Source organism: Sinohyriopsis cumingii, chromosome 14, assembly GCF_028554795.1.
Source record: "Sinohyriopsis cumingii isolate HCF-2022 chromosome 14, ASM2855479v2, whole genome shotgun sequence".
NCBI lineage: Eukaryota > Metazoa > Mollusca > Bivalvia > Unionida > Unionidae > Sinohyriopsis > Sinohyriopsis cumingii.
The window spans coordinates 9,927,488-10,071,666 of record NC_142974.1 but is presented as its reverse complement, the minus strand read 5'-3'; the positions used below and the strand labels follow the sequence as shown (position 1 = coordinate 10,071,666).

Genomic DNA, 144,179 nt, shown 5'->3' with positions numbered 1-144,179 from the left:
CAGAGGTATCTGTTAGTGTTGACACCTTCCTGGCCTGGCACCGCACACACATCTCCTACTCCAGTCTCTTTGCCAATTTACAGTTGTGGCTGGGAGCGCAGAGGGAGGATGATTTGCTTCAGCACCCCAATCCTCTGTCTCTGGAATATTGTTGATCCTTCTCTCTTCTTCTGTTTTGCACTCTTGGATGCTGAATTTGCGGTTCCACTATTGGTTGTAGCATCCTTACTGGTATTGGTTGTGATGCTGGTTGAGGCTGCGTTGCTGGTAGTGGCTGTGGTGCAGCTAATGGTTGCGGAGGTGCCCTCACCATGGGTTTCATCTCACTTTTTTGCCTCATTATTACGTGAGGCAAGATCCCTTTCTTCTTTTTCTCCTTTTCCTTCTGTCTTCTCTCCTCCTCCTCCTTCTTTATCCTTCCCTCTTCCACAATAGCCTCTGCGGCCAGCTCATTCAGTATGCGCCTAGCGTATTCCAGGTGCACCTGGAGTTCAAGAAGTTTTGCAATTCTTGTGTTCATTGTCTTGCTGTTAACAGGTCAACAATGGGTAGCCAGACTCATCATCATCAGCTAGAATTTAAGCGGTGTGCTTCCAACTAGGGACATTTACAACTGGTTAATGCCACCACAGGTGGCTTTTTGATTACTCCTGGGGGGAGGAATGGTACCACATCCCCCAGGCTTTAATGTACTCACCGAGTACTTTTTAATTCTAACCGTTAGGTTGTAGGACTATTTGTCCCTAACAACCTAAATGTAAGGCTTTTACACGAGTGGGAACAGTGAAAGCACGCACTCATGTTAGTCAAGTTGGATTGAACTGCCCCAGGTGTCAACCCTAGCAGTATGTAACGCCCGCTGCGATTGTTCGACAGCGATGACGTCACATTAGGACACCTGGGCTTGTGACAGGTGGAAATCGTTCCACATTCTGCCACGTGTACGATGTCCGAGTGTGGAAAAGGAGGAAGAGGTACTCGGCAAGCCAGCCACGGACGTCGAATACTCCCTGAAACGCTAGCCGTACTTATTTCAAATTAAGTCCAATTATACTAGTGGACATAAAATATACCAATAATGTGTTAGCCACCTGTGCAATTAGTTCAATCTTTCAAGTCTTATAAGTTTCCTAATTCCTAGTGGTCTATCTAATACTAGTACTTAGTGTACATAATTTCTCCCTAATAGCCCTACTTGATTATATGTCTAAGCGACATATAAAAGTTGAGTCACTGTTAGGTCGTAAGTTTGAGATTTTGCGGTGTGCCAATGGATCGAGTTAGTGTGAATAAAGTTTTGTCGTGGAGGGATACCAAGCCAAAATGGTTCCCTATAAATAAGAGGCAATTTTGATGAGCCCTTAGAAGGGCTGTTTATGCTCAGCAGGTTTCTTAAAAGTGTGTCGACTGGATTCCTGCTCACATAATTTCTCAGTCGTCCGGGTTTCCTTATGTTGCCGGGCCTTGGGGGGATGGGGGTGCCTCTAGCCCATGAAATTGTGCCAAGCATTCTGCTGCTTCAATAAGAGTTGACACCGGGTATTGAGTGTAGGCAGTGTTAAAACTACGTTGAAGTACATCCCTGGCATGATACCATTGCTGTGGACAGGGTTTTCTGGTTTTAAGTGACCTCCACGCTACACAATTTACGGCTTGTATAAACTCGTTTGCTATAGTTGGATCCGCGGCAGCGTCGTACAGTTCGAGGGCATTTATTCTCATTATGTCAGGGTCGCTGTCCTCCTCGACTTGGGATGCCTGACTCTTTTTTTGCCTCTTTTTTTTGTTGTTCGTCATGTATCTTTTGTTCTTCTGATATGCGAGCTGATTGTACTCGAGCCGTGTTCAGGAATTCTTGTATATTACTGGTTACTGTATCCTGCTGAGTTTGGGTTGTTGTAGTTGGAGTCGATGTTACTAACTTTATTTTCTTTCTGTTCTTAGGTGGACTGGCTACGACGCTCGCAAATGTTAGTGGTGGTGTAATGTCCAGTTCGAAAACTGGTTCCACTTGGACAGTCGAAAAATGGAGTCCGGCCGTCGTTGTTATTGTTGGTTGCACTTCCTTTGTTTTTTTCTTTGGTTGTGATTCATTTATAACAACTGGTTCCGTCGGCTGCCTTTGATGGTTTGTGTCTTGGTTCGTACTAGATGTCCGGGGCAGCTGTGGTTGCTTTCGTTGCTCCCTTTGTTGCCTCGATTTTACATCACTCCGTTCCTTAAGCCTTTTACTTCTTACTTCCGAGTTGTTTTCCCAAATTAAGAGCAAAGTCGTTCTTGTGGCTTGAGCTCTTAAACTCCACCCTGTTGCTATCTGGAGGCCTAGGCCATTCAGTGCATTCAAGGCTTGTTCAGGAATTAAATCCGTCGCTAGCTCCATTAATTCTATGTCTTGCTTCTTCTCTGTTCGCGGCAGACGTAGCCAGACTTGTTGTTGTTTGCTAGAATTATAGTGGTGTGCGTCCACTAGGGACATTTACCACTGGTTACTGGTGTCACCGACACCTATTTAATTACTCCTGGGGGAAGGAATTAGAGCCACATCCCTCAGGCTTTAATGTACGTACAGAGTACTATTTAATTAAGCTTTCAGGTTGTAGGACTAATTAGTCCCTAACAACCTGACTGAATGGCTGTTACATGAGAGGGAATAGTACCACACAGCTCATGTTACTATAAGAGTTCGTTTGCATTGAATCGCCCCAGGTGTTAACCCAAGCAGTATGTAACGCCCGCTGCGATTGGTCGGCAGCGATGACGTCACATTAGGACACCTGGGCTTGTGGCAGGTGGAAATCGTTCCACATTCTGCCACGAGTACGATGTCCGAGTGTGGAAAAGGAGGAAGAGGCACTCGGCAAGCCAGCCACGGACGTCGAATACTCCCTGAAACGCCAGCCCGTACGTATTTCAAATTAAGTCCAGTTGTACTAATGGACAATGATAATACCAATAATGTGTTAGCCACCTGTGCAATTAGTTCAGTTCATACGAGTCGAATAATTTTCCTACTTTCCTAGTTAATCTATCTAATCTAGTACAGGGTGTACATGAGAAGTCCCTACTTTCCCTATTTAAAGTAATATGTCTAAGCGACATTTAAGAGTTGTGTCACTGTTAGGTTTTTGGTAGTTGTAAATTTTGAGTGGTGGTCCAATGGTTCAAATTTGTAAGTTTTTGGTTAAATCAAGGAGGGAAACCAAGCCAATTTAGGTTTCCGTATTAGATAAGAGGCAATTTTGTAGCCCTTAAAAGGATTGTTTAGGTGGGGCACCTCTGTATGGTACTCCACCCACATTAATAAAGTTTCTTGGTGGTGAGTAGCGTCTCCGGGGGCGGTCTTTTGGTGGGCCTGGTTCAGTTAGATCTTTCAAAAGCCAGTCTTTCATCCGAACCTGGTATGTTGTGTTAGGTGATTCTAATAGCCAGACTGTCGACTAGTTTTATATTTATATGAAAAGCACGGACGTGAAGGAAAACACCCCCTAAGACCCAAAACGTATATTACCTAGATCATGACCCAAAAACGCGCGGACCTAAAGAAACACTCACTCACTTCTTTACTACCCATTACTATTTTAAAATTTTTGACAAACACCTTAAAGAAAATGCTTATACACGAACTTTCTAACCAAGATAAAGAATTCATGTGCTTATAGACTCACTTCTAATTTTTTCTATCTTATCATAGACAATGTAATTTCTTTTCTAGAGGATGGGGTAGCCCTGAAAAGGGCTGGGTTTTTTAGTGTGTGAACTTGAAGCTATGGCAATCTTTTAGGGTCTAAGATTGCGGCCTCCTCTGACGACAGGCTTTCTCACAGGATAAGGTCTGCTTCTTCGGAAAGAGAAGACGAACTCTTTGGTGTCGATACGACAGTCGACAAAGCCTCTGTCAGGTTCAGGATGCTGCTGCTGCTGTTGTTGATGTTGCTGTTCTCTCTGTTCTCTCTGCTGTTTTTGAAGTCTGTACTTCTCTGTCCATTCTTCTTTCTCCCTGTTAATTTCTTCTCTAAAGAGCTCTTCTATCAGGTCTTCAGTGACTTTCAACATTCTAACATTCTCTATCTCTTCAGGCTTCGGTATCAGACTGAGTCTGACCCGATGCAAATTCACGTAGGCTTCGTTCAGCTTAGCTAGTCTTGTGCACATCTTCGTAGGAGGATGAGTCGACAACGGATGGTTAGACTGATTGATTGATTAATTAATTGAATTAAAGTGGTGTGCGCTCGCATTGAGCATGTACCACTGGTTTATGATGCCACATGCACCTTTTTGATTACTTCTGGGGGAAGGAATGGTGCCACTTCCTCCAGGCTTTAATGTGTTCACGGAACACTTATTGATTGGGTCGTCAGATCGATGTACTATTGTGTAGATAGCGATCTGATTGTAAGGCCTAGGGAGAGTGGGATTGGACCCAGCACACACTCCGTTTTCAGTTGCTTTTTGATGCGACTAGTGGGTTTGGACCCGATCTAAGTGCGCTATTACTGCTAATTTATGATGCGTGCACTGGACGTATGAGGTTTGGTGTATGTTCGTGGTAAAGGGTGAAAGTGGTCAGGCTCGGGAGGTGGTTTCCTGCCACAGGTCAGTAGTGCTCATCCAATCCAGGATATTTTGGTTCTAAAGTCCGTCTGTGAAATTGGAATAATAAACTCTGTGCTGTTTTTAGAGAGAGAGCCTATCGAGGTTATGAGGTCAAGGTTAGTTCCTAGGTGACAGCAGTGGTTATTTTAGTTGCCATCTATTGTGGCGGGCGCTAATGGTTGTGGGTTTTTTCGAGACCGCTTGTGTTGGTATGTTTTTTTGGGGGTCATATGGTATATATTTCAGTATTTGTTTTGCAGCCTTGTGCTGCTGGCCCTGGATGGTTTTGGCGTTTGGCCATCTTATTTGTGTTATTTGGGGTCCTATTGTCCTAGGTTTGATTTTTCGTTGCAGCCTTGTGCTGCTGGACCTGATAGTCATTGGGTTTTTGACTACCTTATACATGCAATTTTTAGGATATTACTCTATGTGGTTTTGTTATTTTGCAGGCTTGTGCCGCCGGACCTGACAGCCGTTGGGTTCTTTCGACTACTTTATATGTTCTAATTTGGGGTCCTATTGCGGGTGTCCCTGGTGGTCTTGTCTTGCGACCACCTTATACGTTCTATTTTGGGGTTGTATGGTTAAGTCTAGGGTTGTTGTAGCTGTCACCTAGGTAGAGACGGTATAAGTTTTAGCTGTTAGGGCATGACGTTGTAGAAGAGTGTTATGATAGGAGTAGTAGAGTACAGGTTATTTTTTTTATATGTTATTATATTTTTGTATATAAGTTGTTTAGAATCTATTTAGGTTTATATAGCTAGGTCCTTGTCGATTACTCGGATCTCGTAGAGCTAGAGATGTCAAGGAAACATGATCTGGGTTTTCGCTATTTTGTTATTCTGTTAATTGACCTAAATTTGGTATGTTTTATTGTATAATTATATATGCTATTTATATTTTTGTATATAATCCATTTTTTTAAGGTATATAGCTAGGTCCAGATAGTTGTCCTTGTCGATTACTCGGATCTCGTAGAGCTAGAGATGCAAAGGAAACATGATCTGGGTTTTCGCTATTTTGTTATTCTGTTTAATTGACCTAAATTTGGTATGTTTTTATTGTAAAATTATATATGCTATTTATATTTTTGTATGTAATCCAGTTTTTTAAAGGTATGTTATGATGTTGTTGTAGGTGATGTTTAGATTGGGGTTAGAGTTATTTAGGAATTCTGGGTATGTATTCCGCGATCCTATTTTTTGTTGTTCAGTTTTGAATTGTTCCCTTTCTTTTTTAGTCTATAGCATACACTGAAGATATGGTGCAGATCCTCTGGCACCCGACAGTAGCAGCAATTTAGGTTGTGTCCTATGTGTTTTCCACAGCTGTTGGCCAACTTGGTTTTTCCTGTGTAGATTCTATTTATGACTTTTTGATCTTTTCCTTTAAGTAAGGATGGTTTTCTGCTTCTGTTGATTTCGTTTAGGGTGTTATACAGTTTTCTACTTTGCTTGTTATTGTTCCCGTTTTCCTGCCATTTTTTTGTTAATCATGGCGGTAGTTAGGCTGAATATTTCACTAACACTGTAAACCAGTGATATGTGGTTTGGGTCGCTTAGCTTCTGTTTAGCTAGTGCATCCGCTAGATTGTTTCCTAGTATGTTTATGTGGGATGGTATCCACAGGAATTTTATTTGTTGTTTATTGCTTTTCAGTTTTTTTAAGTATTAGGTTCGTTTGGTTTAGAAAGTTTTCTCTGTATTTGATGTTGTTATTTAGAATGGATGTAAGGACGCTGAGCGAGTAGCTTATTATCAGTGTTTGGGGTGGGTTGTTTTTCTCTACCCATTCAAGTGCTTTTATAATGGACCAGAATTCTGCTGTATATATGGAGCAGTGGTCTGGTAATCGGTGGCCATTTTGTATATTTAGTTTGGGTATTACGTAAGTAGTTAAGTGGGCCACATTAGGGACAATGGGACTTAGCATTAAAAACACCCCTGGGCCACTTTAGGGACAATGGAAATTTAACATGGAGAAAAACGCTGGGCCACTTTAGGGACAATGGGAATTTAACATAGAGTTTGGGTCTGTCTAGGGACAAGGGAAATTAACATGGGAATAGAGTTTGGGTTTGTCTAGGGACAAGGGGAATTGAATATGGGATTTTTTTTATTTTTTTTTTTTTAAAAGTTTTTTTAAATTTAAATTTAAATTTAAATTTAGAAAAGGGGTAGGCAATGGAAAGGCTATCTCTTTTCGAGAAATATGGCTGGCCCTGAAAAGGGCCTTTGGGTTTTTTCTTCTTCTTCTTTTAACTTCTTAACTTTTTCCACCATCCTCTTATTTTGTCCATCATTCCTTTCTTCTTTTTCTTTTCTGTTTCTGGTATCCAGTCCGGGTGACCCATGGCTCGGAACTTGGTCTGTATTTTCATCCAGTTGTTATTCAGTTGGTCGAATTCTAATTTCTTCTTCTTATTCTGTTCTTCCTTTCTTTCTTTAGTCCACCTTTCCTTTATGTTTTCTACTTCTTGGGTCATCACTTGTTTCATTATTTCTTCTCCTTTTTTCAACCTGTTCAGTCCCCTCTTCATATATGACAACTCCGCCCACTACACTATATGTTCTCGGAAGCACCGGACTTGGATGACATAATCCAGTGCTTCCTTCAAACTCCCCACTCTTACATAAGGTGGGTCAATAAATCCTCTTGATTTGTTGACTTCATCTTCTATCATTCCTTCTATTATATGTCTGGCGGCCTTTATACGTTCGACTTGACTGGTTACCAAGTGTTCTTTATCTTCATACTCCCATTCCTTTTGTATCCTTTCTATAGCATATTCTGCATCTATTATCCAGAAATAGATATGCCTCAATTGATTAAAAAATCAGTCACTTGCGTCATCTTGTCTAGATTATTCTTTGTAGAATGGTTTGAACGACGAATACTGTGGGTTCTTATACGAAAAGCGCGGACGTGAAGGAAAAGATCCCCCTACTTTTTCATTTCATATAATAAAACCCAAACTATACTCACCACATACGCTAAGAAACAATAAACAAATCCATAATCTACTATCCACACAATCGTACGTGAGCGGGTACAAACACAAACACACAAACACAAACACACAAACACATACGCTAAGAAACAATAAACAAATCCATAATCTACTATCCACACAATCGTACGTGAGCGGGTACAAACACAAACACACAAACACAAACACACAAACACATACGCTAAGAAACAATAAACAAATCCATAATCTACTATCCACACAATCGTACGTGAGCGGGTACAAACACAAACACACAAACACAAACACACAAACACATACGCTAAGAAACAATAAACAAATCCATAATCTACTATCCACACAATCGTACTGAGCGGGTACAAACACAAACACACAAACACAAACGCACAAACACATACCCTCACACTATCTTAAAAAAGAGTTAGTGTTTATATTCACACTACTCTACCTACACATTGGCAAATTGATGGTTATTTCTTTTCTAGAGTATTGGGTAGCCCTGAAAAGGGCTGTTTCTTTGGAACTTCATGGACACCTGGTTAATGGTGGCACCTTCCAGGCCTGGCGCCACATACACATCTTATCCCCCAGTTACTTTTTACTTTTTGGGGGGAGAGAGCAGAGGCAGGATATGTCGCTTCAGAATCCCAATTTTCGCTCTCTGGGATTCTGAAATTTATTCTTCTTCTCTTCTTTTCCTTCTCCTCCTCCTCTTCTTTGTTTCTTCTCTTCTCCTCTTTGTATCTTCTTTCCTCTTCTTCTTCTTCTTTATATCTTCTCTCCTCCTCTTCTTTTTTTCTTCTTTCCTCCTCCTCTCTTATCCTTCCCTCCTCCACAATGGCTTCCGCGGCCAGTTCATTCAACAGGCGCCTGGCATATTCCAGATGCACATGAAGTTCCAACAGTTTAGACAGTCTCGTGTTCATTTTTGGTGTTGATCAATCAACAAGGGTAGCTAGACTGCCCAGCGAGTTTCAATTTATAGTGAAAGCTCGGACGTGAAGGAAAACATCCCCCTAAAAAAACATAAAATTGATGTTACCTACATCATGACCAAAAACAACAACGCGCGGACCTAAAAGAAACACTCACTCACTTTTTTATGCTACCCATCACTATTTTAAAATTTTTTATAAATCACTTCATTAGACTATCCACATACGCAAATCAATCCAATCTAACTCCAAATATACACCTCAAACACCAAAAAAACATGATTTTAATCTACTATTCATACCAACTTACTTAAGCACTTACTAACACACAAACACATACCCTCACATTTTTTAAAAAAGAGTTAGTTTTTATTTTCACACTACTCTACCTACACACATTGGCAAATCGATCGTTATTTCTTTTCCAGAGTATTGGGGTAGCCCTGAAAAGGGCTGTTTTTTTTGTTTGCTATGGCATTCTTTTTTTAGATTCTAAGAATGCGATGTCCTCTGAGGATAGACTTTCTGGCGATAGGTCTGCTTCTTCGGAAAGAAAAGAAGAACTCTTTGGTGTCGATACGGCAATCGACAAAGCCTCTGTCAGGTTCAGGTTGCTGCTGCTGCTGCTGTTGTTGTTGTTGTTGTTGCTGCTGTTGCTGCTGTCTCTGAAGTCTGTACTTCTCTGTCCATTCTTCTTTCTCCCTGTTCATTTCTTCTCTGAAGAGCTCTTCTATCAGGTCTTCAGTGACTTTTAACATTCTCACATTCTCTATTTCTTCTGGCTTCGGTATCAGACTGTGTCTGACCCTATGCAAATTCACGTAGGCTTCGTTGAGTTTAGCTAGTTTGGAGCACATCTTCTTAGGAGGATGAGTCGACAATGGATGGTTGGACTGGAAACAACCCGGTTCTTAAAGTCAAAGCGCGGACATGAAGGAAAACATCCCCCACACGGTTTTTGAGTCGCAACGTTTAGTGAGTGTCATGAGAGGGATAGTAAGAAATGAAAGAGCATCAATCCAACATTCTTATAGCTAAACAAAAGACAAAGGCATTTTTTTCAAAACACAACATTTTTTATTCAAAAATCACTTAACACTAAACAACAACTCTAACATTTTTAACAATAATCCAACATCATAACATCAAACAATTTTTTTCAAAACACAACATTTTTTTCCACAGTCTCATCACATTCCATCTTTAAAGTTTCTCCACTAGGTAAAGAGGGATAACAGTCTTCCATGGTTTCTAGTAATCTAGGATGACTTCTCTCAAACTGTTGATTTCTATGGTATTATCGAATTCTGCATACAGGATGACGTTCACCGTTTCATCAGGGTCTCGGTCTTTAAACTGAATTTCCACACGAATCTGGCCGGATTTTATAGGGTGGAAATGTCCCTCGTCGCTGCCTTGGTCTGGAGTGAAATCGAAAGCCCACAAAGCGTAGCCTCCTGCATAATCCTCGTACGTAATGCCGTGACTGGTATTGGTTCCTAACTGTCCGGTGGCTTCGTACAGGGACAAGTACGATCTCAAGTAATTCTTCTTGGTAAAGTCAGGTTCGAAAGGTCGGGTACACAAGGTCTTGCCATCGCGACTGACTTCGATTTTGGACACGCCAAAGTGTTGAAAGTAGAAAGGATTTTTTTCGGCAGCTCCGTTGAAGGCTGTATTCTCGACGATACCAACGATCAAACGTTTGGGTAACTGTCCTTGGAACAGATGATCTTCGATCATGGATCGCTGTCCCTTGGGAATGGTGAAGGTTTTCACTTCCACGCGTCGTATGGGATACTTGGCGGTCGTTCTGCTCAACGTCTGACTGATGTCGTTTCCCACTTTAGGTAACACTTCCACACGGCGTACGTAGAGTCTGGCTTCTAGGATTTTGGTTTTGTAACCGTCACTATCAGCCATCAAATGGAAAGCGGCACTGCTACGATTCAGTCTCAGGCGGACATCCACCCCGTTCAGCAAATACTTTTCTTGCAACCACATGTCCAAATGCAAACGATCCATCAGTTCTAAACTTGTGTCGGCTCCCGTGATTCTCTTTCTTCGTTCTAGAAATCCATCATTGTTGTCTTTCTTTTCATCAGTTTCCAATATTTCAAACTTGGTAGGTTCGTCAGCTTCCCATACCACACAGGCACTGAGATGAGTGTTCTTGGCATCTATTCCGTACGTCAAGAAATTTTCCAGGTAGGCACGATAAGGGTAAGTATCCATGCTGCTACTGACCAGTTTGTTATTCAAGTACAAGTCCACTCCACTGAACAAGGAATGCATGAAATTGTTGACGGGAGCTACTGCTTCATCGTCTATAGCACCTCCAGTCTTATCTAGAATTTTGACTTTCAGGTACAAGTAACTGCTATTCAGATCGATGTAATCTTCGGGCTGTCCTTTGATTTCAAACTCGATGGGAGCGGAATCGGTCAGTGAGGAGACGGGGTGAAATTCCACCCACTGGGATTCTTGCATGGTCATCATGGTAGGGGGCATGGCAAACAGATCCAGTTCCGTCTTGGAACAAGCGCAAGATTCTCGGTGCATCATTTTTTTTGTCTCTTTTCTCAATAATCGAAAACGTCTAAGTCTCGAACGGTTCTTCTTTTCTTGGCCTTTCTCGCTTGAAGTCTGGTGAAAGGGTGTTTTCTTCGTCGTCTCTTTCTGCCTTGTCCTTGCTGAATGCCTGACTCGGTAGCGTGCAGGGCATTTATAGGTGTTTCTCGTTGGCCTAAAATGTCTTTGCCCGTTTGCAGCAAGACATTTTTGCCTACCCTCATGAAGGCTTCTTTGAGGTTTTGTTTGTCGATGATGACATTTTGGAGAAATTCTTTGCCTTGCGTCAGTGCCGCCGCATCTTTCAAGGCGTGCAATCCGCGTGTCACCATCGGTTTCAACACCGGGGCCACCGAACGAAAGGCCGATTTTAACATGTCTCCTAAGCCGTGTCCTCGCTGTCGAGCAACCCCTCGGTACACTGGATACATGACTTAAGAGTCGTGAGAGAACCGTTTTCGAAAATGGAGTTTCACCGTGACTTTTCCTTTGGTGAATGGAATATTTTGTCCCAAATCTCCTTTTATAGCAATGTTGACAGTGTCCAAATACGACTTGCTGACCGGGAAATAGTGAGGATGGACAAATTCGCGGTGGACGAGGTAAGTGTTTCCACCTTCCTCGTCAGTGTTCGTGGCAGAATCAACTTTGAAAGGAATGACGCGCAGTAACGGTACGGAGGTGTGTCCCACCACGTTGTACTCCACCACATCGGAATACACTAACATCAAATTCAGTCCTTGGTTCAGTTCTACCGGGGCACGAAATAACTTGCTAAAAGACTCTTTGTCGTAAAAGATGGGTAATTCGTTTTTCTTGATCATGGTCTTTCTCATGTCCATGTCTCCGCCCAACAGGTCATACAATTCAGAACAAAATAAAATGGACAGGATTTTACTCCGTTCAAATTTCATCAAGAAGCGACGAGCTGCTTTGTGGTACTCCATGGTGACATTTTTGTTGACATGTTCCAAAGCTTTCAGAAACACGACATTAAACCTGGAGATTATGGTGCTGACCAAATGTTGACCACTAAAATAATAGCCTGGGGGAATGAACAAGTGATAGGTGGTGTACTTTTGTGTACGGGTTTTCTTGTCATATTTGACATTGCTATCCATCCACTGTTGCATTTGCTCGTCATGAACTTCCACATCAAAAAAATTTTGATTGGGAAGGACATTGAGGACTTGGGTCGGGTGAATCATTTCTACTAAAGCCACTTCCCAATGGGCTTCGTGATCTAACTGGATGGCCTGAGGTAATTTGGCCGTGTAACAGCACAACGTGTTCTTGGGAAACACCTCCATGGAACTGTCACTGGGTAAAGTTAAGTAAAATTGGTTTTGGTGACTCATAATTCCAGAGTTCTGTGGCTGTCCGAGGGGTTACTGGACGTCAGAGGCGTGTCTCCGTCTAAAATGGGGTTCTGGTTGTGATTGAAGTGGTGACTGGCACTGGCACTGGACACAAGGTTCCCGTGGTTCCCGTTCGAGGTGAATTTCAGGGAGGGATTAGGAAGCAGGTAACCGATGCAACTGCTCAATAAAATGGTCCACAATTGTTTGTCTCCTTGTTGCAAACTCAAATTGGCGATGGCTGCCCCGATGACACAATACACCACGAAGATTTGGCAGAAAAAGACGATTTGCGTTTTAGGCACACGTTCTCCACACCACACCCACAAGGGTTGTTTTTGTAAATCTTGCACAGAAGAACTAGGTGAAGGAGGAGTGGTCGACGTAGCTGCGTCTGCTGTGTGAGAGGGCATGATGGTCACTTCTTTTTATAGTCGATGACTTGCGAAGCGTCGATCCAAGAATCGAAACTGGGTGGATATCCTTTCCAACGTACTTTGACTTCTTTGACACGTCGTTTGCCCACTTTACGGGTTCTGCGTTCGAGAATGCTTTCAATGTCGTACACGTCGTCTTCTTTTTTGGTGACACGTTGTAACTCGGGCAAATAAAACGTTCCTTTGAGCACTTCTCCGTTCATGTCTTCCAATTTATAGACGGTAGGATGACGGCCATGCACTCGTCCAGTGACGCGAAACAATTCGGTCGTCCAGTTAGGTAAGTAACCTTTGTCGAAAGTGCGTTTGGTTTTGCCAATGCGCACCCAATCTCCTACGACCAACATTCCACTTTTCTCGGGGACAGCCCTCGTCGGGGACGTACCAAACAGACGCTCAAACACCAACACTTCGTTGTCGAGAGTCACGTCTTGCGGGGCACGTCCGATGTTTCGATGGTAAGATTGGTTGTACGCTTGCACCAGGTGCGGTAAGATGTCGATGTACTTCAGAGTGTGGTGATGCGTAAAATATTTCCACATGCGTTCTTTCAAAGTGCGTTGAAAACGTTCCACGATGCTGGCTTTGGTTTCGGGATTCTCGGTGGTAAAAAAATGAATGTCACGTTTCTTTAATTCTTTTTGGAAAGCTTGGTTCAGAAATTCGGTGCCTTTGTCCGTTTGCCATCGAAGAGGGTGACGACCGCTTTGTTTCAACACCCGTTGCAGGGCTCGCACTAACTCGCTGCTCGATTTGAAAGTCAAGGGCACGACCCAGGCAAATTTGGAAAAGACGTCGATGACACAAAACAAATATTTGTAGCCACGATTGTAGCTGGCCAAATGAGAGACATCGGCTAAATCGGCTTGCCATTGATGATCGATGCCTTCCACTCGGGTGCGACTTCTGGCAAACTTGCGTCGAATGGGTTTGTGTAAAGTGTAGGTAGCTTGTTCTTGTAACCATCGTTGCACTTGAGGTAAACGGAGACTTTTCAGTCGCGTTTTGGCAGCACGATACAATTTTTGAACTCCTGCGTAACCTGCAGGATGGGAGGGATCGTAGTAAATGCTGGCTAAGACTTTTTCCATTTTTTTGTGTTGGTTGGTGTGTTAATAAGACACCCACTCTTGGAGGATGCTACTCTTTTTCTCTTGGGGTATTTTCTTGGATTGCAATGCTTTGCGTGTGCGGCCAGCAATAGGTGTCGAAGAGGAGAAGGATGTCTGAGCGGGGGATATCGGTTCTTGTTTCACTTCTGTCTTCACTTCTGTCTTCACTTTCTTTTTCTCTTGTGATGAAGAAGGGGTGGCCATCATCTTTTTAATCCATCCAATTCTGGAGGTAGGTGGTGTTGTTAACTTGCGTACTTTTTCTGGTGGAGTTTGAAACCCTTCCTTTTCTTCTCCTTTTTCTGTCTTGGTCACGGGTACTGGTGGTACTGGTACTGGTACTGGTACTGGTGATGGTGCTGGACTTTTCATCAAGGTCTTAAAATCTTTCAGAGTGGGTAGAGCTGTTTCGTCTAAAGCTTTCTGGTGAAAGAGTTGCAGTCGTTGCAAGAGTTGACCGTACTTTTGCGATTTTTCTGTTTCGGACAAATCTTGGCGATCCATCAAGGACTGCAATTCGTGCTGTAACTGGGACATCTCGCTCAAATGGGGATTGGGAGGTAAATGCGGGGTGTGTTGTTCTTGCCACCGATGGTATTCCATCCATCGTTTGTAAGGCATTAAAGCTAGTTTTCGTCCTTCCATGGGGTAGTCAGGGGTCGATTCTGAGATCTTGGAACTTCCGAGGCCTTTTTATCTTGCTCCCACCAGTCCTCCCAACATGGTTCCCAAGACTCCTTTCAGTATGGGGCCTAACAAGAGAGGTAAAATACCTCCACGTTGCACTAACATCTTCTTTTTTTGACGAATGGGAATTTTCTTTTGAACCATTTGGCGAAGAACGTGACGATGTTTGCCTAAGCATTGTTTCTGGTGTTTGGACAAAGGGATCGTGCCTTTCAAAACGTTCAAACAACATTCGCACACGGTATCGATGACCTCTTTGGAGGCTGTTTGAATCAGTTTTTTTCGTAGGGGTGGAGAAGCTTTGGACAGGACAGATAACATGTCCCCATGTTTGGCTAAACGTGGTGGCAGTCCTTTCCTTTTCTTTCCTTGGGGTTTTCTGGAGGGTGACATCTTTGAGTCTTCAGGAGCACCAAAAAAACACTGATACCCGACTTGGTCACAGGCCTTTTTTATACTGGAACGCGTCGCCACTGATTGTCTTTACGTCGTATCAGTTTGAGGACAGGCATGACACGTCGTGCAGGGGTACGTAACGGACTAAATCGAGCCAGTTCTTGCTTGGACAAATCCAGTAAACTTTGTAACATGCCCGATCTTTCTTGAACTTTGATTTTGGGAGAAGGTACTTTGTGAGCAGCAGCCACTGCCACTAAATTGGAGGGTCCTGCCACTGGGGAAGTTCTTTTGGGGGTCATCAACGGAGAAGTTCTTGGTGTGATCAACGTCTCCAAGTACTCTTCAGTTCTGGGTGTCATTAACGGAGAAGTGGACAAACGTGAAGCTGCCGGAGACGCAGTCACCGCTGTGGCAGGTCGTGGTTTGCGAGTGTAAGGTTGCGTCCTGGCCGAAGTGCCTCTCTTGCGACTAGTTTTCTGTGGACTTTTCTTTTTCTGGGGGCTTCTTTTCTTTTTCCGGGGTGGTGGTGGTGTCTGGTCAGAGGAGGGTCCTGCCACTGGAGAAGTTCTCCTTGGGGACCTGGTCTTTTTCTTCTTGGGGCTTCGTTGGACTTTTGTCTTGGGGATAACTTTGGGGGCATTAGGATCCCATCTTAAGAGTGAGCGAATGATGACCCCTCCTAGAGTACCGCTCCCTCCAGGTTTCAAAATCATTTGTTTTTTGGTTTGAGTGTCGATGCGGGGATCGGCCAGTTGGACCAAAGCGACTTTGTTTCGATCGAAAAAGCGTTTGGTTTGATGAGGAATCTGAATGATTCCTTGGAGTAATTGACGTGCCGTCACCGTGAACCATCGTAAGACTTCTTTGAGACTAGCTTCTAAGACACGAGCTCGTGTTTGTGGATCTTTTTCTCGACTGATGCCATACAAGGCACGAATCAATTTGACGGGAAGATGCGACTGAAGGGACGTCATGTTCGCACTGAGAGTGAGACAGACGAAAAAGGGTCTGAGGTTTTCATAGATTTTTTTATGTGGAGTGAAATGAAGTGGAGGACGGAGACGTGTACAGGACAGGCCCTCCGTCTTGGCACCAGTGGTGAAACAAGTGGGTACGAAATCGCAAATCCTCAGGAGTCGTATGTTTCAAATCGACGAGTAAATAGGCGTGTGGCGTTTGAGTGGCATCGTCGTACGCCTGAGTCAGCCAAGGCGTTCCTAACTGTTTGGCTAAGACTTGCACTTGCGATTTATCTCGAGGGCTTTTAAACAAGACCACGTAATGCGCATTGAGACTGATGGTGCGATGGGCTTTACTTTGTTGAAACAAATTTTGGGTGATGTAAACGACACTGGCATTACGGTGATGCCCTTTGCGCGTGAACCACAGTTTAATTTCTTCTTCGTCTTCTCCTAACATGTCGTCGAAAATGACCAAATGGGTTAGACGGGAGTCAGAGACGATGCCATCGTCTTCTTTAGGAATGCCTTCCACAAACACGATGGAATCGCCTTGACTTTCTCGCAAGAGGCTGTACGCCGATTGCCACTCTTTGTAACACCACACGATTCGTTGAGGGGGTCGATCGATCAAATGATGTTTATGTTCGATCAAACGTTTGACGAATTCGGTTTTGCCTGAACCGCTAGGTCCAGCAATGAGCATGTTAAAGGGATGGCGAAGATACAAAGCCTCCCAACTGGCACGATCTAAGTGTTCGTCGATGACTTTGACAGTAGAGGAAGAGGGAGCAGAGACAGCAGAGGTAGCCATGGTGTGAGAAATGTCACTTGTGACACGAAAAACAAACAAGACAAGAGTTTATATACTTTTTCAGAACACGTTTATTGAATGTTTCAAACATGAATACGAAAGACAAAAATGCATAAAAGCCAAAGGCTTAAGTACAAGAATAAAAGGCACATGATAACCATGAACGTGGAATAAACACAAGTGTCTGTACAACATGTTTTGGGTAAAGTTCTAACCAGTTCTATAGTAGGGGTAAGGTCACACAAGTGTCCTCCCGAAAGGGTCTTTCAGGCCTGTCCACGACAGTCCTGTCCTGGGTGACGGGTTCTTCTGGCACCGTCACTAACACAGGATGAAAAGTAACTTTTTTCCTTGAATAACTCTCGTGCATACTGGGCCACCTCTTGTGTCCAAGCCTCAAAACCCTGGTCTCGGTGATGTCCAACATTTGACTCCTAACCAATCTGGTTTCTTCTTCGTCAACGACATGGTAAGTTACTTCAATGAACAATGAACTATCGATCTTGCCTAGGGTTCCTTTTCATATACAGACCAATACCAACGTGACCGTACGGTAAGGTGAAGTGATTGGGAAGTCGCACTCGCTTCTGGTATACAATTTGATAGACTTTTTCCAAGGGTCGACTGACGATGTGGTGAGTGGGTAAACGTACAATCTTGTTCGGTTGATAGGTGGTCACTTTAAAGTTTCCATCCTCTCCCGATTGCAAGGCTTCTTTCAATACCCCAAAGTTGACCACTCGACTGGTACGATGATTCAGAGTCAGTCCTTTCACTTTGCACGTCGTGTGCACTTCTCCTTGTTTGTCCCGGTATTCGTAGTCGTAATTTTTGGGACCACCACTGACGAAACTTAGAATCTTGTTGTCGGGATGCTCGTCTGTCCAGGCTCCTAAACGGTCTCCTTCAATGTCAGGGTGCTGTTGAATCGGGTGATGGATGTAAATGCAACTGTCCGTGTCAAAGTACAGGACGCGTTCTTCTAACAGTTCTAAAGCTTCGTACAATTTTAAGCGAGCATGAGCTGTCACGTAAGCCGCAATGATGACCTTTCCAAAAGGGTCGTCTTGTACAAAGTCCAGATCTTCTTCGTAATTGACCAAGATCAAATCCTCTCGAACGACGTCCACGTGTTTCATGTATTTGGTTTTGTCGTGAATCATCTAGAAGTAGCGGGAAGGTTCTGTCAAATATTCCGTCTTGGGTAAACACGGTCGTTGTGCCATTTTACCCCACAAGCATATTTAACATCACTTTGGCAAACGATCGCCTGCCTTCGTTTTTTTCGATGTGGTCTAAAGAGATGCCTTCTTGTGCGTAGTATTTCTCTTTGAATTGTATTTGGTCTTCGGGAGTGTGACACCAGGAAGGATAGCCGCTGGCTTCTTGTTTCAGTTTCAAAAAGGCATCCACGTAGTCGGCGAAAATGCCTTTCTGAGTAGGGTCACCCTTGTGGTACTGTTGTGTCTTGGGAAAGTGGCAAATTTCGTACACTTCTAACAGTTGGTATCCCATGTCCAGAGCTTTGAACAATTCCACGCTGACCCAGGTTCCCGTCAAGGCACGTTCTTCCTGGCTGTGATGGCAAGGTTGGTCCTGGTTGCACGTTTCGGCACAAGTACGGCACAAGGGAAACATCAGTTTGCCTTGACAATGGTGAGGTAAGACGGGATGGTATAGGTTCGTGGGAGGCAAAACTTTACACTTGATCAAGCCTTCGTATTGTCGAATGTTTTTCAGGTCGATGTGTTCCGTGAACAATTGCGGGTGCCCTACAGGAAAGCGACAATATTTGCACACGTAGGGATACAGCGAACACACGTCCAAGTATTTGATTTCTTCTCCTTTCTCTTCGTCGGCTTGGTACAGCAAACAGGTGGCATTGGTCCTTCCTCCGTACAAACTATCCCTCGGGTTCAGCGGGTCCATGAACTGGTAACTTTCCACGAGGCGTTTAAACTCGGGATCGGTTTTCAAACGGTGATCGTACTCGTGTTCCCACATTTCCACCACTTGGTATCCTTGCTGTTCTAACTTTAGGCGTCGCTGACAAGTGTCCTGGTACAAGTCTTCCATGGTTCGTTGCAAAAACTGATTTTTTGTGCCACGGTCAGGGTAACAGATGGGACATCCGTGAAATAAGCAACCGTTAAACTCGTACACGATCTTGGGGTTTTCTAAGTCCCAGCCATCTACCGAATACGTTCCGATGGTCTTTTCGCCTCCTCCGTTGCGGGCATGCTGAATCCATTTGTCTTCCTTGTCGCACAAGTAATGTAACCAACGTAGGGCTTTGACCGAGTATTGACGCTTGACATAGTGGGTCGTTTGAGGACTGATGACAGCCACGGTGTTTTCAGGCATGAAACGTTGGCGATACACTAAGGAACACGCTTTGGCAATGGTGCAAGCTTCTTTCAAAGGATCGACCCCTCCGTGTTCCATGAACAGTTCTCGAAATTTTCCACAGCAACGCCGTAAAATGTCCACGTCGGAACGACAATACTTTAACATTTCTTCCTGAAAGTCGAAAGGGTCCGAGGCGTGAGCTTGGTACCAAGCGCAGAAAGCTACTCGTTGTTCGGTACGCATGTTGTCGGGGTCGTAATAGTGAGCCTCAGGCAAATGGGGTAGAACAGCATGTTGATTGGCTTCCGTATTGAAAAAGTGTGGAAAGTACCCTTTAGCCATTTCTGTCATTCCAAACGTTTTAGGCATTCGGCTCAAAGGCATGGCCAAGTAACTCATCGAATCTTTAAACTGTACTTGTCCCACTTGCATGAAAATGATTTTGGCTCCGTTCAAAATCACTTTAGGACGTTCGGTGCCATGTTCCGTATCGTATCTCAAAAGAAACTGTCCATCGTATCCGGAGAAATTGTGAGCCATCACCGTGGCATGACGATGACAATCTCCGTAACGTTCGATGTCCTCTTGGCTCCACGTCTTGTCGATGGGGTCTAAGACCCATTGGGCAAAATCGGCTAACGTGTTTGGTCCCCGAAAGATTTTTTCACGTCCTCCAGGAATCTTGCTGCAGTGAGGGCAATGACTGAAGATAGGTTCTTGAATGCACTTCTCGCACGCTCGATGAGCCACGCAGAAATTAGGGATGTGAATGCCAGTCTCTTGCATGCATTCGAAATAGAAAAAGATGAAATTGCCTTTCTTCTTGTGACCGTCCTCTTTCTCTGGTGGGGGTTGGTATTTTTGCACGTAACATTCGTGTTCCAAGTCCACGATGTGGTGACAAATGTGACATTTTTTCTTTCCTCGACATACGTGTGCCTTGGCATTGTTGGTACGTATGCTTTGTCTACACGTAGGGCACAATCTCAGGAGTTGACAAGCACATTTCTTCTGTGAACCTTGTGTTTTCAAATGTTGTTGGTAACAGGTAGGGCTGACAAACGTGCGCAGACAAGTCGAACAAGGCACTGGTTCTTCGCTCAGACAGGATGGAGAGGCCAAACATCCTGGGCATTTCCATCCACAATGCTTGTGTTGCTCTCGATTATTATAACCATAGTCCCATTTCTCACAGTAATATCTGTATCCCAGGAATCCGGTGATACTGGTAATGGTATCGAAATGGTCATCGTGATGATAAACATGAATGTATTTTCCGTCCTTAAAGTCTTGGCCTCGAAACAACAGAGACCCGCGCATTTTTTGAGGGTGCACTTTCAAGGTGTAGCGTGGAGCTAGGGCATCTTGCAATTTTTGCATCTCAGGAATGCCACAGGGTGTGTCTTTGGACAGGCCAGCTTGTTGCAACAGGAGTTCTGCTTCGTTTCGTTGTTTGGTTCGGTTCGATTTTCGAATGTTCTCCCAGGTTCTTTTCCATTCTACCGTGTCGTTCTTGTTGGCATAGGTTCGTCCCACCACGATGGCACGGGCTAAGCACATCTGGTCTTGAGGGTTGTTAATTCGGACGAGACTCTTTTTGGTGTTGCGAAGGTCGTCCACCAATAACATCTTTTTGCGTCCTGTCCCTTGAGGAAGAGAGACGTGAGCCATTTTCAGTGTGGCTTTACCATCGGTGATGTCAAACTGGTCATTAGATTGTTGTACGTGTTGAATCTTGTCCATGACTTTGGAAGGGGTTAGTTCTGCGGGTCTGCTAAACTCGATCCAGACAGGGGATTTCAAACCGTCGTGATCTATGGATAGTGTCAAGCGATCGTCTTCTTTGGGTTGACATTGTCGCTTTAGTGAGGTGTGCAAAGAATCCCACATCTCGGTGATAAACCCTTCTGCTTTCTCCAAGGGTACGTCGGCCTTGAAATCTTTAAACTTCACCGTGTAGGTGTAAGCCGTGGTTCTAAATTTTCTAGAGGAGCGCTTTTCCGTCTCTCGAATGGAATAGTACTTTTCAGGGTTGACTAAGGGTGGTGAACTTGGTTTAGAGGGTTCGGATTCTGGTTCACTCATGTCCTCTTCAAAATCACTGGCATGAATTTGTGCCAAGATTTCAGCCCTGGTACGAGGCGATAGATCACGTTTCTGCCTCTTACTTTCTTCTTCTTTCTTCTCGAATGAATGGGATCGTTTCATCTTGAGTGCAAAACGTCAAATGACTCAAGTTTAAACACCACAGACTAATTTATAGTCTTGGCAAACCAGCGTATATAAAAAGGGTGTGTGTCTTGTCCTTTCACTATTCATTTCACTCTCAAGCTGAGCACAACGATGGAAGAGACTACCCAGATGGAACGTTTCGTCAGAGCTTTGCGAGGGGTCATTAGAAAATTCTCTTCAGACCAGCCGACGGACTACTCTCCTTCCTTTCGAGATAAAAGTCAAGATACTTGCTATATCTGTCAGAAGAAAGGGCATTGGTCTTCAGAGTGTCCAGACCGTCAAAAAAGAACAAAAACAGGGACTAAAAGAGACAAAAGTCAAGATACCTGTTATTATTGTAAAGAAAAAGGACATTGGTCTCCAGATTGCCCAGAAAAGAAACAAGAGGAGTCAGAAGAAAAGAAGGATTCTTCAGAAGAAGAGAGGAATTCTTCGGAAGAAGAGAGGGATTCTTCAGAGGAAGAAGAGGAAGAAAGAAGACAATTCTATTTAAAAGAAGCAAAGAAACAGGAGAAGAAAAGAAGAAGGGAAGAAAATGAGGTAAAAACGGTGAAGAAATTCAAAAAACAGAGAGACTAAACAAGGAGAAAGAAGAAGTCAATGAACTTTTAATTAAAGTGTTCTGTGGTGAATTGTGAATTGGATTGTAAAAAAATGGATAAAAGAATACATGAATGATATAAGGTAAGTGTCTTTGAGTTTTGATTTTAAAATAAGAAGCTACACTCACGCACTCATACACAGACACGTACTATAAGGGTAAAATGGGTGGGGTTTATTTTTGAGTTATTGGCAAATTGAAATTGTATTTCTTTTCGAGAAATGTGGGTGGCCCTGAAAAGGGCCTTTTTATTTTGGTGTAGGGGTGAGTTTAACCAATCAACTTTAACTGCCTTAAGCCTTTGCCACGGCCAAGGCCTACTTCTGATGATTGGGTTGAAATCACTAAGGGTGGTACGATAGGCTTAGTCACAGGGTTGGCGTGTTTAGCTCGGGAAGGTCGTATTCTCTTCGGTCGTGATAAAGAAGTCTGATACATTTGTTTCAGACTTCTTAACTCCGCTAAAATGTCCAACAGTACCGTAGCCGTTTGATTTTCACCCTCTTGTTTCTTTGCTGCTACTTCTTCTTGCTGTTGTTGCTGTTGTTTTTTTCTTACCTCTTCTTGTTGCTGTTGCTGTTGCTGTAGGAGAAAAGCTTGTTCCGCTTCCTTTTGTCGTTGCATAAATTTCTCCAATTCTTCTTTCTGTCTCTGTCTAAAATTCTCCACTTGCGGTAATGAAGAAGGTAACGAAGGTTCTGGAACAAATTCTTGCGAGGTAAGAAAATCCACAAAATCCCAGTGTACCTCTTCTGAAAGTAAGTCCGGGTTCCCTTGGGCAGTCTCCCCTGCTGGTGCACCCCAATGGATCGTTTTCTGAGTTTCCGTCATGTTGAATCACTGTCGCATAGACTGACTGCACACAAGCGCTAACGAATCTATATAGACCACGTGACGTCACAGACTGCTCTCTTCGGATTGGATGCGAGCTGACTGAATTTTGTAACGCGTGTTCGGATTGGTGAATGAATTCAATCCGTTTCAATCCTTCCTGTACCTATAAATAAGCGCAGTTCACTGCATTGATTCACCTATTCTCGTCGCTTCAAGATGTGGACCACAGTTGAGTCATCCACCCTTGTGTCTTCCATGATGTTTAGGACGGACATGCTCATGTATGTCAGGTCCAAGTGGACTGTTGTTGATAGGACAGATACTAGTCAATGGATGAGGAGAGTTTACATAGAAAGACAAGGATGTCTCAAGAGGGTACTTGTGTATGGACCGGCAGTTAGAAGGAGTTTAAGAAGAAGAAGAAGAAGATGTGACAGATGCCATCTATGTTAATATTAATATTAACATAAACCTAAAGGCCCTTTTCAGGGCCAGCCATATTTCTCGAAAAGAGATAGCCTTTCCATTGCCTACCCCTTTTCTAAATTTAAATTTAAATTTAAATTTAAAAAAACTTTTAAAAAAAAAATATAAAAAAAATCCCATATTCAATTCCCCTTGTCCCTAGACAAACCCAAACTCTATTCCCATGTTAATTTCCCTTGTCCCTAGACAGACCCAAACTCTATGTTAAATTCCCATTGTCCCTAAAGTGGCCCAGCGTTTTTCTCCATGTTAAATTTCCATTGTCCCTAAAGTGGCCCAGGGGTGTTTTTAATGCTAAGTCCCATTGTCCTTAATGTGGCCCACTTAACTACTTACGTATGCAGCTGTTGTTTTTGCAGGTTCTGTGGTTTTCGATCCATCTGTGAATATTTGTAAGTGGTTTGGGTAATTGGTAGTTATTATTTCTGTGGCTATAGTGCGCAGCTGCAGTTCTTGATTAGTTTTATTGCCATGTTTGGTGATGGTAGTATTGATATTGTGGCCTTCGTTACACCAAGGTTCAGCGTCGAAGGTGTTGATTGTTTCAATTTGTTCTATTTCTATGGGAAGTAGTTTGGCTAGTTCGAGTACTATTTTTCCTGTTGGTATGTGGTGCTTGAGGGTGGTTCTCAATGGTATGTTGCATTTCTCCATCGCTAGTAGTGTGGGGTGGGTACTGGAGTGAGCTTGTAATCTGGCTGCATATCCAGTATTAGTTCATGTCTTCTGAGATAGAGCGGTAGTTCTCCTGTTAGTACCTGGAGCTCGACTAGCGATGTTGATGGTAGTGCACCAGTGATTGTGATTAGGGATTTCCATTGTACTTGACCTAATTTATTTAGATGCTTTATTGGCGCCGAGTTGTATACTTGGCATCCGTAGTCAAGTTTTGATCTGATCAGTGCCCTATATAGTGCTAGCAGAGTTTCTTGGTTGGACCCGCAGTTCGTTCCTTTAAGGCTTTGTATGAGATTAAGGTCCTTATTGCATCTGTTAACTATTTCTTGTATATGATGTCCCCGATTTAGATGTTCGTCGAAATACATACCCAGGAATTTTTCGAATTTAACCACAGGAGTCTGACGTTTTTATCAATAAAGTACGGCGAAATCTCTAACAATACGAAATCCCTTTATCGATAATATAAGTGTTTATTTATATTATCGATAAGGGGATGTTATATTGTTAGAGATTTCGCCGTACTTTATTGATAAAACGGCAGACTCCTGTGATTTAACATACTTTATTTCGTGGTTGTTTAGGGTAAGTGACGGATGTGGTTTGTTGCGTTTTTGTTTGAGTGAGAAAATGATTGCTTCAGTTTTATCCTGTGATAGTTTGAATCCCCGTTTGTCAGCCCATTTTCCTATATTATTGAGATTATCTTGTATGTTTTTGATAGTTTTTTGACTGTTTGGGTTACCAGCTTTCCATATACCGCTGTCATCTGCGAATTGCGAAATTTCAATTTGTGTGGTTGCCAGGTTTTTGTCAAGATCATTGATCATTAGGTTGAACAGAGTGGGACTGCGTACACTGCCTTGTGGAGTTCCGTTTTCTAGGGAGTGTATTTCAGAGTGAGTGTCGCCAACTATGGTTATTATTTTGCGGTCTGTTAAGAAGTTATCGATAAGTTGAACATTCGGCATGTAATGACATAGTGATTTAGTTTGGCTAATAAGCCTTTGGTCCATACGCGGTCGAATGCTTTTTCTAAGTCTATAAATACCTCTATTAGGTTCCTATTTGCTTTCCTATTTGAGTTAAATGCTAGTTTGATGGCAGTTTCTAGTCTTAGGAGTTGATCCGTAGTGGATCTTTTGTTTCTAAATCCGTATTGGTTTTCAGAGATTAATTTGTTTTGCTCTAAGTGGCATTTTAATCGGTTAGTTAATATGGTTTGCATAATTTTGCATATTTTGTTGGTTATTGAGATAGGTCTGTATGAGCTGACGTTGTGGGGGTCCTTATTTGTTTTCAGGATAGGGATAACTATAGCAGTTCTCCATTTATTGGGCAGTTTTCCATATTTTGTTTAGTAATTTTATTATTGTCTGTTTCATGTTGTTTGGTACATTTTTGTACATAATATCGCCTATTTTGTCCTCACCAGGGGAAGTTTCCTTTTTAGTACTTAACGCTTTGTCCCATTCGGCTAATGTAATATCTTTATTTAGGTTTGAATCTTTGGTTCCATTGTCAGTGAAAAGTTTGCTGTGTATGCGCTCTACTTTATTTCTGTGTTGTTGGAATGAGTTTGTGTGGTTTTTGTTACTACTCCTTTCAGCAAAGTGTTTGGCTAGTTTTTCAGCTTTATCTTTGTTGGTGTTAGCTCCCGGGATTTTTGGGGTACTGTTGGTTGTTTTGCCTCTAATTGCCCTGATTTTATCCCAGACCTGCTTAGTGCTGGTTTTGATGTTAATACTTGTGCAGTATTTTTGCCAAGTTGTTTCTTTGGCTTGTTTTATAGTTTTTTTAAGTTCTTGTTCTTTAGTTTTGTAGTTGGTAAAATCCATAGAGTTTCCTGTTCGTCAAAATTTGTTGAGAGCTTTTTTATCTCTATGTGTTTGTTGGCAGAGTTTGTTCCACCACGGGACTGGTTGTTTGTTTGGGTGGCCGCTAGATTTGGGTATGCTGGTTGTTGCAGCTAGGTTGATGGTATTAAATAGATTGTCATAGTATGTGTTCAGATCTTCATTTTCTATGTTCTTGGTTTCGATTGCGCTGAGTAAAGTTTTGTATAGTTCCCAATCGGCGTTTTCGTATTTCCATTTAGGATAGTTGTGGTGTGAGTTGAACTGTGTAGTCATTTGCAGGGTGGTTATCAATGGAAAGTGGTCACTGCCTATCGTATCAGTTTGATCCACTCTCCATTCCGCCACCTGTGCTATTGTCGAAGAGCATATGGTTAGATCGATGGTGGTTATGGTTCCATTTTCAGGACTGAGGCGTGTTCTAGTGCCATTGTTTAGGATAGTCAGGTTGGATTCAGCTGTCCATGCTTCGACAAACCTGCCTCTTTTGTCTGTTCGATCACTACCCCATAGCTCATTATGTGCATTGAAATCGCCGCATATGACTACTCGGTCAACTCGTTTATTGTCATTAATTTGACGATATTTATCTAGGTTCGAGTCCTTGGTACTACCTCCTGGGTCGTATAGGTTAAATATTTGAAATGTTTTCTACTCCTGTGTTTATAATTAAAGATTGTACCTCTACTGACTGATTTGTGCCTACTTTTGGTGGTATGGGTACTGGTGTTACATTTGGGATGTTATTTATGATAAAGGTGGCTAGCCCACCCACCCACTCCTTGTCCTTTAATTCGATTTTGGAAGTACCCTGGGGCGTAACCCTGTATTTTTGGTAGGGCCCTGATCTTATTGGTTATTTTTGTTTCTTGAATGCAGATGATGTCAGGTTTTATAGTTAAATTTTGTAATTTTTGTTTTAATTCATCTATATTACCTGACAGCCCTCTAGCATTCCATTGTCAGATTGATATATTTCTATTGGTTGTACTATTCATGTTTGTGTTGGTCATTTATTGGCTTTTGATCTGTTGGAATGAGTCCTACTTTTTTTAAGATTAATTGTAATATTGTATCCATTTGTTTAATCTTATTCTCCAGTGTGTCTAATTTGTTTTTAAACATAGTTTCTTGTTCTACTATTTGAGAGGTGTTAATGATATTTGACCAATGGGGGGAGGGTGGGGTTTGTGTGTTTTGTCTGATTGGAGTTGTTTGATTATATGGTTTTGGATATGATATTGTAGTGGTGTTTATGCTGTTTAGTTGTTGTGGTTTATTTTTTAGTATTTCCTGTTTGGCTGTTTGGTATCGTAAGTTTTTCAGGTTCACTAGATGGATGATTTGATTTTCCCTGATGGTATATGGGCAGTTGGATGAGTGGGGTAGGTGGTTGCCTTTGCAATTTGTGCATTTTGGAGTTTGTCTTCTACATTGCCCCCTATGGTTCCCCCCCACCACCACCACCACCACACACATTGTTTACAGATAGTTTGGTATTTCCATTTGGAGCCGTAGTGGCCCCAATGTTGACAGTTGCTACATTGCCTAGTTTTGTTTATATATGCTTCCAGTTTGTACCTAATACCTGGGGGGTTTAATTTTATTATTGTTGTGATTGGCAAGTTAGATTCTAGTACTGCTGTGTTGCTTTCGTATCCATGGTGATTTCTTAGTTTGGATGCCCTGTTTATTGGTGTTCCCCCTTCTTTACTTTGTGTGGTTATCTGTTTGTTAAGTTTTTGTAAGTTGCTTGTACTGCTTCGAGTACTGCTTTAAATATGGTATGCTGTGGTTCAGGGTTCATTTGTTTAGGAGTGGTTGCTTCATTTGGGTTTTTTGTGATTGTTTGTTGTTTAACACTTTGATTTTTGAGATTAATTTGGGTGGTTTTGTGGTTCTGTGGTGTTTTTCTACTTTGACAGGTATTGAGTTGATAGTTTCAATTTCCAAATATTTGGCCATTTGTCTTTGAGTGCTGCAGCCTGTTTTTTGCCATACAATTTTGAATTGCCCTGAGTGGTTCCTGTGGAGGGCCCCTACAATGCTGTTTGTTGTCATGTTTAGGAATCTTGGAGTATTGCTTTTAATATATATCGTTAATTCAAGTGGGTGGAAGTCATTTTTTGTTGCCTGTTTTTGTGGTTGAGTTTGTTTTGAGTTGTCAATTGGGGGGTAGGTGGTTGGTTTTTGCTTGTCTAGGTCTTTTGATTGGGGGGTTTTGAGTTGTTAATGATTTGATTGTATTTTGTTTGCTTATCCGGTTGTTGTGGATAGTTTCTGGATTAGATCAAATTTTCTTACTGACTGGTTTTGATTTTTGCTTTAAGGGTCCTTTTCCTTTTCCTGTATATTCCCATTTGATGTTGTTTGCTTTATGATTGGGGGTGGGGTTACTAACTTTTTTGTGGTGTTTTTCTGTAACGGTTTGACTATACAGTAAGTCTTCTTCCGAGAGTGGTTTTGATGGCCCCGGGGTTTGACTGTTGTGATAATTGTGTACACAGCTTGTGGTCTTAGTTGTGGGCTTGTTTGAGATTGTGCCCTTAGGCGTTATAGCCGAGTTGCTTTTGTCTGCCTGCCTGTTATCAAACTGCGTTTTCCCGTTAATGACTTCCGCCCCTGCTGTTTTGGGTTCAATGTGTATGGTAAGTGGTAACTTTCTAGGCGATTGTGCCAGTGTTAGGTAATTGGGGGTTTGTGTTACATGTGTAGTTTCAGTTGGAGATCAGTTGTTATTATCCATTGCTATGGTCATATCTATCATTTCTTCTCCCACTGTTTTATCAAAAAGATTGAACTGAACTGGTGATGTAGGGTCAAGTTTTTAGCTTGTTCACTGTTCCCACAAGGCCAACAGCAACATGGTTATACTGGATTGTGTTGCATCAACAACCACTCTGGTATCATCTGGCTTTACGCAGAGGACATTAGGTTTTCAAACCCTGTTCCTGATCTAGATAAATTACATTGCTGACAAACTACATGTAAATGTCAGCCTCTTTTCTGGTGACTTTGTGGTGTATCAAGAGAGCAAAAACTTGTGATCACTTGATTCTTGACATATTGGTTAAATTGAGTCACTTGTAGGTTTAACATCAAGAAATATGACACCATGCAGGTAAAACGTCCATGCAGCAGTTTACTGATACCATGATGGAAGACCAGGTTTTTGATGTTGTGCAGCACCATTTGTACCTAAGAGTAAGTGACAACCTGAAGTATACCCTACAAAGTAACAAAATCACCAACAAAACTACAAGTGTATTTGGATATCTTATACACAATATTAGGAACTGTTCATCCAAAATGAAACAGGATCTACATTTGTTTAGGAAGACCAAAGTTGGAATATGCATCCAACACCTGGAACTCTAAAACACAAGACCCAAATTATGCAGGTTGAGAAGATGTATAGAAATATAACCCATTTTGTATTAAATACAAATTCCAACCTGTACCATCCTAATATAGTTTCCATCATGTGTAACACGTTTTAATGGCAGTCACTATGCCAATGGTACATCTTCACATACATATTATAGAAATCAAATATGTCATCCAGCACATACCATTTAATAGATGCCATAATGGAATTATTTGTACATAATCTACTTTTCTTCTCCTTAATTAATTGGTTCACCTTGCATGCAGGTGCAATGTTCTTCCTCTGTAGCTGATGTCCAACAAGCATATTTTTTACTGGGTACTGAAAGGACTCTACTCAAAATGCTATGTCAAATTTCTGAGAGAGGCCCCGAGTGGCCGAGTGGTCTAAAGCGCTGTCTGTTACGGATCACTGCCATCTCACCTCTGTCTGCGTGGGTTCGAGTCTAGGATTTGGCCAATGTGGGTATGTGAGAAAGCTTGCCAGTAGCTTCTCGTGGGTCGGTGGTTCTTCCTAGGGTTTAACTGGGTTCTTCCTCCAACATTAATACTGGCCGCCATGTATAGCCTATTGTGTGCTGAAAAATGGCATTAAACCCTATAACAACAACAAATTTCTGAGTCAGACAGGAGCCATAATTGAGTTAAATGTTTGACAAAAGCATGCAAATTTATATTTACAGATATTTTTGATAGATACATTCATACAAAACTTAGTTTAAATCAAAACAGGCATCATTGAAAATCAATGAAAAGGAAACCAAGAGCCTTAGTTGGATCAGATGGAAACTGGTAACAGAATATGCTACCTTGATAAATCTGGTCAGAGCGCAAAGAAAAAGAAAACAAAACACTCAGACACTGAAGTTTTTAAAGAGCAGTATATTTAAATACCTGACATACATGCACAGTGTACATTGGTCCAATTGTGATGAATATGATGTTAAACATGAGTTCCACAATAATCAAAATTTTCTTATTAAGACTGTAACGTAGCCAGAGGACCACCTTTAAAACTACTGGTACCTTGACAATAGCACTTGTATATATTTTAAGCAACAAGCAAGTTGTGTTAACAGATGTATCTCAGAACAGTAAGTAATTAAGGTTATATATACAGTAACTAAATTTCCATACCCATATGCAGAGATTCTGCCAAGATATTATCTAAAGGTGGGAGCTCCCCCATCGTCACAAATATAAAAAGGGGGGGGGGGGTGGTTAGAAAAAAGGAGTTGCTCATGTTTCAGTTAAGTTTCTTGGAATTTCCATCACTAATTTAGTCTACTTGTATATATGTGTGAAGAACTGAAATATGGAAAAAGGGGTTTATTTTGTGAATATACCGCTCCCTCGATAACTCGCACACAACGGGATATACAAACATAGCCCACAATATAAGCGAGGGACCTCCAAAAATCGAAAAAATCCGCTTATACATCCAGAAAACCATTGGGGGGTGGGGTGAGTGTTTAGGGAACTGGGCTGTTTAATGACTGAATCCTCCTTTTACAATCAAATCAATAATAATTGTAAATAACGCACTTTTTGTAATGAAGCTGTTTGTTATTCTGTATAAATAACATTGATTTTCAGAATTTCCAACATGTGAAAGATCGTTCCAACTGGTTTCAACAACCATCACGTGTACGCAAAAACGTGTATTACATCACTGCTTTTTGTTTTGTTTATTAGTCTGGTTCTCGGAGTGGTATTAAATAGTACACTAGCAAGTCGGGAGTCAACGTAGCCGGAAACTAGACTATCTGTTCATATACCACCAAACAAGATTCCTTTCTTTCAAAAACTACTGACATTTATAAGTCGAAACTCAATTTTTGTATTGTTCAGTTAGTACAATATTGATGTCGTGATTTCATTGAAAGTAATAGTGAAACTTCTTATCCATGAGAATATCTCTAAGTGTCAGTTCTGAAAATCACTTGCCCACAATGGTCCGTGTCTGTGAAACCATGCTCTTTATTTTACGAAGTATTCGTTTCGCTTGGTTGCCATGCTATCTTTGATCACAGTTATGAAAAGTCGGTTAATTTAAAGTAGTTTATGTTAAATACACAATAAATTTATAACAGTGTTCAATTGATCAACTTAAGTGAATTCACCTGACATACGACCGAGGCCACTAGATTTTAAGTATGTAGAATTTGCGTGCCTTTTAACTTTTTTATATATTCGACCTCCTTTATTTGATTCAAAAGACATAATTAACATGATAATACAAAGGAGGCCAGCTTATAATTCAGTGCAAAAATACAACAAATACATCCACAAGTTAGTTATCAAAACACAGTTTGCACTTAATTAGGTTCTCAGAGAAATGCTTGCAGACATAGCTGTTATGGTAGATTGACACATTTTACGTTTAAATACACATTGCATTTATGATGATTACGCTTAAGTGAAACTAAAAGATAGAATTAAAACACAAATTTCACTTAATAAAAATTATTTAATTGGCATTTAAATATTAATGTACTGCCTACAATAGGCGTAAATGACATTTTCATTGATCAAAATTTCCTTGAATATCTTTAATTACGGAGTACTAAAAATGTCATTTGGAAAGAAAATGTAACCAATTATATGACTTCTTATTAAAAGTTGATAATTTCAAAATGTTAATTAAAATTTCAAGGTCATATCTACTGTTTTCGACCATAAAACGAGCGATATATCAACGTTTCAGTTATCAATTTTGATCGTGTTTTTTTTCAATTTCAAGAAATAGGGATCAATTTTATTTTGTATTTTCTGGTTTTAAAAAAAATGGGATCCACGCCTAACCCTGCACTATAAGTGGGTTCACAAGTTATCAGGGTGTGAGTTATCAAGGGAGTGGTGTATATCTTTGTACACCTTCCTACATATTTTGTAATGTCAAACTACTTTAAATTCATGTAAATATTTTTGAATATTTTTTTGCTGCATAAGTTTTTCTTTTATTGAATGTACCTTCTGGACAAGGACATATGCAGAAGAGCTACCAGGATGTGCAAATGCACACTTGGAGAGCAGTGATGCATGAGAACTCCTGCAAATTAATTTAAACCCATGCATATAAAAATTTACACTGTGCAGTATTTGATTTTTATTTAACTGTTAACCCTTAAAGTTTTTGCCATGACATAGTCACACTAATGGTAGAGGTATTATAGCACTTGTCATGACATCTACCTGTTTTGTGTAGGCAATTGTTTACACATTTCGATTTTTCTGCTTGACAGGAATGCTTGTTAAACAAAATTTAATTGTCATGTTGGTCCTGGAACAAGCATTTTGTCATAGTTTAACTTTGGATGACCCTGTTCAAAAGTGATCTTCTACAAAAGTGTCATGGCTACAATGAATGATCTGAGCATGGACTTTGATTTTTATGAAGAAAACAATGTCAAGAAACACTAAAATTACATCAGATTTTCACCAGGAAAATTTTGCTTTTAACTGGTTCTATACTAATACGTTATGTCAATATGTGTGATACAAGATGTGGTCTGTTGTCACAGTTGATGAAATGAGAAAATACTTTTGGTACAGTATTTACAGACACCATATTGGAGTAACTTCCTTGTAGTCTCCTTTACTTAAAAATAGAAAAGAAACAATTGGCCAGTTTACCTAAAAACAGAAAACAATCAATTGGTCCATTTCTTAAAACTATTTGGAAAGAGGCCAATTACTAAGCATTTCTGTACATGTACCTGCCAAGTTACTATTTATAAGTCGGATTCAACTGCAAACAACATAGACCAAGACCATCTGTACATAATTCTTCTGGAGATCTGGGACTTTTCAGTTCATTAGGAGTAATCAGTAGGACAGTCAATGCAAACCCTGATCTACTGGCACAGTATACAATGGCAGATCAGGGTCTATATTGGTTCCAGTTGGATTTGAATTCTAAGCGAGTATACATGTTATTTACCTTTTGAGATAATATTAATGCTGGGAAGAACAATAAAATGAAAATTTGAGGTTTATTTCTGGTGACTAAAATATGGTCAGTCAGATGTATTTATGTATGAAGGTCTATGATATTATGGACCAGGTCCTGAATATTGTGTAGGCCTTCAAAAATGACACATGGATAGTCAAATAAACTCATTTTCTACATGAATTTGCAGGCTGTTATAAACAATAAACATTTCAATAATTATCAGTCAGAATATGGTGCCATGTGATTGCCATCAACTGAACTGTCAAGGAAATATTGGAGAAGTTTCTGAACATGATGAAACTAGTGAGTGAATAATAATTTTTCTGGAAGTATTTCACCAAACATCAACTCTCGAAGGTAATGAAAGGTAGAATGGGCAAAATGTTTAGAAGTCCTGATGATATCATGAGCAATAAATGTTCCACATATGTTCTATAAATGTGATAAATGTCCTAAGCGCGATTCAAACTGATGAAAAGTGCATCAGCATTCTTCCAGTATTTGTCTCTTGCTTTCTGAGACAGTTTTCCACTGAAGTGTTTCAATATTTGTTTGTGAAAAAGGAGGAAGCTGATGCGACCATCAAGGACAATGTCAAAGGCTTGATCTTCATGTTCTCTTCATTAACTTTTAACAAATATGTTACACATTAAACATCACAAAGTCTTTGCATAATACATTGGTCAGTGTATGAGTTCCTAAAATGTGCCCTTAACATGCTTTGTTCAGAAGGTGAAAGTTGCTTTACAAGGACTTCCAAACATTTTCAAGTAGTTTTTGTAATGGAATTTGAACTTTCTCCATTGGTTACTTCATCATTTCATATACAGGTAGGTACAAAAGTAAATAAAAACCACAAAACTAATTATCAAGCCATCTCAGCAAAGGGACACTACTCAATCTACAAACAACCCATGTCATGTGTCATTTGATCCATCCAGTTTTATCCTATTTAATGTATTTAACCTATTCATTGTTTCTGTGAAGTACTAGACAACAAATGTAATATTTTGTATTCCCACAGACGAATCCAGGCATTATGGGTAAAATGACAGAAGTTGTTCAAGAAATTCATATCAAGAAGGAGATAACAACATTTTCAAGTTATCCTGGACATCAGATTGGCACCATTTTCACTTATGACCAACTTGACACCAAAAGAAGTCTTCTGGTGAAAGCAGCATGTTAATATCAATTGTCCATAGAAGGAATATCGACAACAAGATATGTCATAAGATGCCTTCTGGCCAATCAGGATGAGTAGAGATAACAAGATTTAAAAACTGTCTGCCATATTGGATACCAAATCTGCACAATTTTCATTTACAACCAGGTTGACAAAAAACAGAAGACTTGTGAAAACCCCATACTAATATGATTTCTCCTTCAGGCAGAGTAGAGAGAAGATTTTGAAGATGGCTTCTGTGGTGGCAATATGGACCTCACATTGGTCCCAACCATTTAGGACCAACAAGACATCATAAAGAGTATTTTATTGGAAAACCCATGTTAATATGACCATCCACTAAGGAAGACTAGCAATAACAAGAATTTCAAGATGACTGATGTGGAAGCAATATTAAACATCAAGTACCATATTAATTCAGGACAAAATAGACATCGTAAGAAGTCTTTTCATAAAAACCCCATGTCAATGATTTTCCTTTCAGGTGTAGCAGTAATGGAATTTTCAAGATAATTGCCATGGTGACCATAATTGATGTCAGATCAGTATCATTTTCATTTAGGACCAACCAGACAAAATAAAGTCTTTTAACGACAACTCCATGCTGATATGACCATTTCCATTAGCACCAAATAGACCATGAAATGAATGTATAAGGTTTCATGGCAATCCTCCAAGTACTGTAGGAAGAGCAGCAATAGAAAACATGCTAATGGGTCAAAGGATGACCGATGACAGATCATCCCATAAGCTCTTGAGGTCTATGGCCAGAAAAGCTAAAAATCCAAAGTATTCCCCATGCCTGTGACATGGGATTTTACCATTGTAGAATCTTCATTAATACAAAAATTGATAGAAGGGCAACTCATCCCCAACCCCTAGACCAACTGATTCATGCTTCTTGCTTGATCTAAAAACCAAGCAACACAAATAGAATAAGGACAGAAAGCAAACTTTTAAGTAAATTATGTTTCTCTGAGAATACTTACCCAATCACATTATGTTAGGAATATTAGCCTCCTACCTCGTGAATCCAGCCCTACAAAAAGATGAAAATTTGTCTTTTCCGGTCTATATCAATAAATGAAGGGCAATAACTCTTGCCCATTACCTCCCCTTGATACCACCAGGCGTCGCCAGTGTTACCTGATTGAGATACTAACAAGGATGCTTTCATGGCAGGTTGGTTGGGATGGATTTTAAGTAATGTGACTGGGTAAGTATTCTCAGAGAAACATAATTTACTTAAAAACTGGCTTTCTCCTTTGAATATGTTGACCAATCATATTACACCTCGGGTATCCTTCTAGGGATGATTGGCTGAGTTCCCCCATGCAAACGATAAAATGTTCTCCTAACTACATAAGCAACACAGCCTGGGGTCACTTGATCTGTGATTCTACCATACAGTTAAGAAGATGACTAATGAAATCTTCTTACCTACAAAATTTCACCGGCAAATCCAGCAAAGCTAACAGGCTGTGTTGATTGATCCAATTGGGGCTGGTGGCCATCTGTGCGGCCACCACTGGACCCACCAGATTCTATATTCCTCTGTGACACCAAATCTCTGGAATGGAGGCTCCAAGGTTGACTCTGCCTGCCAGTCAACAGCTTCTATTATATCTTGGGTTGGAACGTTGCATTCAAACGGGAGGTTCGCAGAAATTACGACTCGGATCTGGTGAGACATCAGAATACACCAAGTGTACGATCCACTTCAACCACTAAGGACTGAAGCATGATATCCTGTGTTCCAGCTAACACTGGAACGAAGAAGCATTTGTGCGTGCCATCACTTGTCACTATGTGCTTCGAGTTGCTTGAGAGCGCAAAAAGGATCTTGCATGGCTGCTGTTCTTGACCTGGCTATGGAAGAGAGTGAGCAAATGACAACTGTTTGATTACTGACAGACGGTAACCTATGTAACCTGATGGTGTCATGAGAACCACCGAACCCTCCACTCTGAACTGAAGAGAATTCAGGTTGACATAAAGGGGCATGCAGCTCTCTTACACTGCATGCTGAAGCTAAAGCTATCAGGAAACATGACCTTAACAAAGTGTAGGCTAGAGGTTCAAATGGATTCAAATCAAGCCATGTTAAAAACCCAGGATTGGTTCCATTTGGAAACAAAATGAGGGATATTGATCAATATTGTCTAAAAAATTTGATAGGCCGCTATCCAACCCAAAAACATATTTGCCATGATGCCAGAATGTGTCCAATATCATGGAGTGATAGCCTTTGGTAGCGATTGGGGCCCAAATGTTTCTCTTCAAAGAGCCAGAGAAAAAGTCGGCCAGTTGAGGGATTGAGGCATACAGAAGGACAATGTTGTTGGTATGGCACAAGTCCCTGAAAACACACGACTTTCCCATATGAACCTTGAGAGTGGAGGGTCTTCATAACCTTGAGATTCTATCCACAATCAAAGGTTTGAATTGTTTGTCTTGCAAGGCTCTCCTGGTAAGAGCTGATCGTGTAATAGAAGAAGATGGTCTGGGCAGGGAAGGACCACCTGTGACAGTGAATGCTGGAGAAGATTCTGGTTGGCCAGAATGTGAAAAAAAAATGTGTTGGTCAGATTGAGACTGACAGCATACTCATCCGCTCGAATGGAGAGGCAGACTGAACTCGCCATCTCCATCCTCATTAGTGTGTCTCAACATGCTGTTTGCTTTCCAAAAAGAAACAGCCGTGAGTAAAACCCTGGGGATTGTAGCCTTTGCACAAGCTCCACCACTCTTTTTCTTGATAAGTGACTATATCTTCTGTTGTAGAAAGGTGTCCTTCTCCCGATCTGACAACGAATTCGTGAAGAGGGGTAAGGGGATTGTTGAAGAACGAAACCTGAAGCCTCTCCGAATGACCTACTATGTCAGTTAACTCACCCCCATTTGCGAGGCAATAGGGGGGTCCAGTGAGCTCAAAATTTGGTTTCTTACTGCCTCTGTATGATTGCATCATAGGTATCGATGTTGGTGCACATGTGACTGAGAAGAAGCCCTGTCCCGAGGCAGTTTAACATTCCTTCACACTGACGAGGACTGAGCTGTTCCAAACAACCCTGTGGGTTGAATGGTGGGGTGGACGGGCAGTTCTGAGCTGCCTGCCTCCGAGCTTCCTCTATCCTTCCTCCAAAGCAACGGTGATCTGAATAGGGTTGTCTGGAAAACGAGGGTATGATAAAGCAGAAGCAACATGGATCGCACACATTGGACATGTCGTATTAAAAGTAGATTGGCTGAACCCGTCAAATAATTGGCCATGGTAAGGTAAGCAGCCCTGGTCGTGGACCCTATCAATCCTGTCCATCACCTCCCAAGTGTGGCTATTGTCGGATGTCTGCAATGACATCCTGAACCAGCTCTGATTTGTCCACCCTATAAAGCATATGAGCATACATATGAACAACCACTACATTCTTGTCAAGAGCCAGGAGATCAGTTCTGAAGGTGCCTTCCACCCTAAGTCTGTCTCTTACTCCTCATCACGATCTACTGACTCTTTAGAGCCGCGGTAAGAGTAGGGACATTCTGAAATAGCGAACACCTTTAAATGTCCTCGATGGTGGCTTGAAAGCTAAACTTCAGTCCATTCCATGGTCAGAGCTGAGTAAGATGTGAAGGATGGTGGATTTGAAGGCGTTCCATTGCACATGCTGTGCAATGAGGCTCAACTGGGTCTGCTTGCAGTGCTAGAGAAGACATACCAAGTGGTATGAAGACTCAATTCTATCCCTATGAAAACGTCACTAGCTCTCACTTGTGGACAAGCAGTGAACATATAGGAAATCCAGCACAGTCAACTGGTTGGCCCGGTGAAAGGTTGGCCAGGAAGTTGGTGGTCTAAAAGATGGTCCAGAAATCACCTGACTGCACAGAAAGATTTCTCTCTGAAATCCCCATCATAGAATGGGCATGTCGCCAATGGTATGGCTGGACGAATGGCTGGATCTGTCATTAAAATCCCAGTAAATCATAGTAGGCTGGACTGATTCAACAAAAAGGTCCCATGCTGGAATGGCTTGACGAACAGCAACAGTGCAGTTTTCATATGCATCAGATCCAATGGATCCGGTGTGAACAGCCTCGTGGGCTGCCTAAAATTGGGGAATACTCCCTAATGAATTGGTACTGCCAATAACGATTTATCCCATCTTTCCTTCCTGTCAATACCAAAAGAACGGTCACTGTGAACATGCGTTTCATGCGTGTGTTAAACATTCCTCCTGAAATGACACAAGAAGAGAAAACAAAGCATAATTTGCAAATTAGTATGTGACTAACTATCTACTAGCATAAACTGTCAAATCAGTATATGTCTAAATATCTAGAATGGAAGCCCAGACTTCCACTGACTACATATATAGACGCTGCATATCAGAAAAGGTGTGTATATATATATATATATATATATATATATATATAAACAAAACAAGTCACGGTAGACTTCTATGATATGAAGTTGCATATAAATTGTTTAAATTGACATTCTGCTGAAACGACACAAAAACATAGATTAAAGCAGAAACTAGAAATGTGCTGAAATTATGAGGTTGCTAAACACTGTCATAACTAACAAGGTGTCGTATCAGAAACCTATGGCCCTGTTATGAACTTATGCACAATGTTTAGTTGATAACTAAACCATAATTCTATATAAACAGCATGAAATAAGAATAAACAAAGCATAATCTTCAAGCAGCACTTCAGAATTTCATTAATAAGAGCTCTGTAACTGAATGAGTAAGCGAAATAAGTCAGTGGTATGATAACTGAAAATGACCTTATATAAGGTGAACGATAGAGTGGTGGGACCGTTGTCTTAAAAGACAAAGTCCCAAAAAGTGACAAAATCATTCCAAAAAATTGGCAGAATTGTAAAATAATTAATACAACCTGCAGTAGATTGATAAGTTCACACAGTAAATCCAAAAAGGACGCTGGATGGGCCCATGGGAACATAAAAATGGCTGGATTGTCGGGGGATGAATTGTACAATGTCAAGACTGTAAAGCAGCAAAGCTAAAAGCTGGCAACAGTTGCAGCTATCAAGGGAAGGTAATAGGCAAGAGTTATTGCTCTTTGTCTATTGATATGGACAGGAAAAGATGAATTTGAATCTTTTAGTAGGGCTGGATTTGCAAGGTAGTAGGCTAATATTCCTAACGTAATGTGATTGGGGAACATATTTGAAAGAGAAACATCTGGGCCAATGACCCATTTACCTTAATGTAAAAGGCATCAAAATGCAGGCAGTGTAAATAGTTTAACCCTATTTGTCTAAAATGAACAATGTTTTTACTGTAGGTCACTTTGATTTTTTTCTCCATCTTATCTGTAATTTGCATATAGCTGTCAGCTATCACAATGAACTATTTCCAGTCTTTATAAAGCTGACCATGCACACTTGCAAAGGAAAATATAGTAAAAAGAATGGACCATACTATCCAGGGCCGGCGTGAAGCAATATGGCACCTTTACAAAACAGATATTTTGATGCCCCACCCCCCAACTCTGTACTCCTAAGCTTTGGAGAAACTGATGCAAGTTATGACCAAATAAAAAGATTTTCATTTGAAGAAAACAAAAAAGTTTTGTTTCGTTTTAGCTCCCTTGCACTCTTTTTCTTCTCCAATTTGGAACCCCTCTGAAAACAGCTCCCTGCGCAAGCACACTGCTTGCATACAGCTTGCACTGGCCTTGATTCTGACTGGAACTTGCATTTGCTGATGAGAGTACAGATGGTTACAAGCTATCAAATTTCAACGAATTCTTACAAATGCTGCTGGTTTTTAATGGTGAGCAAAAAATAAAATTGTCTATAAAGAATCTATACATGTAGTTAACTGAAACATCTCAAATGAAACACCAAGAGTGTTACATATGCTAGCCTGTGTTTGCTGAAATCAGCTTACAGGAACTGTTACTCAGATCCAGTACTCTGGTTAGCCCCTGGGTCCTGAGCAGATTCTGTCTCTTCTTGAGGCTTCTGTAATACATAAAGGGTGATAGCAAACTTTAAACTGTGGTCTTTGCTTGCAGCAGCAACAGTCACAGGTGGCGATGCCAGAACGTGATATAAGAATTAAACAAAAAATGAGTTCTGATGTGAAATATCAACTTACTGTTGTTTAAACATGCTGAGAAACATGGAATACACTCAAACACTTTTGTACCGAATACTAAAGTGTATCTTTAACTATAACTGACTCACTAGAACTTTTACTGCAAGAGCAGTTGGAGTGCCAAAATCTTCATTTGCTCTTAAATGTATCTCTTAGTTCATTACAATACAGATTGAGGTCTAAATAAGCAACCTATCTGTGTATTGTACTCAAAGCAAGAGGTCCATGCCTGATCTCCATCACCTTGTAAGTGACATAAGATCGTGAAAGTAAACGCATTCAAGTATTAAAGCTGAACAGTGGAAAGAAAAGTTTGGTACACTTGGCTACCATATTACACGCGTATTAGGACTAACACAATAATATGTGCATTTCTGATGTTATGCTGAACAAAACTGGAGTGGTCTGTCAAAATAAGATTTCTAGTTGCTAATTTCCCCCACCCCCTCCATTTACAGAAAGTGAATGATAGTTGCATGACATAATTTTTATTTCTTTGACCAAATTCCTTGTTAGTATTATTCAACAAGATGTAATACACCAATTAGTTATGCATTCTATAATTACTGAAATAATCTGCATTTATCTTTCTGTAAATTTAAATAACTACAAATAGCAGATAACATACAAAGGTAGTCATTACTGAATCATGCTTTCTCATTTATTTGCAGCAGGTGCTAAACAATATTGGAGAAACAGTAAACATTGTATTGTGCATTATGTGATGTGATGTGATTTTGATTTTTAATGTAGCTTTAACAATTTTTCAGTCATATTGCTACGATGTCTGCAATGTGGCAGTTTATAGTGATGTCTAGCACTGGGGCATCATGCCGCAGACATGTAGCATCATGTCCCACCCAGTCACATTATCCTGACACCAGGCCAGCCAGTCCTAACACTAACCTCTTAATGCTGAACGCCAAGCGAGACAGCTGTAAGTACCATTTTTTAAGTCTCTGGTATGACTTGTCTGGGGATCGAACCCACAACCTCCCGCATCCAAGGCGGATGCTTTAACCACTAGGCCACCGGAGTGGTATTGTGCATTATGTCTAATACTGTTAACTGTATGAATGAAATAAAAAAACGTGTTCTGGACACTATTCAGAAAATTCAGAAATCGTTTGTTTTGGTTTTTCATGCTTTCTTTTGTGGCTGGAAAACTGGAGTATCTGGACATTTGGATTAATGATTGATGGCATTGAAACATTGAACATTAAAAACTAAAAACACAAAATGCAAATTCTAAATCATTTGTGACTAATGACATTCAATATATGAATTGCTATAAATGAATGTACATTCATGTTATAACATTTTAATATGGCAATGCCATCATAAGATGTTTAGTGGCTTTGGTAATTTTTTTGCTGTGCAATAAAGTTATTGGAGTGTGTGCGTCAACTACTCACAAACAATGCTTCGTTTGGTCTGGCTAAGTCTGCTTGAAAATATTTTGCCTAAAAGGTTGTTGGTATGCATCAGACATGTACAAACAACACCTGGTTTGACTGAACTAAGATTGCTTTAATAAATTTTGCCACAAATGTTAATAGTGTACATCAGTAGATACATAAACAATACCTGGTTTGACTGTTTAATACATTTTTCTTAAAGGTTATTGTGTATCAAATTAGGTTTGGTTTGATTTGGCTATGACCACTTTAAGGTATTTTGCCTCAAATGGTTAATTGTGTGCATCTGTTGATATGACCATCCATTCATGAGAATCATTGAGAAGATTTTCAATATGTCCATTGTGGCAGCCATATTTTAGGTCAGATTTGCACCATTTTCTTTCAGAACCAACTAGATATCATAATTAGTGTTCTGGTGAAAGTCCCATGCCAATATGACTTTCTATTTACATGATGGCTGCCATGACGGCCATACTGAATATCAGACCACCAACATTATAATCACTAGTACAACTAGACATCATAAGAAATATTCTAGTAAAAACCCTAATATGACTTTCCATCTAGGAGGAGGATAAATAAAATTTTGATGATGGCCACTGTGGCAGTCATATTAGATAAGAGACCTGCACAATTGTTAGTTAAGACCAAACAACACCACAAGGAGTCTTACAGTGAAAACCCTAAATTAATATCACTGCGTTCTGGAGAAGTAGCTGGCTGCTGTGGTGGCTAAATAATAGTAAATTAGATTAAGACTGGCACCACTTTTATTAAGGACCAACTACATATCAGAAAAAGTCTTTTCGTGAAAACTCAGTGTTGACATAGCCACTTATTCAGGTGAAGAATGACACGATTTTAAAGACAGCCAGTTTTAATGCCATACTGGATGTCTATGATGAACATCATAAGAAGTCTTGCGGTGAAAACCCCATGCTTATACAGTTAAACCTGTCTTGTGAGACCACCCATTATGCCAACAAAAAGTGTTCTCTCAAGACAGGTGGTATCTCATAAGAGATCAATGCAAAATTACCAGTTTTCAAGGTCAAAATCCAACAGGTTTAAGCAGCTAAGGGAAAACGTCCACAGTTGCTTTAGATGCATTTTATTCATTATTCATAGTTCTTGTTAAAATATTGCAGTCATTTCATTTCAAAGTAATTTTATAAAGCCATAAAGATACACATCTATCATAAAACATTTACAATTATATTTGAAGATAATGTGTACATTGTAGGTTAGCATATGAACTGCAAAGATAAACTAAGGTAATATTTATTTATCTTTCCATAAGTTTACTTGATATATCCATACATTTCAGACTCACTTCATATTTTGCATAAGAACTGCACAGGAATGATAACATTTACTCATCCTGTTTATGAATTGCACCATATTGGTTTTGATCAGGCATGGAGTGTATATATATATATATATATATATATATATATATATATATATATATATATACCAATGAATGTAATCGAAAGACAGAACTAATCAAATCCCAAAACATATAAACTCATTTAAAGACAAAACCAAAACACTTAATTCACTGATGATATAAAGAGATAAAACTGATAAACAAAAGGTTTAACAGGCTGCACCAAAGTAAATACATGATGGTTTAGTGTGTGGGTTATAATAATGGTAACAGCAAAAAGATCAACAAACAACATGAACATTTTATAATGACAAAGACCTCATTCATCCCAGGCACTATGTATCAATTCCAAAGACAAACAACACACTCAACTGCAACAACAAACAATACAAACCTTTGACCTGACCATGTACTGTTATTGCTCCTTTTGAAGAAAAAAATGGTTAACCATAATGGGGAGTTACAGGACTTTGGCACTACAATGGCAGTTATTGACCTGTACTTTAGTCTGTTTTTTAAGGTCTCCTGCTACCTGCATCACCTATAGATTTAGGAACCAGTAGCCAGACTCAAATCATTCTTTTTTAAAACACCCTCACAAATATCCATGGCTTTAAAGGATTAAATAAAGGTCAGTGGTATTTATCTCTGTTTTTGTGATGCAATCATGCATAACAATGTTGTTTCAGAACAATCTGCACTTTGTCTGCAGACACTCCTAAGCAGTCATGGTTACAACAGATTAAATAAACATCCCTGGTGTTCATTTGTTTTTGTGAAATGGTCATTGACAGCAGTGTCGAAACGCAATATTTGCCAGAAAATTGTAGTCACTGGTCCTGTGCTTTATGATTGTGGTCGTAAAGGACAGGTGGTCACTCACAGCAGAGGTCACTCAAGAGAAGCTTTACTGTACGATTTTCCATTCGGGAGAAGTAGTGACCATAGCAGGATTTTCAAGATGCTGCCATAGCAGCCAAATTTGACTTCAGATTGGCATCATTTTTATTTAGGACTGACTAGACATCATAAAAAATCTTTTGGTTTAACCCCATGTTGATATGACATACATGTAATTCTACCAGCAGTAGGCCAAAGAACCTTTTAAAGGCAGGCTACTGCAGGTACCATTTTATAGTTGAAATCAACCACTTTTGAGAATTACAAGAAGTGTTCAAAATTAGTAAAAACATCAGAGAAATCAGCCAGAGCCAGTCTACTGGGGACTGGAAATGTTCCACCAGTGGTGCGATGATGCATGGCAGATCCACTGTTCATGAACAATTAACATGCACAAAACAAGCTGTTAAATGGTTACCTTATTGCTGGAATAAGGCCAAATGCGGGATGTCTTTTGAGTTTTGAGGTATTATAATAAATTAATTAAATGGTGGTCATGACGTCTTCTGATCCTTTGATGAAAATCGGCCGACCACTGCCGGACTGGGAATAAGATAGAGAGACCAGCCATAATAAATTATTTCAGCAGACACACTACGGTATTTTGATTTGTTTTTACAAGTTCGACTGTGCATGGATATCAGAGTTTTGAGTGTGTGTAGGTGAGTAACAAAGGTCCTAAGTTTGTACTGTGTGTTTCAAAGGCATGATTAATTTTCAAGTTGGGATAAATTATACATAATGTATTCTTCATTGTTATTTTAAGTCAAAATCAATCTTTCTTTTTTTAAAATTTACAGTCATGAAACCTGCCAAAAGATTTTTAATCTGAGGCATGAAGAGAAAGAAGACCTTGAGGTTGAGGTTCAGGAATACATCGTTAAGTCCAAGTCAGGAAACATCGTTAAGTCCAAGTCAGGAACTTCCTTTGTGGAGTGAACATAGCTTGGAGGACTACTGGAGAACAGTCAGCAACCTTACAAACCCAGCAACAGCAAACTGAAGCTAGAAGTTCTCTGCAGGCTGATCAAAGTTGTCATATCATTACAACATTCTAATGCTGATACAGAGAGAACAATGTTTGCAAAATACAAAGAAATTCATGGGAAAATCTGCAGCAGAGAACTATTGAGAGCCTCTTAAGTGTGAAGCATAATAATTATAGTGAATGTCATCAGTAGTCACCAGACAGTGATCCTTTAAATAATTCTGGACTAGTTGCACTAAAAGATTATATGCTGGCTGGCTGGCTGGCTGAACAGGTAAATAAGCTGCTATATAACCCTGCTTCTTCTATAAAGGCAGTGCTATAACAATAATCAATGTAAATCCTTCAGTACCAACATCAATGTAAATTTAATATGGATGATATTAGCATTATAATAATGCAAATATAATAATAGCATTATTTGTATTAAAATATTAATTCTGCCTACTATTATCAAGCATTCTTCTATAGAATCAAGGGATTGCACTTTCTGTTCTGTCTGGTGTGTGTGTGTGTGTGTGTATATATATATATATATATATATATATATATATATATATATATATATATATATATATATATATAGCAAGTGTGTCCTAAGTCCGTATCTTTGTATTAGGGTCTAAACAAACTACAAAGCACTGTACTAATTTTTTTCAAACTACAATTTCTGATGTTTTAAATGGGTCTAACATCTTTATTATTCTAGTATCACTGACATAAAGTTTCTACTCACAAATCTAGCAAATGGTAGAATTTTAGGCTGATTAAGTTCCTTCTTGTAGTGTCTGGCAAGGACATTCAAAAGTTTCATCATCTCTGCTTCACAGGATTTTTTTCCACTGAAGTCATAATAAATGTAGTCCACAGTCACAATGCCAAGCCAGTTGTCAGGCTCGAAGTCTTCCATTTTCAGTGGGATTATAATTTTTTGTTTTTTTCTTGCATACAAAGCCTCTGGAAATTGAAAATAATTTAGTTTTTAGGTTCATTTGCAACAAACAATATTTATATTCTTTTTTGGTGTGATAAAAAAAGAAAACGTCACTGATATTTGCATATATCTTCTATGACTTTTGACGTAAAGACATTCACATATTATAGTATTCCATATCTTTGCTGTAAAGTTCAAATACTACTGTGACTTTTTTAATACCTTCTTATTACAAGTAATTCCATAGATAAAAAACAACACTCTTAATTATTCTAATTAAACACAAGGTTAGCTACAATATTTTTTGTACACATACACACATACATACATTCTTCCATCCATCCATCCCCAATGTCCTAAAATTCTACTGGCACTGGTTGGAAATTTTCCCCAAAAATTAATGTAGCAGCCAGACATATTTCAAAATTATAATTTAAAAAAACATTCAAAAGAGGTATATTCAGATTGCTGCCTGCCTGTCTGAACTGTTCAAGATTGGTACTGTCTGGGTCTTATGTTGTTTTAATGGCAGTAAGATTTTTCACAAGACTGGTGACTTTTTTTGTAGACACCTTTGTTGTCATCATTATCATCACTATCACCACTCTTCAATAATGATAATCTATTCTGGAAGATAATTATCTCTTACCAGTATTACAGAGGAAGACAAAGACCCCATTCACCCCAGGCATTATGTATTACAATGGCAGTGAGCAAAATGTACTTTAATTATTTCAGTATTCATGTTTACAAAGGATTAAATCAAGGTCAGTGGCGTTTATATCAGTTTTCACAATGTGGTCATTCACAGTAGTGTCAAACGCATACTTTACTTAAAAACATGGTTACTGGTTGCATTCTGCAGATGGTCACTCACGACAGTGAGTTCATATAATAAACTATTAATAATTTATTATTATACAATTAATATTATGATCTATTGTGAACAATAGTCACTATGTGAGTACTTTTTGTCCATTTGCATGAAAGCTTTTGTGCAATTTATAAGTCAGGGAACATTATTCTGAATAGCTCTGAAAAATGGTCTGCTACTAGAAACAGAAGATTATGTTCAGCTATAAAGTTGGCAAATAGGGTTCTGACACTTTATCCAAATTTTATGCCGATTCCATAAGCACAGATTTCAGTTATGGCATTTTTAGTCACTGTTAACATGCTTTTATGAAATGGGGTGTCTCCATGATGTGTAATGTCATTCTTTCCAACATAACAGACTTTAAAATAAACTTTACAGGAAGAGCAGAATATGCTTTCATGTTCCTTGGCACTTGAATGCTTAGACATGTTGACAAACTTTTAAACTGAAATTAAACCAACCCAGTTTTATACCACTTGAGCTCTTTTGATCACACACAGTAAAGACTCTGTTCCATCTCAACAACTTTATGCAGTGAAGAAGAAGACCATGTGGAAAGAATCAAAGTAATGTTTATTGTTTTATGCAGATTGAGCTCTTTAGTAACCCAGTCATAATCATTTAATGTCTTAATTCCATTTGGAATTACTTCTGCTCACACACAGCATAATCCACCTGAATAAAACTGAGCCAATGTGGACAGGATCAAATGGTAAAATTAGCAACTATACTGAAGCAGCCATAAAATTAGTTCTACTTTAGCAACCGAATGGCTGGTCATCCTGACAAATATTGTCTGTAAGGTTATGGTCTGAAACTGCTTATGATTTTTTGAAATCCATCTTGTTATTCAACAGAATATAATTTTGCATAGATAACAAAAATAATCCATATTCCAAAATGGTCTAAATGTCTACACTGTGAAAAAAATTTGGTTAGACAGTAATTTCCATGTGTAAAACAAAACAATTTTAATGACCAAGAATAGGATTTGTCCTAACTTACCTTCTTCACAGTTTTTACTCTCCTTGTATTTTTTGGACATACAAAGAAGCACAACATATGCCCCTTCCACAGCTTCAGCCATACTTGCATGCAACTTTGGTCCCATATTTTTTACATCTATCCATATGGGGAATCCATTGTTTTCAAGTTGATTCTTTATCCATAATGCCTTTTGCTGGTGGTCCCATTGATAACTAATCATCACATGTCTTTTTTCTGTATCTGCTGTGAGAGAGAGAGAGAGAGAGAGAGTGTGTTGAGCTATTAGTGCTACATGTAGGTGCAGTGTAAAGGACACTGCTTGATATAATATGGTCTGGAAGACTTATACAGAATACCTTTATGGATACAAAAGGACATAACTCTGTTAACAAAAGTTTGATGCAAAACACTGGCAATCAAATTCATGCAAAAGCTTAGTAATACAAAGCTGCACAATACAAGGATTACTGGTACTGCAAAGGTGGATAAACAAGTTTTAAAAAATATGGGCCACTATTCCACAAATTAATGATATTAACTTTACATAAAAATCTCATGGGAACAGACAACTAATTCAACTACCATAGACTATAATGTTAATCACCACTTCATGCTGAGACTAAAAGGGTTGGATCTGTAAGTAAAATTCTCAATACTAACAAACTTGTCAAAATTGATTGAGAAACATGTCCATGACTCATTCATGTCATATTTAACCAAACACTTGCTACACCCTAATCAATCAGGCTTTAGACAGAAACATTCAAGTGAGACTGCTTTGATCTCACTAACTGATAAAAGGCTTCAAGCACTTGACCAAGGTAGAATAAATAGGATCTGTATTTGTAGATTTCAGGAAAGCTTTTGACATGGTGGATCATGAAATCCTTTTGAAGAAACTGAAAATCTACCAATGTGATGAAAGAACAATTAGATGGTTTACTTCTTACTTAAGTGAGAGAACACAACATGTTTACATAAATAATGTTCTGTCTGAAACTGGAACTGTCAGATATGGAGTACCACAAGGCTCAATTATAGGTCCATTACTATTCATTTTATTTATTAATGACCTACCAATTTTACTAAGGGACTCAATATCATTTACAAATCTCTATGCAGATGACACAACAGTGTCAGACATCCAAAACACAAAGCATGAGCTCGAAATTTCTTTACAAAATGCCCTAAACAAACTGGAAAACTGGTGCGCATGCAATGGCATTATGGTAAGTACTGGTAAAACTAAAATATTACTTATCTCAACATGGCAAAAAAGGACAAATCTTGATAGTGATTAACTATGTCTGACATGGAAGGATAAAAATTTGCAAATGGTCTGTCATGACAGACTACTTGGTGTTTTGGTAGATAATAACCTATTATGGACTGAACATATCAAACATATCAGTAAAAAAGTCAATTCAAGTTTATGAATTCTCAGTAGGATAACACATTTTCTCCCTGAAAAGCACAGAAAACTATTTTATAACAGTTACATACAACCCTATTTAGACTACTGTAATACAATATGGGGTAATTCAAATGATAAAAACATAGCAAAGGTGGCACATCTTCAAAAAAAGACCATTTGGGCTGATATCAATCCAGAAAGAAAGCAAGGAAAATTTAGCTTGTAAGTTAAAAATACTACATATTAAAGCCTGAATTTGTGTGAGAAAAGCCAAATTAATGTACAGGATATCCAATAATAGTGCTCCTGAATATTTACAATCACTTTTCCAGTATAGGCTACCTGGTAATACTCCCCACCTGCGATCCATGTCTTCCAAACAGTATAAAATTCCAAGCCAAATAAAGAATTATTTTTAAAAAGTTTCCAATACTCTGGAACTTTGCTCTGGAATAGTATTCCAGTTCAGATTAGAAATGCCCACTCTATTTCCATCTTCCAAACCCAATATATCCAGTGGCTTCAGAGATGCAGCTAAAATAAATAAATTCCTTTGTATAATCGCCTCAAGGTAGATTATTTCTTAGCTAATTGTGTTACCCTCTTTAAGTAAAGTTATTATTATTATTCTATGTCTATGTACTTTAACAATGATCTTGCCATATGCACTTCTTGGGGTGCCTACATAACGAACTTCCAAAGGAATATGGATGTATATGAATCCAAACGAAGTGAATACTTGCCACTTAAAGGTATGCAGAATAAAATTCTAAACAACATGAAATGATGTCATCCTCTATGGACATCTATAAAACAGCTGGGGGGGGAGGGGGAATAGTCTGTTTAATGGCAGAATATTCGTTTTAAAATCACACTGGAAATAATTGTCAATAAATCGCTTTATCTATTGCAGTTATTCATTTTTATATTAAAAATAAAAAATGACATTTATTTTCAAGATAACCAACCGCTGAGAGATTTCTAACATTATTCAAACTGGTATTAACAATCCTTCATGTGTATGCAAAAACACTGTGTATTACATCACTGCTTTATGTCGTCATTGAGTAGTCTGGTTCCCTACTCTATATGTTCCTTGCTTTGATCTCTACTGTTGTGGAATGCAATGCAAGGATCATAACTTTCAGGGAACCAGACTATTTCCTGATTCAAATTCAAACAAGATTCCTTCTATTAAAAAAAAAAGAACATTAAGTTCGTAAAACAGCCTTCAACGTCAAAGATCTTTTTTTATTGTTCTATTAGAACAATACTGATACCATGATTTCATTATAATTGATAGTGAAACTTCTCACCCGTGAGGAAATCTCGAGTGCCAATTCAGGAATTACAACAACAAACTCTGAAACTAGCTTCTCATTAATAAAACGTATATGTGAACCAGAATTTTATTTCATGAAGAATTCTTTTCGCTTGGTTTTCTTTCTTTGATCACATTTGTGAATGAGTAGGTTTTAAGGTAGTTTAATTATATTACATTCCAGAATTGTAAGTGTTCGATTGATCACTTGAAATGAGTTGACCTGGCACTATGAAGGCATGATAGCTCTTAATTTGCATTAATGTTAACTTTTCATTTGTTCCACCCACTCTACAAAAGATGTAATTAACATGGTAATACAAGAGGGTCAGCTTTTAATTTATTGCAACAGTACAACAAATACTTGTGCAATCAGGTATCAAAACAAGGTCATCACTTAATTAGGTTCTCACAGAAATGCCTGTGGACATAGCTGTTATGGTAGATTGGCATATTTCACATTTGAATACAACTGGGCACACTGTATTTAAAATCATTACACTTAAACTGAACAAAAAGACAGAACTAATACTCAAATTTCAATTGATTAAAAAAACAATTTATTTATTTGTGGTATGTCTATTTGATTTAATTTATAACTGATTTAATTTAAGTCTTTGTTTGTTAGTTTTTAAATTTTTCTTATTCCATTACATGTTACTGTAATGTTGTCTAGAATAGGGTTCAGAGTTTTTATATATATTTTAGACGTAAACAACGTAAACAGCTAATAATAGTTGAAACTTTCTATTTAAAGATGACCTAGTTCCTGACGTTAATTCAAAATTGGTAAACATTTTTTAAAATTTCTTTCCCAGAGTGAAAATCATTGGTCGTAATCAAGGCCATACTGAGCATGTGATATTAATAATGTAAATAGTTTCGACGAAGTTCTAGAAAGTGATCACGTGATCTCCATATGGGAATCTATTTTGCGTCTTATTTAGATTTAATATTGATGTTTTGAGAAAGAATAGTCAGTAGGTGCCTTAACTCTGGCGATGTCCAGATGTTTTATGTAGTGACCAGTTTTTTGGGCTAATTATTTCATTTTTCTTCAAAGTATTTGGATTTCAAGATTCTGTTCTCTGAAAAAATACAGGTGCTGATACAGAAATTCTTGGACAAAGACATTTGTTGAAATTTTATTTGGAATTCAAAACTGGAGTATTATTTTGTGATTCAACCAGGAATTGTTGACACACCAGGATAACACAGGCTACAGCATATGTCATCATCCCCCATCTTGTATTTTTCATCGGGACTCCAACTCAGTTTCATTTAGGACTTCTTAATAATATGACTTCTATTTTTCAATTCTTGGATTAATTTTGGATTTGATTCATAAGACTGTTAAGTTCTTTTGCTTATTTTTACCTTGTTTTTCTAGGGAAATAAATTATTTGTTAAATTTTACAAAGCTTATTGTCTTCACCTTTTCCTTGTTGCTGTTTATGAGAGCCCAAACATGTAACATTTGGTATTTATTTATAAAATTGATGTCTCAAGTGGGCATTAGTCACATTTTCGTTGATCAAAATTTTGTTGCATACTGTTATTTACGCTGTACCAAGAATGTTGTTTGGAAAGAAATCTAACAAAATACATGACTTCTTATTAAAAGTTAATAATTTTAGAATGTTGACACATTTCTGGGTCATATCAACTGTTTCGACGATAGAATGAGCAATGTATCAAGGTTTCAGTTACCAATTTTTATCACGATTTTCTTCATTTGCAACAAATAGGCTCAATGTTTTGGTACTTTCAGGTATAAATAAAAGGGATCCATGACTGACCTCACATTATAAGCTGGTTTGTGAGTTAACAGGGCACAAGTTATTGGGGGGGGGAGTGGTGTATTATGAACGTCACTTGGTATTAATTTGTACTTGGCCAGTGAGTGTTGGCAAGTGTTTTCATTTTATCAGACAAAAATGAGAGCCTGTTCCTGCAACAGTTGTATCAGATTAATTCCAAATTTAATGAATAAAAAAACAAATAGCTAATAATTATTGCTGACTGCTGAAGATTAAAATAAACTTCATACTGTTTGTATCATTTTGTACCAATTTTCCAACACTTGTATCAATAAGTATACAATAGCAAAAGATGCATTTACTTATCAATCATCAATGAATCATTTCACCCCTAGTGTTTGCATAGCATCTGAGGTCAAGGTCCAGACTTTTTTGCAATTAGATTGGAATTTTCCATTGGAATGGATTCACATCAAGGTCAAGTGAAAATGGGTATCAACAGACATTAGATAAACAAATAATTCATTTCTGTTTTACGTCAGTTTCTGGAATAGACATGTGGTCAGTGTTTACAGCTGTATTCACATATAATTTGCATGGAATTACTTATTTAAAATATTCATTGCAATTACTAAAGTGCCTATTTACTTTTTGGTTATGCATGCTACTTTGGATTATGGTGAATTATTATGACTATGGTCTTAAACTAAGTAATAGTAACATAAATGAGTGAAAAGTAACAAGTTCTGTAAAATTCAATAAATAATTTATTTCCTGAGAATAAAAAGTGACAATTTAAAAAGAACTTACAATAATGCAAATTAAATTCCAGTAGTGTTCGAAATAGGATCCAGCGCTGAAAGTGTTGATGTGCCATTAGTGGCCCATGACATGGTGATGTGACGTCTTTTGATGAATCATGATAATATAATCCAAAATGTCCTTGTCTGAATTCACTATAAGTCCCAAATTAATGTCTCTGTCCAAGAATATTATGTATGAGCACCTTGTATTTCCAGCAGATAAATAAATTTCAACAAATAATGTCAACCAAATCAAAATAGTGAACACAACAACACAAATGATTCTGCTTCAAGATCTTACAGCACGAATGAATAATTTCTAGGTAAACATGATTATAATTGTGACCTGACCTAAGTCACAATTAGCATTTTCTGGAGATATTATTACTTAATGGAAGTTATCCATTCTAGAACATTCCAAATGTTTACAAGATAAAATCTATTACTAAAATTATAATAAAAACTGTGGTTAACATCAGGTATGTATTTTTATGGGGGAATTCCAAAAACCAAGATCCAGACCCAAATAAATGTTTACCTCTATTGATAATGATCTTAATATTAAACCCACACTCATAAAAATATTAGCCATGTATTATTTGTTTACCAAAATAAAAATACCAGTGTCACTAGTCAGGAACAGCATGAACTTGATTCTGGACTAGGTTGAGTCCAAAATACTGTTAATAATAACAAAAAAGGATGGAGAAAAATCCTAATAAATAATACAAGTTAAATATACATAACAGAACTCATCCAAAGACATTCTGGACTGCATCATTGTGTTAGGATATTCAAGACTATTGGAATTCATTCGGAATATTCTGCATTTTTGCACTTGTGATAGGACATTTAGGATTACTTGGGGCTTAATTCATAACACTGTTAGCGCCTCTGGAGTTTTGTATTGTGGAGAAATAAATAACTTGTTGATTTTACTTATATTATTGGTTTCACTTTCTATCTGTGACAGAGCTTAAAACAGAGAGTCATAACAACAGTATGCACATATCATGCAAAAATTTCATTTCGAGTCAAACATAAAAACTTTACCAAAAGTTGAAAAAGGTCATGATGAACTTCTTTTAAGGTTGTGGTACTAAGAGAGATTCATATTGCAGGCATGAGACTGGACAGATTGCTAAAAATATGAAAACTGGAAAGGGTCTGGGGGTCCTCCACCAACAAAGGTCTGTAAGGGTATCAACCCAATTTTTTTTTTTTTTGGGGGGGGGGCAGGGGAAATAGAAACAATTTAAGCTAGCTAGGCAATTGCCCCAACCATAATCCTTAAATCACCCCAGGAAAGTTGGGGGCCAATATGGTTAGCGGCACCCAATTTAAGCCCACTCTCAACAAGATAAAGAATTTAACATTTCATGATATAAAATATTAATAAATTAACCGTGCATTCTTTTTAGCCCACTGTTCCCCCCACCCTTAATCCTACATTCACCCCGGCAAAGGTGGAGGCCAGATTGGTTAGGGGTACCTGATTTAAGCCCACTCTCAATCAGATTAAGAATTTAAATTTCATAACAAAAATACCAATAAATAAACCAAGAGTTCATTTCAAGAACATATTATCCTGCAGTCAGTTTCCCTGACTCAGATTTAACTTTTGAATATTCAATCCAACAGCTCTCTAATGCCTGGTTTCCATGTGAAGCATGATTCACATCCTTCCAGGAACACCCAACTTCCTGAAAAACATGTCAGATCTTTTGGCCATCAATTTCCTCCTCCATATATTCTCATCTTCGATACATTTTTTAAAAATATGCCACAGTTGATATCTTTGGCATTCACTCACCACCTTTCAATTATGAGGTTTGCTGTCATATTGATGCTGCTTCTTGTATATGAAGACGGGAAAAATATATAACTTATTTTGACTACCTTCTGGCAAAGACTGGTTCAACAATATACTCAACTTCTATATCCTGCCATTTACTAACTATTCTACTGGCAATCTCGCGGCACTTACCAACATGAACATGATGAACTCCACCCTACCCCATATTTCTCAGTAGATTTATGAAAGTCTCGGGAAAAGCAGGAAAAGGCTCATGCTATGATAAATTTAAAAATTCTAACATGAACAGTGCCCCAAAATGACAGTGAAGCCAAAAATATTTACCATAATGACATACTTTTGCAATTCTGCAATGAGAGAGCAGTGCTCATCAAGTTGCATGGCTTTTTATATATTCTGTGATTCTACCATGAACATACCTTGAAAAAAAAAACCACAATGCAAAGCTGAACAAGTTAGCATAGCATGAAATACGGGTCACGGTGATATATCTTTATGATAAGGAGATAGTGCTCATCAAGATGCATCCTCAAACCAAGTTTCATGGTTGACATTCTTATGTACAGTTGATATGCTTGATGCACTTGGTACTGAATGTAAGCATGATACCAAATTGGTAAAATGTGTGAGAATGTTATGCTCAAAGTGCGAAAGTTTTTAAAACCCTTCAAATAAATTACCCCACAGATACAAATCGAACAAAAGGCAAAGTTTGTAACTTGAGAAATTTGTTGAAATTAAGTTGGGGCTATGGTGTAATAAACATTCAATTAGTTTAGTCAATAAGCGATTTCCCGTTGATAGGTATCCTTCAGTATGTTCTCTAGAAATGAAGGTTTGATTAAAATGGGTAGATTTAGAATGAAAGTTGTGCAGTATGTCATTGAAAAATAAATTAATATTTTCATATCAATTTTTTTTTGGGGGGGGGGTATGCAGACCTTTATGACAAAAACCTTGTTTGCATAAGAGCAAGAGGTCAAAGTGGACCTGCTAATGTTCACCTGGGGAGTTTATATATGATAGCTTCTAATATAAGCTCCCACACATGTACAGTGTATTTATACTGTTGAGGGAAATTAAATGCTTCGAGCATACAGTTAGTATATTTTGTATTAATGGTTGTGTCATTAGTCTTCTGATATATATTAGACTTCCTCAAATACTTGCAGTTGCCATTGTGCAACATGACTACCAGTTCAAAGGCAGTCAGAGGATATCAAAAATATCATTATGTCAAACTCTCTATGATTTATTTATGTATAGTTTACCGATTGCTTTTTTGTTGGACAATCAATACATGTTATGTTGTTGCAGAATAAACTTAATTCAATGTATCTGTCTGACTTTTACCACTTGTGAGAATAATACTCATCACATCAATCTTCAGCATAATAACTGCAATGCTTATCCAGTGTTTGCAGACATGAGATTTGCCATACTTTAGCATGAAGCAACATGTTGACTTGTTACACCACTGGAAGCTAGGTACATCAGTGTAACACCCCATTTTTCTTCTTACAGATACTTGTAAAGTGGTCACTTACCAGTAAAAGGGTCAGAATTGGAGTGTTCATCTTGTGACAAGGACTTCCCAACAAATGCAGTACAGTAGTAGTATATGTAAGTGCCGGTTCTGGGACAACACTTGTCCTAAAACTGGTTTCCAATATAAGGTAACATAAGCCCTAAACAGAGGTTTTGTGATAACCCTGGTATCCAACAAATAGGGTGGTCCCAAGCCTGGCTCCTAGTGCTGATTACAGCCGAAGTAAGCAAAATTGTTTTACTGAGACAATTTAATGATGTTAAAAGGATCATTGCTCATGCACCTGATGCTGTGTTGCATCAGAAGATTCTGATCATATTTAATTTTAATAATTCCATATTCTGACAATTCCTTACCCTGCTCTAAGGTTAACAACACTTGTCATCAAACACCAATCACTTTAAATGCAGTTAGTTCAATAACGACATCCACGTTTTTCTGTATGCAGTAGTTACAGCTTCATCGAGCATCTCATATTTGTCTAGGATGACCTTTCATCCTCATCATCAATTCATAAATATTTTATGTCATTATTAAAGATTAGTGGTGTAAAAAGCAGACTTTTAAGATGCTCCCGTTCCATGCAACAAGTGCCCTGTCTCAGGATAAGATTTTTGTCGCAGGTAATAGTTAAAATCAGTTGTCAGTAAGTTTATGTTGCTGTTCCAATGATAAAATGTAATCAGGACCCCATCCCGTCACTTTGACAACATTTGGCCAAGTTGATTCTGAGCATGTAAGTGCTGATGTCAGCATTCTCACGATCCTTTTTGTTGTTGATGATGACTTGAGTGACGTAACGGAAACTCAAACTATTATTATATATTACATTAAAATAATGGATCTGCATCAGCAACTACTTGAGTTTGTGGACACGTATAAAGTAAAGCAAAAATCAGATGAGTGGTATGATCTGTGGACAACTACATGTACCATTGGAGGTTCTGAGCTAGCAATGGTGATAAGCTGTTATCCATGTTGGCGATGTAGACTCAATCATGAATAAAGACCTGAAAAAGCAAGATCTAAATGCAGTGTTACTGTACTTATGAGGTTTAATCTGTTGAGTATTTCTTGTACTGTCTCTCATAACATGAAATGATCATGGGGGACAAATCCATTATAACATCTACCATGAATAATTCTCTCACACAGCTTGACTAAATCTTCCACTATCATCATTTTGAGATCAGGCAAATGGTCATTTAGAAATTTTAAGTGCTTTTCCACATTTAGAGTGTGATTGCTTATGATCAACGTTTTGCTGTCCAATGCACTGATGCCATACAGCATCAAGGGTCATATAATTTTGACTTGGTTGATCCCTATTAAATCCGCTACAGTGTCCAAGCTTATTTGCAAATTGAGATAATTGCGATATTTATTTGCATTAGCCACAATGAACGCAAACAGGTTGTCGGGTATCAGCAAGGGATGGTAAATTTGCGAGAACAATCAAGCAATTTTCTCCAGACTCAAATGATTTTCGACCTATGCTAAAACCTTTAATCTTATGATCAGATGGTTTAAGAGGTCTCCAAGTCCATCAGTTCCAGGATTAAGAAGCTTATATGTGTAATCGATATCTAAATCCAGCGGTGCCTCAGGTGAATTGTCAAAATGTCAAAAATCCACATTGAGATCTGCCCGCTTGCAAATTTCTTTGCAAAGTTTTCGCTCAGGTGATGAAATATTTTGCTGGTGTGAGTACACATCTGCGATCATATTCTTACTGATTTTTCCATAATCATGATGCACCAATATGTAAAACAGTGTTTTGATAGTTTTTTCTTGTTAAAACTTCCACTACTTCAGCAGTAATGGTCACCCTATGTGGTGGCACCACCGACACATCGTCTTTTTGATCTTTTTCCTGGGTTTGTTTATCCAGCAGTGCTAAAATCTTTAGGATTATATCCACATCCTTGTATTGAATTCTAGTTTGTTCAAAAAACACTTGTTTTGAGAAATGATTTCTCAGCATGCATCAATTTTTAAAATCTTTTACCCAGCATATTTTTTTCATGTATTCATGATCATCTGTGCTTGTTCTCGTCGGCAGCTCTCATTCCGTGCTGTTGTATTTTCTTTGTGGCCACCAGTTTCCATGGTCTCGTGGTTGATGAAATTTTTGATTTCCTTGGACAGAACAGAAGATTCTAGATCATTGCAGAAACAATGCATGGTTTGCCAATGATTGATGGCGTTCTGTATTGCTGTTGTCTCATTTCAGCTAATTACACAAATTTATAACGACATCACCATAAAAATCTGTACAAAAATTGTCCAGATTGGATTTTGCAACATCCCATGCTTGTTTTAATTTTCCGATAGTTGCATAAGCTTTAGAGGTTCTTTCGGCCAATTTTTCTCATGCTGGGGTTTGACGCAGTGTCAGAACTCAGCGAGATCACCAGGAGATCACCAGTGCATGATACTTCACCTGAAATAGCTCTGCTGGCATCTCTCTTTCTAGCAATGGCAACATCGCCACCCACATTTAATTTTTCAGTCACATTTAAATCGTTCAAATTGGACCTCCGGATTTATTTAGTTTAAGACTTAGAACAGAATCAAGATATTCTATGTTCACCGCACTATTCACCGTATTTGATCTAGTGCTGATCACATTCAGCAACTGTGAGCCCATGTTAAGATCGCTGGTAATCGCCCCACTGGATTTACTTAATTTTGTGTCCATGTATGATTTTATTCTAAACCACATTGGAATGGCGTTATCAGCTTGATCATCATCACCTCCAGCATTAACGATGATGTTTCCACTCATGTTAAGATCACCATTCGTCATTCCACTTGATAGTGATCATTTTTTGTTGATGTGACTCAACGATGTCTGTCGTAGGCAAATTTACAATACGCTGTCCATTTGTATTAAAATCACTGGTCAGTGTGACCCAATTTATTGACTTTTGTGCTCCCACCACCCGAAGATTCCATGAGCGTCTCGCCGCTATCATGATACAAAAAGCAGAAAAACTTGTTCTAATTTTAAATGCTTGCATAGAAATAGTGTCGTTGTTAAAAGTTTCTGTTAAATGTTTCATTGAACGGATTTAGTATAATGCAAAATAACATCAATTTTGATTCGGGTTAAATGTGCAAACACGTCATTGTTTTTTGTTACATGATCATCAGGCCCACCAGTCAAGGTAAAACTAATCTGCTGGTGAACCTGTTGTTGAATAACGGCCAGAAATACGATACTGTGATGGTATACACGCTTAATCACAAGCAGGACAAGTACAGGACATTATCCGATTTTAACGAAATGATCAAATCAATACACCATGTCAGTGGCACCAACACTGATGGCACTGACATTATAGAGAGAATCTTGACAGTGCCGATAAGATCTTCATGTTTGATGACATCAAAATCAATCATCAGAACATGAACAAAATCAGCAAGCATTTTTCATTATCATGGAACAAAAAAGCGTAGTATGTTTTATCTCAATCAAATGTCATACAATGTACCGAAATACATCAGTTTAGATAACCGCGACATCAATTCAATTGCATGTAATCACTGCAGAACCATCACCACCCAGGAAACCTTCACTGAAGTGATTCAAAAGTATAAGGTTACTAATACGTGTATGCAATTATCCATCGAGGAATTTAAGAATTTTTATCCGATTTATCATTCTGACATGTCCAAGCATGATCCTCACTTGAAAAGGTCCATGTCGGAAATCAAAGTGTGTGGATTGTAGCAGGTGCCAATTAACCAAGAACTATGCAGTTCTTCTAATTAAATCCAATCACTCCCTGGGATAATGATGGATAATTGATCTTTACTGAGTATGGACATACTGTTATGAGACTATGCTCTTAAAATAAGTAACAGAAAGAGTGAAAAGCAACAAGCTTTGTAGAATTCAGCAAATAATTTATTTCCCTAGAATACAAAGTGAAAAAAATAATTTGAAGAAATAGATTCCAGCCCGAAATGAAATACTGGTCACAACATATAATACAACTTGAACGTGCTAGATCTTAAAGTAATAATTAACTTTCCCTTCTGTGATTAAATTATGTAGTCCTCTACTTCACCTCAGGTCACAATTAGCATTTTTCTATCCAGAAAACACTATTACCCAATGCAAAATAACCTTCTAGAATGATCATAATGTTTACAAAATAAAAAATGTTAGTATTAGAAACCTGTTGCTAAAATTAACAATATAGAACCTGGACTAGGTCAGGTAGACCAGGTGAATCCCAATAATTCATGACCCAGACCCAAATAAACAAATTTACTTCTATTAATAATGATGCTGATATTAAGACCATACACGTAGAGAATATTTAGCTATGTATTAGTTGTTTACAAACTAAAATATAAAAAAGAACCCCAATTCAGGTCCAGCAAAAAATGAACTCAGTTTTGGATAAGGTCAAGTCCAACATACAATGTTACATTGCAATAACATATAATGAAATACAAATTTAAAAAAATAACAAACAAACAAACAATGCAAATTAAATATACATAACACTGTGACTGCCCTCATTGTTGGGTACTGGGGTTCCGGTTGTCACAATACCTCTGTTTAGGGCTTGTCTCACTTTGTATTGGATGCCAATTTTAGGACAGGGGTTGTCCCAGGACTGACTCTCACATATACTACTTACTGTGTATATAGAATATTCATGCAGATGTACATGGTTCCTGGACCATGTGAATTTGAATGTATGCAATACTTTGATCCCAACACTTTTCCTGCAATGATGGTGATATACCATTGTGCAGTAACTATCAAATGGACACTTTGTTCACTCATTATGGTCAACCAAGACAGCACAGTGATGCAATCTGCTGATCAGTGCTGATTAAGTAATGAGTTGGGAATTCTGAAGTAAACTGTACACATTAACTATATAGGACTTTCAGCAGCTAAATTATTCTAAGATTGGATGATACCCAAATGTGATTCATCTGACAGAAATTTCACATGACTTTCCAGTGTCAGGTGTGGAGTAAGAGTGCAGCTTTTGACAACAGAATTTATCAAAACAAAGCTGTAGTGCAGTCTGAGTGCTGACAAACTTATGAAAATAAATCTCATTACGGGTAGTCTGATTTAAGACTAGTAGTTAGGAATTGGAAGGGAAATAGAAACAGACATCTGTATCACCAAAACAAAGAGAATGCTTTTGCTACAATGATTAAATTTTAAGTACACCGATTTACCTACTATATTACAAATGTGGCAGCTGATGACAGGAACAATTTAAATAGATCTTGCTAACATAAAATATTATAAACATGAGCATTAGTCTGTTGCAGATCATAGGGATAAATGTATGGTTTGCTGCTGCCACCTGACATGACCTAATATGGAGGGGTCAAAATTGTCAACAAACAGCAAATTCATGTGTGTGTCTAAAGTCCATCAACATGTAATTGCACTTGGAAAAATGTAAGGATTGTCCTATTGATCTTATCCTGGGAACTAGTACCTTATTTATAACATATAAACTGTTCACAGCCCCACCCTTATAGTTTATACAAGGTTGTGGGCTCATCAATATGTGTGGTTCTCATTACACTGATGATATAAGTGTGTACTCCAAGTTTAATCAAATCGGATCAGAAATATGACCCTGAACCCAAGCTCAGCCAATCAGCTTCAAGATCACCTCATTATTATGCACATACCTCACTCATATTCGAGCTTGTCTGATAATATAAACCCATTTATTCCAGGTTTCAAAACTGCATCAAAATCACGACCTCCAGAGTGGTAGGAAGAAAATGCTGATAGATGGATAATGGATACAGGCCATGCCATAAGATTATTTGGGTGTAAGACAGTTATTAAACTAACAAAACATGATGTCAGGATGTACCTTCTTTACCTGTTCTGGATGATGAAGATGACGTCGCATAATCCTGTGATGCTTGAGATGATGTAGCCAAAGATTCAGGTGCCAGTGGAAGTGTGCTTGATGCCTGCATTGCTGCAACTGAAGAACTTAAGGATTCCATTTGGTCCTCATTCCTATTCTGGGTTATGTTGGAAGCAACTTGCATTGAAGGCAGTGGATTGGCAATCAGGTGACCTACTTCGGACCTCAGTATCCCATCTCCAGGGTCTAAAATAATCATAGGAAACAATGTTTCAATAATTTTGTACTGTTAAAGGCCATGTAAAATATAAAAAAAAGTGATTTTCAGTCATAAGAGTTTTGTCTGGAAAAACATTGTCATGCAGATTTATCAAAGTACCGGTACATCCCATTAGAAATTTCCACTGCCAAAGAAAATTCATGTGCCAATTAAACAAGGTGTTTACTTGTTAATACAAATCCCCTCATCAATAGGAACCCATCTGGATTTGCAAACAAAATACAGACTGCTATGAAGAAATACAGAAGCCTGAAACAACTGATCACAGATACCTATTTCTGGAATGGTTAAGTTACTCTCAATGAGATGCATCCACATGAATGTAGATACAACAGGATCTTATATATTTAGAGTGTTCTGACATGGATGAGTTACTCTCATGAATATTTACATAGATCTGGCTCACACCACCACAAAAAGGTTTATTCATGAAGGTGAAAAGGATTTATGATAATGCAGGCATGATGTATGAATAGCTGAAAAAACAAAAGCTGATCAGAGGTAAAATTAGGTCACATTTGCCTGGTTTTGGTATAGCTGAAATACCTTTCTTATGATACATCCATATGCCAATTTCATGAGTATATGTCAAATTGGGTCAAAGATATTGAGTTTATCAAACAGATACATGAAACATTTTTTAAAAGTTACTCAAGCATGAATATCTGATCACACTGACTTAGTTCCTGTATGACAGAGTTACTCTACTTGAATAACATCAACCTACCAATTTTTATGAGTGCAAGTGAAATATTCCCCAAGATATTGTACTGTGTTTGAAAGAACTGCTGAAAATTAAAGTCACTCAAGTGTGAAAATCATGTCAAACTGACCTAGTTTTGGAATGTTTTAGTAATATTCCATAAGATATAATCACATAACAATTTTCATGAGTGTTAACGAAAGGGTCCAAGATACTGCAGCTTTAACAAACAGCAGAAAATATGAAAGTCACTCATGCATCAAAAATGGATGACAACTGTTTTTGGTAAGGTAAAATTACTATTATCAATACTTTACCCACATGCCAATTTCCATATGTAAGTGAAATAAGGTCCCAAAAAGTGAATGGAAGACAAAAGAACAGCTGAAAATACTGAAGTCACTGTGGCATGAACATTGTATCACAATGACATAGTTCTGGTATGGATGCATTGCTTGCATGTACTTATATATTTGACTATGTAATTCAATATCCATGATTGAATATCCATCTGAGGAAAGAAGTGAAAGTATATTGTTGACTATACATGTACATGCTACTATATGTATGTATGTATGTATGTATGTATGAATGTATGTATGTATGTAAATAAGTTCCTTTGTATGAGGACCTCAAGGTAGATTACTTACTCAGCTAATTGTGTTACGCTCTTTAAATATGCCATTACATGCATCAAAAAGTGTCCACATGCATATACTAATTTGCAGCATGTATGTGACAGTGGGTCCCAGATATCAAGTTTAACACATGCATATACTAATCTCAGATATAAATCTATATTCCAGGACAACCAAAATGCTACCATTTGGTGCATGTTACCACTAGTGGACATCATCCATGGAAGGCAAAGCTGAGTTGACACATTGACCAAGTACACCATGCATGCATCAGGAATTGCAAGTATTTCCCATGGAATCACAATGACAAGCAACATCTATTTTGGGATCCATGTGTGTCAATTTACGTAAGTGCTGATTCTGTCATGGAAACTCTACTGCTTAATGTCCAGTGGGGACAAACTCACCTAGGTGCAAAGGCACATGCAATGCGATGTTGCCATGACTGGGTAAGATCTGCTGCATTCACGAATTCATGATGCACTCCATGTACATGCCATGCCATTCACACAACCATGTATGGGACTCCTTTGGCTTTCTTGATGTTTTTGTTGGCAGTCTTTATCAAATACATGTTGGATTGCAGTCCCATGCATTCCTCAATGGCCTTGCCTGTGCACTCTTCTTTTTAATTTTCCCATTATAGCTTTGTTAATGTTGCTAAATATTTTGGTCACCCAGTGGTGTCAAATTTATTAGTGAGCAATGCCTCACAGATTGATGTTGACAGCATTGGTAGTAACATGGATTAGCAAAGAGTATCCGTGTACAGCGTGTTAATGTTGTCACCGTACCACAGCTTGATTGCATCATAGTAAAACTTGTACACGAGTAATTTGGATTTATCAAAGGCAGACACAACAACTTTGTTGACCTTATTTTTATTTTTTTTACTATGGAAGGCTATGAGTTCATCATCAAATATCTGTCATGACTCTAACACAGCAGTCAGCAATGCATCTACAAAGTTCATCTTGCTCAATGTCCCAAACAAAGTCAACATGGATTCACTTCTGCAGATTCTCCATGTTTTTCCAGAACATGGCATTGTTCATCAGCTTGAAAAAGTCCTTTACAAACTTGTGGCATTGGTGAACAGTTCCATATTCATCTCAATGCAAGGAACCATCCATGTGCACGGACAAACCGTAACACCCAGTAGACTTTCAGCACATGCAGTCCGAACCACAAATACTGTTTCATATGTGAACAATGAAGTTCATCTTTCCCGCATGGATTCATACAAGCTTGGTGCATTTTGAACTTACTGAATTGTGCACGATTACACACTGGTATAGAGAATAGTCATGGGGAACCAACAGCACTTCCGGGGTCAGTGGACAATCATAGTGCAGGTGTTACAGCTTGTCTAGGAATCCTGTAAACCTCGAAGAAGTATCCTAATAATGGCACTACTGCTGTCGTTCTCATGTACATGCACATTGAGCGTGAGAAGCAAAGCTGTCACATAATTGATCCACTGAAATTTGCCAACAGGCTGCATCATTGCCACAGGTTACTGGGATCCAGATACATGATACAGCTGTGTGTTTTTGGATTTTTAATGCAGCTTTAACAATTTGAGTCATATCGCTGCAATGTCTGCAGTGTGGCAGTTTATACTGATGTCTAGCAAGCGGCATCATGCTGCAGACATGTGGCATCATGTCCCACCCAGTCACATTATCCTGACACCTGGCCAACCAATCCTAACACTAACCTCTTAATGCTGAGCACCAAGCAAGACTGCTGCTAGTACCATTTTTATAAGTCTTTGTTATGACTCAGCCGGGGTTCAAACCCATGTACTCCTGCATCTGAGGTGGATGCTCTAACCACTTAGACCACTGGAGTGGTCCATTATATAACTTACTGGTATAGTTGGATGGTATCCATCCATGAGCAAAACAGTGGCTAGTCAAGCGATCATAAAGCATTTGTGGCCTCCTGCCAAAACGTTGTTGAAAATTTTGTCCAGGATAGAACTTAGGAGCTGCATCAAGTCAAGGAACTGCAGTTGGCCTTGCCAAATGTCATGTATTTTCCATATTATTCTTGGTGCATTCGATGACAATGCAACTCATTCCATAATCAAGTGGCCATTGGCACTGTATCTGTGCAAGTTATGAAACAACTGGAATTCTGTTTATGCTGCATTTTGCATGCACCAATGATCTGTATGCATCACTGATGTGGAAATGATCATGCACTATTTCACCAATGGAGCTGAATGCTCCATCACAGATCCAACAATGAGCAGCCATGAAATGCTTGCTAATGTCATTGGTCATAATCATGTCTGTGTGCAAGGCTTGCTGTTGCCAGATTGATTTGGCAGTAGCTAGTACCCTGGGTGCACATAATATTGGCAGCTCAGTTGCTCTGTCACATTTGACTACAGTGTATCAAAAACCTGCATGGGGCTTGTTCAGCAGCTTGCATTGAATTTGACTGGACTGCAGGGGTTTTCTCGATTGTTGGAAACAATGGAATCTTTAGGCTCTCAAAGTCCACAAAGATCACATATGAGAACTTCATCTTCATTTTCACCATAGTGAATTTCAAATGTTTTTGTCAGGTTCTAGCATTATCGCATTCTAAGATTTCTCACTGACTCCACCACAGTCAAAGTCATGCTTATCAAGCAACTATTGCATGGTAAATACATGCAGGGAACATTGACATGGAAATGTTTTCCTGTTGTGCTTGTTATGTTGGCAAAACAACCAGGAAAGATGTTTTTCTTTCCTTGGACCATTCACATTGCTCAGCAATATCAGACCAGCCTCGGTTAAAGATGACAACAGGTACCCGGGTACTCGCCCACTGATAATAACCTGGGTAATAAAATGAACAACCAGGTACCTGTTTAAAAAAGTTTTCCAAGTTCAGATTGAGACAGAATAACAATTACAGTTTGAGGCTCGTGTTGTGTTCGCATTCATTCATCATCACTGGGGCTCATATGATTGCTTACAATTTACTTATCATACATGTATTATATAATAATACAATAACACAATCCTTTCTCCCGTGATGTATTTAAGAATCAATGCTGATATTTCAAGCTCGACCATCCTAATTTTGTGCCCATTCATGGTTCATGAGCCATTTTTCTTGCAACTTAAACATGATTGTTTTTAGATCCCGTTATTAATGGGGTCAACTCCTTTCGTCAACAGTGACAGTAAGTATTAATTAAGAAATATTCGACAAAATAAAATTTAAATACGTACTACAATTCAAATAAAAGCACAACAGAAATGTCCAGTTTACCTAATGTCATTTTTATAGCAATAGTTATAGGTGCTTATAAGTGTCGCATTTCTAGAGCAGGAATATCTCAGTGTTCTCAACAAATTTAGAACCTCAAGAATCATTTGACCCATGACGTGAAAATTTCAAGAGTCAAAATGAAAATTTCAAGAGTCAAAATGAAAATTTCAAGAGTCAACATGAACATCTCATGAGTCAAAATAAACATCACAAGGGTCAAAATGAACATCTCAAGAGTCAAAATAAAAATATCAAGAGTCAAAATGAACACCTCAAAAGTCAAAATGAAAATATCAAGAGTCAAAATGAACATCTCAAGAGTCAAAATGAAAATATCAAGAGTCAAAATGAACATCTCAAAAGTCAAATGAACATCTCAAGAGTCAAAATGAAAATATCAAGAGTCAAAATGAACATCTCAAGAGTCAAAATGAACATCTCAAAAGTCAAAATGAACATCAGTCATTTGTTTTTGAGTCCTGATCAGTAGCTGGGATTATTTTGTTATTCCCCTTGAATAATTTTATTTTTAAGAAGAATGGAGAATGTCAGCAATAGAATGTGTCAATGAGAAAACAACCTTGCTCAGCCTGCAAGAAAGATAAAACTGTTTTTCTGTGGTTTGGTTTTTAGAGCTGACTGCTCTTCAATGCTCTAGCCTCACGTTGCTAGGCAAGTTCATATCCTAAAGAGAAAGAGTTGGGCATGGGATGTATTCCTGAGTTTCATATTTCTTAGCCAGTGGGTCTTTTTTTTTAGCCTCAGGAGAAATAAAGCTGATGTTTCATCATTTTGTCATAACTGACATAAAGCATGCCTGACCTGTTGGGTCTATTGTCTGACCCACTGGGTTCTCTACCAATTCTGACCAGACTGGCTTCTCTTCTGGTTTTGGGGTGAGGGGAGTTTAGTGGTATAATATTTAAAACATTCATTTTGGCAAACTACTGTTTATATCCAATTATACATATACTAAAGTTCTGTTCACCTCTCCAAGTTCTACACTACAGTTTAGCTACATGATTTCCTTGATATAGCTGTCCACTCTCATAATATCTATCACTCTATGATATCTATTAGGTATTCTATCTCTTCTATTAAGTCCCTATCTTGTATATCTCTGTCTGTATCTTTCAGGTCCTTTTACGAAGTTTCTCTATTAAGTTCCCATTTCATATGTCAAATCTTGTTCTGACCATTCTTGTATCTCTCTCTCTCTCTCTCTCTGTCTCCCTCTCCTTCTCTCTCTATATATCTATATCATATAACCACACCTACATCCCTTACATACAGAATATGATTGGCTAACCATTACTAAATAAAGGACAGCCCCCGTCCCCCACAGACCATACAACAACTAAATGTTCTGAAACTTCGTTACATATGATCCAGTTAACCAGATTTGTCGTGATGCTGGCCCATTTAACCAGATTTGTCGTGATGCTGGCCCATTTACCCAGACTTGTCGTGATGCTGGCCCATTTACCCAGACTTGTCACTGCTTCTCCCACAACCATCCTAGATATTGATGTTTTCCAAATTCTCACACCCAGCATATTACTAGTTAGAAACCTGATATTGAAGCTGCTACTCAGTTACTGCCTGCCCATTCAGATTTGTATATTTTAACTTTTTCCCCACACTAAAAAGCCGTTTGGTCATGTGTGTCCTGCATCCATCTTTATTTTGCTCCACAAAATTGTTATTAATTCAGCTACAATATAGACATGTATCTTATAATATTATTATATCATATCCTATAGTATTATTATATGTATCAGAAATTCTTAAATGTAAGATGAACATTTTTTTCCTAACCAAAATGTAAGACTGGTTTTTGGAAGTACTATATACTTGAATCTTAGAGTAACTAGTTAACACTACTGCATTTTGCTACTCCATTATACTATTCCCATTTGTAAAACACTATACATAATCTCATTTTCTAAACAACATGAAAATAATGACAAGATGGATGTGGACAGGACAAATCAGTTTACACCAATACAGCAATAATATTATGTTAATTGTTTGTTCATCTTAAATTTTGTCCATTACAAAATGTGTCCATACTTTCTTTCTTCTCTGTTTAGTTGAGTACCACCATTTACACACGACTGCAGATCCCCATGTGCACTAAAGCAAGCAAGGCAGACCTTTCATGACAGAGACAATACAGTCATGAATATTTCTAAATTTATGACAATCAGAAATGATAAACAATTTTGTCTTGTCTGGTCACATGAAATACTTCATGTGTCGCATCTGCTTCCATACACCACTTTTATTTTTGTAACCTGGTTCAGAAATTATTTCAAATTCCTCAAATTCAATTAAGTGACAAGCACTGCATGCTCAAAGGCCTAACTGTCAATTATTCTACAAGAGTAAAAACTTTACCTCACAAACCTAAACCAATCTTGTAATGAAAAAAATTTAAAAAGCAGTGGTCCTAATGAGTGGATTCAATTTTCACAATTTTGACAAGAATTAGCTCTTGGCTTGCACTAAGCTGGCCTCACAAATATAACAATGAAGACTTGGAATGCCAGCTGGAGACTAGGGTGGATTTCTTTGTTTTATTTTGCTTGTTTCTCATACCATGCATGTAATTAGGTGGTATTTCCTTCTTTTACTGATTATGTAGTTTGCCCTTGCATTTTCTTTTTGTTCCATCAGAGTTTTATGTATATGAAGCTCTCTAATTAGACAAGTCGTAGGCACAACCATTTCTATTCTTACATAAAAAAAAAAACATTTCTTAATTGTATTCTTTTACCCTCAAGTCAGAATTGGATAAACTGAATACTAAGTCCTTAGCTATATTGATATATTTCTGATCAGTGTTCTGAACCCAAAGCTTACAGTGGTGCATGATACTGGGAGGGTGCCATCTGTCAAGTTGTTTACTTTAACAACAGAGAGCTGATTTCAAATCCCTGATAACACTGCAGGATTCCCTTCCTGCATTACTGTGAAGAATAACTGTTCTGCAGTGTACAGTTTGTCAGGGAGTTTACTAAGTACAGCCTCTGCCAACTTCTTCCACTAATTGTGGCATTCTTACCACAGGCATACCACCCTCCATCTCTGAGCAGTTATTTGCATAATCTATCTTTGCTTTCTGGTTTTGTAAGAAATCTATGCCTAAAATGACAGAGTAACTGAGGTTTTCAAATATTTTAAATGTTTATATCAACTCGGGGTGACCTACCAGTATATGCAGTAGCACCGGTCCTTTAGTAGTATATATATCTAATAAAGCCTGTACCTATTCTAATATTTATCTTGCTTCTGACTAAATTACTATTAAATACAGTATTTCCTTTACCTTCCTGTCTTACATTTTCCTCAAACTATGCCGAATTTAACCTCCTATCCGAGGAGATTTATGTACGAGGCCCTAGGTTAATCTCATATCCCTATCATGATTTTAAATTTGGTGGCCTGTATGGCGCAGACTGACATGCAACCTTGATATGCCCCATGTTGTTGCATTTAAAGCACCTTGCATGTTGGAATTGACAAACCGATACTTTATGGTGGTAATCACATCTGTAGCATGGGCATGTTGTTTTCGGGGCCCTGAGTGGCCGAGTGGTCTAAAGCACTCCCCGTTGCAGATCACTGCAGAGCTGCCAACCCTCCAGACTTGCAATTAGTGAAAAGAGGGTTGTTGTTGTAGGGTTTAACGCCATTTTTCAGCACACAATAGGCTATACATGGCTGCCAGTATTAATGGTGGAGGAAGAACCCGGGAAAAACCCCGGAAAGAACCACCGACCCACGAGAAGCTACTGGCAAGCTTTCTCACATACCCACATTGGCTGAATCCAAGACTCGAACCCACGCAGACAGAGGTGAGATGGCAGTGATCCGTAACGGATAGCGCTTTAGACCACTCGGCCACTCGGGGCCCCAGTGAAAAGAGGGATAAAAATTAGTGAATTTTGATCATAATTAGTGAAAAATTATATTTTGACACAAGCTCCATCCACTATGATGGTCAGTACTGCATTATATGAAAATCCCAAACTAAAACTAAAACATTATTTACACTAATTACAAGCACAAATTTACTGACAGCCAAATTTACTGATATACACAAGCTTCATGCTATTTGTCGTGATATGATGCTGTGGCAGACTAGTCAAATCTTGTTCTGACAAATCTATCTGCTATATCATGTGACCACACCTGCTTCAATTACATATAGAATATAATTGGCTAACCATTACTAAATAAAGGACAGCCCCTTTCCCCCACAGACCATGATACAGCGACTAAATGTGCTGAAACCTCATATGACCCATTTACCCAGATTTGTCATGGCTTCTTCCACAACCATCCTAGATATTGATATGTTTTCCAAATTCTCACATTGCTAGTTAGAAAGCTGCTATTGGTACTGCTATTCTGTTACTTCCTGCCCATTCAAACTTGTGTATTTTAGCTTTATCCCACACAAAAAATCCCATCGGTCATACCTGTATCAACTTCTTTTAAATATTCATCTAAAAACATCTTGAGCAATACAAGAACAATTTAACAATACAAACAAAACAAAGGTATTGATTTGTATTAAAAGACTTGAAAGCCATCATGAACCACCTCTGATCCTTTATTACTTATAACGCCTCAAAATATTCCGCACTTGACCTTCAGCTCTCCAGATGACAACACTAAGGGTTATCAATTAACAGCTTGTTGCATGCACACAGCATTCATAATCTGATTATCACACATCACAGCACCGTATTACATATCCAGTCTCTAAAAAACTGGTTCCCACTGGTTATTGTAATCTGGGGAAAATATGCACAAATATACAGATTCTTTTTGTCTTAAAGAAAAAGTTTTTGTTTTCAAAAGTGATAGATTTAAAGTATAAAACAGTATGTGCAGTAGATGGCCTTTAAAATGATATTTTTGTGCTAACACAGGTTGAATCACATATATGTTGCTAGTCAATCAAACACATGTCCATACTTAATTCAATAGTTAATCCAATCAAGTAATAACTGATTCCCTCTTTCTCTATCACAAACTTGAAGATAACAGAAACAATCTAACCTTGATTCAGCTATGCCCAACTAAGCATGACATCAATGACCACTGGCACTTCCTGGTTCATATTGACTTTGCATTGGGGCCAATATGGTGTAAACAGGAGTCTGGCAAATGTTCATCACTGGTACATAGTCAATTTGTTATGGACAGCGCACACTCAGTAGGAAATTATGCCAGTGGTGAGTAAAGGTAAGTAAGACTGATGATCTAGCCAAAATCAATGTGCATCATAAAAATGCAAAGATAGGAATTTCCATGCAACTGAAATGGGTAAAATTCCACACTTCAAAACCAAAGGGTACATGTCTCATGAGAACCCTGTTTCTATTGAAGAAAACACCATTTGTTTGGGTAAAAGTAATGATGGAACAATTCAGGTAAACAGGAAACATGACTGTTTCTTTCAAACTTTAGCAACTATTTCAAAAGTTGATCTACATTTCCTGGTCAATGTAAACAACCTACACCTAGCAGTAATAGCCTCATTTTGATTGATAACAGAAACGGTAACTATTACAACGTACCTATTGTGAAATGGGTCTATTAGGAGAGCTCTGTATGTACTACATATATGCTTGTAATATAGATGTATAAGTGAATGCACATTCATATACACAAGGGAAAAATTAAAAAATAATCTATATTTTTCTTAATTTATTTGCCCAATGATTTTTGTTGTTGAAGATTTCAACTGTCATGTTTGTTCCATCATCTCCATAAAATCAGTTTGAAACTTTGTCTTGGGGTAATAATGTCAGATATCACTGTATCTAGGAAGTACCATCAGATGGTCTGTTTTTGTAAATCAATGGGCAAATAAATTTAGCTTTATCAGCTTTGGGAAACTGATCTTTGTGGATGTCATTCAGAATTTTCCAGAGCTCACAGATATTACCTTTTCGATACATCTGCTCCAAAATTGGATTTTTCACGAATACAAACTTACTTCTTGCATCAGTAGTTTACAGAGTACCATGCCAGATTTGTTATTTGTTCCATAATGCTGTATTAGGATTTTCATCCATAAATGCCATACTCTGCTTGTGCAGACAGGGTTAGTCAAATAAATATCTTGACTTCTTAATCTCATTTTTTTTCATCCTTACTTATTGCATTTATCTTAACCCTGACATGGATATATGGTTTTGTAGCATATAATTTGGAAAGCTAAACTGATTGATAAAAAAACCGCATTCTGCTTTTAAATTGTCTGTATTTTAATTAGGCTCAGTATTCTGCCCTTTCTAAATTTAATTTTGAAATACTGCTGAAAGGGAGACTGATCATCATGCCCTCTATTTTTGTCCATCCAACTCCAATTTAACATCATTTTGGGGCTCAAAATCACTCACTGGTATCTCCATTAACATTTTCCCAGCTCCAATAATCCATAATACTTCATGACTTTTCTATGTGGCCCATATTTAACAGACGCATTTGTAAAACTTCCTTCATGGAGGGTTTAAACTACACCATAATGCTTATTCCAGGGCACAATGTGCCAATCGAATTTAGTTTAAAAATAAATTTTTGTCATTCTTGAAGTCCCCAGATGTGTAAACTCTTGCCTACCCAAAAATCATGTCGCAACAAAATTGGTTAAATTAAAATTGTATACTTTGCTGAGCACATTTTCATATGTGGGACTTTCTACTAATCTGCAGGAGTTCTCATGCATCATTGTTCTCCAAGTGTGCGAATTTGCATATACATGTATTTTGCATGATTCACGCAATCGCACATGCTGACAGCATATCTGTTTAAGTACTTTATATATCAATGACTTTAGAGCAAAGTTTCTGTTACTTTGCTAGTACTTCCTGTTTGTCACGCAGGGAATAAGCTACAGTGATTCCTGACTGGTAGTTGTTATTTAACCTCGACCGGAACAAGCAGTAACCACCATTAAGATGTGAACATAACATATTTCACCATGTTACACACTGTTAGTGTAGCTTTCAAATCAACCAAAGAAGACAAGATCAAATTGAATGTAAAAACTTTGTATAAAATTAGTTATTAAATGATGAGTAAAGTACTTCATTATATTCATTATGCACATGTTCCACGTTTGGAATATGTCCATTATGCTGAATGTGCTGCTGGGTTAAGATAATAGCATGGAATTATGGGTGGGGGCAGAGTACGAACCATGTCACTTTGTTTGAATTTGCAGACGGCAAGCGAGTATTCTCAATAGTCTTTTTCGTTTCTACTAATAAAAATGAGTACCTAGGACAGTAAATGCCGTTTCAGATGAATTCTATATTTAAAGAATAACAAGGCAAACTAATAATAATTATTCATTACTGCTGAAGACTAAAATAACATATATGGTAAGTATCATTTTGTATCAATGTATCATTTCACCCCTACCCATATATGCCATATAATTCTATCAGAGGTCTCGCTAGGATTTTAAAATTAGGAGTCCAGGACTTCTATTCTGGTAAAAATAGGATTCCCACCTTTAAAAGTTGCAGTCCCTTCTTTCCTATAGAATCAACAGAGACGTGAGTGCATCTATTTTTAGATGGAGAGGTTTTCATAATGTAATCACTCACTATAATATAGCTTCATTACAACAGTCCATTTACAGGATCACAAATTTATGGTTTATTTATTTGTATACGTACTTGTAGTCATTTTATGCAAATAAATAGTATCTGATTTGCTTTTTTCCCCGTATTTTCGCAAATACGTGTCAAGTCAGAAAACAGCTTAGACCTTACAGCGCATCTCACGAATTCCACAACATAGCACTGTCCCATACGTTTCTGTCCTAAATAATTTGCATTTTAATGTTAAATCTTCAATAAAATAGTACCTAGGCTTTGGTTTCAATGATTTTTATATTTTTTCTGAATATATTTGTCTGATGATTTAAGAAAACAGACAATGTAATAAACTGGTACATCCCAGACTTTGCGAAGTCCGCCATTATTTCCTGTTAAGCCTAGTGGTTCACTTACAGTTTCAAACTAATTTTATGATGAAATAGTGAATAAGAGGCAGTTAATATATATCCAGATCACCGATTCTGATCTTAAAACACAAGTTTGTATGTTTTATCATCAAAGGTTATCATGCAGGAAATTGATAGTTGCTACCTTACTCGGAAAAAGGGTTAATGGTCAATCAGCTATCCGAACATAACGCTTGTGAATGAGCAATAGTTTGTTTGTCAACGTAATTGATATAAAACTAGGCCTAGCTACTGATGCCTTGATGAATACATTTCGCTACAACACTAGAACTAACCGGGCTAAGGTGAGGGGCATTTAAAAAAATATGGTATGGTCAGTCAGTGTACCTCTTAAATAATCACAGGGCGAAGTCGTTTTCACTTTCCTAACAGAAGAAGGTGAAGTTAACATTTTTAGGCGACTTGGCACCCACTTGCAAATGGCATTTTGTCTAAGTCTCAACAAGCCATGATTCTGAGGTCATGTGCATTGCTTATTCCGCTACATTCGGAAATGAACACTATAACAAAAGCTAAAGTTGTTTATTTGATGTACTTTTATAAATAACCACATGTACATCTCTGGGTCTTTCTGCCTCTGAATTCAATCACTGTAAATATCATCACAGCTAACTGATCAACACATTTACCCACAAAGCAGGTGGCTGTAGCAGGACTGGCAAGTCTTTGAATTTTGCCACACACCTATTACATTAATACAGAGGACTCCCGCCTTAGTGATATTCTGCCAAATACGCGTAATTAAGCGTTTCCGAGATCTCTGTCTATGCAGGGATTTAATTATATAAAGGGATTAAAACATGTGTTACGTGTTTAGGCTCAAATAAACAGTAATACAAGAAAGAGTGAAAATAACAAGCTTTTAAAAATATAACAAATAATTTATTTTAATTTATTTCACTCGAAAAATACTGTAATAATATAAAAATGAGAACTTATGGTTTCCAGAATCAAATCCAAAATTAATACAAGAATAATCCATGAATAAAGTTTTTGCAGTCCTAATATTAAAATGTTCTAATGATTCCAAGTTCGAGTCCCAATGAAGAATCCAAGATGGTAGGTGATGATGTATGCTGTTGCCTGTACTGTGTTGAAGTCTACAGTTTCTTATTGAAACATAATAATTTATCCTCCGGTCTTGCAAATCCAAACAGAATTTTCAATAAATGTCCTTGTTCAATATTTCTGCATAAATACAATAATATTTCCAGAGAAACGAATTAATCTTCTGGAGTCCAAATAATCTGAAGAAACTTAACAAATAACTCAAAAACTCAAAAGTTCATTTCTGGTTGCAACAGAAGAAAACAACTTGACATCAAGTGTTTAAAAGCCCTGGACTCTATAATAAATCTCTCCCTCTGATCATCAATATAAATACGAAGTATTTCGCAATTTCAGAAATGCCTAATTGTGAAATATATTGCGAAAAAGGATGACGTGATCATTTTTACATGTAAAAGTCAGATAGCTCCTGCATGTCCTTGATAAGAACCAATCATTTTACTCCTATAAAAAGTTGTTTACTTGACCCTCAATCAAGGCCAGAACTATGTCAAAAAAAAGAAACAAGTGTTTCTATTATTAGATATCTTAAGTTGAAACTCAGGTCAAACTGAATTTTCTGGAAAATATTAAATTCCTAAAATTACATTATATTGACCTGTAAAGAAAATAATAAGATTCCAAAACCCATAAACAACCTTATCAAAACAAATAAAACTTTAATCAAATACAAATTAAATCTAATATATGTAACACACGTTACGTGTTAAGGATTTCATATTATGAAGATGGTCAGGTTGTAAGTTGTCAGCTGATTTGTACAAATTCAACTCAGTAATACAAATGTCTTTATTCCACATTGGTTCTGTCATTATTTGTACTATATGTCTGTCTATGCATCTATCCAGTGTGACTTGTTTATTTTTCCCCCAAGTTTAGCTCCAACTCACTGACCATGTCACCCAGTGCAAATCGATTTGACTTGAAAAAAAAGACCTTGACTTACAGGAGGGTCATAGCATAATTCTCTTTTTGCAGCCTTAAAATGGAGGTTGGGGGGTTGGCTTATAGTTGAATCAGCTGATAAGCAAGTATATATGGTAACATCAAACAGTTATCATAAGAGTTTTGTAGTGAAAACTCCATGTCGACATGAGATTTTCAAGATGGTCACTGTGGTGGCCATACTGGATGTCATATTGACAGCATCTTCATTTAGTACCAACTAGACATCATAATAAGTCTTCTGGGGAAAACCACATGCTGATATAACCATCTTTTCAGAAGGAGTAGCAATAACAGGATTTCCTGATGGCCAACTAGACCATGCAATAAATGTGTATGTAAAGTTTCAAAGTAATCCTCCAAGTAGTTTACCAGTAGTAAGAGTAGCAATATCTTGTTCAAACGGACAGAATGGCAGCAAATGACAGTCCATCCCACAAGCTCTTCTGGCCTATGATGAGTAGAGCTAAGAACGCGATGTAATGACCAGAAAAATTTATAAGGGTATATGCATATGTTAAAAATATGCCTACTAAGTTTCATCTGTCTACCATAGGTGGTTCTGGCCACATTATGCTAGCAAGATTTTGGTCTAAAAGGTCTATATTCATCAAGTACAAACAGGGCAGAAACTGAAGCAGATGAATGATGGCAGCTCTGCCAATCCTAACAAGACCGCCTCAGTATGGCAGTTAAAAAAATTTTCTGTAAGTTTGACCAGTTTTCAGTAAGATGTAATAAAGTACCATGTACTGCTATTGTAAAGTTTTTTTAAAATTTAAAACGTTCTGTATTCAAAACTGATGCAGAAATGGAAAACATTATTTTCAACAGAAAATCTCATAAAGTACATGTTGACATTATTTACCTCTATTATCTCTGCACAAACTTCAGTTCCAAGACCTAAGCAGCTCAATGGCTTATTGCTATCTCTCAACTTGACGTAACTCTCAGAATTGTATTTTGACTTCACATTATGATGGCAGTTGTATTTCCTGCCATGAGACATGCTCAAATTACCATGTGTTATCCACTAAACATACTTTTTGCAGCCCTTGCAGATTTTATTCACAAGAATCAGAATATTCCTTACTATTCTTCTGTAGTGATTGTTAACACTTTTTGGATGTCATTTTAAAAAAAATCTATAATCAACAGTTTGATCAGGCTGATATTTTGCATGAATAAATATGTGCAATTTAAAGAGTCTGAGGTATTGTTATAAAGTTAGTCTGGTTCTAACTCCACTAAATCTAATATGAAACCTGGAACCAAATCAAACACTGACAAGCCAATTATCTGGATTTTACCGCATGTAGTTTTTGCTTTTATTCCTAAAAGTCTGTATTCTAAGGGTCATTTTTGTAAGACCTGCAGAAAAACTGTAAGGGTTGGCAGGTCTGTCATCGATGTAACTGACTTTATGCCCAATGAATTTTGTTATACTGTACTTAATATCATTTAAAGAAAAGGACTGATGAATTTACGGATGTTCAGATGGACATCAAAGCATTATGTTCTCACTACTGTACATTGCAGTGGACTGGGGAGGGGAGGCACAGCCTCATTACAAAGACAATTTATGAAAATAATTCTTTGCTGGTTTTGTTGCACTGAAGATACAAGAGCTAAGTGCATTTTCCAAGGACAAACAGACACAGCTGACCTGGGATGGACTGGGTCAGTACTGAATCCATAACACATGGAGTACGAACGAGTACAATGCTATATCACTGAAACTACTGTGGATACAGGGCAGTGACTAAATCAGGACTTTTATGTGAGTATAGTTTTAATAAAAATATAAAAATAAAATTCACCTTGACTGGGACTGTCCCTTTCAGTTCCGGTAACTGGTACTTTTTCATCCAAGGTCTGCAAAACATTAGATAAAAGTATAGTTACAGTTACAACAAAAAAGATGAACAAAGCAAGATAAGTGCTTAATTGTAACAACAATGCTGTTTAATATCGCATTAAAAGTAATGAGCCTTCTCAATTTATATAAAGTAGCAGTCTCAAATTTAAAGCACAAGGCTGCACCTATGCAATAGTGTAATACAAAACAAGAGGTTCAAGTGGGCCTGATACTGCTCACTAGGGTAGATGACAGATTTGCTGGTGAATGCAAATTTACCCAGAAACCGAAACTGTAGTGAGGAAAGAAAAGTTGAGCTCAAAGTTGCTTTACTGTCTATAGATGCTGGTACCATTTACCTTAAGTTCTTTCCAAAACAATTCACAAAATCATTTTCTTGGCATAAAAAACAGGTCATTTTTCACAAACCAGTACTATTCCCTGTATGTTTGGCCCTGATACACAGCTATTAAATTGGAAATTAATGCTTTTTTAAATAGTGAATTGGCTGTCCAATGAGTTGTATGTCAGTACTGTGACAAATTTTATCAGAACACATCACAGACAAGATGGTACATCAACTTTATACATAGTGACAAAATTATTTGTGTGTTTGAATTTTTAACATAGCTTTAACAATCTCAGTTATATCGCTATGATGTCTGCATTGTGGAAGTTTAGAGTGATGTCTGGCACTGGGGCATCATGCAGCAGACATGTGGCATCAGGTCCCACCCAGTCACATTATCCTGACAGCAGGCAGACCAGTCCTAACACTAACCTCCTAATGCTGAGCTCCAAGTGAGGCATCTGCTAGTACCATTTTTATAAGTCTCTGGTATGACTCGGCTGAGGTTCGAAGCCACAGCCTCCAAGGGCAGATGCTTTTAACGTCACAGGACACTGAAGCAGTCTTGACAAAATTAAAAATATTTAATTTCTGGCCTTTTCTTTCTAAATTAATAGCTTTTTAACATCAGATGCAAACTTTCAAGTATTAACAGTTGGGGCTGTGTATCATTAGACAATACTGTGGCAGAAAATATCATGATCCACTGAAACTATCACACATCATTAATAATTTCATACAAGAAATATTTCATCCCACATTCTTTCATTCCCTTTGGGCATCGTGCTGTTTCTTACCAAACCTGTAAGAGTTGGTCCCAGGTTTGGTTTAAAAGGTCTCTCAGCTAAGTTATTACTTTCCCTGTGGAATAAGATAAAATTGTAAATTTTATTCCCAAAGACGTTCTCATTATTTTCATGTTTTTTGGGTCATGAACATCTATGACAATTCTTATGAAAAGTCACCATTTCAAACAACGAACTTCCCCAAGAAAAAACATGTTATCAAAATTAAAGAGGAAGCTAATTAAATCACCACTTTGATTTATTGATTTGTAAATATAGAAACACTTCATAGTTTACAAATTTTCTTATAAAACATTTTGGATTGAAATATCCACCAACAATCGCACTGTTTGAGTTTGAAAATGGAATCACGCTTAATTTTAGTTGTGTTATTTCAACAGTGATTTTACTGGATTACTTCGAAACTAATGCTTTAGTGTACATGCTACCATAGATGATCAACACTCGTTCTTTAAGGTGTGGCAGGATTTTTAAATAATACTGAATGACATAAAAAAATAAATTTATGTTCTGCACCCCAACACACCTAGAAAATCCATTCTCATCCTCGCCTTTGTGTGTGTATGTGTATGTATGTGTGTATGTACATTAATACTTTTTTCTTCATTTCTTGGATATTCTGACATTTTCTTACTGCACTGATACAATTTAAAAGGCCTGTGATATGAATTATCAACTGTTAAATGTCCATAGCTATAATTAAAAAAAAAAAGTTTTACCCTTTTAAGTTTCTTCAGCTCTTGTTCATGTTCCTGACCATGCCAAGTGTTTTCATCAACATCAAACGAGAGTGCAATGTTGGCAGCTAGCTCTTGTGGGACAGAAGCTTTGCCAAGTACTATTGGTATCAGTTCGGATCGATTGTCCTCTTTTTCGTTAATCTTTGACTTCAACACGGTTTTCTCTATATAATGTATCCAATGATTTTGAATGAAGTATTCTGTACATATGACCAGTGTTGCCATCGAACTTGAGGCCGGGTCAAAATTCTGGTGGAAAACATCTTCACCTGCTACAGCATTTTCATCATAATAATAACAGTTTGTGTAACCCCAGTATTTTAGTTTTTCTACTAAAAATTCTACAAATTTCAGGGATAACTCAGTGTCAGCCGTAACTAAGTCTCTTCTTGACGCATAATTGTACATCAAGTAACAGTGATACTTTTTTCCATTCGGCAAAGCCTTTGCCACAGCCTTTGGAAAGGCACTAGCCATCTGCACAGGCACTTGATTCTGGGGTAAACGAATGTGTACACTCACTAAATAACACTTGATTCTGGGGTAAACTAATGTGTACACTCACTATATGACACTTGATTCAGGGGTAAACTAATGTGTACACTCACTATATATCAGGCACTTGATTCTGGGGTAAACGAATGTGTACACTCACTATATAACACTCTTGATTTAGGGGTAAACTAATGTGTACACTCACTATATAATACACTTGATTCTGGGGTAAACGAATGTGTACACTCACTATATAATACACTTGATTCTGGGGTAAACGAATGTGTACACTCACTATATAATACACTTGATTCTGGGGTAAACGAATGTGTACACTCACTATAAAACACTTGATTCTGGGGTAAACTAATGTGTACACTCACTATAAAACACAAGGTAACAAACTCTCGCCGGTCACAATCTGACCTCGATTACTCCGATCTAATTTTCCGATACTGTCTACACATTCAGTCACTCATATCGTACACCGCTGTAAAGAAGACACCTTTCATCCATTACCATTTAAGCAATCGTACTAATTCATTATCCGTTTCTTCGTGTTATCCACACATGGGCGACCAACAGTCAACAGTATCTTGCAGTGCACATCAACAGTGTCTTGCAGTACACATCCACGAGAAGAACCGGAAGTCCACAGCTAGAACCATTGCCAAACATCCACGCTGAGAACTAATTCAAGAGTAATTTCCCTTTATTAGCAATTGTACGAAGAAGAAGAACTAGAACAAAAAAGATCATGTGTGAGTGTGTGTAAATAGGATTTTTAACAACAAAAGAGATAATAAATGTGTTACCTCTGTCTCTTCAAGTAAAGTGAAATAACAATATTTCTTCGTGCACGGAGTACTGTAATAAAGCGAAGGCATATGAAAACACACATCTCTCTCTCTCTCTCTCTCTCTCTCTCTCTCATATTTGATATTTCAATTCAACATGACAAAGTCACCACATATGTTTCTTACATTTACAAAGAACATTTCTTTCCAAAATATTAACCTCAAAATTTATTTCTGCTACTAAATATGACATCATCAGTAACTCTCTCTCTCTCTCTCATACACACACACACACACACACACACACACACACGTCACACAGAGCAACAGTGAATCTCACAAATTTCTCTCTCTCTCTCTCTCTCTCTCTCTCTCTCATACACACACACACACACACACACGTCACACAGAGCAACAGTGAATCTCACAAATTTCTCTCTCTCTCTCTCTCTCTCTCTCTCTCTCTCTCTCTCTCATTTAGATACACTCGCGATATGAATTAAATAAGCGCACGAGCTACCGCACCTTAACAAAATTCAGGTGAAATTAAGGGACCTTTTGGAATCCTCGATTAATATGGGTAAATCCTGACAAAGAACAAACGATTCGTAGTACAATGGGCGTAATTATAAATCGTATTGCAGTCTCCCTTACACCATCCTCACCTCGAACTAGCCCCATTTCTTTCAGAATGTTTAAATTTCTTGATAAGTCCCGCATACAGATCTCAAAAGAAATGTCAAAGTTTCAGATCTCTATATCACTGTACAAATTCAGGACATTTTTTTTTTTTTTTTTTTGGGGGGGTGTATTTTTTAAATCCTGTACCCATAATATGTGGAATACGAGCATTTACATCAGCGATCATAACATTTTCACCAGTAACCCAAACAATTAAAGGAATTTTCTAGCAATACTCAAAATCATTCCTAAGTTTATTCAAATTCTGTGTCCATGATCAATCTAGTCAAACTAGGAACTTCACGAAGCGCTTTTACTCCGTCATGTAGCGCCTACTAAAATGGGGTATGTAATACCACTCAACTATTTGCATCCGTACTTTAAACCAGCCACTAGATTCGTGTTTCTCTACAACACAATAATAAATATAGTCTATTCTGCAAATGAACAGAAATCAACGAATATCATGGAATTCTATTGTTTCGTGTTCCTGAGAAGATATATGGACATGTGCTATGAAGTACCATATGAATTATAGCACCAGTATAAGCAACTAACTTATTCATTTGTGTTTGTATGTGTATAAGTAAAATGTACTGGGCTTCCTTCACATCAACCTAACATTTCAATTTTAGCATACCTGGTCAGAACCAACTTGTGTATTTCTCTACGAAAATGACTAACATATATTGGGTTTCTTTCTCATTTGTAAACGTCAATTTATCTCCATGTAGAATAAGGACATTCACATCATGAATGATAAAATCCCCACTGGGAACCAAATCAGCTTCACGTATGTTTTATCATATTATAGTTAGCATATCTGAAATTCTGCGTGCTGAATAAATCAACAAATTTCATAATGTTGGTGATTTTCATGTTATTTCACTTACATCAAAGCACCAGATCTAAGATGTGACGTATCAAATTTTGCATCCGTGCTAAGAACCAATTTAAATATTTCTCTTTCTAAAAGCCTGAGTCGTGTATATTTCGTTTCTTACACATCTGCACACGTCACATTATTTCAAATTTGATGCCTTATGGAAACTAATCACCAGTAAATGAAAGGACTATTCCTTATTATAGAAACAAAACATCGTACCACGAGGGTATGTAGTGTAACAATCGACCAAAGTCTACTCTTGACTGCATGTTCCATTATAACATCCGTGCCTAGAACCAACAATTCATCGTAAAAAGCAAGTTACATAAAAGTACAATTCCGATATTCATAGTCTTTCAGAACAAATGACAAAATGAATAAGATATTTACAGTAGCATATAAATTCAAGTCCTTTTCCCAATCATGTGCCGATAACACGTTGAATACGGGCATTTACTTCGTCAATGATAACATCCCCGCTGGGAACCAAAACAACTTCATATATGAAATACCATGCTCTAAGTAACATCTTTAATAGCATATTTAAAAATATGTGTCCTGTATAAATCAACCAACTTCACAATGTTCGTGCTTTTCATATTATTTCAATTACATCAATGATTCATGCATCTGACCTATAAAGTACCGTATCAATTTTTGCATCCGTGCTCAGAACCAATTTTGTATATTTCTCATTGTAAAAGCCCGAGTCATATACATTTCGTTTCTGACACAACTGCAAACGTCACATTATCTCCATGTATATCATCTAACATCTGTTCATCTTTAGGTATTATAATTTAGCAGCTTCATTCCTTGACCACAAGAAGTGATTCCTATGCGAGGTACCTTCACTCGTTTCTTTGAAGCGATGCATCTGCGCTCAGAACCACGTCCTTCTTACCACTGCCTGTCACATCACAAGTTAATGCCTAAATAATCATCAGTAATACTATTGTTTCCAATAACCATCTGATACTAATCACCAGTAAATGAAAGGACTATTCCTTATTTTAGAAACAAAACATCGTACCACGAGGGTATGTAGTGTAACAATCGACCAAAGTCTACTCTTGACTGCATGTTCCATTATAACATCCGTGCCTAGAACCAACAATTCATCGTAAAAAGCAAATTACACAAAAGTACAATTCCGATATTCATACGTCTTTCAGAACAAAGAACAAAATGAATAAGATATTTACAGTCGCATATAAATTCAAGTCCTAATTATACGGAAGAACTGTGAACCAGTTTAGAAATGATAGAGTATTTACAGGTTTGGTGGTCCATAATTGGTTAATAATGAAAATTAAAATTTTAGGAAAAATATCTTTTGAGAGTTTATTCTATATGTAATGTAAAAAAAATATTGACAAATTTCTACTGATGCAATTTTAGCATTTTTACAGGCTTGACTCAGGAGTACTCAGTACTGAAAGTAGCACCTGATTCATTTGGTGCAGAATCAATAACACGTGTTTCATGCACATGTATGTAAACAAAGTGCCGCGGGTCATATGGTGTTCTCCACACATAAGCTTGCACCAAGGTTAGATGTGCATGAAGAATTATAGGTGTCATTATCAGCACCCATAAATTTTAAGTTATTGAATTTTGAATATGATAGTGTTTCCATATGTTTACCATTGGAGTGGAATTAGTACCGTGAGTCCTATATGCGACCTATACCATAATAGGAGCTTGTTGTTTCCATGGTTACCACGTGCATCCAGGGTGTCAATTTGGTGGTTTTTACATATGACAATCATAATGGAGTCTTTTTATCATGGTTTGCCTGTGATTTTGGAGAAAAATTCTATACAAAAGACAGATGGGGATGGTTTTATACACTGGAGAGTGGAAGTAGATAGCTCAGGCCATAGGGAAAAGAGCATAGTATGGCCTGATGGCAGAATTTCATATGATGGTGCCCATAGATTGGCCTAGATGGTTAAATACCATTTAACACATGCAACAATTCACCAAAAAAGGGTAGGGGAGATTTTATATGCAATTTTTTGGTGAATTGTTGCATGGAAACAACAAGCTCCTATTATGGTATAGGTCGCATATAGGACTCACGGTACTAATTCCACTCCAATGGTAAACATATGGAAACACTATCATATTCAAAATTCAATAACTTAAAATTTATGGGTGCTGATAATGACACCTATAATTCTTCATGCACATCTAACCTTGGTGCAAGCTTATGTGTGGAGAACACCATATGACCCGCGGCACTTTGTTTACATACATGTGCATGAAACACGTGTTATTGATTCTGCACCAAATGAATCAGGTGCTACTTTCAGTACTGAGTACTCCTGAGTCAAGCCTGTAAAAATGCTAAAATTGCATCAGTAGAAATTTGTCAATATTTTTTTTACATTACATATAGAATAAACTCTCAAAAGATATTTTTCCTAAAATTTTAATTTTCATTATTAACCAATTATGGACCACCAAACCTGTAAATACTCTATCATTTCTAAACTGGTTCACAGTTCTTCCGTATAATTAGGACTTGAATTTATATGCGACTGTAAATATCTTATTCATTTTGTTCTTTGTTCTGAAAGACGTATGAATATCGGAATTGTACTTTTGTGTAATTTGCTTTTTACGATGAATTGTTGGTTCTAGGCACGGATGTTATAATGGAACATGCAGTCAAGAGTAGACTTTGGTCGATTGTTACACTACATACCCTCGTGGTACGATGTTTTGTTTCTAAAATAAGGAATAGTCCTTTCATTTACTGGTGATTAGTATCAGATGGTTATTGGAAACAATAGTATTACTGATGATTATTTAGGCATTAACTTGTGATGTGACAGGCAGTGGTAAGAAGGACGTGGTTCTGAGCGCAGATGCATCGCTTCAAAGAAACGAGTGAAGGTACCTCGCATAGGAATCACTTCTTGTGGTCAAGGAATGAAGCTGCTAAATTATAATACCTAAAGATGAACAGATGTTAGATGATATACATGGAGATAATGTGACGTTTGCAGTTGTGTCAGAAACGAAATGTATATGACTCGGGCTTTTACAATGAGAAATATACAAAATTGGTTCTGAGCACGGATGCAAAAATTGATACGGTACTTTATAGGTCAGATGCATGAATCATTGATGTAATTGAAATAATATGAAAAGCACGAACATTGTGAAGTTGGTTGATTTATACAGGACACATATTTTTAAATATGCTATTAAAGATGTTACTTAGAGCATGGTATTTCATATATGAAGTTGTTTTGGTTCCCAGCGGGGATGTTATCATTGACGAAGTAAATGCCCGTATTCAACGTGTTATCGGCACATGATTGGGAAAAGGACTTGAATTTATATGCTACTGTAAATATCTTATTCATTTTGTCATTTGTTCTGAAAGACTATGAATATCGGAATTGTACTTTTATGTAACTTGCTTTTTACGATGAATTGTTGGTTCTAGGCACGGATGTTATAATGGAACATGCAGTCAAGAGTAGACTTTGGTCGATTGTTACACTACATACCCTCGTGGTACGATGTTTTGTTTCTATAATAAGGAATAGTCCTTTCATTTACTGGTGATTAGTTTCCATAAGGCATCAAATTTGAAATAATGTGACGTGTGCAGATGTGTAAGAAACGAAATATACACGACTCAGGCTTTTAGAAAGAGAAATATTTAAATTGGTTCTTAGCACGGATGCAAAATTTGATACGTCACATCTTAGATCTGGTGCTTTGATGTAAGTGAAATAACATGAAAATCACCAACATTATGAAATTTGTTGATTTATTCAGCACGCAGAATTTCAGATATGCTAACTATAATATGATAAAACATACGTGAAGCTGATTTGGTTCCCAGTGGGGATTTTATCATTCATGATGTGAATGTCCTTATTCTACATGGAGATAAATTGACGTTTACAAATGAGAAAGAAACCCAATATATGTTAGTCATTTTCGTAGAGAAATACACAAGTTGGTTCTGACCAGGTATGCTAAAATTGAAATGTTAGGTTGATGTGAAGGAAGCCCAGTACATTTTACTTATACACATACAAACACAAATGAATAAGTTAGTTGCTTATACTGGTGCTATAATTCATATGGTACTTCATAGCACATGTCCATATATCTTCTCAGGAACACGAAACAATAGAATTCCATGATATTCGTTGATTTCTGTTCATTTGCAGAATAGACTATATTTATTATTGTGTTGTAGAGAAACACGAATCTAGTGGCTGGTTTAAAGTACGGATGCAAATAGTTGAGTGGTATTACATACCCCATTTTAGTAGGCGCTACATGACGGAGTAAAAGCGCTTCGTGAAGTTCCTAGATTGACTAGATTGATCATGGACACAGAATTTGAATAAACTTAGGAATGATTTTGAGTATTGCTAGAAAATTCCTTTAATTGTTTGGGTTACTGGTGAAAATGTTATGATCGCTGATGTAAATGCTCGTATTCCACATATTATGGGTACAGGATTTAAAAAATACACCCCCCCCAAAAAAAATAAAAAATGTCCTGAATTTGTACAGTGATATAGAGATCTGAAACTTTGACATTTCTTTTGAGATCTGTATGCGGGACTTATCAAGAAATTTAAACATTCTGAAAGAAATGGGGCTAGTTCGAGGTGAGGATGGTGTAAGGGAGACTGCAATACGATTTATAATTACGTCCATTGTACTACGAATCGTTTGTTCGTTGTCAGGATTTACCCATATTAATCGAGGATTCCAAAAGGTCCCTTAATTTCACCTGAATTTTGTTAAGGTGCGGTAGCTCGTGCGCTTATTTATTTCATATCGCGAGTGTATCTAAATGAGAGAGAGAGAGAGAGAGAGAGAGAGAGAGAGAAATTTGTGAGATTCACTGTTGCTCTGTGTGACGTGTGTGTGTGTGTGTGTGTGTGTGTGTATGAGAGAGAGAGAGAAATTTGTGAGATTCACTGTTGCTCTGTGTGACGTGTGTGTATGAGAGAGAGAGAGAGAGAGTTACTGATGATGTCATATTTAGTAGCAGAAATAAGTTTTGAGGTTAATATTTTGGAAAGAAATGTTCTTTGTAAATGTAAGAAACATATGTGGTGACTTTGTCATGTTGAATTGAAATATCAAATATGAGAGAGAGAGAGAGAGAGAGAGAGAGAGAGAGATGTGTGTTTTCATATGCCTTCGCTTTATTACAGTACTCCGTGCACGAAGAAATATTGTTATTTCACTTTACTTGAAGAGACAGAGGTAACACATTTATTATCTCTTTTGTTGTTAAAAATCCTATTTACACACACTCACACATGATCTTTTTTGTTCTAGTTCTTCTTCTTCGTACAATTGCTAATAAAGGGAAATTACTCTTGAATTAGTTCTCAGCGTGGATGTTTGGCAATGGTTCTAGCTGTGGACTTCCGGTTCTTCTCGTGGATGTGTACTGCAAGACACTGTTGATGTGCACTGCAAGATACTGTTGACTGTTGGTCGCCCATGTGTGGATAACACGAAGAAACGGATAATGAATTAGTACGATTGCTTAAATGGTAATGGATGAAAGGTGTCTTCTTTACAGCGGTGTACGATATGAGTGACTGAATGTGTAGACAGTATCGGAAAATTAGATCGGAGCAATCGAGGTCAGATTGTGACCGGCGAGAGTTTGTTACCTTGTGTTTTATAGTGAGTGTACACATTAGTTTACCCCAGAATCAAGTGTTTTATAGTGAGTGTACACATTCGTTTACCCCAGAATCAAGTGTATTATATAGTGAGTGTACACATTCGTTTACCCCAGAATCAAGTGTATTATATAGTGAGTGTACACATTCGTTTACCCCAGAATCAAGTGCCTGATATATAGTGAGTGTACACATTAGTTTACCCCTGAATCAAGTGTCATATAGTGAGTGTACACATTAGTTTACCCCAGAATCAAGTGTTATATAGTGAGTGTACACATTCGTTTACCCCAGAATCAAGTGCCTGTGCAGATGGCTAGTGCCTTTCCAAAGGCTGTGGCAAAGGCTTTGCCGAATGGAAAAAAGTATCACTGTTACTTGATGTACAATTATGCGTCAAGAAGAGACTTAGTTACGGCTGACACTGAGTTATCCCTGAAATTTGTAGAATTTTTAGTAGAAAAACTAAAATATTGGGGTTACACAAACTGTTATTATTATGATGAAAATGCTGTAGCAGGTGAAGATGTTTTCTACCAGAATTTTGACCCGGCCTCAAGTTCGATGGCAACACTGGTCATATGTACAGAATACTTCATTCAAAATCATTTGATACATTATATAGAGAAAACCGTGTTGAAGTCAAAGATTAACGAAAAAGAGGACAATCGATCCGAACTGATACCAATAGTACTTGGCAAAGCTTCTGTCCCACAAGAGCTAGCTGCCAACATTGCACTCTCGTTTGATGTTGATGAAAACACTTGGCATGGTCAGGAACATGAACAAGAGCTGAAGAAACTTAAAAGGGTAAAACTTTTTTTTTTTAATTATAGCTATGGACATTTAACAGTTGATAATTCATATCACAGGCCTTTTAAATTGTATCAGTGCAGTAAGAAAATGTCAGAATATCCAAGAAATGAAGAAAAAAGTATTAATGTACATACACACATACATACACATACACACACAAAGGCGAGGATGAGAATGGATTTTCTAGGTGTGTTGGGGTGCAGAACATAAATTTATTTTTTTATGTCATTCAGTATTATTTAAAAATCCTGCCACACCTTAAAGAACGAGTGTTGATCATCTATGGTAGCATGTACACTAAGGCATTAGTTTCGAAGTAATCCAGTAAAATCACTGTTGAAATAACACAACTAAAATTAAGCGTGATTCCATTTTCAAACTCAAACAGTGCGATTGTTGGTGGATATTTCAATCCAAAATGTTTTATAAGAAAATTTGTAAACTATGAAGTGTTTCTATATTTACAAATCAATAAATCAAAGTGGTGATTTAATTAGCTTCCTCTTTAATTTTGATAACATGTTTTTTCTTTGGGAAGTTCGTTGTTTGAAATGGTGACTTTTCATAAGAATTGTCATAGATGTTCATGACCCAAAAAACATGAAAATAATGAGAACGTCTTTGGGAATAAAATTTACAATTTTATCTTATTCCACAGGGAAAGTAATAACTTAGCTGAGAGACCTTTTAAACCAAACCTGGGACCAACTCTTACAGGTTTGGTAAGAAACAGCACGATGCCCAAAGGGAATGAAAGAATGTGGGATGAAATATTTCTTGTATGAAATTATTAATGATGTGTGATAGTTTCAGTGGATCATGATATTTTCTGCCACAGTATTGTCTAATGATACACAGCCCCAACTGTTAATACTTGAAAGTTTGCATCTGATGTTAAAAAGCTATTAATTTAGAAAGAAAAGGCCAGAAATTAAATATTTTTAATTTTGTCAAGACTGCTTCAATGGCCTGTGACGTTAAAAGCATCTGCCCTTGGAGGCTGTGGCTTCGAACCTCAGCCGAGTCATACCAGAGACTTATAAAAATGGTACTAGCAGATGCCTCACTTGGAGCTCAGCATTAGGAGGTTAGTGTTAGGACTGGTCTGCCTGCTGTCAGGATAATATGACTGGGTGGGACCTGATGCCACATGTCTGCTGCATGATGCCCCAGTGCCAGACATCACTCTAAACTTCCACAATGCAGACATCATAGCGATATAACTGAGATTGTTAAAGCTATGTTAAAAATTCAAACACACAAATAATTTTGTCACTATGTATAAAGTTGATGTACCATCTTGTTTGTGATGTGTTCTGATAAAATTTGTCACAGTACTGACATACAACTCATTGGACAGCCAATTCACTATTTAAAAAAGCATTAATTTCCAATTTAATAGCTGTGTATCAGGGCCAAACATACAGGGAATAGTACTGGTTTGTGAAAAATGACCTGTTTTTTATGCCAAGAAAATGATTTTGTGAATTGTTTTGGAAAGAACTTAAGGTAAATGGTACCAGCATCTATAGACAGTAAAGCAACTTTGAGCTCAACTTTTCTTTCCTCACTACAGTTTCGGTTTCTGGGTAAATTTGCATTCACCAGCAAATCTGTCATCTACCCTAGTGAGCAGTATCAGGCCCACTTGAACCTCTTGTTTTGTGTTACACTATTGCATAGGTGCAGCCTTGTGCTTTAAATTTGAGACTGCTACTTTATATAAATTGAGAAGGCTCATTACTTTTAATGCGATATTAAACAGCATTGTTGTTACAATTAAGCACTTATCTTGCTTTGTTCATCTTTTTTGTTGTAACTGTAACTATACTTTTATCTAATGTTTTGCAGACCTTGGATGGAAAAGTACCAGTTACCAGAACTGAAAGGGACAGTCCCAGTCAAGGTGAATTTTATTTTTATATTTTTATTAAAACTATACTCACATAAAAGTCCTGATTTAGTCACTGCCCTGTATCCACAGTAGTTTCAGTGATATAGCATTGTACTCGTTCGTACTCCATGTGTTATGGATTCAGTACTGACCCAGTCCATCCCAGGTCAGCTGTGTCTGTTTGTCCTTGGAAAATGCACTTAGCTCTTGTATCTTCAGTGCAACAAAACCAGCAAAGAATTATTTTCATAAATTGTCTTTGTAATGAGGCTGTACCTCCCCTCCCCAGTCCACTGCAATGTACAGTAGTGAGAACATAATGCTTTGATGTCCATCTGAACATCCGTAAATTCATCAGTCCTTTTCTTTAAATGATATTAAGTACAGTATAACAAAATTCATTGGGCATAAAGTCAGTTACATCGATGACAGACCTGCCAACCCTTACAGTTTTTCTGCAGGTCTTACAAAAATGACCCTTAGAATACAGACTTTTAGGAATAAAAGCAAAAACTACATGCGGTAAAATCCAGATAATTGGCTTGTCAGTGTTTGATTTGGTTCCAGGTTTCATATTAGATTTAGTGGAGTTAGAACCAGATTAACTTTATAACAATACCTCAGACTCTTTAAATTGCACATATTTATTCATGCAAAATATCAGCCTGATCAAACTGTTGATTATAGATTTTTTTTTAAATGACATCCAAAAAGTGTTAACAATCACTACAGAAGAATAGTAAGGAATATTCTGATTCTTGTGAATAAAATCTGCAAGGGCTGCAAAAAGTATGTTTAGTGGATAACACATGGTAATTTGAGCATGTCTCATGGCAGGAAATACAACTGCCATCATAATGTGAAGTCAAAATACAATTCTGAGAGTTACATCAAGTTGAGAGATAGCAATAAGCCATTGAGCTGCTTAGGTCTTGGAACTGAAGTTTGTGCAGAGATAATAGAGGTAAATAATGTCAACATGTACTTTATGAGATTTTCTGTTGAAAATAATGTTTTCCATTTCTGCATCAGTTTTGAATACAGAACGTTTTAAATTTTAAAAAAACTTTACAATAGCAGTACATGGTACTTTATTACATCTTACTGAAAACTGGTCAAACTTACAGAAAATTTTTTTAACTGCCATACTGAGGCGGTCTTGTTAGGATTGGCAGAGCTGCCATCATTCATCTGCTTCAGTTTCTGCCCTGTTTGTACTTGATGAATATAGACCTTTTAGACCAAAATCTTGCTAGCATAATGTGGCCAGAACCACCTATGGTAGACAGATGAAACTTGGTAGGCATATTTTTAACATATGCATATACCCTTATAAATTTTTCTGGTCATTACATCGCGTTCTTAGCTCTACTCATCATAGGCCAGAAGAGCTTGTGGGATGGACTGTCATTTGCTGCCATTCTGTCCGTTTGAACAAGATATTGCTACTCTTACTACTGGTAAACTACTTGGAGGATTACTTTGAAACTTTACATACACATTTATTGCATGGTCTAGTTGGCCATCAGGAAATCCTGTTATTGCTACTCCTTCTGAAAGGATGGTTATATCAGCATGTGGTTTTCCCCAGAAGACTTATTATGATGTCTAGTTGGTACTAAATGAAGATGCTGTCAATATGACATCCAGTATGGCCACCACAGTGACCATCTTGAAAATCTCATGTCGACATGGAGTTTTCACTACAAAACTCTTATGATAACTGTTTGATGTTACCATATATACTTGCTTATCAGCTGATTCAACTATAAGCCAACCCCCCAACCTCCATTTTAAGGCTGCAAAAAGAGAATTATGCTATGACCCTCCTGTAAGTCAAGGTCTTTTTTTTCAAGTCAAATCGATTTGCACTGGGTGACATGGTCAGTGAGTTGGAGCTAAACTTGGGGGAAAAATAAACAAGTCACACTGGATAGATGCATAGACAGACATATAGTACAAATAATGACAGAACCAATGTGGAATAAAGACATTTGTATTACTGAGTTGAATTTGTACAAATCAGCTGACAACTTACAACCTGACCATCTTCATAATATGAAATCCTTAACACGTAACGTGTGTTACATATATTAGATTTAATTTGTATTTGATTAAAGTTTTATTTGTTTTGATAAGGTTGTTTATGGGTTTTGGAATCTTATTATTTTCTTTACAGGTCAATATAATGTAATTTTAGGAATTTAATATTTTCCAGAAAATTCAGTTTGACCTGAGTTTCAACTTAAGATATCTAATAATAGAAACACTTGTTTCTTTTTCTTGACATAGTTCTGGCCTTGATTGAGGGTCAAGTAAACAACTTTTTATAGGAGTAAAATGATTGGTTCTTATCAAGGACATGCAGGAGCTATCTGACTTTTACATGTAAATATGATCACGTCATCCTTTTTCGCAATATATTTCACAATTAGGCATTTCTGAAATTGCGAAATACTTCGTATTTATATTGATGATCAGAGGGAGAGATTTATTATAGAGTCCAGGGCTTTTAAACACTTGATGTCAAGTTGTTTTCTTCTGTTGCAACCAGAAATGAACTTTTGAGTTTTTGAGTTATTTGTTAAGTTTCTTCAGATTATTTGGACTCCAGAAGATTAATTCGTTTCTCTGGAAATATTATTGTATTTATGCAGAACTATTGAACAAGGACATTTATTGAAAATTCTGTTTGGATTTGCAAGACCGGAGGATAAATTATTATGTTTCAATAAGAAACTGTAGACTTCAACACAGTACAGGCAACAGCATACATCATCACCTACCATCTTGGATTCTTCATTGGGACTCGAACTTGGAATCATTAGAACATTTTAATATTAGGACTGCAAAAACTTTATTCATGGATTATTCTTGTATTAATTTTGGATTTGATTCTGGAAACCATAAGTTCTCATTTTTATATTATTACAGTATTTTTCGAGTGAAATAAATTAAAATAAATTATTTGTTATATTTTTAAAAGCTTGTTATTTTCACTCTTTCTTGTATTACTGTTTATTTGAGCCTAAACACATAACACATGTTTTAATCCCTTTATATAATTAAATCCCTGCATAGACAGAGATCTCGGAAACGCTTAATTACGCGTATTTGGCAGAATATCACTAAGGCGGGAGTCCTCTGTATTAATGTAATAGGTGTGTGGCAAAATTCAAAGACTTGCCAGTCCTGCTACAGCCACCTGCTTTGTGGGTAAATGTGTTGATCAGTTAGCTGTGATGATATTTACAGTGATTGAATTCAGAGGCAGAAAGACCCAGAGATGTACATGTGGTTATTTATAAAAGTACATCAAATAAACAACTTTAGCTTTTGTTATAGTGTTCATTTCCGAATGTAGCGGAATAAGCAATGCACGTGACCTCAGAATCATGGCTTGTTGAGACTTAGACAAAATGCCATTTGCAAGTGGGTGCCAAGTCGCCTAAAAATGTTAACTTCACCTTCTTCTGTTAGGAAAGTGAAAACGACTTCGCCCTGTGATTATTTAAGAGGTACACTGACTGACCATACCATATTTTTTTAAATGCCCCTCACCTTAGCCCGGTTAGTTCTAGTGTTGTAGCGAAATGTATTCATCAAGGCATCAGTAGCTAGGCCTAGTTTTATATCAATTACGTTGACAAACAAACTATTGCTCATTCACAAGCGTTATGTTCTGATAGCTGATTGACCATTAACCCTTTTTCCGAGTAAGGTAGCAACTATCAATTTCCTGCATGATAACCTTTGATGATAAAACATACAAACTTGTGTTTTAAGATCAGAATCGGTGATCTGGATATATATTAACTGCCTCTTATTCACTATTTCATCATAAAATTAGTTTGAAACTGTAAGTGAACCACTAGGCTTAACAGGAAATAATGGCGGACTTCGCAAAGTCTGGGATGTACCAGTTTATTACATTGTCTGTTTTCTTAAATCATCAGACAAATATATTCAGAAAAAATATAAAAATCATTGAAACCAAAGCCTAGGTACTATTTTATTAAAGATTTAACATTAAAATGCAAATTATTTAGGACAGAAACGTATGGGACAGTGCTATGTTGTGGAATTCGTGAGATGCGCTGTAAGGTCTAAGCTGTTTTCTGACTTGACATGTATTTGCGAAAATACGGGAAAAAAGCAAATCAAATACTATTTATTTGCATAAAATGACTACAAGTACGTATACAAATAAATAAACCATAAATTTGTGATCCTGTAAATGGACTGTTGTAATGAAGCTATATTATAGTGAGTGATTACATTATGAAAACCTCTCCATCTAAAAATAGATGCACTCACGTCTCTGTTGATTCTATAGGAAAGAAGGGACTGCAACTTTTAAAGGTGGGAATCCTATTTTTACCAGAATAGAAGTCCTGGACTCCTAGTTTTAAAATCCTAGCGAGACCTCTGATAGAATTATATGGCATATATGGGTAGGGGTGAAATGATACATTGATACAAAATGATACTTACCATATATGTTATTTTAGTCTTCAGCAGTAATGAATAATTATTATTAGTTTGCCTTGTTATTCTTTAAATATAGAATTCATCTGAAACGGCATTTGCTGTCCTAGGTACTCATTTTTATTAGTAGAAACAAAAAAGACTATTGAGAATACTCGCTTGCCGTCTGCAAATTCAAACAAAGTGACATGGTTCGTACTCTGCCCCCACCCATAATTCCATGCTATTATCTTAACCCAGCAGCACATTCAGCATAATGGATATATTCCAAACGTGGAACATGTGCATAATGAATATAATGAAGTACTTTACTCATCATTTAATAACTAATTTTATACAAAGTTTTTACATTCAATTTGATCTTGTCTTCTTTGGTTGATTTGAAAGCTACACTAACAGTGTGTAACATGGTGAAATATGTTATGTTCACATCTTAATGGTGGTTACTGCTTGTTCCGGTAGAGGTTAAATAACAACTACCAGTCAGGAATCACTGTAGCTTATTCCCTGCGTGACAAACAGGAAGTACTAGCAAAGTAACAGAAACTTTGCTCTAAATTCATTGATATATAAAGTACTTAAACAGATATGCTGTCAGCATGTGCGATTGCGTGAATCATGCAAAATACATGTATATGCAAATTCGCACACTTGGAGAACAATGATGCATGAGAACTCTTGCAGATTAGTAGAAAGTCCCACATATGAAAATGTGCTCAGCAAAGTATACAATTTTAATTTAACCAATTTTGTTGCGACATGATTTTTGGGTAGGCAAGAGTTTACACATCTGGGGGCTTCAAGAATGACAAAAATTTATTTTTAAACTAAATTCGATTGGCACATTGTGCCCTGGAATAAGCATTATGGTGTAGTTTAAACCCTCCATGAAGGAAGTTTTACAAATGCGTCTGTTAAATATGGGCCACATAGAAAAGTCATGAAGTATTATGGATTATTGGAGCTGGGAAAATGTTAATGGAGATACCAGTGAGTGATTTTGAGCCCCAAAATGATGTTAAATTGGAGTTGGATGGACAAAAATAGAGGGCATGATGATCAGTCTCCCTTTCAGCAGTATTTCAAAATTAAATTTAGAAAGGGCAGAATACTGAGCCTAATTAAAATACAGACAATTTAAAAGCAGAATGCAGTTTTTTTATCAATCAGTTTAGCTTTCCAAATTATATGCTACAAAACCATATATCCATGTCAGGGTTAAGATAAATGCAATAAGTAAGGATGAAAAAAAATGAGATTAAGAAATCAAGATATTTATTTGACTAACCCTGTCTGCACAAGCAGAGTATGGCATTTATGGATGAAAATCCTAATACAGCATTATGGAACAAATAACAAATCTGGCATGGTACTCTGTAAACTACTGATGCAAGAAGTAAGTTTGTATTCGTGAAAAATCCAATTTTGGAGCAGATGTATCGAAAAGGTAATATCTGTGAGCTCTGGAAAATTCTGAATGACATCCACAAAGATCAGTTTCCCAAAGCTGATAAAGCTAAATTTATTTGCCCATTGATTTACAAAAACAGACCATCTGATGGTACTTCCTAGATACAGTGATATCTGACATTATTACCCCAAGACAAAGTTTCAAACTGATTTTATGGAGATGATGGAACAAACATGACAGTTGAAATCTTCAACAACAAAAATCATTGGGCAAATAAATTAAGAAAAATATAGATTATTTTTTAATTTTTCCCTTGTGTATATGAATGTGCATTCACTTATACATCTATATTACAAGCATATATGTAGTACATACAGATCTCTCCTAATAGACCCATTTCACAATAGGTATGTTGTAATAGTTACCGTTTCTGTTATCAATCAAAATGAGGCTATTACTGCTAGGTGTAGGTTGTTTACATTGACCAGGAAATGTAGATCAACTTTTGAAATAGTTGCTAAAGTTTGAAAGAAACAGTTATGTTTCCTGTTTACCTGAATTGTTCCATCATTACTTTTACCCAAACAAATGGTGTTTTCTTCAATAGAAACAGGGTTCTCATGAGACATGTACCCTTTGGTTTTGAAGTGTGGAATTTTACCCATTTCAGTTGCATGGAAATTCCTATCTTTGCATTTTTATGATGCACATTGATTTTGGCTAGATCATCAGTCTTACTTACCTTTACTCACCACTGGCATAATTTCCTACTGAGTGTGCGCTGTCCGTAACAAATTGACTATGTACCAGTGATGAACATTTGCTAGACTCCTGTTTACACCATATTGGCCCCAATGCAAAGTCAATATGAACCAGGAAGTGCCAGTGGTCATTGATGTCATGCTTAGTTGGGCATAGCTGATTGTTTCTGTTATCTTCAAGTTTGTGATAGAGAAAGAGGGAATCAGTTATTACTTGATTGGATTAACTTTTGAATTAAGTATGGGCATGTGTTTGATTGACTAGCAACATATATGTGATTCAACCTGTGTTAGCACAAAAATATCATTTTAAAGGCCATCTACTGCACATACTGTTTTATACTTTAAATCTATCACTTTTGAAAACAAAAACTTTTTCTTTAAGACAAAGAGAATCTGTATATTTGTGCATATTTTCCCCAGATTACAATAACCAGTGGGAACCAGTTTTTTAGAGACTGGATATGTAATACGGTGCTGTGATGTGTGATAATCAGATTATGAATGCTGTGTGCATGCAACAAGCTGTTAATTGATAACCCTTAGTGTTGTCATCTGGAGAGCTGAAGGTCAAGTGCGGAATATTTTGAGGCGTTATAAGTAATAAAGGATCAGAGGTGGTTCATGATGGCTATCAGAGGTGGTTCATGATGGCTATCAGAGGTGGTTCATGATGGCTATCAGAGGTGGTTCATGATGGCTATCAGAGGTAGTTCATGATGGCTATCAGAGGTGGTTCATGATGGCTATCAGAGGTAGTTCATGATGGCTTTCAAGTCTTTTAATACAAATCAATACCTTTGTTTTGTTTGTATTGTTAAATTGTTCTTGTATTGCTCAAGATGTTTTTAGAGGAATATTTAAAAGAAGTTGATACAGGTATGACCGATGGGATTTTTTGTGTGGGATAAAGCTAAAATACACAAGTTTGAATGGGCAGGAAGTAAAAGAATAGCAGTACCAATAGCAGCTTTCTAACTAGCAATGTGAGAATTTGGAAAACATATCAATATCTAGGATGGTTGTGGAAGAAGCCATGACAAATCTGGGTAAATGGGTCATATGAGGTTTCAGCACATTTAGTCACTGTATCATGGTCTGTGGGGGAAAGGGGCTGTCCTTTATTTAGTAATGGTTAGCCAATTATATTCTATATGTAATTGAAGCAGGTGTGGTCACATGATATAGTAGATAGATTTGTCAGAACAAGATCTGACTAGTCTGCCGCAGCATCATATCACGACAAATAGCATGAAGCTTGTGTATATCAGTAAATTTGGCTGTCAGTAAATTTGTGCTTGTAATTAGTGTAAATAATGTTTTAGTTTTAGTTTGGGATTTTCATATAATGCAGTACTGACCATCATAGTGGATGGAGCTTGTGTCAAAATATAATTTTTCACTAATTATGATCAAAATTCACTAATTTTTATCCCTCTTTTCACTGGGGTCCCGAGTGGCCGAGTGGTCTAAAGCGCTATCCGTTATGGATCACTGCCATCTCACCTCTGTCTGCGTGGGTTCGAGTCTTGGATTCAGCCAATGTGGGTATGTGAGAAAGCTTGCCAGTACCTTCTCATGGGTCGGTGGTTCTTTCCGGGGTTTTTCCTGGGTTCTTCCTCCACCATTAATACTAGCCGCCATGTATAGCCTATTGTGTGCTGAAAAATGGCGTTAAACCCTACAACAACAACCCTCTTTTCACTAATTGTAAGTCTGGAGGGTTGGCAGCTCTGCAGTGATTTGCAACGGTGAGTGCTTTAGACCACTCGGCCACTCGGGGCCCCGAAAACAACATTCCCATGCTACAGATGTGATTACCACCATAAAGCATCGGTTTGTCAATTCCAACATGCAAGGTGCTTTAAATGCAACAACATGGGGCATATCAAGGTTGCATGTCAGTCTGCGCCATACAGGCCACCAAATTTAAAATCATGATAGGGATATGAGATTAACCTAGGGCCTCGTACATAAATCTCCTCGGATAGGAGGTTAAATTCGGCATAGTTTGAGGAAAATGTAAGACAGGAAGGTAAAGGAAATACTGTATTTAATAGTAATTTAGTTAGAAGCAAGATAAATATTAGAATAGGTACAGGCTTTATTAGATATATATACTACTAAAGGACCGGTGCTACTGCATATACTGGTAGGTCACTCCGAGTTGATATAAACATTTAAAATATTTGAAAACCTCAGTTACTCTGTCATTTTAGGCATAGATTTCTTACAAAACCAGAAAGCAAAGATAGAGTATGCAAATAACTGCTCAGAGATGGAGGGTGGTATGCCTGTGGTAAGAATGCCACAATTAGTGGAAGAAGTTGGCAGAGGCTGTACTTAGTAAACTCCCTGACAAACTGTATACTGCAGAACAGTTATTCTTCACAGTAATGCAGGAAGGGAATCCTGCAGTGTTATCAGGGATTGAAATCAGCTCTCTGTTGTTAAAGTAAACAACTTGACAGATGGCACCCTCCCAGTATCATGCACCACTGTAAGCTTTGGGTTCAGAACACTGATCAGAAATATATCAATATAGCTAAGGACTTAGTATTCAGTTTATCCAATTCTGACTTGAGGGTAAAAGAATACAATTAAGAAATGTTTTTTTTTATGTAAGAATAGAAATGGTTGCGCCTACGACTTGTCAAATTAGAGAGCTTCATATACATAAAACTCTGATGGAACAAAAAGAAAATGCAAGGGCAAACTACATAATCAGTAAAAGAAGGAAATACCACCTAATTACATGCATGGTATGAGAAACAAGCAAAATAAAACAAAGAAATCCACCCTAGTCTCCAGCTGGCATTCCAAGTCTTCATTGTTATATTTGTGAGGCCAGCTTAGTGCAAGCCAAGAGCTAATTCTTGTCAAAATTGTGAAAATTGAATCCACTCATTAGGACCACTGCTTTTTTAAATTTTTGTCATTACAAGATTGGTTTAGGTTTGTGAGGTTAAGATTTCACTCTTGTAGAATAATTGACAGTTAGGCCTTTGAGCATGCAGTGCTTGTCACTTAATTGAATTTGAGGAATTTGAAATAATTTCTGAACCAGGTTACAAAAATAAAAGTGGTGTATGGAAGCAGATGCGACACATGAAGTATTTCATGTGACCAGACAAGACAGAATTGCTTATCATTTCTGATTGTCATAAATTTAGAAATATTCATGACCGTATTGTCTCTGTCATCAAAGGTCTGCCTTGCTTGCTTTAGTGCACATGGGGATCTGCAGTCGTGTGTAAATGGTGGTACTCAACTAAACAGAGAAGAAAGAAAGTATGGACACATTTTGTAATGGACAAAATTTAAGATGAACAAACAATTAACATAATATTATTGCTGTATTGATGTAAATTGATTTGTCCTGTCCACATCCATCTTGTCATTATTTTCATGTTGTTTAGAAAATGAGATTATGTATAGTGTTTTACAAATGGGAATAGTATAATGGAGTAGCAAAATGCAGTAGTGTTAACTAGTTACTCTAAGATTCAAGTATATAGTACTTCCAAAAACCAGTCTTACATTTTGGTTAGGAAAAAAATGTTCATCTTACATTTAAGAATTTCTGATACATATAATAATACTATAGGATATGATATAATAATATTATAAGATACATGTCTATATTGTAGCTGAATTAATAACAATTTTGTGGAGCAAAATAAAGATGGATGCAGGACACACATGACCAAACGGCTTTTTAGCGTGGGGAAAAAGTTAAAATACACAAATCTGAATGGGCAGGCAGTAACTGAGTAGCAGCTTCAATATCAGGTTTCTAACTAGTAATATGCTGGGTGTGAGAATTTGGAAAACATCAATATCTAGGATGGTTGTGGGAGAAGCAGTGACAAGCCTGGGTAAATGGGCCAGCATCACGACAAGTCTGGGTAAATGGGCCAGCATCACGACAAATCTGGTTAACTGGATCGTATGTAACGAAGTTTCAGAACATTTAGTTGTTGTATGGTCTGTGGGGGACGGGGGCTGTCCTTTATTTAGTAATGGTTAGCCAATCATATTCTGTATGTAAGGGATATAGGTGTGGTTATATGATATAGATATATAGAGAGAGAAGGGGAGGGAGACAGAGAGAGAGAGAGAGAGAGATACAAGAATGGTCAGAACAAGATTTGACATATGAAATGGGAACTTAATAGAGAAACTTCGTAAAAGGACCTGAAAGATACAGACAGAGATATGCAAGATAGGGACTTAATAGAAGAGATAGAATACCTAATAGATATCATAGAGTGATAGATATTATGAGAGTGGACAGCTATATCAAGGAAATCATGTAGCTAAACTGTAGTGTAGAACTTGGAGAGGTGAACAGAACTTTAGTATATGTATAATTAGATATAAACAGTAGTTTGCCAAAATGAATGTTTTAAATATTATACCACTAAACTCCCCTCACCACGAAGCCAGAAGAGAACCCAGTCTGGTCAGAATTGGTAGAGAACCCAGTGGGTCAGACAATAGACCCAACAGGTCAGGCATGCTTTATGTCAGTTATGACAAAATGATGAAACATCAGCTTTATTTCTCCTGAGGCTAAAAAAAAGACCCACTGGCTAAGAAATATGAAACTCAGGAATACATCCCATGCCCAACTCTTTCTCTTTAGGATATGAACTTGCCTAGCAACGTTAGGCTAGAGCATTGAAGAGCAGTCAGCTCTAAAAACCAAACCACAGAAAAACAGTTTTATCTTTCTTGCAGGCTGAGCAAGGTTGTTTTCTCATTGACACATTCTATTGCTGACATTCTCCATTCTTCTTAAAAATAAAATTATTCAAGGGGAATAACAAAATAATCCCAGCTACTGATCAGGACTCAAAAACAAATGACTGATGTTCATTTTGACTTTTGAGATGTTCATTTTGACTCTTGAGATGTTCATTTTGACTCTTGATATTTTCATTTTGACTCTTGAGATGTTCATTTTGACTTTTGAGATGTTCATTTTGACTCTTGATATTTTCATTTTGACTCTTGAGATGTTCATTTTGACTCTTGAGATGTTCATTTTGACTCTTGATATTTTCATTTTGACTTTTGAGGTGTTCATTTTGACTCTTGATATTTTTATTTTGACTCTTGAGATGTTCATTTTGACTGTTGTGATGTTTATTTTGACTCTTGAGATGTTCATGTTGACTCTTGAAATTTTCATTTTGACTCTTGAAATTTTCACGTCATGGGTCAAATGATTCTTGAGGTTCTAAATTTGTTGAGAACACTGAGATATTCCTGCTCTAGAAATGCGACACTTATAAGCACCTATAACTATTGCTATAAAAATGACATTAGGTAAACTGGACATTTCTGTTGTGCTTTTATTTGAATTGTAGTACGTATTTAAATTTTATTTTGTCGAATATTTCTTAATTAATACTTACTGTCACTGTTGACGAAAGGAGTTGACCCCATTAATAACAGGATCTAAAAACAATCATGTTTAAGTTGCAAGAAAAATGGCTCATGAATCATGAATGGGCACAAAATTAGGATGGTCGAGCTTGAAATATCAGCATTGATTCTTAAATACGTCGCGGGAGAAAGGATTGTGTTATTGTATTATTATATAATACATGTATGATAAGTAAATTGTAAGCAACCATATGAGCCCCAGTGATGATGAATGAATGTGAACACAACACGAGCCTCAAACTCTAATTGTTATTCTGTCTCAATCTGAACTTGGAAAACTTTTTTAAACAGGTACCTGGTTGTTCATTTTATTACCCAGGTTATTATCAATACCCGGGTACCTGTTGTCATCTTTAACCGAGGCTGGTCTGATATTGCTGAGCAATGTGAATGGTCTAAGGAAAGAAAAACATCTTTCCTGGTTGTTTTGCCAACATAGCAAGCACAACAGGAAAACATTTCCATGTCAATGTTCCCTGCATGTATTTACCATGCAATAGTTGCTTGATAAGCATGACTTTGACTGTGGTGGAGTCAGTGAGAAATCTTAGAATGCGATAATGCTAGAACCTGACAAAAACATTTGAAATTCACTATGGTGAAAATGAAGATGAAGTTCTCATATGTGATCTTTGTGGACTTTGAGAGCCTAAAGATTCCATTGTTTCCAACAATCGAGAAAACCCCTGCAGTCCAGTCAAATTCAATGCAAGCAGCTGAACAAGCCCCATGCAGGTTTTTGATACACTGTAGTCAAATGTGACAGAGCAACTGAGCTGCCAATATTATATGCACCCAGGGTACTAGCTACTGCCAAATCAATCTGGCAACAACAAGCCTTGCACACAGACATGATTATGACCAATGACATTAGCAAGCATTTCATGGCTGCTCATTGTTGGATCTGTGATGGAGCATTCAGCTCCATTGGTGAAATAGTGCTTGATCATTTCCACATCAGTGATGCATACAGATCATTGGTGCATGCAAAATGCAGCATAAACAGAATTCCAGTTGTTTCATAACTTGCACAGATACAGTGCCAATGGCCACTTGATTATGGAATGAGTTGCATTGTCATCGAATGCACCAAGAATAATATGGAAAATACATGACATTTGGCAAGGCCAACTGCAGTTCCTTGACTTGATGCAGCTCCTAAGTTCTATCCTGGACAAAATTTTCAACAACATTTTGGCAGGAGGCCACAAATGCTTTATGATCGCTTGACTAGCCACTGTTTTGCTCATGGATGGATACCATCCAACTATACCAGTAAGTTATATAATGGACCACTCCAGTGGTCTAAGTGGTTAGAGCATCCACCTCAGATGCAGGAGTACATGGGTTTGAACCCCGGCTGAGTCATAACAAAGACTTATAAAAATGGTACTAGCAGCAGTCTTGCTTGGTGCTCAGCATTAAGAGGTTAGTGTTAGGATTGGTTGGCCAGGTGTCAGGATAATGTGACTGGGTGGGACATGATGCCACATGTCTGCAGCATGATGCCGCTTGCTAGACATCAGTATAAACTGCCACACTGCAGACATTGCAGCGATATGACTCAAATTGTTAAAGCTGCATTAAAAATCCAAAAACACACAGCTATATCATGTATCTGGATCCCAGTAACCTGTGGCAATGATGCAGCCTGTTGGCAAATTTCAGTGGATCAATTATGTGACAGCTTTGCTTCTCACGCTCATGGACATCAATGTGCACGTACATGAGAACGACAGCAGTAGTGCCATAGGATACTTCTTCGAGGTTTACAGAATTCCCGGACAAGCTGTAACACCTACACTATGATTGTCCACTGACCCCGGAAGTGCTGTTGGTTCCCCATGACTATTCTCTATACAAGTGTGTAATCATGCACAATTCAGTAAGTTCAAAATGCACCAAGCTTGTATGAATCCATGCGGGAAAGATGAACTTCATTGTTCACATATGAAACAGTATTTGTGGTTCGGACTGCATGTGCTGAAAGTCTACTGGGTGTTACGGTTTGTCCGTGCACATGGATGGTTCCTTGCATTGAGATGAATATGGAACAGTTCACCAATGCCACAAGTTTGTAAAGGACTTTTTCAAGCTGATGAACAATGCCATGTTCTGGAAAAACATGGAGAATCTGCAGAAGTGAATCCATGTTGACCTTGTTTGGGACATTGAGCAAGATGAACTTTGTAGATGCATTGCTGACTGCTGTGTTAGAGTCATGACAGATATTTGATGATGAACTCATAGCCTTCCATAGTAAAAAAAATAAAAATAAGGTTGACAAAGTTGTTGTGTCTGCTTTTGATAAATCCAAATTACTCGTGTACAAGTTTTACTATGATGCAATCAAGCTGTGGTACGGTGACAACATTAACACGCTGTACACGGATACTCTTTGCTAATCCATGTTACTACCAATGCTGTCAACATCAATCTGTGAGGCATTGCTCACTAATAAATTTGACACCACTGGGTGACCAAAATATTTAGCAACATTAACAAAGCTATAATGGGAAAATTTAAAGAAGAGTGCACAGGCAAGGCCATTGAGGAATGCATGGAACTGCAATCCAACATGTATTTGATAAAGACTGCCAACAAAAACATCAAGAAAGCCAAAGGAGTCCCATACATGGTTGTGTGAATGGCATGGCATGTACATGGAGTGCATCATGAATTCGTGAATGCAGCAGATCTTACCCAGTCATGGCAACATCGCATTGCATGTGCCTTTGCACCTAGGTGAGTTTGTCCCCACTGGACATTAAGCAGTAGAGTTTCCATGACAGAATCAGCACTTACGTAAATTGACACACATGGATCCCAAAATAGATGTTGCTTGTCATTGTGATTCCATGGGAAATACTTGCAATTCCTGATGCATGCATGGTGTACTTGGTCAATGTGTCAACTCAGCTTTGCCTTCCATGGATGATGTCCACTAGTGGTAACATGCACCAAATGGTAGCATTTTGGTTGTCCTGGAATATAGATTTATATCTGAGATTAGTATATGCATGTGTTAAACTTGATATCTGGGACCCACTGTCACATACATGCTGCAAATTAGTATATGCATGTGGACACTTTTTGATGCATGTAATGGCATATTTAAAGAGCGTAACACAATTAGCTGAGTAAGTAATCTACCTTGAGGTCCTCATACAAAGGAACTTATTTACATACATACATACATTCATACATACATACATACATACATACATATAGTAGCATGTACATGTATAGTCAACAATATACTTTCACTTCTTTCCTCAGATGGATATTCAATCATGGATATTGAATTACATAGTCAAATATATAAGTACATGCAAGCAATGCATCCATACCAGAACTATGTCATTGTGATACAATGTTCATGCCACAGTGACTTCAGTATTTTCAGCTGTTCTTTTGTCTTCCATTCACTTTTTGGGACCTTATTTCACTTACAGATGGAAATTGGCATGTGGGTAAAGTATTGATAATAGTAATTTTACCTTACCAAAAACAGTTGTCATCCATTTTTGATGCATGAGTGACTTTCATATTTTCTGCTGTTTGTTAAAGCTGCAGTATCTTGGACCCTTTCGTTAACACTCATGAAAATTGTTATGTGATTATATCTTATGGAATATTACTAAAACATTCCAAAACTAGGTCAGTTTGACATGATTTTCACACTTGAGTGACTTTAATTTTCAACAGTTCTTTCAAACACAGTACAATATCTTGGGGAATATTTCACTTGCACTCATAAAAATTGGTAGGTTGATGTTATTCAAGTAGAGTAACTCTGTCATACAGGAACTAAGTCAGTGTGATCAGATATTCATGCTTGAGTAACTTTTAAAAAATGTTTCATGTATCTGTTTGATAAACTCAATATCTTTGACCCAATTTGACATATACTCATGAAATTGGCACATGGATGTATCATAAGAAAGGTATTTCAGCTATACCAAAACCAGGCAAATGTGACCTAATTTTACCTCTGATCAGCTTTTGTTTTTTCAGCTATTCATACATCATGCCTGCATTATCATAAATCCTTTTCACCTTCATGAATAAACCTTTTTGTGGTGGTGTGAGCCAGATCTATGTAAATATTCATGAGAGTAACTCATCCATGTCAGAACACTCTAAATATATAAGATCCTGTTGTATCTACATTCATGTGGATGCATCTCATTGAGAGTAACTTAACCATTCCAGAAATAGGTATCTGTGATCAGTTGTTTCAGGCTTCTATGTTTCTTCATAGCAGTCTGTATTTTGTTTGCAAATCCAGATGGGTTCCTATTGATGAGGGGATTTGTATTAACAAGTAAACACCTTGTTTAATTGGCACATGAATTTTCTTTGGCAGTGGAAATTTCTAATGGGATGTACCGGTACTTTGATAAATCTGCATGACAATGTTTTTCCAGACAAAACTCTTATGACTGAAAATCACTTTTTTTTATATTTTACATGGCCTTTAACAGTACAAAATTATTGAAACATTGTTTCCTATGATTATTTTAGACCCTGGAGATGGGATACTGAGGTCCGAAGTAGGTCACCTGATTGCCAATCCACTGCCTTCAATGCAAGTTGCTTCCAACATAACCCAGAATAGGAATGAGGACCAAATGGAATCCTTAAGTTCTTCAGTTGCAGCAATGCAGGCATCAAGCATACTTCCACTGGCACCTGAATCTTTGGCTACATCATCTCAAGCATCACAGGATTATGCGACGTCATCTTCATCATCCAGAACAGGTAAAGAAGGTACATCCTGACATCATGTTTTGTTAGTTTAATAACTGTCTTACACCCAAATAATCTTGTGGCATGGCCTGTATCCATTATCCATCTATCAGCATTTTCTTCCTACCACTCTGGAGGTCGTGATTTTGATGCAGTTTTGAAACCTGGAATAAATGGGTTTATATTATCAGACAAGCTCGAATATGAGTGAGGTATGTGCATAATAATGAGGTGATCTTGAAGCTGATTGGCTGAGCTTGGGTTCAGGGTCATATTTCTGATCTGATTTGATTAAACTTGGAGTACACACTTATATCATCAGTGTAATGAGAACCACACATATTGATGAGCCCACAACCTTGTATAAACTATAAGGGTGGGGCTGTGAACAGTTTATATGTTATAAATAAGGTACTAGTTCCCAGGATAAGATCAATAGGACAATCCTTACATTTTTCCAAGTTCAATTACATGTTGATGGACTTTAGACACACACATGAATTTGCTGTTTGTTGACAATTTTGACCCCTCCATATTAGGTCATGTCAGGTGGTAGCAGCAAACCATACATTTATCCCTATGATCTGCAACAGACTAATGCTCATGTTTATAATATTTTATGTTAGCAAGATCTATTTAAATTGTTCCTGTCATCAGCTGCCACATTTGTAATATAGTAGGTAAATCGGTGTACTTAAAATTTAATCGTTGTAGCAAAAGCATTCTCTTTGTTTTGGTGATACAGATGTCTGTTTATATTTCCCTTCCAATTCCTAACTACTAGTCTTAAATCAGACTACCCGTAATGAGATTTATTTTCGTAAGTTTGTCAGCACTCAGACTGCACTACAGCTTTGTTTTGATAAATTCTGTTGTCAAAAGCTGCACTCTTACTCCACACCTGACACTGGAAAGTCATGTGAAATTTCTGTCAGATGAATCACATTTGGGTATCATCCAATCTTAGAATAATTTAGCTGCTGAAGTCCTATATAGTTAATGTGTACAGTTTACTTCAGAATTCCCAACTCATTACTTAATCAGCACTGATCAGCAGATTGCATCACTGTGCTGTCTTGGTTGACCATAATGAGCGATCAAAGTGTCCATTTGATAGTTACTGCACAATGGTATATCACCATCATTGCAGGAAAAGTGTTGGGATCAAAGTATTGCATACATTCAAATTCACATGGTCCAGGAACCATGTACATCTGCATGAATATTCTATATACACAGTAAGTAGTATATGTGAGAGTCAGTCCTGGGACAACCCCTGTCCTAAAATTGGCATCCAATACAAAGTGAGACAAGCCCTAAACAGAGGTATTGTGACAACCGGAACCCCAGTACCCAACAATGAGGGCAGTCACAGTGTTATGTATATTTAATTTGCATTGTTTGTTTGTTTGTTATTTTTTTAAATTTGTATTTCATTATATGTTATTGCAATGTAACATTGTATGTTGGACTTGACCTTATCCAAAACTGAGTTCATTTTTTGCTGGACCTGAATTGGGGTTCTTTTTTATATTTTAGTTTGTAAACAACTAATACATAGCTAAATATTCTCTACGTGTATGGTCTTAATATCAGCATCATTATTAATAGAAGTAAATTTGTTTATTTGGGTCTGGGTCATGAATTATTGGGATTCACCTGGTCTACCTGACCTAGTCCAGGTTCTATATTGTTAATTTTAGCAACAGGTTTCTAATACTAACATTTTTTATTTTGTAAACATTATGATCATTCTAGAAGGTTATTTTGCATTGGGTAATAGTGTTTTCTGGATAGAAAAATGCTAATTGTGACCTGAGGTGAAGTAGAGGACTACATAATTTAATCACAGAAGGGAAAGTTAATTATTGCTTTAAGATCTAGCACGTTCAAGTTGTATTATATGTTGTGACCAGTATTTCATTTCGGGCTGGAATCTATTTCTTCAAATTATTTTTTTCACTTTGTATTCTAGGGAAATAAATTATTTGCTGAATTCTACAAAGCTTGTTGCTTTTCACTCTTTCTGTTACTTATTTTAAGAGCATAGTCTCATAACAGTATGTCCATACTCAGTAAAGATCAATTATCCATCATTATTCCAGGGAGTGATTGGATTTAATTAGAAGAACTGCATAGTTCTTGGTTAATTGGCACCTGCTACAATCCACACACTTTGATTTCCGACATGGACTTTTTCAAGTGAGGATCATGCTTGGACATGTCAAAATGATAAATCGGATAAAAATTCTTAAATTCCTCGATGGATAATTGCATACACGTATTAGTAACCTTATACTTTTGAATCACTTCAGTGAAGGTTTCCTGGGTGGTGATGGTTCTGTAGTGATTACATGCAATTGAATTGATGTCGTGGTTATCTAAACTGATGTATTTCTGCAGTGTCCAAGCATGATCCTCACTTGAAAAAGTCCATGTCGGAAATCAAAGTGTGTGGATTGTAGCAGGTGCCAATTAACCAAGAACTATGACATTTGATTGAGATAAAACATACTACGCTTTTTTGTTCCATGATAATGAAAAATACTTGCTGATTTTGTTCATGTTCTGATGATTGATTTTGATGTCATCAAACATGAAGATCTTATCGGCACTGTCAAGATTCTCTCTATAATGTCAGTGCCATCAGTGTTGGTGCCACTGACATGGTGTATTGATTTGATCATTTCGTTAAAATCGGATAATGTCCTGTACTTGTCCTGCTTGTGATTAAGCGTGTATACCATCACAGTATCGTATTTCTGGCCGTTATTCAACAACAGGTTCACCAGCAGATTAGTTTTACCTTGACTGGTGGGCCTGATGATCATGTAACAAAAAACAATGACGTGTTTGCACATTTAACCCGAATCAAAATTGATGTTATTTTGCATTATACTAAATCCGTTCAATGAAACATTTAACAGAAACTTTTAACAACGACACTATTTCTATGCAAGCATTTAAAATTAGAACAAGTTTTTCTGCTTTTTGTATCATGATAGCGGCGAGACGCTCATGGAATCTTCGGGTGGTGGGAGCACAAAAGTCAATAAATTGGGTCACACTGACCAGTGATTTTAATACAAATGGACAGCGTATTGTAAATTTGCCTACGACAGACATCGTTGAGTCACATCAACAAAAAATGATCACTATCAAGTGGAATGACGAATGGTGATCTTAACATGAGTGGAAACATCATCGTTAATGCTGGAGGTGATGATGATCAAGCTGATAACGCCATTCCAATGTGGTTTAGAATAAAATCATACATGGACACAAAATTAAGTAAATCCAGTGGGGCGATTACCAGCGATCTTAACATGGGCTCACAGTTGCTGAATGTGATCAGCACTAGATCAAATACGGTGAATAGTGCGGTGAACATAGAATATCTTGATTCTGTTCTAAGTCTTAAACTAAATAAATCCGGAGGTCCAATTTGAACGATTTAAATGTGACTGAAAAATTAAATGTGGGTGGCGATGTTGCCATTGCTAGAAAGAGAGATGCCAGCAGAGCTATTTCAGGTGAAGTATCATGCACTGGTGATCTCCTGGTGATCTCGTTGAGTTCTGACACTGCGTCAAACCCCAGCATGAGAAAAATTGGCCGGAAGAACCTCTAAAGCTTATGCAACTATCGGAAAATTAAAACAAGCATGGGATGTTGCAAAATCCAATCTGGACAATTTTTGTACAGATTTTTATGGTGATGTCGTTATAAATTTGTGTAATTAGCTGAAATGAGACAACAGCAATACAGAACGCCATCAATCATTGGCAAACCATGCATTGTTTCTGCAATGATCTAGAATCTTCTGTTCTGTCCAAGGAAATCAAAAATTTCATCAACCACGAGACCATGGAAACTGGTGGCCACAAAGAAAATGCAACAGCATGGAATGAGAGCTGCCGACGAGAACAAGCACAGATGATCATGAATACATGAAAAAAATATGCTGGGTAAAAGATTTTAAAAATTGATGCATGCTGAGAAATCATTTCTCAAAACAAGTGTTTTTTGAACAAACTAGAATTCAATACAAGGATGTGGATATAATCCTAAAGATTTTAGCACTGCTGGATAAACAAACCCAGGAAAAAGATCAAAAAGACGATGTGTCGGTGGTGCCACCACATAGGGTGACCATTACTGCTGAAGTAGTGGAAGTTTTAACAAGAAAAAACTATCAAAACACTGTTTTACATATTGGTGCATCATGATTATGGAAAAATCAGTCAGAATATGATCGCAGATGTGTACTCACACCAGCAAAACATTTCATCACCTGAGCGAAAACTTTGCAAAGAAATTTGCAAGCGGGCAGATCTCAATGTGGATTTTTGACATTTTGACAATTCACCTGAGGCACCGCTGGATTTAGATATCGATTACACATATAAGCTTCTTAATCCTGGAACTGATGGACTTGGAGACCTCTTAAACCATCTGATCATAAGATTAAAGGTTTTAGCATAGGTCGAAAATCATTTGAGTCTGGAGAAAATTGCTTGATTGTTCTCGCAAATTTACCATCCCTTGCTGATACCCGACAACCTGTTTGCGTTCATTGTGGCTAATGCAAATAAATATCGCAATTATCTCAATTTGCAAATAAGCTTGGACACTGTAGCGGATTTAATAGGGATCAACCAAGTCAAAATTATATGACCCTTGATGCTGTATGGCATCAGTGCATTGGACAGCAAAACGTTGATCATAAGCAATCACACTCTAAATGTGGAAAAGCACTTAAAATTTCTAAATGACCATTTGCCTGATCTCAAAATGATGATAGTGGAAGATTTAGTCAAGCTGTGTGAGAGAATTATTCATGGTAGATGTTATAATGGATTTGTCCCCCATGATCATTTCATGTTATGAGAGACAGTACAAGAAATACTCAACAGATTAAACCTCATAAGTACAGTAACACTGCATTTAGATCTTGCTTTTTCAGGTCTTTATTCATACATCGCCAACATGGACAACAGCTTATCACCATTGCTAGCTCAGAACCTCCAATGGTAGTTGTCCACAGATCGTACCACTCATCTGATTTTTGCTTTACTTTATACTTGTCCACAAACTCAAGTAGTTGCTGATGCAGATCCATTATTTTAATGTAATATATAATAATAGTTTGAGTTTCCGTTACATCACTCAAGTCATCATCAACAACAAAAAGGATCGTGAGAATGCTGACATCAGCACTTACATGCTCAGAATCAACTTGGCCAAATGTTGTCAAAGTGATGGGATGGGGTCCTGATTACATTTTATCATTGGAACAGCAACATAAACTTACTGACAACTGATTTTAACTATTACCTGTGACAAAAATCTTATCCTGAGACAGGGCACTTGTTGCATGGAACGGGAGCATCTTAAAAGTCTGCTTTTTACACCACTAATCTTTAATAATGACATAAAATATTTATGAATTGATGATGAGGATGAAAGGTCATCCTAGACAAATATGAGATGCTCGATGAAGCTGTAACTACTGCATACAGAAAAACGGGGATGTCGTTATTGAACTAACTGCATTTAAAGTGATTGGTGTTTGATGACAAGTGTTGTTAACCTTAGAGCAGGGTAAGGAATTGTCAGAATATGGAATTATTGAAATTAAATATGATCAGAATCTTCTGATGCAACACAGCATCAGGTGCATGAGCAATGATCCTTTTAACATCATTAAATTGTCTCAGTAAAACAATTTTGCTTACTTCGGCTGTAATCAGCACTAGGAGCCAGGCTTGGGACCACCCTATTTGTTGGATACCAGGGTTATCACAAAACCTCTGTTTAGGGCTTATGTTACCTTATATTGGAAACCAGTTTTAGGACAAGTGTTGTCCCAGAACCGGCACTTACATATACTACTACTGTACTGCATTTGTTGGGAAGTCCTTGTCACAAGATGAACACTCCAATTCTGACCCTTTTACTGGTAAGTGACCACTTTACAAGTATCTGTAAGAAGAAAAATGGGGTGTTACACTGATGTACCTAGCTTCCAGTGGTGTAACAAGTCAACATGTTGCTTCATGCTAAAGTATGGCAAATCTCATGTCTGCAAACACTGGATAAGCATTGCAGTTATTATGCTGAAGATTGATGTGATGAGTATTATTCTCACAAGTGGTAAAAGTCGGACAGATACATTGAATTAAGTTTATTCTGCAACAACATAACATGTATTGATTGTCCAACAAAAAAGCAATCGGTAAACTATACATAAATAAATCATAGAGTTTGACATAATGATATTTTTGATATCCTCTGACTGCCTTTGAACTGGTAGTCATGTTGCACAATGGCAACTGCAAGTATTTGAGGAAGTCTAATATATATCAGAAGACTAATGACACAACCATTAATACAAAATATACTAACTGTATGCTCGAAGCATTTAATTTCCCTCAACAGTATAAATACACTGTACATGAATGTGTGGGAGCTTATATCAGAAGCTATCATATATAAACTCCCCAGGTGAACATTAGCAGGTCCACTTTGACCTCTTGCTCTTATGCAAACAAGGTTTTTGTCATAAAGGTCTGTATACCCCCCCCAAAAAAATTGATATGAAAATATTAATTTATTTTTCAATGACATACTGCACAACTTTCATTCTAAATCTACCCATTTTAATCAAACCTTCATTTCTAGAGAACATACTGAAGGATACCTATCAACGGGAAATCGCTTATTGACTAAACTAATTGAATGTTCATTACACCATAGCCCCAGCTTAATTTCAACAAATTTCTCAAGTTACAAACTTTGCCTTTTGTTCGATTTGTATCTGTGGGGTAATTTATTTGAAGGGTTTTAAAAACTTCCGCACTTTGAGCATAATATTCTCACACATTTTACCAATTTGGTATCATGCTTACATTCAGTACCAAGTGCATCAAGCATATCAACTGTACATAAGAATGTCAACCATGAAACTTGGTTTGAGGATGCATCTTGATGAGCACTATCTCCTTATCATAAAGATATATCACCGTGACCCGTATTTCATGCTATGCTAACTTGTTCAGCTTTGCATTGTGGTTTTTTTTTTCAAGGTATGTTCATGGTAGAATCACAGAATATATAAAAAGCCATGCAACTTGATGAGCACTGCTCTCTCATTGCAGAATTGCAAAAGTATGTCATTATGGTAAATATTTTTGGCTTCACTGTCATTTTGGGGCACTGTTCATGTTAGAATTTTTAAATTTATCATAGCATGAGCCTTTTCCTGCTTTTCCCGAGACTTTCATAAATCTACTGAGAAATATGGGGTAGGGTGGAGTTCATCATGTTCATGTTGGTAAGTGCCACGAGATTGCCAGTAGAATAGTTGGTAAATGGCAGGATATAGAAGTTGAGTATATTGTTGAACCAGTCTTTGCCAGAAGGTAGTCAAAATAAGTTATATATTTTTCCCGTCTTCATATACAAGAAGCAGCATCAATATGACAGCAAACCTCATAATTGAAAGGTGGTGAGTGAATGCCAAAGATATCAACTGTGGCATATTTTTAAAAAATGTATCGAAGATGAGAATATATGGAGGAGGAAATTGATGGCCAAAAGATCTGACATGTTTTTCAGGAAGTTGGGTGTTCCTGGAAGGATGTGAATCATGCTTCACATGGAAACCAGGCATTAGAGAGCTGTTGGATTGAATATTCAAAAGTTAAATCAGAGTCAGGGAAACTGACTGCAGGATAATATGTTCTTGAAATGAACTCTTGGTTTATTTATTGGTATTTTTGTTATGAAATTTAAATTCTTAATCTGATTGAGAGTGGGCTTAAATCAGGTACCCCTAACCAATCTGGCCTCCACCTTTGCCGGGGTGAATGTAGGATTAAGGGTGGGGGGAACAGTGGGCTAAAAAGAATGCACGGTTAATTTATTAATATTTTATATCATGAAATGTTAAATTCTTTATCTTGTTGAGAGTGGGCTTAAATTGGGTGCCGCTAACCATATTGGCCCCCAACTTTCCTGGGGTGATTTAAGGATTATGGTTGGGGCAATTGCCTAGCTAGCTTAAATTGTTTCTATTTCCCCTGCCCCCCCCCCCCAAAAAAAATTGGGTTGATACCCTTACAGACCTTTGTTGGTGGAGGACCCCCAGACCCTTTCCAGTTTTCATATTTTTAGCAATCTGTCCAGTCTCATGCCTGCAATATGAATCTCTCTTAGTACCACAACCTTAAAAGAAGTTCATCATGACCTTTTTCAACTTTTGGTAAAGTTTTTATGTTTGACTCGAAATGAAATTTTTGCATGATATGTGCATACTGTTGTTATGACTCTCTGTTTTAAGCTCTGTCACAGATAGAAAGTGAAACCAATAATATAAGTAAAATCAACAAGTTATTTATTTCTCCACAATACAAAACTCCAGAGGCGCTAACAGTGTTATGAATTAAGCCCCAAGTAATCCTAAATGTCCTATCACAAGTGCAAAAATGCAGAATATTCCGAATGAATTCCAATAGTCTTGAATATCCTAACACAATGATGCAGTCCAGAATGTCTTTGGATGAGTTCTGTTATGTATATTTAACTTGTATTATTTATTAGGATTTTTCTCCATCCTTTTTTGTTATTATTAACAGTATTTTGGACTCAACCTAGTCCAGAATCAAGTTCATGCTGTTCCTGACTAGTGACACTGGTATTTTTATTTTGGTAAACAAATAATACATGGCTAATATTTTTATGAGTGTGGGTTTAATATTAAGATCATTATCAATAGAGGTAAACATTTATTTGGGTCTGGATCTTGGTTTTTGGAATTCCCCCATAAAAATACATACCTGATGTTAACCACAGTTTTTATTATAATTTTAGTAATAGATTTTATCTTGTAAACATTTGGAATGTTCTAGAATGGATAACTTCCATTAAGTAATAATATCTCCAGAAAATGCTAATTGTGACTTAGGTCAGGTCACAATTATAATCATGTTTACCTAGAAATTATTCATTCGTGCTGTAAGATCTTGAAGCAGAATCATTTGTGTTGTTGTGTTCACTATTTTGATTTGGTTGACATTATTTGTTGAAATTTATTTATCTGCTGGAAATACAAGGTGCTCATACATAATATTCTTGGACAGAGACATTAATTTGGGACTTATAGTGAATTCAGACAAGGACATTTTGGATTATATTATCATGATTCATCAAAAGACGTCACATCACCATGTCATGGGCCACTAATGGCACATCAACACTTTCAGCGCTGGATCCTATTTCGAACACTACTGGAATTTAATTTGCATTATTGTAAGTTCTTTTTAAATTGTCACTTTTTATTCTCAGGAAATAAATTATTTATTGAATTTTACAGAACTTGTTACTTTTCACTCATTTATGTTACTATTGCTTAGTTTAAGACCATAGTCATAATAATTCACCATAATCCAAAGTAGCATGCATAACCAAAAAGTAAATAGGCACTTTAGTAATTGCAATGAATATTTTAAATAAGTAATTCCATGCAAATTATATGTGAATACAGCTGTAAACACTGACCACATGTCTATTCCAGAAACTGACGTAAAACAGAAATGAATTATTTGTTTATCTAATGTCTGTTGATACCCATTTTCACTTGACCTTGATGTGAATCCATTCCAATGGAAAATTCCAATCTAATTGCAAAAAAGTCTGGACCTTGACCTCAGATGCTATGCAAACACTAGGGGTGAAATGATTCATTGATGATTGATAAGTAAATGCATCTTTTGCTATTGTATACTTATTGATACAAGTGTTGGAAAATTGGTACAAAATGATACAAACAGTATGAAGTTTATTTTAATCTTCAGCAGTCAGCAATAATTATTAGCTATTTGTTTTTTTATTCATTAAATTTGGAATTAATCTGATACAACTGTTGCAGGAACAGGCTCTCATTTTTGTCTGATAAAATGAAAACACTTGCCAACACTCACTGGCCAAGTACAAATTAATACCAAGTGACGTTCATAATACACCACTCCCCCCCCCCCCAATAACTTGTGCCCTGTTAACTCGCAAACCAGCTTATAATGTGAGGTCAGTCATGGATCCCTTTTATTTATACCTGAAAGTACCAAAACATTGAGCCCTATTTGTTGCAAATGAAGAAAATCGTGATAAAAATTGGTAACTGAAACCTTGATACATTGCTCATTCTATCGTCGAAACAGTTGATATGACCCAGAAATGTGTCAACATTCTAAAATTATCAACTTTTAATAAGAAGTCATGTATTTTGTTAGATTTCTTTCCAAACAACATTCTTGGTACAGCGTAAATAACAGTATGCAACAAAATTTTGATCAACGAAAATGTGACTAATGCCCACTTGAGACATCAATTTTATAAATAAATACCAAATGTTACATGTTTGGGCTCTCATAAACAGCAACAAGGAAAAGGTGAAGACAATAAGCTTTGTAAAATTTAACAAATAATTTATTTCCCTAGAAAAACAAGGTAAAAATAAGCAAAAGAACTTAACAGTCTTATGAATCAAATCCAAAATTAATCCAAGAATTGAAAAATAGAAGTCATATTATTAAGAAGTCCTAAATGAAACTGAGTTGGAGTCCCGATGAAAAATACAACATGGGGGATGATGACATATGCTGTAGCCTGTGTTATCCTGGTGTGTCAACAATTCCTGGTTGAATCACAAAATAATACTCCAGTTTTGAATTCCAAATAAAATTTCAACAAATGTCTTTGTCCAAGAATTTCTGTATCAGCACCTATATTTTTTCAGAGAACAGAATCTTGAAATCCAAATACTTTGAAGAAAAATGAAATAATTAGCCCAAAAAACTGGTCACTACATAAAACATCTGGACATCGCCAGAGTTAAGGCACCTACTGACTATTCTTTCTCAAAACATCAATATTAAATCTAAATAAGACGCAAAATAGATTCCCATATGGAGATCACGTGATCACTTTCTAGAACTTCGTCGAAACTATTTACATTATTAATATCACATGCTCAGTATGGCCTTGATTACGACCAATGATTTTCACTCTGGGAAAGAAATTTTAAAAAATGTTTACCAATTTTGAATTAACGTCAGGAACTAGGTCATCTTTAAATAGAAAGTTTCAACTATTATTAGCTGTTTACGTTGTTTACGTCTAAAATATATATAAAAACTCTGAACCCTATTCTAGACAACATTACAGTAACATGTAATGGAATAAGAAAAATTTAAAAACTAACAAACAAAGACTTAAATTAAATCAGTTATAAATTAAATCAAATAGACATACCACAAATAAATAAATTGTTTTTTTAATCAATTGAAATTTGAGTATTAGTTCTGTCTTTTTGTTCAGTTTAAGTGTAATGATTTTAAATACAATGTGCCCAGTTGTATTCAAACGTGAAATATGCCAATCTACCATAACAGCTATGTCCACAGGCATTTCTGTGAGAACCTAATTAAGTGATGACCTTGTTTTGATACCTGATTGCACAAGTATTTGTTGTACTGTTGCAATAAATTAAAAGCTGACCCTCTTGTATTACCATGTTAATTACATCTTTTGTAGAGTGGGTGGAACAAATGAAAAGTTAACATTAATGCAAATTAAGAGCTATCATGCCTTCATAGTGCCAGGTCAACTCATTTCAAGTGATCAATCGAACACTTACAATTCTGGAATGTAATATAATTAAACTACCTTAAAACCTACTCATTCACAAATGTGATCAAAGAAAGAAAACCAAGCGAAAAGAATTCTTCATGAAATAAAATTCTGGTTCACATATACGTTTTATTAATGAGAAGCTAGTTTCAGAGTTTGTTGTTGTAATTCCTGAATTGGCACTCGAGATTTCCTCACGGGTGAGAAGTTTCACTATCAATTATAATGAAATCATGGTATCAGTATTGTTCTAATAGAACAATAAAAAAAGATCTTTGACGTTGAAGGCTGTTTTACGAACTTAATGTTCTTTTTTTTTTAATAGAAGGAATCTTGTTTGAATTTGAATCAGGAAATAGTCTGGTTCCCTGAAAGTTATGATCCTTGCATTGCATTCCACAACAGTAGAGATCAAAGCAAGGAACATATAGAGTAGGGAACCAGACTACTCAATGACGACATAAAGCAGTGATGTAATACACAGTGTTTTTGCATACACATGAAGGATTGTTAATACCAGTTGGAATAATGTTAGAAATCTCTCAGCGGTTGGTTATCTTGAAAATAAATGTCATTTTTTATTTTTAATATAAAAATGAATAACTGCAATAGATAAAGCAATTTATTGACAATTATTTCCAATGTGATTTTAAAACGAATATTCTGCCATTAAACAGACTATTCCCCCTCCCCCCCCCCCCAGCTGTTTTATAGATGTCCATAGAGGATGACACCATTTCATGTTGTTTAGAATTTGATTCTGCATACCTTTAAGTGGCAAGTATTCACTTCGTTTGGATTCATATACATCCATATTCCTTTGGAAGTTCGTTATGTAGGCACCCCAAGAAGTGCATATGGCAAGATCATTGTTAAAGTACATAGACATAGAATAATAATAATAACTTTACTTAAAGAGGGTAACACAATTAGCTAAGAAATAATCTACCTTGAGGCGATTATACAAAGGAATTTATTTATTTTAGCTGCATCTCTGAAGCCACTGGATATATTGGGTTTGGAAGATGGAAATAGAGTGGGCATTTCTAATCTGAACTGGAATATTATTCCAGAGCAAAGTTCCAGAGTATTGGAAACTTTTTAAAAATAATTCTTTATTTGGCTTGGAATTTTATACTGTTTGGAAGACATGGATCGCAGGTGGGGAGTATTACCAGGTAGCCTATACTGGAAAAGTGATTGTAAATATTCAGGAGCACTATTATTGGATATCCTGTACATTAATTTGGCTTTTCTCACACAAATTCAGGCTTTAAAATGTAGTATTTTTAACTTACAAGCTAAATTTTCCTTGCTTTCTTTCTGGATTGATATCAGCCCAAATGGTCTTTTTTTGAAGATGTGCCACCTTTGCTATGTTTTTATCATTTGAATTACCCCATATTGTATTACAGTAGTCTAAATAGGGTTGTATGTAACTGTTATAAAATAGTTTTCTGTGCTTTTCAGGGAGAAAATGTGTTATCCTACTGAGAATTCATAAACTTGAATTGACTTTTTTACTGATATGTTTGATATGTTCAGTCCATAATAGGTTATTATCTACCAAAACATCAAGTAGTCTGTCATGACAGACCATTTGCAAATTTTTATCCTTCCATGTCAGACATAGTTAATCACTATCAAGATTTGTCCTTTTTTGCCGTGTTGAGATAAGTAATATTTTAGTTTTACCAGTACTTACCATAATGCCATTGCATGCGCACCAGTTTTCCAGTTTGTTTAGGGCATTTTGTAAAGAAATTTCGAGCTCATGCTTTGTGTTTTGGATGTCTGACACTGTTGTGTCATCTGCATAGAGATCTGTAAATGATATTGAGTCCCTTAGTAAAATTGGTAGGTCATTAATAAATAAAATGAATAGTAATGGACCTATAATTGAGCCTTGTGGTACTCCATATCTGACAGTTCCAGTTTCAGACAGAACATTATTTATGTAAACATGTTGTGTTCTCTCACTTAAGTAAGAAGTAAACCATCTAATTGTTCTTTCATCACATTGGTAGATTTTCAGTTTCTTCAAAAGGATTTCATGATCCACCATGTCAAAAGCTTTCCTGAAATCTACAAATACAGATCCTATTTATTCTACCTTGGTCAAGTGCTTGAAGCCTTTTATCAGTTAGTGAGATCAAAGCAGTCTCACTTGAATGTTTCTGTCTAAAGCCTGATTGATTAGGGTGTAGCAAGTGTTTGGTTAAATATGACATGAATGAGTCATGGACATGTTTCTCAATCAATTTTGACAAGTTTGTTAGTATTGAGAATTTTACTTACAGATCCAACCCTTTTAGTCTCAGCATGAAGTGGTGATTAACATTATAGTCTATGGTAGTTGAATTAGTTGTCTGTTCCCATGAGATTTTTATGTAAAGTTAATATCATTAATTTGTGGAATAGTGGCCCATATTTTTTAAAACTTGTTTATCCACCTTTGCAGTACCAGTAATCCTTGTATTGTGCAGCTTTGTATTACTAAGCTTTTGCATGAATTTGATTGCCAGTGTTTTGCATCAAACTTTTGTTAACAGAGTTATGTCCTTTTTTATCCATAAAGGTATTCTGTATAAGTCTTCCAGACCATATTATATCAAGCAGTGTCCTTTACACTGCACCTACATGTAGCACTAATAGCTCAACACTCTCTCTCTCTCTCTCTCTCTCACAGCAGATACAGAAAAAAGACATGTGATGATTAGTTATCAATGGGACCACCAGCAAAAGGCATTATGGATAAAGAATCAACTTGAAAACAATGGATTCCCCATATGGATAGATGTAAAAAATATGGGACCAAAGTTGCATGCAAGTATGGCTGAAGCTGTGGAAGGGGCATATGTTGTGCTTCTTTGTATGTCCAAAAAATACCAGGAGAGTAAAAACTGTGAAGGAGGTAAGTTAGGACAAATCCTATTCTTGGTCATTAAAATTGTTTTGTTTTACACATGGAAATTACTGTCTAACCAAATTTTTTTCACAGTGTAGACATTTATACCATTTTGGAATATGGATTATTTTTGTTATCTATGCAAAATTATATTCTGTTGAATAACAAGATGGATTTCAAAAAATCATAAGCAGTTTCAGACCATAACCTTACAGACAATATTTGTCAGGATGACCAGCCATTCGGTTGCTAAAGTAGAACTAATTTTATGGCTGCTTCAGTATAGTTGCTAATTTTACCATTTGATCCTGTCCACATTGGCTCAGTTTTATTCAGGTGGATTATGCTGTGTGTGAGCAGAAGTAATTCCAAATGGAATTAAGACATTAAATGATTATGACTGGGTTACTAAAGAGCTCAATCTGCATAAAACAATAAACATTACTTTGATTCTTTCCACATGGTCTTCTTCTTCGTTGCATAAAGTTGTTGAGATGGAACAGAGTCTTTACTGTGTGTGATCAAAAGAGCTCAAGTGGTATAAAACTGGGTTGGTTTAATTTCAGTTTAAAAGTTTGTCAACATGTCTAAGCATTCAAGTGCCAAGGAACATGAAAGCATATTCTGCTCTTCCTGTAAAGTTTATTTTAAAGTCTGTTATGTTGGAAAGAATGACATTACACATCATGGAGACACCCCATTTCATAAAAGCATGTTAACAGTGACTAAAAATGCCATAACTGAAATCTGTGCTTATGGAATCGGCATAAAATTTGGATAAAGTGTCAGAACCCTATTTGCCAACTTTATAGCTGAACATAATCTTCTGTTTCTAGTAGCAGACCATTTTTCAGAGCTATTCAGAATAATGTTCCCTGACTTATAAATTGCACAAAAGCTTTCATGCAAATGGACAAAAAGTACTCACATAGTGACTATTGTTCATAATAGATCATAATATTAATTGTATAATAATAAATTATTAATAATTTATTATATAAACTCACTGTCGTGAGTGACCATCTGCAGAATGCAACCAGTAACCATGTTTTTAAGTAAAGTATGCGTTTGACACTACTGTGAATGACCACATTGTGAAAACTGATATAAACGCCACTGACCTTGATTTAATCCTTTGTAAACATGAATGCTGAAATAATTAAAGTACATTTTGCTCACTGCCATTGTAATACATAATGCCTGGGGTGAATGGGGTCTTTGTCTTCCTCTGTAATACTAGTAAGAGATAATTATCTTCCAGAATAGATTATCATTATTGAAGAGTGGTGATAGTGATGATAATGATGACAACAAAGGTGTCTACAAAAAAAGTCACCAGTCTTGTGAAAAATCTTACTGCCATTAAAACAACATAAGACCCAGACAGTACCAATCTTGAACAATTCAGACAGGCAGGCAGCAATCTGAATATACCTCTTTTGAATGTTTTTTTAAATTATAATTTTGAAATATGTCTGGCTGCTACATTAATTTTTGGGGAAAATTTCCAACCAGTGCCAGTAGAATTTTAGGATATTGGGGATGGATGGATGGAAGAATGTATGTATGTGTGTATGAATATATGTGTACAAAAAATATTGTAGCTAACCTTGTGTTTAATTAGAATAATTAAGAGTGTTGTTTTTTATCTATGGAATTACTTGTAATAAGAAGGTATTAAAAAAGTCACAGTAGTATTTGACCTTTACAGCAAAGATATGGAATACTATAATATGTGAATGTCTTTACGTCAAAAGTCATAGAAGATATATGCAAATATCAGTGACGTTTTCTTTTTTTATCACACCAAAAAAGAATATAAATATTGTTTGTTGCAAATGAACCTAAAAACTAAATTATTTTCAATTTCCAGAGGCTTTGTATGCAAGAGAAAAACAAAAAATTATAATCCCACTGAAAATGGAAGACTTCGAGCCTGACAACTGGCTTGGCATTGTGACTGTGGGCTACATTTATTATGACTTCAGTGGAAAAAAATCCTGTGAAGCAGAGATGATGAAACTTTTGAATGTCCTTGCCAGACACTACAAGAAGGAACTTAATCAGCCTAAAATTCTACCATTTGCTAGATTTGTGAGTAGAAACTTTATGTCAGTGATACTAGAATAATAAAGATGATAGACCCATTTAAAACATCAGAAATTGTAGTTTGAAAAAAATTAGTACAGTGCTTTGTAGTTTGTTTAGACCCTAATACAAAGATACAGACTTAGGACACACTTGCTATATATATATATATATATATATATATATATATATATATATACACATACACACACACACACACCAGACAGAACAGAAAGTGCTATCCCTTGATTCTATAGAAGAATGCTTGATAATAGTAGGCAGAATTAATATTTTAATACAAATAATGCTATTATTATATTAGCATTATTATAATGCTAATATCATCCATATTAAATTTACATTGATGTTGGTACTGAAGGATTTACATTGATTATTGTTATAGCACTGTCTTTATAGAAGAAGCAGGGTTATATAGCAGCTTATTTACCTGTTCAGCCAGCCAGCATATAATCTTTTAGTGCAACTAGTCCAGAATTATTTAAAGGATCACTGTCTGGTGACTACTGATGACATTCACTATAATTATTATGCTTCACACTTAAGAGGCTCTCAGTAGTTCTCTGCTGCAGATTTTCCCATGAATTTCTTTGTATTTTGCAAACATTGTTCTCTCTGTATCAGCATTAGAATGTTGTAATGATATGACAACTTTGATCAGCCTGCAGAGAACTTCTAGCTTCAGTTTGCTGTTGCTGGGTTTGTAAGGTTGCTGACTGTTCTCCAGTAGTCCTCCAAGCTATGTTCACTCCACAAAGGAAGTTCCTGACTTGGACTTAACGATGTTTCCTGACTTGGACTTAACGATGTATTCCTGAACCTCAACCTCAAGGTCTTCTTTCTCTTCATGCCTCAGATTAGAAATCTTTTGGCAGGTTTCATGACCGTAAATTTTAAAAAAAGAAAGATTGATTTTGACTTAAAATAACAATGAAGAATACATTATGTATAATTTATCCCAACTTGAAAATTAATCATGCCTTTGAAACACACAGTGCAAACTTAGGACCTTTGTTACTCACCTACACACACTCAAAACTCTGATATCCATGCACAGTTGAACTTGTAAAAACAAATCAAAATACCGTAGTGTGTCTGCTGAAATAATTTATTATGGCTGGTCTCTCTATCTTATTCCCAGTCTGGCAGTGGTCGGCCGATTTTCATCAAAGGATCAGAAGACGTCATGACCACCATTTAATTAATTTATTACTTATAATACCTCAAAACTCAAAAGACATCCCGCATTTGGCCTTAAACTCCCCTTATTCCAGCAATAAGGTAACCATTTAACAGCTTGTTTTGTACATGTTAATTGTTCATGAACAGTGGATCTGCCATGCATCATCGCACCACTCAAACTGGTGGAACATTTCCAGTCCCCAGTAGACTGGCTCTGGCTGATTTCTCTGATGTTTTTATTCATTTTTAACACTTCTTGTAATTCTCAAAAGTGGTTGATTTCAACTATAAAATGGTATCTGCAGTAGCCTCCCTTTAAAAGGTTCTTTGGCCTACTGCTGGTAGAATTACATGTATGTCATATCAACATGGGGTTAAACCAAAAGATTTTTTATGATGTCTAGTCAGTCCTAAATAAAAATGATGCCAATCTGAAGTCAAATTTGGCTGCTATGGCAGCATCTTGAAAATCCTGCTATGATCACTACTTCTTCCGAATGGAAAATCATACAGTAAAGCTTCGCTTGAGTGACCTCTGCTGTGAGTGACCACCTGTCCTTTACGACCACAATCATAAAGCACAGGACCAGTGACTACAATTTTCTGGCAAATATTGCGTTTCGACACTGCTGTCAATGACCATTTCACAAAAACAAATGAACACCAGGGATGTTTATTTAATCTGTTGTAACCATGACTGCTTAGGAGTGTCTGCAGACAAAGTGCAGATTGTTCTGAAACAACATTGTTATGCATGATTGCATCACAAAAACAGAGATAAATACCACTGACCTTTATTTAATCCTTTAAAGCCATGGATATTTGTGAGGGTGTTTTAAAAAAGAATGATTTGAGTCTGGCTGCTGGTTCCTAAATCTATAGGTGATGCAGGTAGCAGGAGACCTTAAAAAACAGACTAAAGTACAGGTCAATAACTGCCATTGTAGTGCCAAAGTCCTGTAACTCCCCATTATGGTTAACCATTTTTTTCTTCAAAAGGAGCAATAACAGTACATGGTCAAGTCAAAGGTTTGTATTGTTTGTTGTTGCAGTTGAGTGTGTTGTTTGTCTTTGGAGTTGATACATAATGCCTGGGATGAATGAGGTCTTTGTCATTATAAAATGTTCATGTTGTTTGTTGATCTTTTTGCTGTTACCATTATTATAACCCACACACTAAACCATCATGTATTTACTTTGGTGCAGCCTGTTAAACCTTTTGTTTATCAGTTTTATCTCTTTATGTCATCAGTGAATTAAGTGTTTTGGTTTTGTCTTTAAATGAGTTTATATGTTTTGGGATTTGATTAGTTCTGTCTTTCGATTACATTCATTGGTATATATATATATATATATATATATATATATATATATATATATATATATATATATATATATACACTCAATGCCTGATCAAAACCAATATGGTGCAATTCATAAACAGGATGAGTAAATGTTATCATTCCTGTGCAGTTCTTATGCAAAATATGAAGTGAGTCTGAAATGTATGGATATATCAAGTAAACTTATGGAAAGATAAATAAATATTACCTTAGTTTATCTTTGCAGTTCATATGCTAACCTACAATGTACACATTATCTTCAAATATAATTGTAAATGTTTTATGATAGATGTGTATCTTTATGGCTTTATAAAATTACTTTGAAATGAAATGATTGCAATATTTTAACAAGAATTATGAATAATGAATAAAATGCATCTAAAGCAACTGTGGACATTTTCCCTTAGCTGCTTAAACCTGTTGGATTTTGACCTTGAAAACTAGTAATTTTGCATTGATCTCTTATGAGATACCACCTGTCTTGAGAGAACACTTTTTGTTGGCATAATGGGTGGTCTCACAAGACAGGTTTAACTGTATAAGCATGGGGTTTTCACCGCAAGACTTCTTATGATGTTCATCATAGACATCCAGTATGGCATTAAAACTGGCTGTCTTTAAAATCATGTCATTCTTCACCTGAATAAGTGGCTATGTCAACACTGAGTTTTCACGAAAAGTCTTTTTCTGATATGTAGTTGGTCCTTAATAAAAGTGGTGCCAGTCTTAATCTAATTTACTATTATTTAGCCACCACAGCAGCCAGCTACTTCTCCAGAACGCAGTGATATTAATTTAGGGTTTTCACTGTAAGACTCCTTGTGGTGTTGTTTGGTCTTAACTAACAATTGTGCAGGTCTCTTATCTAATATGACTGCCACAGTGGCCATCATCAAAATTTTATTTATCCTCCTCCTAGATGGAAAGTCATATTAGGGTTTTTACTAGAATATTTCTTATGATGTCTAGTTGTACTAGTGATTATAATGTTGGTGGTCTGATATTCAGTATGGCCGTCATGGCAGCCATCATGTAAATCTTGTTCTTGCAATTCCTCCTAAATAGAAAGTCATATTGGCATGGGATTTTCACCAGAACACTAATTCTGATATCTAGTTGGTTCTGAAAGAAAATGGTGCAAATCTGACCTAAAATATGGCTGCCACAATGGACATATTGAAAATCTTCTCAATGATTCTCATGAATGGATGGTCATATCAACAGATGTACACAATTAACCATTTGAGGCAAAATACCTTAAAGTGGTCATAGCCAAATCAAACCAAGCCTAATTTGATACACAATAACCTTTAAGAAAAATGTATTAAACAGTCAAACCAGGTATAGTTTATGTATCTACTGATGTACACTGTTAACATTTGTGGCAAAATTTATTAAAGCAATCTTAGTTCAGTCAAACCAGGTGTTGTTTGTACATGTCTGATGCACACCAACAACCTTTTAGGCAAAATACCTTCAAGCAGACTTAGCCAGACCAAACGAAGCATTGTTTGTGAGTAGTTGATGCACACACTCCAATAACCTTATTGCACAACAAAAAAATTACCAAAGCCACTAAACATCTTATGATGGCATTGCCATATTAAAATGTTATAACATGAATGTACATTCATTTATAGCAATTCATATATTGAATGTCATTAGTCACAAATGATTTAGAATTTGCATTTTGTGTTTTTAGTTTTTAATGTTCAATGTTTTAATGCCATCAATCATTAATCCAAATGTCCAGATACTCCAGTTTTCCAGCCACAAAAGAAAGCATGAAAAACCAAAACAAATGATTTCTGGATTTTCTGAATAGTGTCCAGAACACGTTTTTTTATTTCATTCATACAGTTAACAGTATTAGACATAATGCACAATACCACTCCGGTGGCCTAGTGGTTAAAGCATCCGCCTCGGATGCGGGAGGTCGTGGGTTCGATCCCCGGCCGAGTCATACCAGAGACTTAAAAAATGGTACTTACAGCTGCCTCACTTGGCGTTCAGCATTAAGAGGTTAGTGTTAGGACTGGCTGGCCTGGTGTCAGGATAATGTGACTGGGTGGGACATGATGCTACATGTCTGCGGCATGATGCCCCAGTGCTAGACATCACTATAAACTGCCACATTGCAGACATCGTAGCAATATGACTGAAAAATTGTTAAAGCTACATTAAAAATCAAAATCACATCACATCACATAATGCACAATACAATGTTTACTGTTTCTCCAATATTGTTTAGCACCTGCTGCAAATAAATGAGAAAGCATGATTCAGTAATAACTACCTTTGTATGTTATCTGCTATTTGTAGTTATTTAAATTTACAGAAAGATAAATGCAGATTATTTCAGTAATTATAGAGTGCATAACTAATTGGTGTATAACATCTTGTTGAACAATACTAACAAGGAATTTGGTCAAAGAAATAAAAATTAGGTCATGCAACTATCATTCACTTTCTGTAAATGGAGGGGGTGGGGGAAATTAGCAACTAGAAATCTTATTTTGACAGACCACTCCAGTTTTGTTCAGCATAACATCAGAAATGCACATATTATTGTGTTAGTCCTAATACGAGTGTAATATGGTAGCCAAGTGTACCAAACTTTTCTTTCCACTGTTCAGCTTTAATACTTGAATGCGTTTACTTTCACGATCTTATGTCACTTACAAGGTGATGGAGATCAGGCATGGACCTCTTGCTTTGAGTACAATACACAGATAGGTTGCTTATTTAGACCTCAATCTGTATTGTAATGAACTAAGAGATACATTTAAGAGCAAATGAAGATTTTGGCACTCCAACTGCTCTTGCAGTAAAAGTTCTAGTGAGTCAGTTATAGTTAAAGATACACTTTAGTATTCAGTACAAAAGTGTTTGAGTGTATTCCATGTTTCTCAGCATGTTTAAACAACAGTAAGTTGATATTTCACATCAGAACTCATTTTTTGTTTAATTCTTATATCATGTTCTGGCATTGCCACCTGTGACTGTTGCTGCTGCAAGCAAAGACCACAGTTTAAAGTTTGCTATCACCCTTTATGTATTACAGAAGCCTCAAGAAGAGACAGAATCTGCTCAGGACCCAGGGGCTAACCAGAGTACTGGATCTGAGTAACAGTTCCTGTAAGCTGATTTCAGCAAACACAGGCTAGCATATGTAGCACTCTTGGTGTTTCATTTGAAATGTTTCAGTTAACTACATGTATAGATTCTTTATAGACATTTTTTTTTTTTTTGATCACCATTAAAAACCAGCAGCATTTGTAAGAATTCGTTGAAAATTGATAGCTTGTAACCATCTGTCCTCTCATCAGCAAATGCAAGTTCCAGTCAGAATCAAGGCCAGTGCAAGCTGTATGCAAGCAGTGTGCTTGCACAGGGAGCTGTTTTCAGAGGGGTGCCAAATTGGAGAAGAAAAAGAGTGCAAGGGAGCTAAAACGAAACAAAACTTTTTTGTTTTCTTCAAATGAAAATCTTTTTATTTGGTCATAACTTGCATCAGTTTCTCCAAAGCTTAGGAGTACAGAGTTGGGGGGTGGGGCATCAAAATATCTGTTTTGTAAGGGTGCCATATTGCCTCACACCGGCCCTGGATAGTATGGTCCATTCTTTTTACTATATTTTCCTTTGCAAGTGTGCATGGTCAGCTTTATAAAGACTGGAAATAGTTCATTGTGATAGCTGACAGCTATATGCAAATTACAGATAAGATGGAGAAAAAAATCAAAGTGACCTACAGTAAAAAAATTGTTCATTTTAGACAAATAGGGTTAAACTATTTACACTGCCTACATTTTGATGCCTTTTACATTAAGGTAAATGGGTCATTGGCCCAGATGTTTCTCCTTTCAGATATGTTCCCCAATCACATTACGTTAGGAATATTAGCCTACTACCTTGCAAATCCAGCCCTACTAAAAGATTCAAATTCATCTTTTCCTGTCCATATCAATAGACAAAGAGCAATAACTCTTGCCTATTACCTTCCCTTGATAGCTGCCACTGTTGCCAGCTTTTAGCTTTGCTGCTTTACAGTCTTGACATTGTACAATTCATCCCCCGACAATCCAGCCATTTTTATGTTCCTATGGGCCCATCCAGTGTCCTTTTTGGATTTACTGTGTGAACTTATCAATCTACTGCAGGTTGTATTAATTATTTTACAATTCTGCCAATTTTTTTGAATGATTTTTTCACTTTTTGGGACTTTGTCTTTTAAGACAACGGTCCCACCACTCTATCGTTCACCTTATATAAGGTCATTTTCAATTATCATACCACTGACTTATTTCACTTACTCATTCAGTTACAGAGCTCTTATTAATGAAATTATGAAGTGCTGCTTGAAGATTATGCTTTGTTTATTCTTATTTCATGCTGTTTATGTAGAATTATGGTTTAGTAATCAACTAAACATTGTGCATAAGTTCATAACAGGGCCATAGGTTTCTGATACGACACCTTGTTAGTTATGACAGTGTTTAGCAACCTCATAATTTCAGCACATTACTAGTTTCTGCTTTAATCTATGTTTTTGTGTCGTTTCAGCAGAATGTCAATTTAAACAATTTATATGCAACTTCATATCATAGAAGTCTACCGTGACTTGTTTTGTTTATATATATATATATATATATATATATATATATATATATATATATATATACACACACCTTTTCTGATATGCAGCGTCTATATATGTAGTCAGTGGAAGTCTGGGCTTCCGTTCTAGATATTTAGACATATACTGATTTGACAGTTTATGCTAGTAGATAGTTAGTCACATACTAATTTGCAAATTATGCTTTGTTTTCTCTTCTTGTGTCATTTCAGGAGGAATGTTTAACACACGCATGAAACGCATGTTCACAGTGACCGTCCTTTTGGTATTGACAGGAAGGAAAGATGGGATAAATCGTTATTGGCAGTACCAATTCATTAGGGAGTATTCCCCAATTTTAGGCAGCCCACGAGGCTGTTCACACCGGATCCATTGGATCTGATGCATATGAAAACTGCTCTGTTGCTGTTCGTCAAGCCATTCCAGCATGGGACCTTTTTGTTGAATCAGTCCAGCCAACTATGATTTACTGGGATTTTAATGACAGATCCAGCCATTCGTCCAGCCATACCATTGGCGACATGCCCATTCTATGATGGGGATTTCAGAGAGAAATCTTTCTGTGCAGTCAGGTGATTTCTGGACCATCTTTTAGACCACCAACTTCCTGGCCAACCTTTCACCGGGCCAACCAGTTGACTGTGCTGGATTTCCCATATGTTCACTGCTTGTCCACAATAGAGAGCTAGTGACGTTTTCATATGGATAGAATTGAGTCTTCATACCACTTGGTATGTCTTCTCTAGCACTGCAAGCAGACCCAGTTGAGCCTCATTGCACAGCATGTGCAATGGAACGCCTTCAAATCCACCATCCTTCACATCTTACTCAGCTCTGACCATGGAATGGACTGAAGTTTAGCTTTCAAGCCACCATCGAGGACATTTAAGTGTGTTCGCTATTTCAGAATGCCCCTACTCTTACCGCGGCTCTAAAGAGTCAGTAGATCTTGATGAGGAGTAAGAGACAGACTTAGGGTGGAAGGCACCTTCAGAACTGATCTCCTGGCTCTTGACAAGAATGTAGTGGTTGTTCATATATATGCTCATATGCTTTATAGGGTGGACAAATCAGAGCTGGTTCAGGATGTCATTGCAGACATCCGACAATAGCCACACTTGGGAGGTGATGGACAGGATTGATAGGGTCCACAACCAGGGCTGCTTACCTTACCATGGCCAATTATTTGACGGGTTCAGCCAATCTACTTTTAATACGACGTGTCCAATGTGTGCGATCCATGTCGCTCCTGCTTTATCATACCCTCGTTTTCCAGACAACCCTATTCAGATCACCGTTGCTTTGGAGGAAGGATAGAGGAAGCTCGGAGGCAGGCAGCTCAGGAACTGCCCGTCCACCCCACCATTCAACCCACAGGGTTGTTTGGAACAGCTCAGTCCTCGTCAGTGTGAAGGAATGTTAAACTGCCTCGGGACAGGGCTTCTTCTCAGTCACATGTGCACCAACATCGATACCTATGATGCAATCATACAGAGGCAGTAAGAAACCAAATTTTGAGCTCACTGGACCCCCCATTGCCTCACAAATGGGGGTGAGTTAACTGACATAGTAGGTCATTCGGAGAGGCTTCAGGTTTCGTTCTTCAACAATCCCCTTACCCCTCTTCACGAATTCGTTGTCAGATCGGGAGAAGGACACCTTTCTACAACAGAAGATATAATCACTTATCAAGAAAAAGAGTGGTGGAGCTTGTGCAAAGGCTACAATCCCCAGGGTTTTACTCATGGCTGTTTCTTTTTGGAAAGCAAACAGCATGTTGAGACACACTAATGAGGATGGAGATGGCGAGTTCAGTCTGCCTCTCCATTCGAGCGGATGAGTATGCTGTCAGTCTCAATCTGACCAACACATTTTTTTTTCACATTCTGGCCAACCAGAATCTTCTCCAGCATTCACTGTCACTGGTGGTCCTTCCCTGCCCAGACCATCTTCTTCTATTACACGATCAGCTCTTACCAGGAGAGCCTTGCAAGACAAACAATTCAAACCTTTGATTGTGGATAGAATCTCAAGGTTATGAAGACCCTCCACTCTCAAGGTTCATATGGGAAAGTCGTGTGTTTTCAGGGACTTGTGCCATACCAACAACATTGTCCTTCTGTATGCCTCAATCCCTCAACTGGCCGACTTTTTCTCTGGCTCTTTGAAGAGAAACAGTTGGGCCCCAATCGCTACCAAAGGCTATCACTCCATGATATTGGACACATTCTGGCATCATGGCAAATATGTTTTTGGGTTGGATAGCGGCCTATCAAATTTTTTAGACAATATTGATCAATATCCCTCATTTTGTTTCCAAATAGGACCAATCCTGGGTTTTAACATGGCTTGATTTGAATCCATTCGAACCTCTAGCCTACACTTTGCTAAGGTCATGTTTCCTGATAGCTTTAGCTTCAGCATGCAGTGTAAGAGAGCTGCATGCCCCTTTATGTCAACCTGAATTCTCTTCAGTTCAGAGTGGAGGGTTCGGTGGTTCTCATGACACCATCAGGTTACATAGGTTACCGTCTGTCAGTAATCAAACAGTTGTCATTTGCTCACTCTCTTCCATAGCCAGGTCAAGAACAGCAGCCATGCAAGATCCTTTTTGCGCTCTCAAGCAACTCGAAGCACATAGTGACAAGTCAAGGCACGCACAAATGCTTCTTCGTTCCAGTGTTAGCTGGAACACAGGATATCATGCTTCAGTCCTTAGTGGTTGAAGTGGATCGTACACTTGGTGTATTCTGATGTCTCACCAGATCCGAGTCGCAATTTCTGCGAACCTCCCGTTTGAATGCAACGTTCCAACCCAAGATATAATAGAAGCTGTTGACTGGCAGGCAGAGTCAACCTTGGAGCCTCCATTCCAGAGATTTGGTGTCACAGAGGAATATAGAATCTGGTGGGTCCAGTGGTGGCCGCACAGATGGCCACCAGCCCCATTTGGATCAATCAACACAGCCTGTTAGCTTTGCTGGATTTGCCGGTGAAATTTTGTAGGTAAGAAGATTTCAGTAGTCATCTTTGTAACTGTATGGTAGAATCACAGATCAAGTGACCCCAGGCTGTGTTGCTTATGTAGTTAGGAGAACATTTTATCGTTTGCATGGGGGAACTCAGCCAATCTTCCCTAGAAGGATACCCGAGGTGTAATATGATTGGGCAACATATTCAAAGGAGAAAGCCAGTTTTTAAGTAAATTATGTTTCTCTGAGAATACTTACCCAGTCACATTACTTAAAATCCATCCCAACCAACCTGCCATGAAAGCATCCTTGTTAGTATCTCAATCAGGTAACACTGGCAACGCCTGGTGGTATCAAGGGGAGGTAATGGGCAAGAGTTATTGCCCTTCATTTATTGATATAGACCGGAAAAGACAAATTTTCATCTTTTAGTAGGGCTGGATTCACGAGGTAGCAGGCTAATATTCCTAACATAATGTGATTGGGTAAGTATTCTCAGAGAAACATAATTTACTTAAAAGTTTGCTTTCTGTCCTTATTCTATTTGTGTTGCTTGGTTTTTAGATCAAGCAAGAAGCATGAATCAGTTGGTCTAGGGGTTGGGGATGAGTTGCCCTTCTATCAATTTTTGTATTAATGAAGATTCTACAATGGTAAAATCCCATGTCACAGGCATGGGGAATACTTTGGATTTTTAGCTTTTCTGGCCATAGACCTCAAGAGCTTATGGGATGATCTGTCATCGGTCATCCTTTGACCCATTAGCATGTTTTCTATTGCTGCTCTTCCTACAGTACTTGGAGGATTGCCATGAAACCTTATACATTCATTTCATGGTCTATTTGGTGCTAATGGAAATGGTCATATCAGCATGGAGTTGTCGTTAAAAGACTTTATTTTGTCTGGTTGGTCCTAAATGAAAATGATACTGATCTGACATCAATTATGGTCACCATGGCAATTATCTTGAAAATTCCATTACTGCTACACCTGAAAGGAAAATCATTGACATGGGGTTTTTATGAGAAGCCTTCTTACAATGTCTATTTTGTCCTGAATTAATATGGTACTTGATGTTTAATATTGCTTCCACATCAGTCATCTTGAAATTCTTGTTATTGCTAGTCTTCCTTAGTGGATGGTCATATTAACATGGGTTTTCCAATAAAATACTCTTTATGATGTCTTGTTGGTCCTAAATGGTTGGGACCAATGTGAGGTCCATATTGCCACCACAGAAGCCATCTTCAAAATCTTCTCTCTACTCTGCCTGAAGGAGAAATCATATTAGTATGGGGTTTTCACAAGTCTTCTGTTTTTTGTCAACCTGGTTGTAAATGAAAATTGTGCAGATTTGGTATCCAATATGGCAGACAGTTTTTAAATCTTGTTATCTCTACTCATCCTGATTGGCCAGAAGGCATCTTATGACATATCTTGTTGTCGATATTCCTTCTATGGACAATTGATATTAACATGCTGCTTTCACCAGAAGACTTCTTTTGGTGTCAAGTTGGTCGTCCAGGATAACTTGAAAATGTTGTTATCACTGTTCCTTCTTGATATGAATTTCTTGAACAATTTCTGTCATTTTACCCATAATGCCTGGATTCATCTGGGAATACAAAATATTACATTTGTTGTCTAGTACTTCACAGAAACAATGAATAGGTTAAATACATTAAATAGGATAAAACTGGATGGATCAAATGACACATGACATGGGTTGTTTGTAGATTGAGTAGTGTCCCTTTGCTGAGATGTCTTGATAATTAGTTTTGTGGTTTTTATTTACTTTTGTACCTGCCTGTGTATGAAATGATGAAGTAACCAATGGAGAAAGTTCAAATTCCATTACAAAAACTACTTGAAAATGTTTGGAAGTCCTTGTAAAGCAACTTTCACCTTCTGAACAAAGCATGTTAAGGGCACATTTTAGGAACTCATACACTGGCCAATGTATTATGCAAAGACTTTGTGATGTTTAATGTGTAACATATTTGTTAAAAGTTAATGAAGAGAACATGAAGATCAAGCCTTTGACATTGTCCTTGATGGTTGCATCAGCTTCCTCCTTTTTCACAAACAAATATTGAAACACTTCAGTGGAAAACTGTCTCAGAAAGCAAGAGACAAATACTGGAAGAATGCTGATGCACTTTTCATCAGTTTGAATCGCACTTAGGACATTTATCACATTTATAGAACATATGTGGAACATTTATTGCTCATGATATCATCAGGACTTCTAAACATTTTGCCCATTCTTCCTTTCATTACCTTCCAGAGTTGATGTTTGGTGAAATACTTCCAGAAAAATTATTATTCACTCACTAGTTTCATCATGTTCAGAAACTTCTCCAATATTTCCTTGACAGTTCAGTTGATGGCAATCGCATGGCACCATATTCTGACTGATAATTATTGAAATGTTTATTGTTTATAACAGCCAGCAAATTCATGTAGAAAATGAGTTTATTTGACTATCCATGTGTCATTTTTGAAGGCCTACACAATATTCAGGACCTGGTCCATAATATCATGGACCTATATAAATAAATACATCTGACTGACCATATTTTAGTCACCAGAAATAAACCTCAAATTTTCATTTTATTGTTCTTCCCAGCATTAATATTATCTCAGAAGGTAAATAACATGTATACTCGCTTAGAATTCAAATCCAACTGGAACTAATATAGACCCTGATTTGCCATTGTATACTGTGCCAGTAGATCAGGGTTTGCATTGACTGTCCTACTGATTACTCCTAATGAACTGAAAAGTCCCAGATCTCCAGAAGAATTATGTACAGATGGTCTTGGTCTATGTTGTTTGCAGTTGAATCCGACTTATAAATAGTAACTTGGCAGATACATGTACAGAAATGCTTAGTAATTGGCCTCTTTCCAAATAGTTTTAAGAAATGGACCAATTGATTGTTTTCTGTTTTTAGGTAAACTGGCCAATTGTTTCTTTTCTATTTTTAAGTAAAGGAGACTACAAGGAAGTTACTCCAATATGGTGTCTGTAAATACTGTACCAAAAGTATTTTCTCATTTCATCAACTGTGACAACAGACCACATCTTGTATCACACATATTGACGTAACGTATTAGTATAGAACCAGTTAAAAGCAAAATTTTCCTGGTGAAAATCTGATGTAATTTTAGTGTTTCTTGACATTGCTTTCTTCATAAAAATCAAAGTCCATGCTCAGATCATTCATTGTAGCCATGACACTTTTGTAGAAGATCACTTTTGAACAGGGTCATCCAAAGTTAAACTGTGACAAAATGCTTGTTCCAGGACCAACATGACAATTAAATTTTGTTTAACAAGCATTCCTGTCAAGCAGAAAAACCGAAATGTGTAAACAATTGCCTACACAAAACAGGTAGATGTCATGACAAGTGCTATAATACCTCTACCATTAGTGTGACTATGTCATGGCAAAAACTTTAAGGGTTAACAGTTAAATAAAAATCAAATACTGCACAGTGTAAATTTTTATATGCATGGGTTTAAATTAATTTGCAGGAGTTCTCATGCATCACTGCTCTCCAAGTGTGCATTTGCACATCCTGGTAGCTCTTCTGCATATGTCCTTGTCCAGAAGGTACATTCAATAAAAGAAAAACTTATGCAGCAAAAAAATATTCAAAAATATTCACATGAATTTAAAGTAGTTTGACATTACAAAATATGTAGGAAGGTGTACAAAGATATACACCACTCCCTTGATAACTCACACCCTGATAACTTGTGAACCCACTTATAGTGCAGGGTTAGGCGTGGATCCCATTTTTTTTAAAACCAGAAAATACAAAATAAAATTGATCCCTATTTCTTGAAATTGAAAAAAAACACGATCAAAATTGATAACTGAAACGTTGATATATCGCTCGTTTTATGGTCGAAAACAGTAGATATGACCTTGAAATTTTAATTAACATTTTGAAATTATCAACTTTTAATAAGAAGTCATATAATTGGTTACATTTTCTTTCCAAATGACATTTTTAGTACTCCGTAATTAAAGATATTCAAGGAAATTTTGATCAATGAAAATGTCATTTACGCCTATTGTAGGCAGTACATTAATATTTAAATGCCAATTAAATAATTTTTATTAAGTGAAATTTGTGTTTTAATTCTATCTTTTAGTTTCACTTAAGCGTAATCATCATAAATGCAATGTGTATTTAAACGTAAAATGTGTCAATCTACCATAACAGCTATGTCTGCAAGCATTTCTCTGAGAACCTAATTAAGTGCAAACTGTGTTTTGATAACTAACTTGTGGATGTATTTGTTGTATTTTTGCACTGAATTATAAGCTGGCCTCCTTTGTATTATCATGTTAATTATGTCTTTTGAATCAAATAAAGGAGGTCGAATATATAAAAAAGTTAAAAGGCACGCAAATTCTACATACTTAAAATCTAGTGGCCTCGGTCGTATGTCAGGTGAATTCACTTAAGTTGATCAATTGAACACTGTTATAAATTTATTGTGTATTTAACATAAACTACTTTAAATTAACCGACTTTTCATAACTGTGATCAAAGATAGCATGGCAACCAAGCGAAACGAATACTTCGTAAAATAAAGAGCATGGTTTCACAGACACGGACCATTGTGGGCAAGTGATTTTCAGAACTGGCACTTAGAGATATTCTCATGGATAAGAAGTTTCACTATTACTTTCAATGAAATCACGACATCAATATTGTACTAACTGAACAATACAAAAATTGAGTTTCGACTTATAAATGTCAGTAGTTTTTGAAAGAAAGGAATCTTGTTTGGTGGTATATGAACAGATAGTCTAGTTTCCAGCTACGTTGACTCCCGACTTGCTAGTGTACTATTTAATACCACTCCGAGAACCAGACTAATAAACAAAACAAAAAGCAGTGATGTAATACACGTTTTTGCGTACACGTGATGGTTGTTGAAACCAGTTGGAACGATCTTTCACATGTTGGAAATTTTGAAAATCAATGTTATTTATGCAGAATAACAAACAGCTTCATTACAAAAAGTGCGTTATTTACAATTATTATTGATTTGATTGTAAAAGGAGGATTCAGTAATTAAACAGCCCAGTTCCCTAAACACTCACCCCACCCCCCAATGGTTTTCTGGATGTATAAGCGGATTTTTTCGATTTTTGGAGGTCCCTCGCTTATATTGTGGGCTATGTTTGTATATCCCGTTGTGTGCGAGTTATCGAGGGAGCGGTATATTCACAAAATAAACCCCTTTTTCCATATTTCAGTTCTTCACACATATATACAAGTAGACTAAATTAGTGATGGAAATTCCAAGAAACTTAACTGAAACATGAGCAACTCCTTTTTTCTAACCACCCCCCCCTTTTTATATTTGTGACGATGGGGGAGCTTCCACCTTTAGATAATATCTTGGCAGAATCTCTGCATATGGGTATGGAAATTTAGTTACTGTATATATAACCTTAATTACTTACTGTTCTGAGATACATCTGTTAACACAACTTGCTTGTTGCTTAAAATATGTACAAGTGCTATTGTCAAGGTACCAGTAGTTTTAAAGGTGGTCCTCTGGCTACGTTACAGTCTTAATAAGAAAATTTTGATTATTTTGGAACTCATGTTTAACATCATATTCATCACAATTGGACCAATGTACACTGTGCATGTATGTCAGGTATTTAAATATACTGCTCTTTAAAAACTTCAGTGTCTGAGTGTTTTGTTTTCTTTTTCTTTGCGCTCTGACCAGATTTATCAAGGTAGCATATTCTGTTACCAGTTTCCATCTGATCCAACTAAGGCTCTTGGTTTCCTTTTCATTGGTTTTCAATGATGCCTGTTTTGATTTAAACTAAGTTTTGTATGAATGTATCTATCAAAAATATCTGTAAATATAAATTTGCATACTTTTGTCAAACGTTTAACTCAATTATGGCTCCTGTCTGACTCAGAAATTTGTTGTTGTTATAGGGTTTAATGCCATTTTTCAGCACACAATAGGCTATACATGGCGGCCAGTATTAATGTTGGAGGAAGAACCCAGTTAAACCCTAGGAAGAACCACCGACCCACGAGAAGCTACTGGCAAGCTTTCTCACATACCCACATTGGCCAAATCCTAGACTCGAACCCACGCAGACAGAGGTGAGATGGCAGTGATCCGTAATGGACAGCGCTTTAGACCACTCGGGGCCTCTCTCAGAAATTTGACATAGCATTTTGAGTAGAGTCCTTTCAGTACCCAGTAAAAAATATGCTTGTTGGACATCAGCTACAGAGGAAGAACATTGCACCTGCATGCAAGGTGAACCAATTAATTAAGGAGAAGAAAAGTAGATTATGTACAAATAATTCCATTATGGCATCTATTAAATGGTATGTGCTGGATGACATATTTCATTTCTATAATATGTATGTGTAGATGTACCATTGGCATAGTGACTGCCATTAAAACGTGTTACACATGATGGAAACTATATTAGGATGGTACAGGTTGGAATTTGTATTTAATACAAAATGGGTTATATTTCTATACATCTTCTCAACCTGCATAATTTGGGTCTTGTGTTTTAGAGTTCCAGGTGTTGGATGCATATTCCAACTTTGGTCTTCCTAAACAAATGTAGATCCTGTTTCATTTTGGATGAACAGTTCCTAATATTGTGTATAAGATATCCAAATACACTTGTAGTTTTGTTGGTGATTTTGTTACTTTGTAGGGTATACTTCAGGTTGTCACTTACTCTTAGGTACAAATGGTGCTGCACAACATCAAAAACCTGGTCTTCCATCATGGTATCAGTAAACTGCTGCATGGACGTTTTACCTGCATGGTGTCACATTTCTTGATGTTAAACTGACAAGTGACTCAATTTAACCAATATGTCAAGAATCAAGTGATCACTAGTTTTTGCTCTCTTGATACACCACAAAGTCATCAGAAAAGAGGCTGACATTTACATGTAGTTTGTCAGCAGTGTAATTTATCTAGATCAGGAACAGGGTTTGAAAACCTAATGTCCTCTGCGTAAAGCCAGATGATACCAGAGTGGTTGTTGGTGCAACACAATCCAGTATAACCATGTTGCTGTTGTCCTTGTGGGAACAGTGAACAAGCTAAAAACTTGACCCTACATCACCAGTTCAGTTCAATCATTTTGACAAAACAGTGGGAGAAGAAGTGCTAGATATGACCATAGCAATGGATAATAACAACCGATCTCCAACTGAAACTACACATGTAACACCAACCCCCAATTACCTAACACTGGCACAATCGCCTAGAAAGTTACCACTTGCCATACACATTGAACCCAAAACAGCAGGGGCGGAAGTCATTAACAGGAAAACGCAGTTTGATAACAGGCAGGCAGACAAAAGCAACTCGGCTATAACGCCTAAGGGCACAATCTCAAACAAGCCCACAACTAAGACCACAAGCTGTGTACACAATTATCACAACAGTCAAACCCCGGGGCCATCAAAACCACTCACGGAAGAAGACTTACTGTATAGTCAAACCGTTACAGAAAAACACCACAAAAAATTTATTAACCCCACCCCCATCATAAAGCAAACAACATCAAATGGGAATATACAGGAAAAGGAAAAGGCCCCTTAAAGCAAAAATCAAAACCAGTCAGTAAGAAAACTTGATCTAATCCAGAAGCTATCCACAACAACCGGATAAGCAAACAAAATACAATCAAATCATTAACAACTCAAAACCCCCAATCAAAAGACCTAAACAAGCAAAAACCAACCACCTACCCCCCAATTGACAACTCAAAACAAACTCAACCACAAAAACAGGCAACAAAAAATGACTTCCACCGACTTGAATTAACAATATATATTAAAAGCAATATTCCAAGATTCCTAAACAT

General features: G+C 37.2%; 2 protein-coding genes across 5 annotated transcripts; one reads left to right on the top strand and one right to left on the bottom strand.

Moving 5' to 3' along the window:
* Positions 1-30,147: 30,147 nt before the first annotated feature.
* On the bottom strand, positions 30,148-82,480 carry LOC149783204 (uncharacterized). Of its 3 annotated transcripts, none has more exons than XM_089931441.1 (6): positions 81,290-82,480; positions 79,378-79,432; positions 62,601-62,837; positions 48,071-48,292; positions 45,991-46,211; positions 30,148-40,419 (listed from the first exon to the last, which is right to left on the bottom strand). In XM_089931441.1, the coding sequence occupies exons 1-6, from the start codon at positions 81,785-81,787 to the stop codon at positions 40,354-40,356; spliced, it is 1,299 nt and encodes a 432-aa protein (XP_089787567.1). In that variant the 5' UTR covers positions 81,788-82,480; the 3' UTR covers positions 30,148-40,353. The 3 variants fall into 3 exon arrangements, with proteins under 3 accessions (XP_089787567.1, XP_089787565.1, XP_089787566.1); XM_089931439.1 differs by having other exon boundaries at positions 48,071-48,295; positions 62,592-62,837; positions 81,290-82,479; XM_089931440.1 differs by having other exon boundaries at positions 48,071-48,295; positions 81,290-82,479.
* A 6,880-nt stretch (positions 82,481-89,360) lies between these two features.
* On the top strand, positions 89,361-141,994 carry LOC149783203 (uncharacterized). 2 transcript variants are annotated; one of them, XM_089931437.1, is made up of 6 exons: positions 89,361-90,669; positions 92,527-92,581; positions 109,211-109,456; positions 123,816-124,040; positions 125,908-126,128; positions 131,730-141,994. In XM_089931437.1, the coding sequence occupies exons 1-6, from the start codon at positions 90,172-90,174 to the stop codon at positions 131,793-131,795; spliced, it is 1,311 nt and encodes a 436-aa protein (XP_089787563.1). In that variant the 5' UTR covers positions 89,361-90,171; the 3' UTR covers positions 131,796-141,994. The 2 variants fall into 2 exon arrangements, with proteins under 2 accessions (XP_089787563.1, XP_089787564.1); XM_089931438.1 differs by having other exon boundaries at positions 89,362-90,669; positions 109,211-109,447.
* The last annotated feature ends 2,185 nt before the right edge of the window (positions 141,995-144,179 follow it).

Coding starts and splice junctions, on each gene's coding strand:
- LOC149783204 (XM_089931439.1), bottom strand. CDS start 81,787: ATGGCTAGTGCCTTTCCAAAGGCTGTGGCAAAGGCTTTGCCGAATGGA. Junction 62,838..79,377: donor AAGGGACAGTCCCAGTCAAG/GTGAATTTTATT, acceptor TGATTATTTTAG/ACCCTGGAGATGGGATACTG. Junction 48,296..62,591: donor ATCCAGAACAGGTAAAGAAG/GTACATCCTGAC, acceptor TCTCTCTCACAG/CAGATACAGAAAAAAGACAT.
- LOC149783203 (XM_089931437.1), top strand. CDS start 90,172: ATGGCTAGTGCCTTTCCAAAGGCTGTGGCAAAGGCTTTGCCGAATGGA. Junction 109,457..123,815: donor ATCCAGAACAGGTAAAGAAG/GTACATCCTGAC, acceptor TCTCTCTCACAG/CAGATACAGAAAAAAGACAT. Junction 124,041..125,907: donor GAGTAAAAACTGTGAAGGAG/GTAAGTTAGGAC, acceptor TTCAATTTCCAG/AGGCTTTGTATGCAAGAGAA.